Source organism: Bombina bombina, chromosome 6 (assembly GCF_027579735.1).
Source record: "Bombina bombina isolate aBomBom1 chromosome 6, aBomBom1.pri, whole genome shotgun sequence".
Classification (NCBI taxonomy): Eukaryota; Metazoa; Chordata; class Amphibia; order Anura; family Bombinatoridae; genus Bombina; species Bombina bombina.
The window spans coordinates 842,516,958-842,661,136 of NC_069504.1; the positions used below are offsets into that span (position 1 = coordinate 842,516,958).

General features: G+C 35.9%; 1 protein-coding gene across 1 annotated transcript; it reads right to left on the reverse strand.

Annotated features, from left to right (window-relative positions):
• Positions 1-23,378: 23,378 nt before the first annotated feature.
• On the reverse strand, positions 23,379-105,592 carry LOC128663756 (A.superbus venom factor 1). The gene is made up of 41 exons (XM_053718242.1): positions 105,485-105,592; positions 91,551-91,743; positions 90,644-90,806; positions 89,493-89,563; positions 88,020-88,114; positions 83,989-84,071; positions 81,297-81,384; positions 80,461-80,563; positions 79,439-79,559; positions 76,760-76,875; positions 75,003-75,149; positions 70,552-70,758; positions 68,572-68,775; positions 67,741-67,896; positions 67,138-67,267; positions 66,125-66,196; positions 65,741-65,941; positions 64,178-64,289; positions 61,617-61,702; positions 57,955-58,094; positions 55,610-55,822; positions 55,110-55,176; positions 48,285-48,371; positions 46,538-46,741; positions 46,354-46,429; positions 46,039-46,198; positions 41,931-42,029; positions 37,315-37,465; positions 36,434-36,597; positions 36,151-36,309; positions 34,120-34,179; positions 33,128-33,218; positions 32,985-33,036; positions 32,792-32,879; positions 32,560-32,643; positions 30,835-30,940; positions 30,207-30,296; positions 26,354-26,440; positions 26,018-26,101; positions 25,239-25,374; positions 23,379-23,678 (listed from the first exon to the last, which is right to left on the reverse strand). Exons 1-41 carry the CDS (start codon positions 105,547-105,549, stop codon positions 23,537-23,539), a joined length of 4,953 nt encoding a protein of 1,650 aa, XP_053574217.1. The 5' UTR covers positions 105,550-105,592; the 3' UTR covers positions 23,379-23,536.
• Between the last annotated feature and the right edge of the window lie 38,587 nt (positions 105,593-144,179).

Genomic DNA, 144,179 nt, shown 5'->3' on the forward strand with positions numbered 1-144,179 from the left:
TGCAAATATGTTGCATTCACGCCCTAAATATAGATAATACTAAGAAATGTTATAAAAGACTGTTTAAAAACAAGATATGAAAATATCAATTTTAACATACAAATAATGTCCAGGACCCTAAGAGTTAACCCTAAATAGGGTATAAATAACAGGAGAATCCATCATACAGGTATCTTGAAAAAGGCTGCACAGCCGAAACGCGTAGATACCAGAATTTGCTACATCGATCGATTGAGAACACAGAGAAGCGCTTTTTGACCACCCACCCAGGCAAGTCCACAAGCATCTAAGTTAGAAAATTTGCCTTCACCTACCAGGCCCTGATCAGCAAAGCGGCATATATTTAACCGCAATCTAGCCTGAAGCGGAACACTCGATCGGTCACTGACCGAGAGGAAGAAGAGTGAGAAGCATACAGCGGTACAAACCCCCGCATTATCTCTACATCCAGCAAGGACAAGATCGGTCACTGACCGAAAGAAGAAAAGAAGGATCTCACATCACACTGCCTTCTCATCAAGGTAATATTCCCCAAACTAGGGAAAGGAAACAAGTGTTTGTAGCGGCATATATTTAACCGCATAAAGAATTTGAGTCATCAAATCTCACCAACTAAGGAGACTCCAGGTAAAACGGAGTAATACAGTCCGGTCACCAACTGACAGGTAATATCATAATATAGCGGCATATATTTAACCGCAAGATTTCAGATGACCCCCACAAAGGTAACTGTTGCTTAGAGACATTGACATACCTGGTATAACCGCTCCAAAACTATGGTTAAAATTCCAAAAAATCCTGGCAGTTTGCATAAAAGCATAAGGTGTACGTAGAGCTCTTATAGAATTAAGCAAAGTTATATATATGCATAAGGGTATTAAATCAAAAATATACAGCAAGCAAATTTGTGGTAATATCAAAGTGAATTTATACTTGTATATTCGTATATTTTAAAGCAACATATATATTTTTATATTGTACCATTTTTTTATATATATATATATATATATTTTTTATGAATGGCCATAGCGTATTGACACCGGTGTAATTTTTAACATACAGTGTATATATACATTTATGTACTTAAAATAAAATACTTATATTTACATTGACTATCTTGTTTTTTATGAAAGGAATGAAATATTCAAAGGCTAATAAATATATTTGATTTATAACACACGGGAAATTGCATTTTTTGCGCCACCCAACACCCATTTTTTCTCTATTTTCAAAAACTTTTGGGATATAAGTTTTTTTCGGGTGTGCAGTTTTTTTCCCCACCGTCTCACAGTCTAACCCATATTTGTGAACTACTACTAATTGTATCCCAAGACTGTTAAGAGAGGTGCACACAGAAAAGATAAAGACAAACCCCATTTTAAACATGGATCTATTTAACACTAGAAATAGTATTTTGGAAGACATACACAATAAAATTGAACCCTCAGACTCCACTCACAATGAAAATGATTTCATGAGTGAAAAAGACACTTTAAGTGAACTAGAAAATATTTTATACAAAGAAATAAAACAAAAATTAGAGTTATATTTCTGAACAAATATATAAAAGAAAATATGGTCCCTAGAGGACTACGTTTGAAAAAAGATTGCACATTTGAGTTAAATGAAGAACACAATAAAGAATGGTTTGATATCTTACAAACAGCCTCTATCAAACTTATAAAAGTAATCATCAAATCCAGGGAGATCACCACACAGGAATTAGGGGCAAAAATTCAGAAATGTAAAGAAACACTAGATCACATCACCCTAACAGAGTCATCAAACTCCAAACAACAAGAAATAGCAAAAAAATTAGGGGATTTGAATAAAGATATATTAGAAGTAAAATGGAGAAAATTCAATAGAGACTTAGAAGACTATAAAGATTCTTTGAACAAAGACACAGAAGACTCACAGGAGCACCACGCTGCATTATTTAGCAATAAAAAACAAACAAATGAAACTGAATATACAGTTCAAACAGAACATAAAAACACAGATAACATTAAAATGGAAAATAGGAACAACTACAATAGAAACTATAACTCAAATAGACCCAATTACAGACATAGATACCCAAAATATCATGACCAATACAACTATAATCACTATTGGAATAAAGAACAAAACAGGGATCACAAACAATATGATTACGACTATAGAAATAGAGACTATAAACAAAATTATAGGAATATAAAAACAAGAAAGGAGAGAGGGAGGCGCAAACACCTCTAAATGCAGACTGTATGTACAAATAGTAATTTATTAAGGTATTCACGATAAGACACTCACACTCAAGACCCTCAAACATATGAGGTATGTAAAAACACAGCAAACGTATGGCACTCAAAGGTTCCTTAACGATATGTTCAATCCAGCGTAAGAACAATCCTTTGAAAGGTCCAATGTTCAGTCAATAGCAAAAGAGTACTGTTAAATACACTGTAAAAAGTGCAAGTTTCGTTCACAACAAATTTTGAAAATATCGCCAAAAGCTCATACTACACCAAACTATCAGGATGAATAAAGCCGGCTCTCCTTCAGCTGATGTGTATGGCGTGGCGTAAAGACGGTGGGCCACTGCGAGCACGTGGCCACTGACAGAGATCCAATAGGATTGCAGGAAGGTTTGTTTTGACAAATAAAAGACGGCTGAGACTTAGTGTGGGCAGCCTCTGACGAAGTAGGAAGACGTCCTACAAAACGCGTTAGGCCCCGCCCACCGTCTTTACGCCACGCCGTACACATCAGCTGAAGGAGAGCCGGCTTTATTCATCCTGATAGTTTGGTGTAGTATGAGCTTTTGGCGATAAATTTGTTGTGAACGAAACTTGCACTTTTTACAGTGTATTTAACAGTACTCTTTTGCTATTGACTGAACATTGGACCTTTCAAAGGATTGTTCTTACGCTGGATTGAACATATCGTTAAGGAACCTTTGAGTGCCATACGTTTGCTGTGTTTTTACATACCTCATATGTTTGAGGGTCTTGAGTGTGAGTGTCTTATCGTGAATACATTAATAAATTACTATTTGTACATACAGTCTGCATTTAGAGGTGTTTGCGCCTCCCTCTCTCCTTTCTTGTTTTTATATTAGCTATATCCAGCCACCAGTGCTGTGTCTAATGGGAAGCTGCAACTCTTATTTGATGCCCTCACTGATGTACTAAACACTGAAGCAAGCATATCCTTTTGGTAGTGCTGACTGGCATATACCAGTTGTGTTATTGTTATTTATATGCACGCTATATGTAACTTAAATTTGTTATATGCATATTAATCTAATTTCCTTTTATCTCACTATTTGTGATATTGTGTGCACATATGGAGCGCTCCTATTTTAAGTATTGTGTATTGCTGTTTTTACATAAAATTATAGGAATACTAGAAATTATGGGCAAAATACACAAGATTATAGTAAAGATAGAATGAATCACAAAACTAATCAAGAACTTGCACGAAACGACACTTATCACCGAGATAATACATATCACCAAGACAACACCAATTGGAATAAAAGAGATCAATATTGGCACAAATATGACCAAAACAAAGGACCACAGAATCATAATAGGAACCAAAATAGAGAGTCCTATTATCAAAATCCAAGATATTTTGAAAGAGAAAGATATGATAATGATAGATATGATAATAGTAATCACACCCCCACTTGGAGAAACCAATATACAGAAAACACAGACTGGGACACACCTAAAGAACACTACAGGGAATCACATTCACTTAAAACAAAAGAAACACATAAAGATAATAGACATGAGAAAAAACAAAGCACAACTAATCACTCACTAGAAAGAAATATAGAACCAAGGAATTTAGAACACCCAAACAGATTTAATGCTTTAATCCAGGATGGAGACCAGAGATCCCCCAGCACTTCAAACACAACACAAAACTCTAGAATATCTTTTTTAGAGGAGGGCCAAAATCAAACTCTAGACCCACCAAAAGGAAAAAGACGATTACAGGAAATAGAGGAAGGGGACATAGAACCAAAAAAAGCAATGAAAAAATCAAAATAGAACCTAAAGGAATTTTGAATCTTAGCACATTGACATTGAATGATGAACAAAAAACAGTACTCAGTAAAGGCTTATCATTTGCACCATCATGTAAAATCAATAAATTTGAGACATTAATCAATGTGAATCAGTTTACAAGGAAATTAGCCCTTAAAAAATATTTTTTAAGAAACCCATTAGAAACCAAAACTAACTACACCTCAACATATATTCATACTGACTTTAAAAAGAAATCTACCTTTAATCCCACCCAAGAAAAAAGGAAGCGCTATAGAAATATTTGAACAAAAAGTAAAAGAAGATATAGAGAAATTAGACGAACAAAAGGATTTAAAATGGAATTTAAGTAAAAAAGAAAACATAGTCTTAAAAGATCTAAAAGAGAACAAAAACATCACAATAAAACAAGCAGATAAAGGAGGAGGGGTGGTATTAATGGATACAGTAAACTATTTGAATGAGGCCAATAGACTATTGGGTGATGTAACTACATACAAAAAACTCACTAACAACCCCTTAGAACGAATGAAAAAGAATTTGGAAACACTAACCATTTCAGCTAAAGAGAAAGGAATTATCAACAATCAAGAACTAAATTTCATTCTGATAGAACACCCTAGGACACCAGTATTTTATTTTCTGCCCAAAATTCACAAAGACATCACAAACCACCCTGGGCGGCCAATTATATCGGGAATAGATTCCCTAACCTCAAATTTATCACAATATACAGATTATTTTCTTCAAAAATATGTTAAAAATATTCCATCACACCTTAAAGATACAAAACATTTTCTCAATTTGATAGAAAACATAGATTGGAAAGACAATTTTATCCTTGTAACATGCAACGGTAGCTCGCTATATACATGCATTGAACATGAGAAAGTTTAGAAGCAACTAATTCATTTTTACAAAGTGACACAGAAATGTCAGAACCACAACAAAAGTTTGTAATAGACTGCATGACTTTTATACTAACGAACAATTATTTTACATTCAATGGGGATTATTATTTGCAAAAAAGAGGAACAGCTATGGGCACGAGATTCGCACCCAGTTATGCAAAAAAATTTGTCGGATACTTTGAAGAGAAATTTATATCAGAAACTCCCTGGGGTGCGAATCTCGTGCTATATAAAAGGTTCATAGATGATATTTTTATCATCTGGAAGGGAGATGTCGAATTGTTAGAACAATTCATATCAGACTTCAACAATAATGAATTTGGCTTAAAATTTACCCATGAATTTAACAAAACAAAAATAAATTTTTTAGATATTGAAATAACAATAAGGAACAATAGAATAACCACTTCAACATTTTTTAAACCAGTAGACGCCAAGAGTTATATTGACTATAACAGCTGCCACCATGAAAAGTGGAAGAGAAACATACCCAAAGGCCAATTTTCTAGAATACGAAGAAATTGCACTGAAGTATCCGATTATGACGAACAAGTTAAGATTTTACAAAATAGATTCATAGAAAAGGGCTATCACCATAAGACACTAATAGACACAAATAAACAAGTAAGAATGATGGACAGAAAGGTCCTTCTGGAGGAAAAACAACAATGTACAAAAGAAACATATGAAGACCCTTACAATATTCCTTTTATCACTACCTTTTCCAGTCAACATAAACAAATTGAACGTATATTAAAGAAACACTGGCACATTGTCAAAAGTGACCCCATCATAGGGAAAAGACTCCACAATCGTCCATATATCATTTTTAAAAAAGCTACAAATCTTAAAAATGTTCTAGCCCCCAGTGAATACAAACAGAGAACAAAGTCAAATCAATTCAATTTAAACAATGAAATTATATCAGGCTACTTCCCATGTCACGATTGTAAATCATGTAAATACAGCACCAAAACAAATTTAGTTAAATCTACCGTGACAAAAAAGGAAATCAAAATAAAAAATGTAATTAGATGCACGGATAACAACATAATATATCTGATACAATGCACGTGTAAGCTCCAATATTTAGGTTAAATGAGTAGAAAACTGAAGGACAGAATGAGGGAACATATTCTCAGCATTGAGAAAGAAAAAGATAACACAAGACTATATGCCCATTTTAAATTAGTCCACAAAGGGAACCCAAAATAAATGAAATTTTGGGGAATCAGAAAAGTAAAATCAGATGGTAGAGGAGGGAATTTTGAAAAAAAGGCAAAATTGATCTTTGAGACGGGAACCCTATACCCAAGGGGCCTAAACAGTGAGCTAGATCTAAACACCATTCTATAACCAAAAGCACATATTTCCATAAAACTATTTAAAGCTGTCAATTAATAATAAATACACTCCACTAAAGATTAATAGGCTAATCAAAGCCAATAAAACTATAAAAATGGGCTAACCCACAATATAACGTAGCCCCATATCTCGAAACGACCATGTTTTCTCATATATACACGCTTGAATATACATATTTTTTCTATCTTCGTATATATATATTTTAACATATTTTTAAGATTTTTTGTATTTTACTATTTATATATTTTCACATTGTTATTTTATGACACTAGATGAACATTGATACTGATTATAGACAGAATGGAATACTCACAATGTCCAATTAATCGGACATTAATAAACACAACTAACAGCAACTATAAGAAACACATCCCAAAACATACAAAACTAAACTAAGTAGATACAGAATACTAAAGTGGAGATCCTTGTAAAATAATGTGAAAATAAGAAATACACATATATATATTGAGTTCTCACACAAACTCTAAACGCAATTTTAGGCAATCATTACAAACAAATAGTGGAACATTTCATTCCTTTACTGTATATACCGAAATACGATAAATGTAACAATAAAAATGTATGTAATATAGCATCAATAACTTTGTAAACATGCAAATATGTTGCATTCACTAAATAAATATAGATAATACTAAGAAATGTTATAAAAGACTGTTTAAAAACAAGATATGAAAATATAAATTTTAACATACAAATAATGTCCAGGACCCTAAGAGTTAACCCTAAATAGGGTATAAATAACAGGAGAATCCATCATACAGGTATCTTGAAAAAGGCACAGCCGAAACGCGTAGATACCAGAATTTGCTACATCGATCGATTGAGAACACAGAGAAGCGCTTTTTGACCACCCACCCAGGCAAGTCCACAAGCATCTAAGTTAGAAAATTTGCCTTCACCTACCAGGCCCTGATCAGCAAAGCGGCATATATTTAACCGCAATCTAGCCTGAAGCGGAACACTCGATCGGTCACTGGCCGAGAGGAAGAAGAGTGAGAAGCATACAGCGGTACAAACCCCCACATTATCTTTACATCCAGCAAGGACAAGATCGGTCACTGACTGAAAGAAGAAAAGAAGGATCTCACATCACACTGCCTTCTCATCAGGGTAATATTCCCCAAACTAGGGAAAGGAAACAAGTGTTTGTAGCGGCATATATTTAACCGCATAAAGAATTTGAGTCATCAAATCTCACCAACTAAGGAGACTCCAGGTAAAACGGAGTAATACAGTCCGGTCACCAACTGACAGGTAATATCATAATATAGCGGCATATATTTAACCGCAAGAATTCAGATGACCCCCACAAAGGTAACTGTTGCTTAGAGACATTGACATACCTGGTATAACTGCTCCAAAACTACGGTTAAAATTCCAAAAAATCCTGGCAGTTTGCATAAAAGCATAAGGTGTACGTAGAGCTCTTATAGAATTCAGCAAAGTTATATATATGCATAAGGGTATTAAATCAAAAATATACAGCAAGCAAATTTGTGGTAATATCAAAGTGAATTTATACTTGTATATTCGTATATTTTAAAGCAACATATATATTTTTATATTGTACCATTTTTTATATATATATATATATATATATTTTATGAATGGCCATAGCGTATTGACACCGGTGTCATTTTTAACATACAGTGTATATATACATTTATGTACTTAAAATAAAATACTTATATTTACATTGACTATCTTGTTTTTTATGAAAGGAATGAAATATTCAAAGGCTAATAAATATATTTGATTTATAACACACGGGAAATTGCATTTTTTGCGCCACCCAACACCCATTTTTTCTCTAGAAAGAAATTGACAGACAACAGGTCATAGTGGAAGCGAAACAGGAGGAGCTCAGACAATTTCTATCTGTAGAAGAGTATAGCAAAAGAATTAAAGACATTGATGATAAAATCACTGTTTTGAAGAAGGACTTACAGGATAGAAAACGACAGAAGTTCCAGCGTGATGAACAGGATTATGCCCAAGGAAACATCTATCGTTGGAGGGGTGAGAATCGATCCTGGCGGCGGAGGGATACCTCACAGAAAATGAGATCCGGCCGCAACTACACATCACAGAGTCAAGCCAGACATGATCAGAGGAGCTCGAGTGGAACAGACAGCTCTACCGGATCAAGTTTTTTAGAATCCAGCGACGAAATAAACACCAAACAAGGCACAGAGGAGGCCGTAAACACAAACGGAGACAAGGGGCAATTCAGTCGTCCGAGGAGGGCAAAGAACCAGAAGAAGCAAATGAGGAATCATCAATAATCAATATCTCTACCTGCAGCCTAACGGACAGTGAGTACCAGCTACTTAATAAGGGTTTGTCATTTTGCCCAGCCAAAGATGTGGATTTTTTTGAGTTGGAAAAGGATTTATACAGATTCTTTAGGACATTAAGACTCAAGTCCTATTTTAATAATAGATCTAAAGCAGTTAATGCTATTGAGAATCTGGATAAAGATACACTGACTCTTAAAGCAACTGGACTATATCATAAAAGTAGTTTTACTCCACCAGGTTACAATAATAGCATTGAAACATATATGCAATTGGTGAAAAGTGATTTGAAACACTTAGAACTTAAGATCAAAAAGAAATCATGGAAATTTAAACATAATGTTATCAAAGCTCAGAGTGGAGCTATTTCTACCTTATGTAAAAAGGATATAGTAGTGAGGGGGGCAGATAAGGGAGAAGCCATAGTTGTCCTAGATAAGGACTACTATATTAGTGAACTCACTAATCAATTGGAAGATAAAGATACATATTTGGTTCTCCCTTATAACCCTCTCATTAATATACAAAAAGAGATTAGGGGTATAATTGACAAAGCTCTCATTAAGGGTGTTATAGATAAGAAATTGGCTAAATATCTATACATTGAGTGGCCTAAAAGCCCTATTATATACACAGTACCAAAGGTACATAAAGATCCCCACAGACCACCGGGCCGTCCAATAGTTGCAGGCACACAATCTGTGTTTAGCCATATAGCGGTATATCTTGATAAAATCTTACAGCCTGAAGTTATGAAAGCAACTTCTTATATTAGAGATACTAGCGACTTCATTTTGAAGCTGAAAGATTTGCCGCTAAATGACACAAAGTATATACTCTTCTCACTTGATGTTTGTAGTTTATACACATCCATCAAGCATGAAAGTGGAATTGGAGCTGTTATGACCACTATGGCTAAAACCAATAAATATAGCTTCATACAATTGAAATTTATTGAAGATCTGCTTAGAGTGGTGTTATATTGCAATTATTTCTTATTTGGTGAAACATGGTACCTGCAATTGAAGGGGACAGCCATGAGGTCCAATGTTGCCCCATCATACGCCAACATGTTCATGAGTTGTTTTGAAGACAAATTTGTCTATGAAAATGCTTTATTCTTACAATATGGGGCAGCCTGGTGGCGCTTCATAGATGACGTGTTTGGCGTGTGGTGGGGTGACATTAGTTCCCTCTTGGCATTTGTAGATCAGTTGAATAGTGCAGTGCAGGGACTAAAATTTACACTAAATTTTAGTGAGATTAATATTGTATTCTTGGATACTGAAGTGCACAAGGATGTCATGACTGGCAATTTAAAAATTGACATGTATAGGAAGAGTATAGACAGAAATTCCCTACTTAAATATGATAGCTTCCATCATGAGTCTTTGAAAAATTCCCTACCAAAAAGCCAGATGCTCAGAGCTCATAAAATAGTAAGTGACAGCCATATGAAAGAGATAAGACTTAGAGAGATGACTGAGAGATTTGTACAAAGGGGTTATCCTTCTAACTTAGTGGAAAGGGAGAAACAAAAAGCCAATAATATCTGTGAAAATAGGCACAAAACTAGGAATAAACAGGATAGAATAGTGTGTGTAACACAGTACAATCCATATAGTGCTGAAATTGCCCAATACCTTAAAAAACATTGGCATATAATAAAAAAATTGTAATACAGATATAACTGAGTTTCAAAACTATCCACTTATGGCATATAGGAGAGTACCCAATATTAAAGATCTAATAGTCAAGAATGATATTGGGGCTAAAGTAAAAACACAGACATATATATCATCTAAATCATGTGGTACCTATCCATGTTTAAACTGTGCCAGCTGCCATTCAGTCATAAAGGGTAGAGAGTTTGTACACCCCCAAACAGGTAAGAAGTTTAACATCAACAAATTCTATACATGTGAGTCTACGCATGTAATTTATCTCATAAAGTGTCCATGCTCCAAAATCTATTTGGGCAAGACAGTTAGAAAAATACGTGATCGCCTCAGTCAACATAGATCAAATATAAGATGTGGGGACATGAAGGCCCCGGTAGCCTGTCACTTTATTGAAGCTGGTCACAATATCTCACAACTGAGGTGGCAAGTCATTGATAGTGTTGAACCCCATAGAAGGGGTGGAAATAGGGAATCACAACTAAAGAGGAAAGAATCCTTCTGGATACATAAGTTGGATGCTTTAGTTCCCAAAGGGATCAACAGGGAAATAGATATGACAGTATTCTTGTGAGTAAAATTTAAAATGTAAATTTTTAAAATAGTTTGTAATATAAACAACATTGTATTTTCTGTGAATAAGTAAACTGTAGCATAGATAATAGTATTATCATATGATGAATTTGTAAGGTATATATATTTGAAAATAATAACTACTAACAGCAGATTGTTTTTAACTATGGCCTAGATTTGGAGTTTGGCGTTAGCCGTGAAAACCAGCGTTAGAGGCTCCTAACGCTGGTTTTAGGCTACCGCCGGTATTTGGAGTCACTCAAAAAAGGGTCTAAAGCTCACTTTTCAGCAGTGACTTTTCCATACCGCAGATCCCCTTACGTAAATTGCGTATCCTATCTTTTCAATGGGATTTTTCTAACTCCGGTATTTAGAGTCGTGTCTGAAGTGAGCGTTAGACATCTAACGACAAAACTCCAGCCGCAGGAAAAAAGTCAGTAGTTAAGAGCTTTCTGGGCTAACGCCGGTTTATAAAGCTCTTAACTACTGTGCTCTAAAGTACACTAACACCCATAAACTACCTATGTACCCCTAAACCGAGGTCCCCCACATCGCCGCCACTCTATTAAATTTTTTTAACCCCTAATCTGCCGACCGCAAAGCGCCGCAGCTAAGTTATCCCTATGTACCCCTAATCTGCTGCCCCTAACACTGCTGACCCCTGTATTATATTTATTAACCCCTAACCTGCCCCCACAACGTCACCGCCAGCTACCTACAATAATTAACCCTTTATCTGCCGACCGCAAAGCGCCGCCACCTACATTATAGCTATGTACCCCTAATCTGCTGCCCCTAACACCGCCGACCCCTATATTATATGTATTAACCCCTAATCTGCCCCCCACAACGTCGCCTACACTTATTAACCCCTAATCTGCCGAGCGGACCGCACCGCTAAAATAATAAAGTTATTAACCCCTAATCCGCCTTACTAACCTTATAATAAATAGTATTAACCCCTAATCTGCCCTCCCTAACATCGCCGACACCTAACTTCAATTATTAACCCCTAATCTGCCGACCGGAGCTCACCGCTATTCTAATAAATGGATTAACCCCTAAAGCTAAGTCTAACCCTAAGACTAACACCCCCCTATACTAACACCCCCCTATATTATATAATTTTAATCTAACAAAATTAATTAACTCTTATTAAATAAATTAATCCTATTTAAATCTAAATACTTACCTGTAAAATATATCCTAATATAGCTACAATATAAATTATAATTACATTGTAGCTATTTTAGGATTAATATTTATTTTACAGGCAACTTTGTAATTATTTTAACCAGGTACAATAGCTATTAAATAGCTAAGAAATATTTAATAGTTACCTAGTTAAAATAATTACAAAATTACCTGTAAAATAAATCCTAACCTAAGTTACAATTAAACCTAACACTATACTATCATTAAATTAATTAAATAAAATACCTACAATTACCTACAATTAAACCTAACACTACACTATCAATAAATTAATTAAATACAATATGTACAAATAACTACAATGAAATAAACTAAGTACAAAAAATAAAAAAGAACTAAGTTACAAAAAATAAAAAAATATTTACAAACATAAGAAAAATATTACAACAATTTTAAACTAATTATACCTACTCTAAGCTCCCTAATAAAATAACAAAGACCCCCAAAATAACAAAATGCCATACCCTATTCTAAATTACTAAAGTTCAAAGCTCTTTTACCTTACCAGCCCTGAACAGGGCCCTTTGCGGGGCATGCCCCAAGAAGTTCAGCTCTTTTGCCTGTAAAAAAAACATACAATACCCCCCCTAACATTACAACCCACCACCCACATACCCCTAATCTAACCCAAACCCCCCTTAAATAAACCTAACACTAAGCCCCTGAAGATCATCCTACCTTGTCTTCACCTCACCAGGTATCACCGATCCGTCCTGGCTCCAAAATCTTCATCCAACCCAAGCGGGGGCTGGCGATCCATCATCCGGTGGCTGAAGAGGTCCAGAAGAGGCTCCAAAGTCTTCATCCTATCCAGGAAGAAGAGTAGATCCGGACCGGCAACCATCATCTTCCAAGCGGCATCTTCTATCTTCATCTGATGAGGACCGGCTCCATCCTGAAGACCTCCGACGCGGATCCATCTTCATCCGGCGACGTCCAACTGAAGAATGAAGGTTCCTTTAAGGGACGTCATCCAAGATGTCGTCCCTCGAATTCCGATTGGCTGATAGGATTCTATCAGCCAATCGGAATTAAGGTAGGAATATTCTGATTGGCTGATGGAATCAGCCAATCAGAATCAAGTTCAATCCGATTGGCTGATCCAATCAGCCAATCAGATTGAGCTTGCATTCTATTGGCTGTTCCGATCAGCCAATAGAATGCGAGCTCAATCTGATTGGCTGATTTGATCAGCCAATCAGAATATGCCTACCTTAATTCCGATTGGCTGATAGAATCCTATCAGCCAATCGGAATTCGAGGGACGCCATCTTGGATGACGTCCCTTAAAGGAACCTTCATTCTTCAGTTGGACGTCGCCGGATGAAGATGGGTCTGCGTCGGAGGTCTTCAGGATGGAGCCGGTCCTCATCGGATGAAGATAGAAGATGCCGCTTGGAAGATGATGGTTGCCGGTCCGGATCTACTCTTCTTCCCGGATAGGATGAAGACTTTGGAGCCTCTTCTGGACCTCTTCAGTCACCGGATGATGGATCGCCAGCCCCCGCTTGGGTTGGATGAAGATTTTGGAGCCAGGACGGATCGGTGATACCTGGTGAGGTGAAGACAAGGTAGGATGATCTTCAGGGGCTTAGTGTTAGGTTTATTTAAGGGGGGTTTGGGTTAGATTAGGGGTATGTGGGTGGTGGGTTGTAATGTTGGGGGGGGGGTATTGTATGTTTTTTTTACAGGCAAAAGAGCTGAACTTCTTGGGGCATGCCCCGCAAAGGGCCCTGTTCAGGGCTGGTAAGGTAAAAGAGCTTTGAACTTTAGTAATTTAGAATAGGGTAGGGCATTTTGTTATTTTGGGGGTCTTTGTTATTTTATTAGGGGGCTTAGAGTAGGTGTAATTAGTTTAAAATTGTTGTAATATTTTTCTTATGTTTGTAAATATTTTTTTATTTTTTGTAACTTAGTTCTTTTTTATTTTTTGTACTTTAGTTAGTTTATTTCATTGTAGTTATTTGTACATATTGTATTTAATTAATTTATTGATAGTGTAGTGTTAGGTTTAATTGTAGGTAATTGTAGATATTTTATTTAATTAATTTAATGATAGTATAGTGTTAGGTTTAATTGTAACTTAGGTTAAGATTTATTTTACAGGTAATTTTGTAATTATTTTAACTAGGTAGCTATTAAATAGTTCTTAATTATTTAATAGCTATTGTACCTGGTTAAAATAATTACAAAGTTGCCTGTAAAATAAATATTAATCCTAAAATAGCTACAATGTAATTATAATTTATATTGTAGCTATATTAGGATTTATTTTACAGGTAAGTATTTAGCTTTAAATAGGAATAATTTATTTAATAAGAGTTAATTAATTTCGTTAGATTAAAATTATATTTAAGTTAGGGGGGTGTTAGTGTTAGGGTTAGACTTAGCTTTAGGGGTTAATACATTTATTAGAATAGCGGTGAGCTCCGGTCGTCAGATTAGGGGTTAATAATTGAAGTTAGGTGTTGGCGATGTTAGGGAGGGCAGATTAGGGGTTAATACTATTTATTATAGGGTTAGTGAGGCGGATTAGGGGTTAATAACTTTATTATAGTAGCGGTGCGGTCCGGTGGGCAAGATTAGGGGTTAATAAGTGTAGGCAGGTGGAGGCGACGTTGTGGGCGGCAGATTAAGGGTTAATAAATATAATATAGGGGTCGGCGGTGTTAGGGGCAGCAGATTAGGGGTACATAAGGATAATGTAAGTAGCGGCGGTTTACGGAGCGGCAGATTAGGGGTTAAAAATAAAATGCAGGTGTCAGCGATAGCGGGGGCGGCAGATTAGGGGTTAATAAGTATAAGGTTAGGGGTGTTTAGACTCGGGGTACATGTTAAGGTGTTAGGTGCAGACTTAGGAGGTGTTTCCGCATAGCAAACAATGGGGCTGCGTTAAGAGCTGAACGAGGCTTTTTTGCAGGTGTTAGTTTTTTTTTCAGCTCAAACAGCCCCATTGTTTCCTATGGGAGAATCGTGCACGAGCATGTTTTTGAGGCTGGCCGCGTCCGTAAGCAACTCTGGTATCGAGAGTTGAAGCTGCGTTAAAAATGCTCTACGCTCCTTTTTTGGAGCCTAACACAGCCTTTATGTGGACTCTCAATACCAGAGTTATTTTTATGGTGCGGCCAGAAAAAAGCCGGCGTTAGATTTTCGGGTCGTTACCGACAAAACTCCAAATCTAGCCGTATGTATTTAACAATTTTTTAGGAATAATAAGTCTTGACCACTAGGTGGCGATATTTTGTAGTTGTTTAGATATCACAATGTTATTTGGTGTGTTAAGGGTTAATGTCATATGGTATTTAAGGAGCAGCTAACAGGTGTTCTGAATAAGCATGAGTAAGGGTTAACAGCCCGAAACATCGCTTTTTGCTGCTGTGTGCCAAGTGCTGAAATGGATCAATAAAAGCTAAGTTTGTTCAACAATTTTCCTATCTTTTTTGGTGCTGTGGAAATCAGTTGACTACATATTGCAGAGAGGTGTTTGCAGTGGCCCTCTACCACGAGCATCAGGTGTGTGCTGTCTGTCACTTGGGAACTCTTTGTTCAGAAATAGCAGACATATATGACTTTGGTGTTGCTTTCTGGTAATTAGAAGGCTGCTAAATGATGCTGCGCATCACACGTGTATTATGGCTAGCAGTGAAGGGGTTAATTAGGTAGTTTGTAGGGAGCTTGCAGGGTTAATTTTAGCTTTAGTGTAGAGATCAGCCTCCCACCTGACACATCAGACCCCCTGATCCCTCCCAAACATCTCCCTTCCCTCGCCCACCCCACAATTGTCCCCGCCATCTTAAGTACTGGCAGAAAGTCTGCCAGTACTAAAATAAAAGGTTTTTAAAAAATTTTTATTTTTTTTTAGCATATTTACATATGCTGTGGTGTAGCATCCCCCCTTAGCCCCCAACCTCCCTGATCCCCCCCAAAACAGCTCTCTAACCCTCCCCATCTGCCTTATTGGCTGCCATCTTGGGTACTGGCAGCTGTCTGCTATTATTTCACAGTCAAAAAAGTGTTTTTTTTTTTAAATGTACACTACTGTTACACCAGATGTGAGTGGTGGCACTGGGCAAGTGGGCACAGTATACGCTATGAGCCTGACACACGCTGGCAGGCAGGCAACTGCAATTAGATTACACAGGGAAAAAAAAGCAGACTGATGTTCTAGCCCTAAAAAGGGCTTTTTGGGGTGCTGTCCTTACAGCAGAGTTCAGATGAGTCCTTCAGGACTGTAGTGGACACTGAATACACTAGCCTAGCTATCGATTTCCCTATTAAATCAGCAGCAGCTACACTGTCCCTCCTCTCACTAAGAATGCAGCTTCTGAATGAATCTAAAATGGATGCTGTCCAGGAGGTGGGAGGGTCTGGGAGGGAGGGTCTGCTGCTGATTGGCTGTAATGTGTCTTCTGACTGTGAGGTACAGGGTCAAAGTTTACTCAATGATGAGGAATAGGGGGCAGACCGAACATCGCATATGTTCGCCGTCCGCGAACTATTCGCGACATCACTAGTCTTCACCCGACCGGGCAGAAGTGGTTCTCCAGACGGACAGAAGTCTTCATCCAAGCCGGGCAGAAGAGGTCCTCCAGACGGGCAGAAGTCTTCATCCAGACGGCATCTTCTATCTTCATCCATCCAGCGCGGAGCGGGTCCATTTCAAGACATCCGACGCGGAGCATCCTCTTCTTTCTTTGTCTGACGACTGAATGAAGGTTCCTTTAAATGACGTCATCCAAGATGGCGTCCCTTCAATTCCGATTGGCTGATAGAATTCTATTAGCCAATTAGAATTAAGGTCGAAAAAATCCTATTGGCTGATGCAATCAGTCAATTGCATTGAGCTCGCATTCTATTGGCTGATTGGAACAGTCAATAGAACGCCAGTTCAATCATATTGGCTGATTGCATCAGCCAATAGGATTTTTTCTACCTTAATTCCGACTGGCTGATAGAATTCTATCAGCCAATCAGAATTGAAGGGACGCCATCTTGGATAACGTCATTTAAAGGAACCTTCATTCAGTCGTCGGACGAAGAAAGAAGTGGATACTCCGCGTCGGATGTCTTGAAGATGGACCCGCTCCGCGCCGGATGGATGAAGACAGAAGATGCCGTCTGGATGAAGACTTCTGCTCGTCTGGAGGACCTCTTCTGCCCGGCTTGGATGAAGACTTCTGCCCGTCAGGAGGACCACTTCTGCCCGGTTGGGTGAAGACGTCTCACGGTAGTGTGATCTTCAGGGGGTTAGTGTTAGGTTTTTTTAAGGGGGGATTGGGTGGGTTTTAGAGTAGGGTTGGTTGTGTGGGTGGTGGGTTTTAATGTTGGGGGAGTATTTGTACTTTTTTTATGTTGAAATTCTTTTTATTTGTTTCCATAGAGCAATTATACATCATTCAGTGCATCCTGAGAACAATAAACACATTGTCCCAGACGATGCTTCATCTTTAAATATTACAAAAACATTTTATATATATATTAAATGTCAAACAAGAACATATAATTAACTTTGTAAATAAACAAAATCATAATAACTAAAATAAAATGAATTAAGATCAATGTTTGCAGTTTAAATTGTTTCCTGATTAACATCGTCTGAAATCCTCTTTTAGCCTAATCTTATCCAGTATTTCAGAATAAGTAAGTCTTCTACTTAGGTCCCCTACTTGTAGCGCCAACTGCCTGTTATCTGATGAATTGTGCATTATCCAATAGAACCATATTTTGTTAAATTGCTCCGTGTCCTCCTGTAACCAGGCCACCCTTTCAGACATAGTATAAATATCCTGTATCTTATCTAGAACTTCTCTCCAAGTTGGAGGTCCTTCCTTCCAATGCCTCGCTATGCAGACTCTAGTAGCCGTACAAATTATTTTGATGAACTTATTAATTGCGGAGTTTAGATTGGGAATCTGTCTGTTCAAATATGCTTGAGCAATTGTTAGAAGTATCCTTTCATCTAGAACCCTACTAAGGAGGTCATTAATATGGTGCCAGATATTTTTAATGGGACCACAGTCACACCACATATGTCTGTAGGAACCCTGTTTCCCACACCCTCTGTAACATAGTTTAGATTTATTGAGAGAATAGTGTGATGTTCTCAGGGGCGTAAGGTACCACCTAAATGTTATTTTTATGGAATTTTCCCTAAGGTCTGCGCTGATTAGGCCTCTGCAAGAGTCAAAGCATACTTGGTCCCATTCATTTTTGGAAGCTGGTCAACCCCATCCTCTTCCCATTTTAATGCTATAGGTGATTTATAGGTATATTGTATGTCCTGAAGTGCTATATATAATTTTGAAATAAGTCGCTTCTCCCTGTTCGGGTTCAAGCACATTTTCTCTAGGACTGTAGATGGGTGTTTCCCTCGGGATATTTCATACTGAGGAAATTTGGAGGTATAGGAACCAGCGTAATTTATGTGGGTGTAATTTTTCCTGTAGGTAATTGAGAGACTAGATACAAACCCAAGGGAGAAAAAAACTCTGACTTGGAAAAAGACTACATATGTAGCACTCAAGGGGTTAATAAAGTACAAATTATCTACAAATTGGGTAGAGATGTGTTGCAGCAGGAGACTAGACTAGAAAAGTGAACGATGATACTCAACGTTAAAACATAACTTTTATTGATAAAACTAATACATAAAATTGGAGAAATACAAAGTTAAAAACACTCTCAGGAACCCTATAGCGGTCAAGTGACCCTAGATGTGGTTGGTTAAATACGTGAAAGAATTACCTGTCAAATAATGTATTGCTGGAGTATTCAATAGCTGCACTACTTTTAAGTTATATGGTATGTCCCAAAGTTGGAATAAATCAGAATAAATCAGCCAAGTAATAGATACATTTTATAAGTTCGGCTAAAGTTATATCTTATTGTCAGCTAAATAGTAATAAATTGTAGATGTTAATAAAACTTGGTGTAGCTGATCTGTGACAACTTAGTAAATAAACGTGGCGTAACTAGATTGCCAACCTGCGTTGTAAATTTCTAACAAGCTATCGTTGTTGGTATAGTGATTAGTATCAAAAAAAGTTGCTCTCTTATTTTCTATTGAGCAAGTAAGAGGACGTGATATACAATAGCACTTGTATTCCTCACAAATAGCCCTGAAATAAATCAGATCTATCTGCATAAGTAGTAAGCCTAACTTAAGCTAAAGTGTGCTTGTTGTATACTCTATTCCCCACTCAGTAATGCAGGGAGGTGTGTCTCCAATAGACTAGCTATAATTTCTATGTGATAGAATGGTTACAAGTTGTAACGTTCTTATCTTAGAAAATGTCAGCGCAATTAATTTTGGCTGGTATTATACCAAGGGTATATGTAAAATTGCTAGCTAGAATATCCAGAGCGTATATATCGTTAGTACTCCAATGACTCAAGCAGTGAATTTTCAGAAGCTTTGAGGAATAATATATATTGCAGAAAAATGCCTCTTTTGATAAGTTGACAAGAGCTATTCAGTAACGCTGTGGCTATAAATGATAGCGTTGCTCAGAAAATAATTAAAGTTAGAAGTATCACCCCAGTAAATTCTGCCAGGTGTTGGACTTTAGTTCGAATTACTTGTTTAGATGTATTATCCCTAACAAGTTGTCTGTTTCTATATCATACCACGAGCAGTTAATATATAATACCGGGAGGTGTGTCTTAATAAGCTGGCAAGAGCTACAATGTAACACCGAGGTTGCAAATAGTAACGTTACTCAAAAATGCTTTACATTAAAAATAACACCCCAGTTACCAAATACTGTGGCCTGGCTTTAAGGGCTTGATGTGCTCTTTCAATTTGGAAGTGATCCTCCTCATTGTGCCCTGTAATGGCCTTGAACAATTATTTCAGGTAGGTTTGTAAATCAGGTGGTGCTATGGATTCCGGCACCCCTTTAAGTCTGATATTGCATCTTCTTGTGTGGTTTTCTAAATCCTCAATTTTGTCTTGGAGGTCTTCTAGCTCTTGTTTGTGATATTGGACTTGTTGTGATATTTTATCAGTGGCTTCCTCTCTAAGGTTGTCATTATCTTCCAGCGTGGCAACTCTCGTGCCCAATTCTTGCATATCCTGTTTTAGTTCCGTCAGGCTGTTAGTCACCGTTGATTGTATGGAATCCAATTTAGCCCACATTTTTTCAAAGTTCATATTGATTTCTTGCTTGGATACCAGATCTTTCAAATCCGCCTTTGTGACTGGTGTTAGGTCGGTTGCAGCGGCTCCATCATGAAATGATTGATCTGGGGTTCCTTCCACATCTGATTCTGGAAGTTCTAAAGTTTTGTCTCCTCTAGATGGTTTAAAAAATAGGCTAGTTGCTGCTTGCTTGCAAGCTGAGGTAGTTTTCTTAACTTGTCTGGAAGACATCTTAAATGTTTGGGCCTGCTGCCCCAGCTGGTCAGCTTAGATGCGTAGTAGGGATTAGATCCAAACAGTAGGAAGTGGTGTTTAATACTTTAAATGTGGCTATAGTAGTGTATCTTATAGGCATCTAAGATCCACAATATATTTAACAGCCTAGGTATTTTTTACTGATGTATAAAAGTGCCAAGCACAAAGTTTTATTAGGTTTCTGAGTTACTGTATGTGGCAGTGTGGATCGTGGGTTATGTGACCCCAGGACAAACCTTCTCTAAGGAAAATGTCTCCTAATCGCCATACCGCACATTAATATTTATAGGCTAGGTGCTGCTTCACTTTCTGACAGAGGTTATCCTTCTCCTTCCTCAATCTCTATTTTGTGTAATTCGTGTATATGAGGGAACAATGCTATGGTTTCTAGTACATGAATATTATTATGTCAGCATTATTCCCATCTGTGCTGAAAGTAAGAGAGTAGGAGTAAAATCCACTGCACACTTTTTCTCCTCTTGTCTGCCGGGTCTAACTGCGGCTTGCTGTTATATGTTAATTTTTTATTTTTGCAGTGTTGCTACATCTAGCCGCATTTAGCCGTAGAGCCTCAATATGATAAGTAGTTTGGCAGTGCGGTGGTCTATGTTACTCATGCCTTACCCCTTGATATGTATAGTGTATGGCTCAGGCAGAGTTCCAACTCTCACAGCGGGAGGATCCTGCGCCATATGGGAGATAAGATGGCGTCGTCACTTCTTCCGAAAAAAAGAGAAAACTCTCCCCCAAAGTCCTTCAGTGTTCCGACTTAGAACATTTTAGGAATCTGTTTGAAGTACCTCTCTCATCCGGAGACTTTCCTATTAGGATAAAGTTGTTTCTGGGAAGTATAATATACTGACCGGCCTCTGTTCACCTATCTGGTATTAAGCGCCCATCTCTGTCTCCTGCTAGGCTTTGCCCCCTTTGTACTTTTTTTTACAGGTAAAAGAGCTGATTACTTTGGGGCAATGCCCCACAAAAGGCCCTTTTAAGGGCTATTTGTAATTTAGTGTAGGGTAGGGCTTTTTTTTATTTTGGGGGGCTTTTTTATTTTGTTAGGGGGATTAGAATAGGTATAATTAGTTTAAAATTCTTGTAATTATTTTATTATTTTCTGTAATTTAGTGTGTTTTTTTTGTACTTTAGATATTTTTTTTAAATTGTAATTAATTGTATTTAGTTTAGGTAATTTATTTAATTATAGTGTAGTGTTAGGTGTAATTGTAACTTAGTTTAGGTTTTATTTTACAGGTAAATTTGTCTTTATTATAACTAGGAAGTTATTAAATAGTTAATAACTATTTAATAACTATTGTACCTAGTTAAAATAAATACAAAGTTGCTGTAAAATAAAAAAATAAACCCTAAGCTAGCTACATTGTAACTATTAGTTATATTGTAGCTAGCTTAGGTTTTTTTTTATCGGTAAGTATTTAGTTTTAAATAGGAATAATTTAGCTAATTATAGTAATTTTATTTAGATTTATTGTAATTATATTTAAGTTAGGGGGGTTAGGGTTAGACTTAGATTTGGGGTTTAATACATTTAATATAGTGGCAGCGACGTTGAGGTCGGCAGATTAGGGGTTAATAAATGTAGGTAGGTGTCGGTGATGTTAGGGCCGGCAGATTAGGGGTTAATAATATTTAAATAGTGTTTGCGATGCGGGAGTGCAGCGGTTTAGGGGTTAATATATTTATTATAGTGGTGGCGATGTCCGGTTTGGCAGATTAGGGGTTAAACATTTTATTTTAGTGTTTGCGATGTGGGAGGGCCTCGGTTTAGGGGTTAATAGGTAGTTTATGGGTGTTAGTGTACTTTTTAGCACTTTAGTTAAGACTTTTATGCTACGGCGTTGTAGTGTAAAACTCTTAACTACTGACTTAAAAATGCAGTACCAGTCTTGACAGGATAGGGTCTACCGCTCACTTTTTGTCAGACTCGTAATACCGGCGCTATGCAAGTCCCATTAAAAATATAGGATACGCAATTGACGTAAGTGGATTTGCGGTATTTCCGAGTCTGGCCAAAAAAGTGAGCGGTGAGCCTTTCAGACTCATAATACACAACTCGTAATCTAGCCGAATGTTTTGTATATTGCGTTTTGGATAGCTTTCACTTAGATTAAGTGGTATGCTATGTAGGTTACTGGTTACAGGTTAGATACAGTGTGAATGACTGGTATAAGTAATATTAAAGGTCCATAAGTTCTTGCAATTACTCAAATTGATGAATATGCTTACTTGATATAATGAATGAATATTCGTATCTTATCAATGTAATTGTTTTTACTATAATTAAAAATATGTAAAAAGTCCAAGTGGTAATTGCAACCACACAAAGAATTATGCACTGTGTTTGTATATTGATTTTTATTAAGTGTTTGGGGTGTATTATTTTCTGTTTTGTGTAATACAATTTTGTTGACTCATTTGTTTTGTTTGTGTATTTTTGAAGAACATTTTGTATTGAAAAAAGGCTTAATGTGAAGCCGAAACGTTGACATCTGAATTTTATGCGAATAAATAATAAAATATTAATTTTAAGTACTGTGAATGCCCACCTGTGGTTTATATGAAGAAATTAAGGATAGCACCTGGGCAATATAAGTGCATAAAGGGACTGAGTGCTTGCCAATATGCATTGATATTTATAGATTGTCTGTCTGAGGACAGGGGTAACCCCGAAATGTCACTGCTATATTTGCACATTTTTGTAAATATTTTATTATATCTTTTCATGTGAAAACACTGAAGAAATTACACTTTGCTACAATGTAAAGTGTGCAACCTGTATAACAGTGTAAATGTGTTTTTCCCTCAAAATAACTCAACACTCAATAACTCAATTCCAAGTAATAGATCTGCACTCTCTGGACTTTTAAAAAAACAGTAGTTTATTGTGTACAGTGACGTTTTGGGAAGCCAAATTACCCAGGACAAGGATGACAGAAAGCATACATTTTAATGTTGTATAAAATATGACAAGAAATTTACAGTGAGAATTTAATAATTGACATTAGGATAAGCCCAATCAGTTGGGGCAGCCACCCAGCTCCAGGTTTTCAGCTACCATTTCAATATCATCACAGGCCTGTTGGTATTCAGGAGTCTGACATTCTCTTGCACTTGGCCACCGCTCAATCCAGGTCTCTTTCCCGATGATGTAAGAGTAGCTGTAAAAACATAGCAGGCCATAACTAAAAGATATCTGTAACTGCCACTAAGACTTAAAAATAACTATTTTTTTAAATATAAGCCAAATAAGAATTATTATTTTAGTCATATTTTATTATAAAACTGCAGAATCATCAGAATAATCTTCCATTTGAGTATTTTATTTTTAAATAATTCATTTTTCTTACTATGTGCTAGGAAACAAATGAAACTCAATAAATAGCGCAGGGGGAAATATCTTTTGCGCAACCAAGTAGATGTTTCATTTTTTTTAAATGAAGCTTTATACTTTAATGGATAGTGCATGAGTGATAACATCAGACTTGTATTACAAATAGTGCATGAGTGATAACATCAGACTTGTATTACAAATAGTGCATGAGTGATAACATCAGACTTGTATTACAAATAGTGCATGAGTGATAACATCAGACTTGTATTACAAATAGTGCATGAGTGATAACATCAGACTTGTATTACAAATAGTGCATGAGTGATAACATCAGACTTGTATTACAAATAGTGCATGAGTGATAACATCAGACTTGTATTACAAATAGTGCATGAGTGATAACATCAGACTTGTATTACAAATAGTGCATGAGTGATAACATCAGACTTGTATTACAAATAGTGCATGAGTGATAACATCAGACTTGTATTACAATTTAGTGATTTAAGTCTTGTGCTTGAGTGCAATCCAAAATACCACTTACAAATGTAGTGCTTTTTAAGGCTTGAAGTAAGCTACTATTATCAACAGTATGGCTCAATAGTACATGAAAAACTGCACTACTTGCACACCATTGGCTTATTGCATCCTTGGCTTAGTGCACCAGCTTATCGCTTGAGATGTTAGATGTGAATTTTGCTGCGTGCCCCGATAGAAGTCTATTATATGAGGAATTTAGCTCACCTGCTGTAACCAACATGCAGATGTTAGCGTGCCCCACACTATCACTATTAACCTAGACTTGTAATATGAGCTCAAAAATAGAATCACTATTGATTGCACTCAAGAGATGTTGATGCACAAAAGCGCTCATATTTTTGTGCTCCGATTGTGATCTAGCCTATGGCCCCAATTTATCAAAGTCTGGCGGACCTGATCCGACAGTGCGGATCAGGTCCGCCAGACCTCGCTGAATACGGCGAGCAATACGCTCGCCGTATTCAGCATTGCACAAGCCGCCCCCCTGCAGACTCGCGGCCAATGGGCCGCCAGCAGGGGGTGTCAATCAATCCGATCGTACTCGATCGGGTTGATTTCCGGCGATGTCTGTCCACCTGCTCTGAGCAGGCGGACAGGTTATGGAGCAGCGGTCTTTGTGACCGCTGCTTCATATCTGCTGTTTATGGCGAGCCTGCAGGCTCGCCAGAAACACGGGGCATCAAGCTCCATTCGAAGCTTGATAGATAGGCCCCTATGCGTTTAACCCATGCAAACAAGTTAAATAAATAGTTACAATTTTCAAACACCCCTGTGCTGCTTCTGATAAGAACGCACATGTATTTCTCAAGGATCACTTTTTCAACAGTTTGTCAGCTGCAGCACTTACCCGTTTGGCTGATTCCAAAGGTCAAGGGTTGTACCCCAAATTAAATAGACAAAATCTACTTCCAACTGTAAGGCTTTTCTGCATTTTGCATGACTGATGAAATTACGTGTATTACCCTCAGGGGCCTCATCAGTACCTGGAGACAAAAGAATAATGAAAAATTTACATTTTCTTCTGCACATTAGATGACTTCCCAAATAGTATATATTTACTCCTAAGTAAGATCACTACTAGGGATGGGCTAATGTTTAGCAACATTCGAAAAATAAACACATTTTAAAATGTTTGTTTAGAATATTGAATGTACAACATTCTAACATTCATTTAATGTAATAGTATTTGTAATGCATTCTTTAAATGTAATATTTGTTTCCAAGTTTTCTAATAATTCAAATTGAATTATGCAATATTCAAATTTGAAAATTTAGAATTAATATATTTGTCATAGCATTTCTAAAGCTCTCTTTAAATGTAATATTTACTAAATTCCCTACCACATGAACTATTGAACATCTGAATAGTATTTGTTAAATCAAATGTTACATTCAAAATTTCAAATGTAGATATTCGATCTAATTATGAACATTCAAAAATAAAAGTAACATTTAAAAACCAGAAATCACATTTGATTACTACATTTTAATATATTTTCATACTTGGATTGTCCAAACTAATGTCCACAGGACTATTCGACCTACCAAACAAATTACACGTTCAGCACAGTCGCCCATCCTTAATCACTAATTTCCTTTATACATCATTATAATTAATTGATTTACCTTCTTTAATAACTTTATCAATCTTCATCACATAGGCATCATAGTTATCACCAGGTTTTATTGCTGTAACTTTGGCTTTGTACACTGTGAAAAGAGCAATCAAGAAATTTCTTTAAATTATTATTAATTATTGAAATAAGTGATATAGAAAACTGTCAGGCGATTCATCAGTAAAGTAACTGAATAAATAAATTGATCAATTTAATGAGCATAATTTAAAAGGAAAATAAATTTCATAAAGACCAATAAACTCATGTTCGGTAAATGTAATAGGGAGTTTTGTTTTCATTGGAATTATCACATATAATAGAGTGTTCTTGTAGTCTTATCTCTTACCATAGTCAACACCAGGCTGGCAAGCTTTTTCTAGTCGAAGTTCTGCAGTGATGTCATCATCTATCTGCTGCTGCATGAAGCAGTTCTCTAAAAGACGGAGACATTATGATATCTGTAAGCCTGTGATATTTAGACGTTTGCAATGTTTTTCTTTGAAAAGGGATTTTTTTTAATATAATACTTTATGGGCGTGATTACGAGTTGAGTGCAAATTATCACTTCCGCTAACCTGTGTTAACATACTCCCCCATAGATTTCAATGGAGCGTGAACAGTAGAGAAAAAACATAACACCCATACTCGTACATGTTCTCTGCTACTTGACTACAAAGGGCTCCAATGCACTTATATAAATGTGTATATATATATATATATATATATATATATATATATATAAACACGTACAAAAACATATTTATACATATGTTTTTTTATGTGTTTGTTTATATATGTCTGTAAATACATATATACCCTTATAAATACATATGTACACACATATAAACGTATATCTTTATCTATCTATCTATCTATCTATCTATCTATCTATCTATCTATATATATATATATATATATATATATATATATATATATATATTTAGACATATGTATATATGTATGTATATGTCACAGCCTTTTGCAAGTCTTTTTTCTAACACCTGAGACCCCATATCTTTGAGCACTTATAATTTTTTATGCAATATTTTTTTTAATAATTTTTATTAGACGGTTTTATTATGAGTGTAGCTGTACTTTTCAATTTATTTTTTATGTGTTTTGTGCAACTATTTTGTCTCACATAACAATTAACCATAGGTCTGAAGTCAAACTAACACAACGCACGTTAAATTTGATTCAACTTAAGGAAACGCGTTTTCTTTTAACTCCTAAAATACAGGCACTACTTCCAATGTACGCAAAGAGCCGCAATATACCCCTTATCACTCGGAAGCAACAGTTAACAACATTTAGGGCACCACTCGCAATCTAGCCCCTTGTAGGTCATAGTCCTGTCAGGGAAGTCTGGGATAGAATAACCCAGAATAGAAATGTATTTAATCACATTTAGGGCCAGTTACAAGTGGAGCAATATTTAACGCTCCCGCTCCAGCATTATTTGCACTAGAAGTATGCTTTTTGTGCTTGTATTATGAGTTAAAAGTAAACTGTTTTTGCTCTTGTGCTAACCCGATGAGCGCAAAAAGCTGAAGTTAGAATTTTGTGTGCGTGTTTACGTATTCCCACATAAAGTCAATGGAGAAGAAAAAGTAGAAAGAAACCTAACACTCTACTCTCGCACAAACCCGATCGCATGTTCTCATGTGTGCTAACCCGACATGAAATTAAGAATATTTCACATTTTAGTGTTCTGTTTATTCATAGATAAATATTTCTACATATAAATTATTTTTTTTGTACAATATATATTTATACCTATACATACATAAATATTTATTTAGAAATACATAGAACATATTCTGCTATCTGTAGAACATTGGAATGTCAAATATTTACAGTAAATATATACTATAACACTTTATTAGATATGAATATTGCATACATATGTATATATATATATATATATATATATATATATATGTATATATATATATATATATATATATATATATATATATTTTACATGTTATCATCTACTTAACTGAAAAGAACTCCAATGCACTTATATATGTCTATATGTGTACATGTTTATATTTGTTTATATGTGTATATATGTCTGTAAATACATTTATACAAATATAATACATATGTATACACATATATATATATATATATATATATATATATATATATTTATATATATATATATACATACATACATATACATCTTTAGACATGTTTATGTATGTAAATCTATGTTAAAGCCCTTTGCCTTTCTTTTTTTTTATAACACCTGTGATCTCATATATTTGAGCCCTTACAACTTTTTTGTGCAATAAATATATATTTATATTTTTATTAGATAGTGTTATTATGAGTGTAACTTTACTTTGTAAAATATTTTTGATCTGTTTTGTGACACTTTTTAGTTTCTTGAAACAGTTAACCATTCTAGCGTAAATCGTGATTGCGCTCAAGCGATCTTTTACTTTCAACTTGTAATAATGAATGCTGTCAGATGAACACAAACAACTGTGATAAACCTCTTATCTACTCATAATCTGGCCCTTAGTGTTTGATATTTATTAAACATGTGCATCAGTGAACAATTTGGTTCGTACAAATGTTTTGAAACGAATATTCTGAAAATTTAAATTTTTGGTTATATTAAACTGCTGCACTATTTGGTATTTGTTTTGTTTAAGAGGAAACAAATGCTGCATATTTGGGAACATTTACATTCATTTTTGTTAAACGTTCCTTTGCTTCAAGTGAATGTTATGCTTATACATATCTCTAGCGCACTGGAGAGCCGCGCCAATCCCGACCCTTCTTTACAGAGCCATGGGCCATGCTAATTGGAGGCTTAAAAAGGTGGATTCCATGTTCTTCGCTAAAGGACATTCTCCATTAATGCAGACTCTGGGATCCACTACACTAAGAGGCAGATTTACCAAATGTCTGTCGGACCTGATCCGACAGTGCGGATCAGGTCCGACAGATATCGCTTAATGCGAAGAGCAATACGCTCTCCGTATTCAGCATTGCACCAGCAGCTCACAAGAGCTGCTGGTGCAATGCCGCCCCCTGCAGACTCTCGGTAAATGGGCCACCAGCGGGGAGGTTTCAATAAACCCGATCGTACTCGATCGGGTTGAATTGTGGCGATTCCTGTCCGCCTCATCAGAGCAGGCGGACAGGGTTATGGAGCAGTGCTTATAAAATTGTGTTTTTCTGCACATATATGCAAGATAAAAGCAAAATGACAGATTTTGTTTTGAGAATGTAAAAGAAGAAAGAAATAATATGTATATTGTAACAGAGAAATAGGGGCATATTTATCAAGGTCTGGTGGATCTGATCCGACAGGGCGGATCAGGTCCGCCAGACCTCGCTGAATACGGTCAGCAATACTCTCGCCGTATTCAGCATTGCACCAGCAGCTCACAAGAGCTGCTGGTGCAACGCTGCCCCCTGCAGACTCGCGCCCAATGGGCCGCCAGCAGGAGGTGTCAATCAACCCGATCATACTCTAAAATATTAAAACCCCTAAACCGCCAAACCCTAAAACTCAAATAACTAATCACTAAGGCCCCTAACCTAACACCTCCTAAATTAACCCATTACATAAATTAAAATAATCCTAAATTACAATTAAAATAAAAAATCTAACATTACTTAAAAAATAAAAAAAGTCTAACATTACATAAAATAATATGAAACATATCGGGTTGATTTTCAGCTATGTCGGTCCGCCGCTTCCGAGCAGGCGGACAGGATATGAAGCAGCGGCCTTTAGACCGCTGATTCATAACTTGTATTTCTGGCGAGCATTATGGCTCACCAGAAACTCGGGGAATCAAGCTCCATACAGTGCTTGATAAATATGCCCCTAATTCTTAAATGATGGGGAAGAGGAATAGAGAGTTGGTAAAAGTGTATTTTGTGATAATGAGGATTCTAAAGAAGAGTCACCATTGCTTTAACCAGCTGATATGAAGGGGGTTGCATGCCTCCAATAGCCTCTGAGCTCCTAGTTGTTCACCACTTATCTGTAAGACAACAATTCTCTCCTCTCTTGCTTTGTCTTACTAACTACGCATCAGCAAGTCTCACGTTACCTATTCTATGGCCTACATTTTATACTACTGAATATTTAACTTTCTATACAACTTGTTACTTTAACTTATGTCTCATATCTATAGAACATCCAGTCTCTTCATTGCCCTATGTCTTACCCTCAGCACAACGACACACTTCATCCTTGCATATCTTGCCCAGTAACGCACTTTGCTTATCCACATGATAGAATTTAGTGCAGCGGCTTTCTGTTAAGGAAAACAAAAGTGTTAAAACTGTAGTTGACAGATATATTTGGAATGAGATAATTTACAAAGCTTTGCTTTGTAAAATATTTAAGGATGATTTCCACATGTCCTCATCACGTGTTATGATCCTGTGGAGTATACTAAGAGTTAACATTGATTAACCCTTTCAATTACCTTCATTGTTTCCTAACATTCATTTGTTTGTACATTACATTAGTCTGTACCATCTCCTATATATCCCCTTGCTTGTAGCTTGTTATCTTGAAGTGAACTCTTTGTGCATGAAATGTGTCAGACTCAGAGGACATGGTGCCTATTACAGTTTCTATGTTGTATCTTTAGTGAACAAATTTACACTTTTTCCTGCATTAATCTGGATTCCACTGGCACGTTGGCATGTGTAGACTGATTAAAAAAATTAGAAGCCAGGAGTAAGAGTTGTAGCTCACTGGCTCTTGGGATTTCCCAAAGCATAAAGTATTCTATATATTGAACTCAAGGCACTAAAAAAGATGTGATACTCATCATGGTCACTAACCTGGAGTGTAATAGTCATACACTGTGATAGCAGCAGGCTGAATGAGACCCACTGCAAAGATCTGGTTGGCATAAACCTTCAAACATTCCTCCTCTTTGTGAGAGATCTGAGGGGAGAGAGAAGAAAATTGATGGATCAGGGGGTTATATAGTTAATGTGGATCTAAAAAGGGAGATATTTAGAGACATACCAGATGAACTGTATGTAAGGGAAGCATTGGAAGTTAATGAGGGAGGAGACACTGAACTGATCTATAGGGATGAGGGGTTCTGTGAATATGAATAGCAAGTATAATATCAATATAATTTAAGCTGAGGAGAAATGTGAAAAGAACGTGACAATGGGAGTCATATAGTGAACTTAATAACAAATAATTTAAAGACATGAGGCCAAATTATAGAAAATGAGGTGTGAATTAATTGAGTGATAAGAAAACAAAAGTGATGACACTAACATTTTACTTTTTTAAGGTGTCCAATATACTAATATAAGCATTTTAATATCATGACTAAGATGAATCTCTTTGTTTAAATGCATAATTTTAACAATTGTAGATAACATTTAAATATATTGCTTTTATTTTTAGAAGTCTTTTTAGAAGTCTTTCTATTAGTCTACTTTACCCTCTTTCTTCTCTACAGTGTGAATATGATATATTAAAAGGAGTATCCTTCTTATTATGAGAATCTTTTTTTTTTATTATAGTTAAATGGCTATGCAAAAACATAGAGCATGGAGTCAATCACTTTTAGAAAAACATATCTAATGGTTTTCAATAGAAAACCATGATTAAAGTCTATGGGGATATTGGTAGCTAAATAATTAGATACGTTTTTCTAAAGAATAGTAATTGACCTCAATGTAGGATAAAATAAATGAGAGAATGAAGATTATTCAACACATACATAAACAAACATATATGAGCTAAACCTTGAGTGTAAAAATTAGAACTGTCCAGTGAAAATCCATCACCCTAGGAAAACATGTGAACCCTAGAGTTTAAGCACTTTATCATATGAGTTTAATAGTGTTTACCTAGTAAACAAAGAAAAATACATTTTGGAGCAAACATGTGCATTTGGACTCTGAGAAGGGTAAAACACAAAGAACTTAACATATTTGTTGACTTTGTCCAAGAACAATAAAAAAAGTTATTTTAATTTAAAAACAAAAAACAAAACAAAAGCATGTCGCAAAAAATTAGCTGATTTGTTCATCTGGTTAATTTAATTCCTCTATAGACAGAAAATAATTCTCTGTAGGTGAAAAGGGCTTCAGATTTACACTACTCCATAGTAATCTAGCAATGCCCTTGTCAGTTGATGTATTCATTTGTCAGTCAATAAATATGTAAACTTCACTTTTGTTCTTGGCAACCCTAATTCCATTAAAAATAAATACATTTAAAACAATAATTGTTTGTACTGCTACTGGCTTGTAGCAGTAGTGTTAGCTACTTTATTTAAGCTGAATCTGCTGTCTAGTTGCTACTAGATGCCATAAAGTCATTTCACATAGGAAATGCAGGATGAATGGATTTTAATTAACACATTTCAAATGACCCCATTACCAAATATAGGGATAAACATATTTTTTAGAATGTCTTTTTAATGATATCAGAATTAGAAATGAGGGAGGGAAATTCATAGGAGAAAGATAATAATGAGCGTGTACAAGCAGAAGATGGCATTGAGGGAGGATGTGATACTGATATATATACTTTACCTTATCTACATAAATAACAAGAGAACCGTTAACTCCTTTGTTGAACTCAAATTTAGAGATGTATCTGTCCACTCCCTTTGATAGCTGTAGGTAAAGATAGTAATCAGAGTATAAGTTACCATAGACAGGTTTACCTTATTTTAATTCTCAGAAGGTGCAGATATCCCTTACACCTTACTGCAGATACAACTTAAATTCTTTTATTAGACAAATTGTAATGTTTCACACTGACCTTATTAAGTGCATCAATATCAGGAGAGAAACCAGTCATCATGGTAATATCGATGATAGACATAGTCGCATCATAAGGTTTAAGGTGTCTGGATAAAAAAGGCAGAAGAGTTATACACCAAAGAGTTGTAATAAGTGCTTTGGATTACGATTAAGGTAAAAAGTTATGATCACTATGGAAGAGCATCACTTACTTGACACATAATGTTATAGATACGGTTGACTTAGCCCCTTCTGGTCTTTTATCTTTGAAGAGAAAAATAGTAAACCTGAGACACAAACCTCTGAAATAAAGTGAAAAATAACAATACACAGACAAACTGGTACAGACACTTACGATCTGGTTCATCTTTTACTGTCACAGACAGATCAAAGTTATTGCATTGTCTTTCCTTCTCTGTTACAAGGGCGTGATACACTGTGGTCACCTGTAGTGTAAATTACATCATTAGCAACACAATAGTATCATTAAAAGCAGCCACTGTGTTAGGATCATTAACTCTCACTATTGGTGTCAAGGCCTACACTTTTGTCATGGCAACAGTTGGTGTAAGTGTAAATGGGGTTAGATTGCATTCCATACTCTTTCATTTAAATCCTACTTGGAGTTTTTTAGATACATTATTCAAAATCAAATCTACCCTGACAATGGAAAAAAAGTAAGCATGTTTAAACATTAAATACACTTCATGCACCTTTCTCTAATTGTGGGTGACGCCATTTTGGAACATAGGTTTTACTGTAGATATCTGAAGGAGAGTTGCTGCACATGTGCAAACACATGAGCACTGGGATACAGTAAAAGCTAGATTTCAACATGGTGACACCCATGACTAGAGGGAGGCTGGGATTAACCTAAATATTATGCTAATAACATGTATTTGGTGTTTAATGTCCTTTTAATAGACAATAGTTCATAACAGGTATGGGGATCCTGGCAACATTTTATATGCAGATTGTAAAATTCCACTGCAATAATATTCAGAAACCTGGATAGGCAATTCAAAAGTAATTTATATAAGTGTCCCCCCAAGAGACAATGGTCTATAAAAATTTGTAAAACAGTTTTCTAGGAGGAACGGTTGGGACAAATACACCTATTGTAAAACTTCTTGTCATTTAAGTAAGAATATAATAGTTTTGGATTTTCAAGTAAATTCACAGGCTCCATGGGCCTGTTGGTTTCTAATCATAAATAATCATGAAGTGTATCCATTATATTTGTGGCCATGGAGGGATTGTGTGTAGTAATTTATATTTATTATTATTTAAATGTGTTTATATTACGTATAGATTATAAAATATATTTCAGATTAAGGATAAACTCACTGTTAATGTGCCTTGTCCTTTTCCTTTCGCTTGTACCACAAAAGCTTTGTTTGCCTTAGTCTGTAAAAAAAATATATAGTGATAAATGCAAATAATGCCATCCCAATTTCATACAAAGCTTCATGAAGGTCTGCGACCCACAAATCACTGACAGTTTGCTTATCACATGCAGTTCCATCCTTTTCATCTCATATACACATTTCCAGCTTTTTTATTGCACATATATACAGTAGCTGCAGCCTCCTCATTACAGTAAACATCATTAAAACAACAGAGCGCCACCTACTATACAATCTTTATGTGTGAAATTTGTTTCACATACATTGTTTAAATTAGCCTAATACTCTTGCTCTCTAAAACTAACTATTTATGGTACTAGCTGTGGGCTTATCCCTTATATATTATTAATTGTTATGTTGTTTTAATATTTTCCTGGGAATTAGGAATTAGGCAAAGTTTTCTGGGTCTGACTCTGGGTATTTCCTACTGGCCTGCTCTTTCTATGTGTATTAAAGTGAAGGTCAATTTGGATGAATTAGTGCCCGGCTTTTAATAAACCTATTAAAAACAAAGGCACTTTAACTCATCAAAATTGACATTTCACTTCTTTTCTTCAAAAACTTACCTTTTAATCCTGAAAGTCGCTCCAGTGATTCCCCTGGCCGTCGGAAGCCTCGTCTTACGTCAGAAATGATTAATCCGGCATCCTCCAAACACGGCTTTCCCCCCCGGGGGATCATGGCCTGATGCAATGCCGTGTTTGGAGGAAGCCGGATTCGTCATTTTGGACCCGCAAAGAGGGCTTGCGATGGGCGGAGGTAGTGCTGCAGCGGCTGTCAGGTTTAAAAGGTAAGTTTTTGAAGAAAAGGAATGAAATGTTAATTTTGATGAATTAAAGTGCCCTTGTTTTTAATAGGTTTATTAAAAACCGGGCACTAATTCATCCAAATCGACCTTCACTTTAAGGAACCGTGTCCCTGTTGACTTAGTGTATATAATTGTACATATAGGTTAGTATAATCCGTTTGTGTGAAAATTGTTCCACACTCCGATTAGGCCTTTTATTCAGGGTTCAATATAAGGTACCTCCTATTGGGGTATTTAACCCTCTCATAAGTATTTGGGACAGTGTCCCTTCCAAATATAGTTTATAATCTCTACATATACAGGTTTGGGGGTGCCAAATCTAGTAATCCAACATCCCAGTGTTGGATTACTAGTAATATTACCATCCTCAGGTTATTATATGTAGGTGTCCCTTTTTGTGTCGTTTTTAACACTTTATGTTGTTTATGTTATCCGTCTCCTACGGGTTTTTATGTGTTCATTGTTATTAAAATTTATATTTTAATTGTAGGGGTCTCTACCGCCACATTCACTCTACAAGCGAGTGCTGCTATAGGTGCTTCTTTTCCATTACTATTTCCTCATATTCTTTTGGCACTCAGCACCCTCCATGAACGCCCTTTGTGGATTTATATAGGAAACAAAAGAGGGCCTTATGGTGTAAACTATATGATTTATGAAACCTATAAAAAAAAAAATCCCAAATGGGTCACTCACAAGTAAGATGACACTATATAGATGGATAGTGCAAAAAAGTAGGCTGGATGTGGCAGCCACCAGTTGGCTGATGCCCTGGCCAGGGAATTATTGTGACCAAGGAGGAATTCTCCTGGAGGTTGTTGCCAGGAACATCAGCCAGCTAACTGGCTGATAACTGCGACATCCAGCCTGACTATTTGCACTTTTCATCTATATAGCGCCATATTACTTGTGAGTGACCCATGTGGGATTTTTTATCTGTTTCATAAATTATACAGTCTACAACATGAGGTGCCCTTTTGTCTTTACCTTGTAGATACATTTTGGTTTTCCTGCACCTTAAGAAGAGGAGCTGCCCTAGTGACTTTGATTATTCTTCTGGATTTGATATGGGGATTTTTCTTTTACTTAAAGTATTATGTGTATTATAGTGCCCCCTGTTTACTTTGTATATACATTGGCTTTGTTGTTAAACACAAGCTTTACCTCAGCAGAACGTGCCAATAAAGCATTTCCAAGATTGATGCGATATGATAGTGGCTGTTGTCTCTCAGGGAGATGAAGGGAGACATCCAAATCGATCTCATTAGTACCTGGCAGATCAATCTGATATTGGGCCAAAGCTTGGAACATCACAATAGTAGCCTAAAAAAACAATTAGATTCTGTGATGTAAGAGAAAACATGAAGGAAAAAATACAGCATTAACAACACAATTTGTAAAATCTTGCTTTAAAACAAGAGTCAAAATCTAAGTGGTTGTCACTCACTTGGGTGGATCCCCAAATATCTCCATAATATCGTGACTCAGTGAGCCAGCGAACAATGGGGCCTGTTACATCATACTGCTTCATGCGGAGGAGGCAAAGGAGGGCATAAGATGTACCTTCCAGTGAGATAAATCGGGAGCCCTCTGTAGGCCAGTGAGTCTTATCTGGAGACAAAAAAGGAGGTAAGAGAAAAGGAAGAATTAAAGGTTGAAGAATAGGGACAACACAGGTCATAAAAAGTAAGATATTGGGACTGGTATGTAGAGAATGCTCAAGTCATCCGAATAAAGTAATAAGCTAAATGTGGGATGGAGAATGGTCCCCACACTGATCTGTTATTTGTGTGTATGGGGGAGGGGGAAAGGGGGTTCTAGAAACTCTATTCTGTATACTACTGCAAAGAAGTGGCTGATTATGAGCTTTCACCTATCAGCATGTGGTTTATTTCCCATGTACACATATTTTTTTTAAAGGCTCACTTATGGACCATCACTTATTTGTGTTTTATTTGTGAAGAAAATACCTTTTTCCATAGAGAATGATTGCACAAGTCTTCAGTATTTGACTGCTATAAATGGGTGGAAGTCTAGCATTATTAAGTGTTTATTTATAGGAATATTAAGTATTAGAGGCTGAACACTTCTTCTGTGTGGATATAGTTTAATGGTGTTTGTGGGTTCATTGCTTTACACTTTAGTATCATTTGTAGCTCTCTTTATAGTATACACTATGTGAGTGATGACCAAGATGATATTGTGTAGGATGATGCTGTGCTTGTTCTGTATGTTATATTTTAAAGAAAAGCAGAACTTGGAACTTTATATATGTAGAGAATACTTATGTGAGCAGTTTTCGTGTTATGCCGTCAAAGACGTCATTACCTTTAGCTACTGACATCAGTAAATTTGTGTCCCTCAGTTTCCCAGCCATGGCAAGTGCATATGAGGTGACTGCAATGGAATATTGTTTTTTGAGGAATGGGTACTGGTCCAAGAGGAAGGATGATGCCCTGTTAATGCTGCTTACAAGGTTCTAGGAATGAAAACAAGGATTAACAAAGAAATGTTCTTAGAGATGATAGAACTGGTGTTTTTGTTACCAATTTAGGGCTAGATTACTTGTGGGTTTCTAACTATTGCGTGCGAGCGAAAAGAGGTTTATGGCGGGCGTTTGCACATGTCTGAAGTACCACGTATTGCAAGTTTAAAGTAAAGCTTTTGCTTGAGTGCAATTTAATTTAAAGCATACCGGGATATCGGGATTTTAGAGCTTTATCAAAAATAAATTTAAAAGTACAGATACACTCAATAATAACAGTATTTAATAACAAAATTTTTTTTAAAAATGCATAAAATAGTTATAAGGGCTCAAAGATACGAGGTCTCAGGTGTTAGGGAAAAAAAGGCAGACAAAGGGCTTTAACATAGAGATACATACATATACATGTCTAAATATGTATATGAATATGTGCATATATATATATATATATTTATATATATATATATATATATATATATATACAGTATATATATATATATATATATATATATATATATGTGTGTGTGTGTGTCTGTGTGCAAAGTCCCAGTATCCCAAACCTGACCAAGGATAAATGGTAATGCTGATAAAGCAGGCAGCACAGTGTCAAATGCAAAAAAATGAGGGAAAAACAAGTAGGGCCTTACCCCATAATGATGGTGTCACCCATCAACACACTGCATCCAGAGAGAACACGCCACAAACACGGAAGGCACCGCCGTGCCGACCAATGACGTCACCACAACTGCCGGTGTGAACACATGCAGTAGGTGAGTAGTCATGGTAACGGTGTCAACACTGTAGAACAGTGCTCAAAATCACGGGAAAGTGTGCGCTGATAGGCACCGGGTAAACCAGATAAAACAGAGCTATCAATCAAAAATACAATATTATACAATAGTAAAAACACAATCTTTTCCAAAAGCAGACAAAATACATAGCACAATCACTAAAGCAGGATCATTGATTTACATAAACGTATGCTGCATTAGAGACAGATTGGAGACAATCTATACCCATGGTATCAATGTCATACCCGACCAGACTATATGTCCATCATCATTATAAAGGTGTTGACATTTACATAGGGCTTCAGGACCTATGGAGTAGATAGAAACTTATAAAAAAAATTAGAGGGGGTTCCCGCAGTCCAAAGCATCACTTGTACCAACAGCCAAAGTCAATCATAGTGTTGAGGCCCTTTGGGGCTACTGTATCCAGATTGTAAATCCATTTTGCCTCAAGGCGTAACAGGGTCAATGTCCTGTCACCCCAACGTCTTGGTCGAGGAACATTGTCAATAAGAATGGTCCTTAGTGATTATATGGCATGGCCCGCTTGCAGGAAATGTCTAGTGACAGGTTGTTCTGACCGGCCTTTATCAATAGACTGACAAATCGCTGACTTGTGCTTCGCCAGTCGCTCCCTAAAAATAATCACAATTTGTCCTATGTAATATAGGGAACACGGACAAATAATAGAGTAAACCACAAATTCCGAGGTGCACATCAATCTGTGTTTGATGGTGTATTTCCTGTTAGTGTGCGGATGATGGAAACTATTGCCAGTCATCATGCTATTGCATGTGACACAGTTACCGCATCGATTACAGCCTAGTTTTGCTTTTGGCGCCTTCCGTATTTGTGGCATGCTCTCTCTGGATGTGGTGTGTTGATATGTGACACCTGGTATGATTTTCTCTTTATTATTTCACTTATTTGGTTATATAAGCTTGGGTTTGTTGTGGCACTGATTATGTCTGTTACGGCCTCCATTTGAGAAAGGTTCTAGCCAGAATCAAAACGTTATGTGTTAAGGCCCTACTTGCTTTTCCCTCATTGTGGATTAAAAGGCTTTTTTGCATTTAACACTGTGCTGCCTACTTTATCAGTATAACCATTTATCCTTGGCCAGGTTTGGGATACTGGGCCTTTGCATATCTACACGTAAAGCAGTGCACCAGGCGGTTGATTGGATGGTGTGTGCCACTTCCCATGAACAGTTTGTATGTATATATATATATATATATATATATATATATACACTCACCGGCCACTTAATTAGGTTCACCTGTTCAATTGCTTGGTAACACAAATTGCTAATCAGCCAATTACACGGCAGTAACCCAATGCATTTAGGCATGTAGACGTGGTGAAGATGACTTGCTGAAGTTCTAACCGAGCATCAGAATGTGGAAGAACGGGGATTTAAGTTACATAGTTGTTGGTGCCAGATGAGCTAGTCTAAAAATTTAAAAAACTGCTGATCTACTGGGATTTTCACGCATAACCATCTCTAGGGTTTACAGAGAATGGTCCAAAAACAGTGAGCGGCAGTTGTGTGGACAAAAATGCCTTGTTGATGACAGAGATCAGAGGAGAATGGGCAGACAGGTTCAAAATGATAGAAAGGCAACAGTAACTCAAAAGGCAACAGTAACTTAAATAACCACTCGTCACACAGGCTCACCAAAATTGGATAAAAGATTGGAAAAATGTTGCCTGGTCTGATGAGTCTCGATTTCAGCTGCGACATTCAGATGGTAGGGTCAGATTTTGGCGTAAACAACATGAAAGCATGGATCCAACCTGCCTTGTACCAATGGTTGAAGCTGGTGTTGGTGTAATGGTGTGGGAGATATTTTCTTGGCACACTTTGGGCCCCTTAGTACAAATTGAGCATTGTTTAAATGCCCTGGCCTACCTGATTATTGTTGCTGACCATGTCCATCCCTTAATGACTACAGTGTACTCATCTTCTGATGACTACTTCCAGAAGGATAATGAACCATGTCACAAAGTTCAAATCATCTCAAACTGGTTTCTTGAACATAACAATGAGTTCACTGTACTCCAATGGCCACAGTCACCAGATCTCAATCCAACAGAGCACCTTTGGGATGTGGTGAAAAGGGAGATTCGAAGCATGGATGTGCAGCCTACAAATCTGATACAACTGCGTGATGCTATCATGTCATTATGGACCAAAATTTCTGAGGAATGTTTCAAACCCCTAACCTTGTTGAATCTATGCCATGAAAAATTAAGGCAGTTCTGAAGGCAAAAGGGGGTCCAACCTGGTACTAGCAAGGTGTACCTAATAAAGTTGCCGGTGAGTGTATACATATATATATATATATATATATATATATATATATATATATATATATATAATTACAACAACAATTAAAATTATGTGGAGGCGAAAAGTGAGTTTAAAATCCTCCATTAAACACAAAATGTAGAGAAAATAACTCATTGTGTAGTTCATTTACAAATCTAGACAAGTCAAAAGTCTTGCTTTTACCACAGAAAACCTCTGAATACATTGTTTCCAATCCAGCAATGTATTCTGGGTAAGATATGCAAATTAGGTCCACAATGACTCACTTTTTTACTTTAGCCTGCTTTAACGCAGAATTCCCTTTACAACAACATTTAAAATTATGGGGAGGCGAAAATCAAAAATCAACTTTACCTAGCAGTGATTTAACCTACTCCCAAGCTGATGAGTGGCAAAAATCACGAAACAGCAGTGCTGGGATTGGTCTGAATCACTGTACTAACCCTAGCTAAGCTTAAAAGCTGTTTACACAGCGATGCTATGGTGTAAAGGGAATTCTGCGTTAAAGCAGGCTTAGGTAAAAAAGTAAATCATTGTGAACCTTATTTGCATATCTTACCCAGAATCCTTTGCTGCATTTGAAACAATGTATTCAGAGGTTTTATGTGGTAAAAGCAAGACTTCTGACTTGTCTAGATTTGTAAATTAACTACACAATGAGTTATTTTCTCTTTATATAATTATATATATATATATATATATATATATAGATGTGTGCAAATATGTATTATGTATTCATGTGCATATATATTAATTTACAGACACACATACACATATAAACACTAGGGATGGGCAAATGTGCTGAAAGTGTACATTCGTTTTGGACAATTAAATGTTGATAAGAATGAAAATCCATTAAAATTGAGTAATTTTATTTCCAGTTTTCTAATGTTACTTTTGTTTTAAAACGTTCATAATTAGATGGAATATCCACATTTAAAATTATATTAATACTTTTTTTCCACTTTTCACGCTACATTGAAGTCTATGGGGAGATACGTTAATGTGGTTGCCATATTAAAAGTTTGTTTTTTTGCTACCGCTCGTACAAAAACCTTTTATTTTCATCTTGTAATACACGCACTACCCAGACGAGCGCAGAAAGCTTACTTCTAGCGGAGTTAGCCCATAAGCAGGAGCGATAAATAGAGCTCCACTCATTATCTAGCCCCTAGTTTGCTTTGGGTATTTAAATAACAAACTGAGAAAATGGATAGTTGTCTTTTCAAAATCAGTTAATCTTGTTCCATATTAGGAAGATATACATCTGCCTGTGAAATCAATTTCCTTTATGTATGAAGAGAGTAAGTTTTAACTCTATGAATATACTACTTACATTGACATGTGCAACACAAGATTTCTGACTTTCCAGCAAAGCAATGAGCACAAAAGCTGTGAGGGCAACATCAGGCTCATTAGATCCTTGGAGTCCACCCTGTTTAATATAAGAAATAATCATTCTGAATGATAGCCTTAAACAATGAGACAGTTCTGAGTACTATTTTTTATTCAAGTTTCAATTTTTTTTCATACAAACACATAGATATTACAAGTTATTTTACATAAACACTTTCCCAAGTATATATTGTCCGCCAGGAACTGATAATCCTTTAACAGTCCAAGAATTAGTCCTTACAGTTCCTCTGGTTTGACAAACCAGTAAGGCATCTATCTTATAATTCCTCTTAGGTTATAAGAAAAATGAAAGATCAAAAATGTATATCTTCAGATAAGTTCAAATAAACAACTGTTAACAGAAAGAAAAAGGAAAAAGAAAAACATTCAACAATGTTACTACCATAATAGATCTAGTCATATATTCTTTAGGTATTTGCTGTAAAAGGCATATTAAGAGTATGTAATAAAGGGAAGGAAGGAGAGGAAGGGTGAGGTGGGGGGAGGATTAGGTAGAATCCAAGGGTGGAGAAGAAAGCACACAACCAGAAACGTCCGTTATATTTGAGTCAGGGCAGATGGAGCATTGTAATCTATTGTCCGCTCATCTATAGTACCCAGGAAGGAGACCCAGTAAAACCTGATGTCGTAAAATCTTGTTAGAATCCCCTTTCTATAATAAACATACTCTTCATGGGAAAGAAGTGTTGTTGTGTTTTGTATCCATTCATTTCTGGAGGGGATTACAACAGACTTCCATTTCTCTACTATCAGGTTCCTAGCACTATTTAGTCCTATCAGCAAAAGGTTCCCTCTAATTTTGCAAAAATTCGGTGGTCTATGGTTTAATATCGCAGTCAAAGGGTTTAATATAAAAGAGTCTCCTATTATTTTTTGGAAGTCTTTCTCTATTTGTGTCCAAAATGGTCTTATCCTATCACATTGCCACCAGATATGCGACATAGTACCCTTCCGACCACACCCCCTCCAACACCTATCATCGGCATTAGTGTATATGTGCCTTAAACGATTTGGAATCAGATACCAACGTGTCAATATTTTATGGTTAATTTCTAAGGTTTTTGGTGAAGCTGAGGATTTGTGAGTGTTGTGAAACATATTTTCCCAGTCCTCTTTAGTGATAGGAACATCCAGTTCCTTCTGCCAGATTAGGGTGTATGAAGGGAGATTATTAATTAATGTATCTTCCAGTATTTGTCTGGCTATGGACAGAGTACCTGACAGATATAAATCCAGCAGACACATTTTGTAGGAGATCTCATCAGATCTGTCTTATATTTGGAATTATGGATCAGATGGCTTAGTTGCGCGTGTTTTAACCACGATGAGTAGTTTTCTCCCGCAATCTCCCCCATCTCATTTCTGTGCCTTAGTCTACCATTCACTGTTAATTTTAGAAACTGTATTGTGTATCCCAGTTCACCTCGGATGTTTTTATTAGGTTCAAACCCTCCAAGAAATTCTGCATTATAGGAAATGGGTGAAAGGGGTGAGACCCTAGAGGAAATACCATTTGCGAGTCCATCAAAAGGTCCCAACTTTCAAATATATGTGTATATAGCATAGAGGTTCTGGCTAGAATTGGTCGCGTGTGAGGTGAAACCCAACATAGTGCCCCCAATGATGTCACTTGTAGAAGATAGGAATCAATTGTAGACCATGCCTTATTTTCCACTTTACCGTTCCAATTTAATACACGCTGGAGAGTTACTGCATTATAATATCTCTCTATATTTGGCACCCCAATGCCTCCCTCCCCTAAAGGTCTATGCATGGTCACTTTGTTTATCCAGGGTTTAACTTTCCCCCAAATAAATGTGTTAATTTCTGACTGTAATTGGGACAGGAATAGCTTAGAAAGATGTATAGGGACCGTTTGGAGAATATTTAATATTTGTGGGAGTGTGGTCATTTTGACGGCTTGGATTCTACCCCACCAAGTTAAGGGTTTTCCCTGTCAAAGTCGGAAGTCATTTTTAAGCTTATTTAGCATGGGAATATAATTATGTTGAAATAATTGATTAGTTTTGGGATTTTAAGTCTATGCCTAGGTATCTAATCTTATGTTGTTGAAGTTTGTATGAGCAAAGATCTTTTAGGTTCTTAAATTGTTCATTATTGATATTGATGTTAAGAATTTCAGACTTCTGTGGGTTTATTGAGAAGTTTAAGAGTTTGCCAAATTTTGTAAATTCTGTCATTAAATGTGGGAGAGATCTGACTGGCGATGTCATGGAAACCAAGACATCGTCGGCATACAGCGTGAGTTTGTATTCATTTGGTCCTATTCTGATTCCTCAAATATTATTATTTTCTCGTATGTGTGCTAAAGCCTCAATAAATAATCATATGCTTATTTCTAATCTCTTGAAGGCCAACAGTTATTTCAGTGCATTTTGAGAGTCTTTTACAGTTAGACACTGCTAGTCTATGTGTGCCATATAAATGACATTGTTCTCACTCCCGTGGAGTTATTTATGAGTCAGCGCTGATTGGCTAAAATACAAGTCTATCATAAGAAGTGAAATAAGGGGGAAGTCTGCAGAAGCTTAGATACAAGGTAATCACAGAGTTAAAAAGTATAATTATATAACCGTGTTGGTTATGCAAAACTGGGTAATGGGTAATAAAAGAATTATCTATTTTTTTAAACAACATCAATTCTGGAGTAGACTCTCCCTTTAAATTCTAAGACTGGTTGAGGTTATATTATTGACTTATTTGCATATCCAATCAACTGTCAGTTTTTGAAAACAATTACATACAGAATACATTTCTTCCTCAGACAAGGAACATTTATATTAATAATTTATCATTTATCCACTATAGCATTAGTTTCATAATTCGGCCTCCACTGACCTGACTAGCCAAGAACCTGACTATACACAGACCAAACCACTGAAATAATTCTTCTAGAATCACCTTCTGTAGTTTCTATCCATTGACTGTTTCTTTCTGCAATCCTAAAGTGGATCCTGGCATCCTCTAGGATTAAACTGAAAATCTGGACTCTGATTTACAAAAGAAATGCTATATCCACTTATATCCATAAATCTCATAGGTACCACACAAACGTCCACAGCGCTGGTACAAAATTCTTCTATATTATATCACACAGACGTTACATAATATAGAATATAGAATTTTGTACCAGCGCTGTGGACGTTTGTGTGGTACCTATGTGATTGGAGGATTTTGTAAAGTCCATGTCTTCACTTGCGCAGGATAAAGAACCCTATGTTGCTGTTACATACTTAAAGTATCCACTTATAAATCTCCAAATACTTTACAATTACTTGCATTGCTCTGCATTGGTACTCTACTATTCCAACCAGATCACACTTTGTGATGTCTCTGCTCTTTATGAACCTTATTTTTCGTAAACTTAAACTTAAAGGGACAGTCTAGTCTAAAATAAACTTTCGTGATTCAGATAGGGCATGTAATTTTAAACAATTTTCCAATTTACTTTTATCACCAATTTTGCATTGTTCTTTTGGTATTCTTAGTTGAAAGCTAAACCAAGGAAGTTCATATGCTAAGTTCTACAGTTTTACAGTTTTTTACCACTAGAGGGTGTTAGTTCATGTGCGTCATGTAGATAACACTGTGCTCATGCACATGGAGTTCCTAGGAGCCAGCACTGATTGGCTAAAATGCATGTCTGCCAAAAGAACTGAAATCGGAGGGTGGGGGGGGGGGGTTAGTTTGCAGAGGCTTAGATACAAGATAATCACAGAGGTAAAAAGTGTATTTAAATAACTGTGTTGGTTATGCAAAACTAGGCAATGGGTAATAAAGAGATCATCTATCTTTTAAAACAATAAAAATTCTGGTGTAAACTGTCCCTTTAAAAGCTTTCCCAAAAGAGTCAGTATTCAAACAATTCTACAATTTTTATATTAAAACCCACTAAAATACATCAAAGATTACTAATTCTTCTTGACTTCTTAAATAAAATTAAGTAAATAAAAAAAAAAAACATTATTCAGTAAAAACACTTTTGTGTATCTGTATAAATCACATACGGTCATCTCTTTATGTATAACAGGTGCATCCTCTTTAAACAGTCCATCTGGTTTCTGCTTTTCAAGAATAAGCCACTTGACAGCCCCACACAATACACCACTCTCAATGTCTGCCAGGGGCTGAGCCAAAGCGAACACTTTAACAACATATGCGGTAAGCCTAGAATAAAAAGCAAATGAAAGATGAGGTACCAAAAAACAAACAAACCAAAAACAAAGAATTTAGGCATGAGTTTCAATATGAAATAAAGGAATTAAATTTGTATAATAAGCAGAGAAAACATGTCCAAAATGAAGATGAGGGGTCAAAGTTACCATGTACTGGATGGTCTCTCCATCCAGGCTGCATAAGAGTTGTCTGATTTTCGATAAGCCATTTGTCGAACATAACCTTGAAAAAAAAGAAGCAAATACTTGAGCTGAAATATTGTTAGTGACAGTAATTTTGGAGGGTTACCTTAATAGTTGTTGTCTGTTTGGTGTCCTAAACCATACTCACCTGTCTTTATATGATTAATAGCCTCTTGTCTACGGTTGACATTGATTCTCTCCCACTGCCCAGTGCTATCAAGGTAAACTGTGGCTATTACACTGGGTGACATAGTCATCATGTTCTGCTCTCCACATCCAATTGGCACAATAATCAGATGATTCAAATTGGAGCCATCAATGGCATCTTCCACCATTCTACTTATTGGGGTCCCTGAGAGAATAAAAAAGTACTTATGACTATAATGAATCCAAGAGATGCTTGAGAGTGCTTAACAAACCATAACAGAAATCTATGGCACCCATTTATGAAACATGGCGGTGAGTGGGCAGCATTAGCAGGCTGCAGTTATCATTGCACAAGTGATTGCTTGTTAAGCCTTGCCCCCTGCTCAGTATCCAACAAGGATGATTTAAATTCCACCAACTTTGAAGTGGCAGAGAGGTTAAGTAGCAGCAGTCTTAAGACTGCAGCTACTTAACTAGTTTTTTAGGCTCGCTCACACAAGCCTGCATTGCTCGGTCTCCTAATTTGCATCCACAGCTTTATAAATGGAGCCCTATGTATCTAAACTAGGCATATCAAACATGTCTCCTAAATGTGTAACCCCTTTTCTGATTTTATAAAAGTGATGCCCTGACGTTCAATATAAAACATGTATAATCCTCTTTTATTGTCATGGGACCAACAAACCAACTGCAAACACTAGATACATTTCCTTCACATATACATATATTCAGATTTTACACACATATGGAATGGATTATGAGTGGAATGCAAATTATCACTCCTGCTCACTCATTAAATTTGCTAGAAGTAAGCTTTTTGTGCTCGTTGGTTAGCACTTATATTACAAGTTGAAAGTAAAACGTTTTTTCACAAGCGCTAACCTGAAACACGCAAAAAGACGAAATTTGAATATCATGAATGTGTTCACATATTCCCCAATAGACTTCAATGGAGTGTGAAAAGTGCAAAAAAATCTAACACTCTTACTCCAGTACAAACTCAATCATGTTTACTCAAGTGCGCTAACCTTATACGAAATATGTATATTTCTCATTCCAATGTTCTTCACATAGAAGTCTATGTTCTATTTATTCTTAAATAAATATTTATATATATAGCTGACTTTTTTTGGCAAAATATATATCTATACCTATATAAATAAATATATACAAATATATATAGGAATATCGATTTACTTAGGACATGTTCGCCAATGTGAAGAAAATTGGAATGTGAAATATTTACAGTAAATACACAGTTAAACACTTTAAAAAATATGATTTTTGCATAAATATGACTTTCCATGTTTTCAGCTATTTGACTTGTATACATATGTATTTATGTTTATATGTGCATGCATGTCTGTAAATACACACATAGACATATAAATACATACATATATACACACACACACATATATATATATATATATATATATATATATATATATATATATATATATATATATATACTGTATATACATGATATTTCAATGCTGAAGAGATTGTCTTGAGTTTTTCTTTTATATTTTTGTTACAGCTTTTTGTTATGGTTTGAAGTTTTTTTTTTTGTAAAGCTAGCATCATTGATTACAAACAATCTGCATTTTTAACTTTCGTTTATGAGTAAGGGCAGCTACAAATCTTTATGAATTCTGCAATTTTTAAGTTGCAAAGAGTTTTTTTCCCCCAAAAAAGATTAGTTTTATAAATGTGCTTGACTAAATCTAGACCTATATTAATCTCACCTTGGATGGTAATTATTGTGTCAACCTCTGTACGGGGTACAATTTCCTGTGCGTCAACCGCTGGGACATTCTCTTGTTGCACTCCATCTGTTAGAAATTTACGAATTAGTCATCTCTAAATATAAGATTTACAGTATCATCGGCATCTTAACCCCTTAAGCCAATTGGACGTAGGCACTACGTCACACAGTACTTTGCCCAGCGTACCTACATCCAACACTCTGGTGCATGCTGTGGTTTAAAATTGGAGACTGCAGCCAGGGGCAGAAGGCATCTGCCTTCATATGGTAAAGAAAAACTGATTGTTCTCCCTTTACCATATGATGGCAGCTCTCCAATATAGACAATGGCGCTCTGTGTTACTATCAGTATCGGCTAGCGGTGATGCCTTGGGTGGTGTGGAGGGGAAGGAGGGAGGCGGGTGAGGGAGGTGCATGAAGGGTTCCCTACGCCACAGAAAAGGGTAATGACAGGGGAAGGGGGTTCTTATGAATTAGAGGGAGGGATAGAGGGTGAAGGGAAATTCTTAGTACAGGAAAAAAATGTATTATTAAAAAATACATTTATGGGGGCGGAGCCAGCAGCCGGAGCAGATAGATGTGCTTTTATTGAGCTCCTAGGCCTAAGCTAGGAAATAAGTTTATATTCTAAGCAAAAATTGATCTAATTCTACGTATGGACAGCTGCTAATCTGTGCTTAAGTGAAGGATAGCCTGCCAAAACCAGTCTACGTGCCTGACTCAGCGATACACGATTTATACCCGAGGGATCTGTTTGGGCCTACTCTTTCTACTACTATCTCCAGTCGCAACCTGAGGCTCCTTGCAAAATGCAGCATGACCGTGAGCTTTTATATACCCTGCTACAAGACCTGGATAGACAGATGACATGCTGCTTCCTTGATATGTAAGCCACACTGTGATCGACGATGAAAAGACCATCCAGCACCGCCATAACTAGCGAGAGACCTGAAGGTGCACAGATAGAGATATTACGGGATTGTCCGAGTGCGATACCTTACTCATCCCCTCAGGTGTGTAATTGCACCAAGGTTTTGGGAGACTTAACGTTGCCTTGCTGTGAACCGGTTCTCTCTGGCATTATTACAGCCGCAGCGAGCATCCCTGCAGCGGCAGATTGGTCCCTGCCTGAGCAGCACAGCGCAGTTCATTTGGAGACGCTCCAGATACAGAGGAAAGGAACAACCCAGACAGGGTATCTGACATCCACAGCCCATACCCTCATTACCAAGTTCGATCATGATTGGGGAAGCAGATCTACCTCAGTCCCGAAGGTCCCGTCCATTGGGACACTATATACCGAGACCCGGTTGGGGATACAACCTGAGCAGCAGTCCCTACAGCTCATTATTTCCGATGTTTGTTACTATATCCATAGTGCACATCGCTACAATCTCCTTGAATGCACATACGACGTGGTGTTAAATGTTTGGATACCATACGAGTTACACCACTTGATTTGGCCCATACCGAACTCTAGCCACGTGCTCCAACAAAGGGACAGAGACCTAATATGGGACCCGGGGAGACATAATCGGTAGAACTTTTCATTGCACTACAATTATACACATTATCTGCATGTATGACATTGTTCAAGACGACGCTAATACCCAAAAGTGTCTAGCAGCATTGGTGTTAGCACTAAACTGTCTATATTGCTACGTTAGCTAGTTGCATAAATGGTCTTACCTATAGCAGAATATCATATTGAGCAGTATTGAATTTGTGTGATTGATAATGTATCACTAACAAACTGTTTTTGAACTAAACATGCCAGTGTTTCCTTCTAATACACTATAGCCTCACTTTGTATATGTGATAATTAACTTTGCTGTACTATATTAACTAGCTATTGTATATTAATATAATGACAGCTCCTTTAACACTGCGATGTCATGTATTAACTTATGTATATCTGAGATGCTACTGAATAGCACATGTAGGTTGTATCCTTATTGCTAGTAATCAGCAAACTGGGGTTCCTAAGCTAGGCAGGTTTACTCTATTATATTAAAATTTGGAATGTGTTGCTTACAGCCAGAGCAGTATAATATAGTATTTCAGTAGTAGTTGTTATCTAACAGCAACCATTCATGCTCTGCATACATAACATAACATATTTGCTTAAGCGGTACTATAGACATAATTTCCTTAAATAGCTATACATCATACACAATGTGCAAATTGTTGAATAGCCTGTATTAGACAACATTAGTTACATGGTACCTGTAACCAGGTCAGGACTAAGTCTGTTTCGTATATAAGTGTGGAGCTTCAGGTAAACAGCTCTATATTCATTTATGTGTATGGCTACCTTTCCTTAGCTGAACCAAGGTCTGTCATTAGAGGAGTAAAGGCTGCTTCTTATATCAAATTTTATCTCCTAATATGGGACCTAAGTATTGACAGGGACATATAAAGCACATGAAGTTCTGAGTGTATTTATAACAGGGTTCTACATTACTATGGAATATATGCTAATTCTGAAGGGGGTTTTATGTTTTGTACGTGTCTAACCTTTACCACCTCTGACTAAGATGGTACTGATGGCTGTAGATTATGATATTCAGAGCACTAGTTCAATATGACCCTCAGACAAAATAATGTGTATGTTATTCACGTTTATTAACTCAACAGAACGATTAGGTAGTATGTACAATGTGTTTATATATTAATTATTATCTGTTAACTGGCCTTGATGATATACTAGTGCAATAGGTTCCATACATAAGCAAATACTGCTGATTTAGGTAGATTAGTTGGGCATATCCTGCTGGAGTTTACCCTTAATCTAATATGTTTTATAACTCTGTATCAGAACATGTATATTATTGAAGACCTTCTGTATCGCTATTTTTGACACCCCACCTATGTATATTTAAGTTTATTAATTATTACGTAGGCACATGGTTAGGGCTATCATTACAGCACATAGCCTACTAGTTATATAGTAAACCCATATGTTTTGAAATCTCCTTAATATTTTAATATGCGTCCATATCAGTCACTAACCTATGTATATAATGCTAACCCCTGCTGACGCATTCCCCTATGGACACCTAGACACACCAACATGTCAATTGGAGTAAAACCTTCACCGACATTATCTCATATAACTAATTCTCTAATAACATTTTTTAAGAGGTCCCACTATATCTTATATCTTTTATGATGTCTGACTGAAGATATATATATATGTGTTTATACTTATGGCTCCGCCCTCCAACCCTCCCCTCATATTGATAGCGGTGCTTAGCCGCTGAAATCCCCCCCCCCCCCCATAACGTATACCCACTCCTTCTCTTCTTGCAGCTCATAAAGAGCTATCTATCTGACCTCCAGTTATTTGCTATATCCACAAGCCATTTGGCCTAAAACTTAAGATTTCAATAGGTCAGACACTTCCGATAATCTATTATAAAACCGAGGTTTCATCTGCCTATCTATTGTGATTTGTATAATCATTGAAATATGTTGTTCAATTGTATTTGTATCATTCTCTAGTACCAAAAGGCGGTTTATGTTTTATATCTTATGTATATTATACAAAACCTCAAAAAATAAAAAATAAATATTTAAAAAAAAATAAAATACATTTGTAACAAATTTAAAAATTTACTATATAAACTGGGTACTGGCAGACAGCTTGTATGTCTGCTACTAGTGAGAAGGGGTAGTGTGAGAGAGCTGTTTAGGAGGGATCAGGAAGGTGGGAGGGTTGAAGTGCAATATAAAAATTAAAAAGCACTAAAACTGCATGTTGACAGACTGCCTGCCAGTACCTAAAATTGTGGTGACCATGGGAGGGGTTGGCAGGGATTAAGTAGGGATCGGTTTAGTGGGAGGTGTTAGGTGGAAGGGTAATACCTACACTACAAAAGTATTACCCTTGCTAGCTAATTAACCCCTTCCCTGTCGGGAATATTAGCCATCTATTTACCAAAAATACCATGCATGTCAGTTATTTCTAAATAAAGTATATCTCAAAGAAGGTTTTACAACCATTTGTGTTATAACTGAACAAATAGTATGTAAATAATTTCAGAGTTTGGCGTTAGCCGCCAAAAGCAGCGTTAAGGGGTCCTAACGCTGCTTTTTACCGCCCGCTGGTATTTAGAGTCAGCCGCGACTCCAGGCTACCGCAGATCCCCTTATGCCAATTGCGTATCCTATCTTTTCTATGGGATCTTCCTAACGCCGGTATTTGGAGTCTTGGAAGAAGTGAGCGGTAGACCCTCTACCGACAAGACTCCTACCGACAAAAAAAGTCAGTAGTTAAGAGCTTTATTTGCTAATGCAGGAATATAAAGCTCTTAACTACTGTGCTACAAAGTACACTAACACCCATAAACTACCTATGTACCCCTAAAACGAGGCCCCCCACATCGCTGCCACTATAATAAAAAATTTTAACCCCCTAATCTGCCGACCGGACACCGCCGCCACCTACATTATACCTATGAACCCCTAATCTGCTGCCCCTAACACCGCTGACACCTACATTATATTTATTAACCCCTAATCTGCCCCCCCCCAACGTCGCTACTACCTAACTATAATTATTAACCCCTAATCTTCTGACCGGACCTCGCCGCCACTATAATAAATGTATTAACCCCTAAACCGCCGCACTCCCACCTCGCAAACACTATAATAAATTGTATTAACCCCTAATCTGCCCTCCCTAACATCGCCGCCACCTACCTACAATTATTAACCCCTAATCTCCCGCCCGCAACATCACCGCTACTATAATAAATGTATTAACCCCTAAACCTAAGTCTAACCCTAACACCCCCTAACATAAATATAATTTAAATTAAACAAAATAATATTCCTATAATTAAATAAATTAATCCTATTTAAAACTAAATACTTACCTATAAAATACACCCTAATATAGCTACAATATAACTAATAATTACATTGTATCTATTTTAGGATTTATATTTATTTTACAGGCAACTTTGTATTTATTTTAACTAGGTATAATAGCTATTAAATAGTTAACTATATAATAGCTACCTAGTTAAAATACTTACAAAATTACCTGTAAAATAAATCCTAACCTAAGTTACAATTAAACCTAACACTACACTATCATTAAATTAATTAAATAAATTACCTACAATTAGCTAAACTAAAATACAATTAAATAAACTAATCTATAATACAAAAACAAACAAACACTAAATTATAAAAAATAAAAAAATATTACAAGAATTTTAATCTAATTACACCTAATCTAAGCCCCCTAATAAAATAAAAAAGCCCTCCAAAATAAAAAAATTCCCTACCCTATTCTAAATTACAAAAGTAATCAGCTCTATTACCAGCCTTTAAAAGGGCTTTTTGCGGGGCATTGCCCCAAAGTAATCAGCTCTTTTACCTGTAAAAGAAAATACAATACCCCCCCAACATTACAACCCACAACCCACATACCCCTATTCTAACCCACCCAAACCCCCTTAAAACAAACCTATCACTAACCCCCTGAAGATCTCCCTACCTTGAGTCGTCTTTACTCAGCCGAGCCAAAGTCTTCATCCAATCCGGGCGATGTGGTTCTCCATCCGGTAGAAGTCTTGACCCAAGAGGGAAAGAAGAGTTCCTCCATCCGGGCGATGTCTTCTTCCAAGCGGCATCTTCCATCTTCTGTCTTCCGGATCCATCTTCATCTCGCCGACGCGGAACATCCTCCTTCCCCAACGGACTAAAGACGAATGAAGGTTCCTTTAAGGGACATCATCCAAGATGGCGTCCCTCAAATTCCGATTGGCTAATAGGATTCTATCAGCCAATCGGAATTAAGGTAGGAAAAATCTGATTGGCTGATTCAATCAGCCAATCAGATTGAAGTTCAATCCGATTGGCTGATCCAATCAGCCAATCAGATTACGCTTGCATTCTATTGGCTGTTCCAATCAGCCAATAGAATGCAACCCAAAACATTTATTTCATGATTCAGATAGAGAATACAATTTTAAACAACTTTCCAGTTTACTTCTGTTATCTATTTTGCTTTATTGTTTAGATATCCTTTGTTGAAGAAATAGCAATGCACATGGATGAACCAATCACACAAGGCATCTATGTGCAGCCACCAATCAGCAGCTACTGACCCTATCAAGATATGCTTTTCAGCAAAGGATATCAAGAGCATGAAGCAAATTAGATAATATAAGTAAATTAGAAAGTTGTTTAAAATTGCACGCTCTTTCTAAATCATGAAAGAAAAAATGTGGGTTTCATGTTCCTTTAATGGGACAAGAAACATGATGAGATCGCAATATAAAATGCTTAATAATAAGTGCTAAAAATACCTTTGTGACAAATTTGTTATTTCTTCTGTTATTTTCAATATTTATTTATTCCTGTTTTCCTGTATATTAACTCTGAAAATCAAGAGGTTTCCACTGCAGACTTCACAAGCCTACCCCTGCATATCTACATATCTGTCCCTAATAGGCCACAGAGATGATAAGACAATGCAAGACAATGGGATTTTGCTAACAAAATGACAGTCTACTCCCTAACAAGTCAAGATTATTTCCTTTAAATTGGGTAATTGGCTGTGGGAGTTTTATGATTATGTTTTTATTCTAAATGGCAGGCTCCCCATAACACACAACTTGTATGTTATCTGCTATTTCTATCTTTGTGCCCCTAAAAACATAAAAATAAAATTTCACATTTTCTAATGAAATAAAAGTAAAGTAAATGTCTAAAACCTATAACACCCCCCCCCCCCCCCCCCCCCGAAGAAAGTATAAAGAGTCCAACAAGGAAACAAATTAATACAGACCTTTTCCTTTAACTTCTGGCTCTAAGGTAACTGATGTTATAGTTTTTGCCAAACGCATCCCTTCAGGCTGTAACAAAACATTACCAAATTAGTATTAGTATGTTGTCCTTAAATCATGCGTTTGTCTAATATCCACTACAACTGGCATATTTTTCCCAAATCTTTGCACTCTACTGAGAGGCTAATTCTTCCTTTTTTTATCCCAGACATATTTGAATACATCCACTCAGTGGCTAACACAAGTCGTACTAAATCTATCTCAAAACATTATTTCAACTCAAATGTGAACTGTGAATGTTCCACTCAGTCTAACACAATAAAAAGGTCAGTACATCTCACAACCTCATATGTCAGTGTAAATTAATTCTCACACCCTTGTTACTATAACTTTTCTATATTCTAGAGGTGAATATTCCCCCCCAATTCTCAGAAACTAAAAGCAAGAAAAAAACCTTGTACAATGCTCTTGTATGTAAATACGTCTGTATATAGTTACTCACCACAACTTTCAGTTTCTTTCTAACACCGTCTGAGACAAATGTTCCAGCAACCGCTGCCTTCACCTCCACATCATGCAGGCCCAGAGTGAGAGGCACAATAATGAATGGCACAGCCACTGAGGAGAGAGCCTGAATCCTCACCTCCTGTCGGAACTTCTTTTTGGCTGTAGACAAACTGCAGAACTCTGGGTTGTAAGTGAGCTCTACTCGTACCTAGAATACAGACAGCAAACATATGAGTTTCCACTTATGTAATTGAAATATGGCAAAAAGTCTTTTATATTCTCTTAAATACAGTACATTATAAAATAAAACAAGACATAGGTAACCAGCGGGTTGTGTGAATAAACATAGTGGCACCCAGTGCTTTGCAGCATCTTAAAAACAAAGGAAAAACAAAATGGAAAGTATAAATGAATGTATCTTGTTTTCTTCTAGGTTCATATACATATTTTTTCTATATTTTTAGATAGTTTACCTCATATTATAAGCCAATCATACATGAATAGCTGTTATCACAAAATATACAAACCATGTGGAGGTAAATTGCTTAAATAATAGGCCTCACTTTCTGAAAGCTTCAACTATCAATTTGACTGTGTTCTATGCGCATACTTTTAGGGCTTGATTTATGAAAATACCAATACCATTAAAAATAAGGACAAAATTGAGCACCCAAATTTAATTTTGATGTAATTTTGAGCATTATTGATTTTATCTTTTTTTTTTCGCCAGTACTTTGCTTAATTCAATTAAGTTCTCAAAGTTATCACATTGTTTTGACTAAATTTCACATCTAAAAATATGCTTAGCTTTCAGATGTGTATTCAGGACCTGTCATGTCACAAACCCCATAGGAAACAATAAAGGGTGTCTGGTAAACCTTTATGATGTCAGACAGGAGTTACGCAGGAAAAATGACTAATTTAATATATAAGTTTGCATTTGGAGCAGACATGAATGTGTTAATATTTATTGTGGCAGCTACCCTTCTACTTAGAACCAACAGCAAAGGGAAGAATTTGCCCGTCAAAGAAGACGCTTAAGGTTCCAGAGGTTTTTTTTTGCCCAGATGCAGTCTGCAAGCACTTACAGACCATGACATAGTGCCCAGATTTTGGCTATCACAATGATCAATAATGTATTTTTTAATGAAATACAGGGCAATAATAAGTATATGTGCTGGTTTTCCAGCTGCAATTGCTGCAGATGCCATCTTGCTATTCGCAACAAGTCTCTCTTGATGCAAAAAAAAATAACATTAAAAAAATTGTTCCCTGTTCACACACACACACATTTTTGTATATATATATATATATATCCACATTATGCACTGCATGATGGTGCAACTTACCCTTGAGAAAGTATCCTTTTACTTTATCACGTGACCATAAAAACACCTTACTGGTTAGAAGGTTTGCTAATTTATCAATTGTTTACCTGTTATCGCATGAAAATACATCAGCCTTTTTTTTTTTTAAATAGGAATCCAGAAAAAAAGCGCTCAGTGCCCACTTGTAAAATTAGAAAGTTTAATTGTAACATTTTTAAAGCAAAAATCGGTCAGTACAAAGATAAAAACAGGTTGATGAACAGGTGCATAGGGCAGACGCGTTTCGTGCACATGCGCACTTGGTCACTGCTTTTTAAATAAATTGCTTAGCCAGACTGTTATACATGGCACTTGATGTGATGTGGTTATTTCCACTATGGTTCCCTTCTTTTTCTAAGGATTTAATAAATGGGGGGGCCATATTTTAAAGGGACACTGAACCCAATTTTTTTCTATCATGATTAGGCTAGAGCATGAAATTTTAAGCAACTTTCTAATTTACTCCTATTATCAAATTTTCTTCATTCTCTTGATATCTTTATTTGAAATGCAAGAATGCAAGTTTAGATGCCGGCCCATTTTTGGTAAACAACCTGGGTTGTTCTTGCTGATTGGTGGATAAATTCATCCACCAATAAAAAAGTGCTGTCCATAGTTCTAAACAAAAAAAAAAGCCTAGATGCCTTCTTTTTCAAATAAAGATAGCAAGAGAACGAAGAAAAATTGATAATGGGAGTAAATTAGAAAGTTGCTTAAAATTGCATGCTCTATCTGAATCACAAAAGAAAAAATGTGGGTTCAGTGTCCCTTTGATAAATGCTTTAAAAAACTCTGATGTGCCTATGGAAAGTTTATTTCTAATTTATTGACTGAATCTGCAGGATCAGATTTTCATAGTGGACAGTAGGAGATGAAATCTATGAAAACAATTCACTTAAATTGCTATATACAGTAAATAAAAAATATAACACATGGGACATATTTAGAGAACTGTGTTTCAAAGAGCATTTACCTTAATATCCCTTTCTACATAGTTGTACAAAATGGCACGGAGCTCGACCTGTTCGTTCCTCACAACGGAATATGGAAGTCTCAAGTCAATAAAAAAATCTTTCATAACTGGAATCTCATAGGGCTGAGCAACACAGATACCTGTGTATGAAAACATAAAATCCTGATATTAAAATAAATGAACTGTAGAATAACAAAGCTAGCAGTATAGATCTTAATTCCCGTAACATAAGATGATTATTCTTAGATAATATTTGTAAACTTTACATGAGGGGAGTAGAGAATTCTAATCAGAAACTTTATTCACCATAATTCATCAGTATGGCAAGAAATATTATGCTAACCCTTGCATGGGCAAACCTTACACAACCAGGAACCAGGAATTCCCAGTGATTTGCGAGTTTACTAGGGATGGGCGAATGTTTTGCAACATTCAAAAAAATTGTAACACATTCATTCATTCTTTTTGAATTTCGAATATTTGTACTAAATTCTAACATTTATTTAATGTATTCGAATTATACAATATTCAAATTAGAAAAATTTGAATTTATATATTTGTATCTATTATGTTTCAATTGCCTAAATTCCCTACCACTATTGAACTTCTGAATAGTATTTTTTGAAATCGAATGTTACATTCGAAATTTCGAATGTGGACATTTGGGGGCCTATTTACTATGGTGCGAGCGAACATGATCCTATATAGCGGATCATGTCCACTGCACATCAATAAATGCCGACAGCATACGCTGTCAGTATTTATTATTGCAATGCCGCCCCCTGCAGATTCGTGGCCAATTGGCCACTAGCAGGGGGTGTCAATCAACCCGATCATATTCAATCGGGTTGATTTCTGTGCGCCCTCTCAGAGCTGGTGGACAAGTTATGGAGCAGCGGTCTTTAGACCACTGCTTCATAACTTCTGTTTCCGGCGAGCCTTTAGGGGCTTGAAAAATACGGAGCTTGATAAATATGCCCCTTGATCTAATTATGAACATTGGAATTCGAAAGTGATATTCTAAAACTGTTTAATAGCATTCGATTATAGAATTTTTAAGAATATTCGTTCTTATCAACATTCTATTATGTAAATCGAATTTCTATAGTAACATTCATTCTAACTTTCTAATTCGAATATAAGTACATTCGCCCATTTCACAATAGAAATAAAAGCAAACCTGTGAATTTGTTTACAATTTAAAATGTTTATTTTTTTTGTAAATCTGTGTTTACCTTAACCCTTTCACCCAATAAGACGTATATATACGTCTTGCAATACTTTGCCTATCGTACTGCTAAACGTATATATACAGTATGTCTGAGCTTCAGGAAGCTCCAGCACTCTCAGATGTTAAGTTACAGCTGAGATCTGGAGTTCCTGAATCTCCAGGAATCTGCCTCATATGTAGCTGAAGTGCAATCGGTGCTCCAGCTCCATATGAGGGCAGATGCCTCATCGTTACAGACGGTGACACTCTGGTGCCAGGGGGAGGTATGGGCGGGAGGCGGGTCGTGGGTGGGTGTTTCAGCAGCGGAGGGGAGAGCGAAGGGGGAGGGCCCTACTCTACAAAAAATAAATAAACATGGAGGAATGGGGCAGCTACATTACAGAAAATGGGTTGGGTATAATTAGTCGCCCCATACAATATTCAACCTAGAACACTGTATCTATTTTTATTTCCTGGACTTACTTAATTAAGGATTTCTTGTGACTAAACAGCCCGAATATGTCTAGTTGTTTTTAAAGCACCCATTTTTAATAATAAATAATATAGAATTATTTTTTTATTTTTTGCTTACGTATCCACCAACCAATACTTTTTGTGGGATTTGAGTGCTACAATGTGTATTCTTGTTTCAGCTTTTCTTTAGCTGTTCTTGTAAAAACTGGCAGACTTCTGCCAGTACCTAAGATGGCAGCAATAGTTAGAGGGGGTGGATTAGAGAGCTGTTTGAAGGGGAATCAGGGTGGCTGAAGGGTTAGGGGCATCTTACACTACAAAAAAATAACAAAAGTAAAGAAACATTTTATTAAAAAAAAAAAAAGTTTTATTTTCTCATTGGCAAACTGTCTGCCAGTACTTAAGATGGGGGTGACCAGTGGGGGTGGGGGGAGGGAAGAAAGCTGTTTGGGAAGGATCAGGGGGAGGTAATCTCTACACTAAAGCTAAAATTAAAGGGACAGTCAAGTCCAAAAAAACTTTCATGTTTCAAATAGGGCATGTAATTATAAACAACTTTTTAATTTACTTTTATCACTAATTTTTGGTTCGTTCTCTTGGTATTCTTAGTTGAAAGCTAAACCTAGGAAGGCTCATATGATCATTTCTAAGCCCTTGAAGGCTGCCTCTTGTAACATGCTTTTTTATTTGCTAGTTAATGTAGGCCATATAGATAACATTGTGATCACACTCGTGGGTTGTGGCAGACACTGCACTAATTGGCTAAAATGAAAGTCAATAGATAATAAATAAAATGTCATGTGATCAGGGGGTTGTCAGAAGATGCTTAGATAAAAGTTAATCACAGAGGTAAAAAGTGTATTATTATAACTGTGTTGGTTATGCAAAACTGGGGAATGGGTAATAAAGTGATAATCTATCTTTTTTAAACAACAAAAATTCTGGTGTTGACTGTCCCTTTAACTTTACAAGCTTCCAAATTAACCCCTTCACTGCAGGGAATAATAAAAGTGTGCAGCGCAGCTGCAATTAATGGCCTTCTAATTACCAAAAAGCAATGGCAAAGCCATATATGTCTTATATTTCTGAACAAAGGGGATCCCAGAGATGCTTTTACAACCATTTGTGACATAATTGCACAAGCAGTATGTAAATAATTTCAGTGAAAAACCTAAAATTTGTGAAAAAAATAAAAATGTATTTGATCGCATTTGGCGGTGAAATGGTGTCATGAAATATACCAAAATGGGCTGAGATCAATACCTTGGGTTGTCTTTTTAAAAATGTATATATTGTTTTGACAGGTAAATAAAAAAACAAGGCTCTATTTCTGTTTAAATTGAGTGATAGCAAAAATGCTGAAAATTCTCTGGTATTTTTGGCAAGTTTTTCTCTGAAAGTCCCAGTAGTGAAGGGGTTAAATAGGAGTTTTATTGTTTACATTTCATATTTTTTCTTTGTAATTTAAATTCAGTTTGTATGACATAATGACAATTTGCTTCTTGCATCAGGTTTTTTTTACTGTTGACATGAGTTTTTATGTATAATACAATTCTTATTTTTACAGCGTAAATTCAATACACTTTTGAAATGTTTATTTTATTGAGCACTATAATGTATGTATCTTGCCAATGCATACAGAAAAGTAGGTTATGACCCTTAGAGATATACAAGGCTAACAGTGTAAAATTTGCCTTTTTTGTCATTGACTTCCTAGCACTGATGGGCTGTTATAGTTCATCTCACCTGAGTGGAGAGCTTTAGATCTATGAGAAAAAAGGTCCATAATAATTATATAGCAAGTAGATTACAAAAAGAGGAAGAACAGTCGTATTATACAATTGTAACTGATAATGCATAACAATTCATCCGAATAGTAAATAAGACCACCTCAAGATAAAATCATAAAACTGTAACAAAGAGGATCACTAGTTCATATACTAGAGACTCACTTTCTCCCACAATGCATTCTGCTCACCTTTGTTTTCAGATAGACTAACAGCCAACACCTCCCATGTAGTGATAGAATCTTTTAGGAAAACATTCATGATCTTCGTAGAAATACTGAGGAAGAAACAAATTTGTTGTTTTAAGGGTACTGGAAGTGTTTTAATTACAGTTCTAATTTTTGAAGAAAATAAATTGATTAATCTGTTCTATGGATATAGGATAAGGTATGATCATGTCCAAATATGATCATATAGGAGAAGGATGATCATATCTAAATAAAGTGAACGATTTGTAATGTGATTTGTCAGGCCCATATCAGGCACTTGCTGTGTATGACACTGATTTAAAAAGCGATCTGCTGTTGTTTTTATAAAGCAATTTACCTTTTTTTTTTAGCATTTTCCTTTAACCTAATCAAAAATTATTCAGCAACAAAATTAAAATTGAACCTTGAATAACATATTTTTCAAGTCAGGATTAGATTGTGGGGAAGGATTTTGCTTTTCTAGACTTCTATAAAGTCTAGACATTTTTAGCATTATAACCATTAAGTTTGTTTTTTGTTTTTGAGTGCTTTATTTACATTGTTGTTAGCATCAGCAGATCATACCTCTCAACATTTCCCAGAGTGTTTCCTGGACATGGAAGTGAGAGGTTTTGTGGGCAGTGGTCCATTGGCATTTGGTGGATGGAGAGGAGCAGGGAATGGGTTTATTGCGTGAAGTATAAGTATGGACAGTGATGAGTGAGGTCATGGTGTGTTGTGGGCAGAGCTGGGACAGTCCCTAGAAACCAAGATATTTGGTCTGACTGGGGGAGGTTGGGAGTGACATCAGCAGATCTCTAAACCTTCTACAGCTCCTCAAGATCAAAAACAGCTGAGAGGTTTGGAGTATAAGCCATTAACATAGTTTAGCAATTATGTAAAAGACATAGATCTGTAGTATAACATGTCTTAAATAACAATAACATTGATTAACCATAATGATGATATTATAACTCATCTTGAGATATGCATCTATCTTAAAATTAGAATAAGATTGCTGGCTATGGATAAGGGATTCACTACATTAAAAGTATCTACACTGCAATATCATTGCTGTCTCAATATTACAGCCAAGATATTGCCAGGATGAAATCTCTTATTAACCCCATTGATGCTAGAAAGAGAAGTGCCTAATATTGTGCATCTAAAGTGTAAGTGAATTTTACTTCTCTACAAAATTTTAATGGAATGACGCAAGCCTTTTTTTAAAGGAACTGTAAATATCCAAGAAAAGCAGGGTGAGTAGCACTCTTAATAAGTCAATAAAAGATACAGGTGCATCCTAGAAAAGTGAATATCTAACAACGTAAAAAGGAGAGTAGAAACCTAAAATACAGGTAACTAAAAGTCTAGGCAAAAGTTAGCACAACTGTATGAAATAAATAAGAGACTAGGGCGAATTCTTGAAATACAAATAGATTTAATAAAGTTACACTAAATAAGTGCATACATCCAAACATACAAACACATACATACAGGGATATAAGATGCATAAAAATGTTAGGTTGGCCGTGCAGGGGACTGGTGCACCAGTATACACAAAGTATACACAAATTGGCAAATGTTCATCACTTTGCATGTATAGGTAATATATAATTGTAATCCAAAGTATAGTGCGTGTCCTTAAAGTTGCACGGACCAAGTGGATACAGTCTTACCCCTTCGTGTCTAAATGTACATAGTAGCGTGAGGACATCAGGAGTCAAGGGGAGCTTACCCTCGCCGCGTCTTTTTCACAGGCTTGAGTTTTATCCTTCTATCTGGTACCGCATTGTAGCCGGGCTCCGCTTTGTTTCTGTTTGTCTGGGGCTGCTTCTCACTTCATATGGGTTTCAATAGGTAAACATTGCCACCTCTCTTCCTGACTATGGTGCATTCCAGAATGCACCATAGTCAGGAAGAGAGGTGGCAATGTTTACCTATTGAAACCCATATGAAGTGAGAAGCAGCCCCAGACAAACAGAAACAAAGCGGAGCCCGGCTACAATGTGGTACCAGATAGAAGGATAAAACTCAAGCCTGTGAAAAAGACGCGGCGAGGGTAAGCTCCCCTTGACTCCTGATGTCCTCACGCTACTATGTACATTTAGACACGAAGGGGTAAGACTGTATCCACTTGGTCCGTGCAACTTTAAGGACACGCACTATACTTTGGATTACAATTATATATTACCTATACATGCAAAGTGATGAACATTTGCCAATTTGTGTATACTTTGTGTATACTGGTGCACCAGTCCCCTGCACGGCCAACCTAACATTTTTATGCATCTTATATCCCTGTATGTATGTGTTTGTATGTTTGGATGTATGCACTTATTTAGTGTAACTTTATTAAATCTATTTGTATTTCAAGAATTCGCCCTAGTCTCTTATTTATTTCATACAGTTGTGCTAACTTTTGCCTAGACTTTTAGTTACCTGTATTTTAGGTTTCTACTCTCCTTTTTACGTTGTTAGATAACTGTAAATATCCTGCAAGCTTCAAAAATTTGACTCTGTTCATCTCATAAGCATGGAATGAAGAACAGGCAGTCACTCACCCATTAGCATCCGGTCTTTCTGACATATGCTCCACTTTCCAGAACCAGCTCTCCGGAAATTCAGTCCTGGACACAATATCAGCATCATCCATGTACTCACTATCCTCATCACCTAAGGTAGAAAATGTTACATATTTCATATAATATTATGGGATTTGCACAGTCATAAAAAAGACATATATCCAGCTATAACGCCTTGTGAAGTGAGTTTATATACAAATATATATTTTTGTTTGCTTTAATAGAATTTCTAAAAAGAAAAAATCTTTACTGGCCCTGGAAGTAGAAACACCATTCCAATGTGGCCACAAGTCTCACTTTTAAAAAGTGTAGATACCCTTATTCTAAGCACAGAAGAAGAAAAGAGAATCAGAACAACCCTAAAGAATTGTCTCCTACCTCTCACCATACAGCAATCTAAAAAATATCCAGTTTCCTTAACTTGGTTGCCATGGCACCTGTATACAGGTCACATGAATTCCACATGAGGCCACACCACACATATAAGTGTGATGGCCTCACTTACTTAGGGTTAGATTACAAGTGCTGTTGAGTGCTAATGCCACTCAAAGTAAATCAATAGCTCTCAGATGTTTGCGCTTGTATTACAAGTTGAAAGTAAAAAGTTATCCCTCAAGCAAAATACTCAGGCAAATGGAGGTCAGATAGCCCGACCATGATAACTCCCTTTCCCCAGAGACTTTGATTGGGCGAATAAATTTTTTTTTTTCTTTTGTATTTTGTTGGCTGAATAAACTAACATTTTTGATGATGACTATGGCCTGGTGTTTTATATAAAGGATTTATTTGATAAGAGCAGATGTGCATAGGAGAAGTGAGTGCAATATACATCATAATTACATTAAATATATATATACAGTATCTTTGTGTGTGTAAATATTTGTTTATATGTGTATTTATGTATGTATGTGTACACATACATATTTACACATATAAACACATGAATACACACATACAGATATCTAGACATACTGTATATCCACTTTTAAGCACTTTCCAGACAAACACCTTAACATATATAAGATCCCTTTTTTAACCGTTTTTATTATTATTATTATTATTATGTATTTTTGATGTTTTTGTGCAACTTTTTATTCAAGCGTAACAGTTAATCAGGGCTCTGTGGTCGCACTATCCTGGCATGCATTAAATTAAGTTGCGCTTGAACGAACACGTTTAATTTCAACTTGTAATACTCGCACTACTTCCGCCACACGCAAACACCCGCAATGATCCCTTTCTCACTTGCACGCAAGAGTTATCACTCTACTCGCAATCTAGCCCATAGTAAGTGCTATTGTATTGTTTTTTTATTATGTACTTGTTAGTTTTGTAATTTTGAAGAGTAGAACTAGAATGACAAACTCCCTATATTTTAATAATATGACAACTTTGACCTCTATAAGATATTCAATTTGTCTAAATTAACAGTAGCTAGCCAATACACAAATTAGTGTTACAGCTAGGAGAGAGGAAACGTTTGTAAAATATTCTATAGCCCGTGACTTTGAACATTTAAGCACATATAACATGGTTCCTTACTTCTTCCCAGCAAATCATGTTCTTTTAGCTTTGAATCATCCTCTCTCTTTTTCTTAATATATGTGCAGCAGTCCACAAAAGCAGCCGCACACTCTTTCCCATCAAGGATGTAGCGGGCGCGCTGCTCACAGCTGTGACCCATGGGATTCTCCTGCATGCCATCCAAACAGCACTTTCTTATATGTCCTTGATAGTTTGAAGCTAAAAGATATAGGTAATATATAATAACACATACTAAAAACACATACTGAAAATTCTCAAAATGCAAGGAAAATTCACTGCAACAAAATAAATAAGAGTGGAGAGAAAACAAGATGACAAGAGATTGTAAAGAGTGAATATGAATACAATCAATGTATTCTCCTCATGTTGCCTTCTCCTCACCTTTGGTGGTTTTTATTTCAATCAGTTCTGCAGATCGTCGCCTGCGCCGAGCACGGACTTCACAAGTTGGCTCTAAGTACAAAAGGGAACAACACAAAGTGAAACCACAAAAGCTACATGTACGGCAACTTTCAACAAGTAAGATATTTAGTAGAATTAAACATTTGAGGCTACATGAGATTAGAGATTTAAGGAAGATAGTTGTATTTGTGAAGAAAGTTTTTTATACAGAATTAAAAGATAATAATTACTAATATAATTGTGCAATGCAAGGCAGCAGCTTCTAAGGCTAATAAAAAGGTTAAGATGCAAGCTATAATTCAGTCACTATATAAATCAATGGAAAGACCTTACCTTGAGTATGGAGTGCAGTTCTGGGAACCAATTTTAAAAAGGGACATTGCGGAATTAGAAAAAGTTAAGAGAAAGGCCCCAAAATAATAAGGGGAATGGAGAAATTAAACTATGAAGAGAGTTTAAATAATTGGGCATGTGCAAGGTGATATGAGCTGGCAGAAGCACTATTTATTCCAAGGCAGTTGTTTATGACAAGAGGCAACAATTTAAGGACAGAGGAGATTTAATCATCAGCAACATAAACATTTTTTCACGGTTAGCGCAATTGAATTGTGAAACACCTTGCCTAAGGAAGTAGTAATTGTCAATACCTTAGATAAATTACAAAATGGCTTATATATATTTCTGGCCAAAATCAAAATGCAGGGATATGATTGCCCTGTTAAATGGGTCATCTTTTTAAATATTCAATGTAAGTTCAATTGCCAGCTTCTTCATTGTAAATCAGGTAGTCTATGTATAGGTTTAATTCAATCTCATTTACTATATCTAAATTAATAACAAGAAACAGTAATAGATGTGTCGATTTTAACATACATATGTGGAAATATTTATCTGTTACATGCTAAAAATAATACTAATTAAAAAATGTAAGATAGTAAAAATTATAAAAATTATTCTGTAGCGATCATACGTAGCCAAATTCCAGTAAGTACCTGATCTTTGAGCTGTTGTTGTCTTGTAGCTTGTCTGTACTGCCAGGCCAGCATCATAAAACACTCCGGCACCATCAGCACCGCCTCCTGCAGTGCAACCAATGTCTGTTTTCTCCACTGAATCCCACACCTGACAATAGGGGAAAAGGGACACCATGACACAAGTAAATACACTGCAGAATATGATCCTTCCCATTACTAGTTGTGTGAGTATTACACATGCAACTATATCTTTCATAAGTTTGTCCCAAGTATAATTAGTACTGGGGTTGGTATTTTGGACTAAGACAACTATGTTTGTGTTTAGGGCAGAAAAATTTGGGAAGAATGGCAGCAAATTCTGTGGCTTAAATTGTATGGCAAGATGCCTTCTCACTGCTACACACACTTCAAAAGTTGTATTTATTTATTCACTTAGTTACGAATCAAAGATCCTAGATTGTCTATTGGGGTTACATCCCTGGCCTCTGGTTGTGAGACCTACATAAGGCAAATATGATATTGCTGGGAGTAGCAGATTTCCCCGTTACTATGGAGCACAACAAATAGAAACCCCAGTGAATGGTTTACTTTCTACTAAATATCCCATTGTGGTCTCCTCACCTTGCTTTGGGAGATTTTAAACTTCTTGTTCAGCACAAAGACGCCTTTGTCAACAGCCACCAGTCCCACATAGGCCTTGTGGTCTGCCTTCAGCTTCAGCTTCATGGAGGTCCCAGGTTGATAGACTCTATTTTCCCTCTCAGCAGACACCACCAGCTGTGTTTTAAAATTAGTTTGAGGCTCAGAAAATGATTAACCTTTTCAATATCAGATCATTCAAACCTGCTTTGAATTGATATAGCCATAGACACATAAACCCATGGTCACACGTACTCACACTCACTTATACACATGCATGCAGAAACATTTTGTTTTATCCCCTGGACAAAGGCCTTCTTGAGAATCATGAGTTCATGAGTTTTCTATTCTCTTAAACACAGAGTACTCAAACCTTTTAACATTGATTTTATGTGCCCAAGCAGCGGTGGTTGCAATTTGAATATTTCACAAAACATTAATTAATCTTCTTTCTTTATGTGTTTTTAATAATAAAAATATTTTTTTCTTAATGATACTTATTTCAGTTATCATTAATAAACATGAAGCATGTTACTGCTTGCAATAGGGGTATCTTATACTGAAAGAATATCTTAAAGTGCATGTAAGCCACAGTCAGTCATAATTTATGGTCAGTGCTCTGAACTCCTTGCCAGTATGTTTGTATTCTCATTAATCTATTTAGAAAAACTCTCTCAATATGAATTTGCCAAATTCCACAGTTACACTCATACAAGGTCCCACAACCACACACAAATGCTCACAGATGCCAATTACTATATTATTTATTTATTATATCTCCAAATCGGAATGACCTCTAAGAAGCTATCTTACCGTCCCCATGCAGGAATCTGTCACGTCCACCCAGACTGAGTCGGACACAATTTCATGGCCTCCAGCAATAGGTACTGTATAATACGCTACAAATCGGAAAGATGGAATAAATTCTTCATTGACAGGCAGTGACATGGTCACAAGTGGCTGTCCTGGCTGGCGTGGCTGTCTGCCCACTTTCATAATCCTACCCTTGTTCATGATCTAGAGGTTGAGAGAATAAGTATTTGTTATTTAGCATGATACAATGAGGATAATTCATTTACATCACAATGAGGTTATATAAGGGAAAGAATTTTACTTTTAATATCGTAATAATTTGATATAAACTTATAAAAATAATAAAAATTTTAAATATTTTGAGACACTTTACATCTTTCTAAATTTTCTAACTTGAAAGTACATGAAAGTAATTTAGATTACCTCTATAACAGGCCTTTTTTAATACAGCTTCCTTTTTTTAAGAAAAAAAAGCTCCACTTAGGCTTTGATTACAAGTGGAGCAATATTAATAGCGCAGGGTGCGCTATCAATATCGCTGGACTGAGTTAGGATTAGCCTATTGTATTACAAGTGAATGGTTAAACCGAATAACCAGATAATGTTTAACGTGGCCAACATCCCGCGATCATGCCCTATACTTTCAATCAAAATCCAGACTATGCAAAACACCACTTATATTACAAGTTGAAAGATATGTGTTCTGTACTCCGAACATTACAGAAAATAACTTTAGTCATTATCATTACTAATCTCATTCATTACAATGACAATCTTTTGTAAGATTTTTAAATAATTGGTAAGTCTGGCTATAAGCTTCTGCAAAAACAGGTAATAAAAATGCACACTGAATCCGTTCTATAAAGATTCCGAATTTTAAAATGTTTATCAAACTAATCTGAATAGCTACCTAGGCTTTATTGTGCCGTCACTCAACTTGTAATAGACCACGCTATTAATTAATTATAAGGCATTCTAAAAAAAAAGGTCAGATGCATTTAAGTGATATGAAACCCAAAAATGTTTTTTTTTTATTCAGACGGACCATACAATTTAAAACAAGTTTCCAGTTTACTTTGTTTATACAATTTGCTTTGTTCCTGTGCTGTTCTTTGTTGAAGAGATACCTAGGTAGGTTTCTTGATCACTAAATAGCAGAAAAAAAGTGCTGCAAATCTAGTGCCCTTGAAAAAGGATAATATTTTTGCAAAACAGTTGCCATGTAGTGCTCGAGACACATGCACGCTCCTGAGCTTTCATCCATGCTTTTCAACAACAGATACCAAGAAAACAAAGAAAATTTGATAGTAGAAGTAAATTAGGAAGTTGTTGAAAATTGTTGGGTTTCATGTCCCTTTAAGATTGTCTAGTAAACCTTTATTTACCATCCATTTGTAATACCGTAACAATGATATCACGTTATTCTTAGCGTGTGTTTGAGAGGTAGATAGTGCACCCCCCCTACATAACTGATTGTGCTCCACTTGTAATCTAGATCAAGGTGTTTAAATATGTATTCTTAAAGAATTTTGTTAGTTTAAGTTTTAATACACTTTAAAAAAGACATTAAAGACTATTTCTTTAAATATATTTATAGCAAGTACTGTACCTACATAAAAAAAAGTTTTTAAAGAATGGCAATATACTTTTATTATTTATTTTGATACCTTTTCATGTAACTCTAATTATGAGAACTAAAAATGTGCACTTCAGAATACACAGATCTAACCCTGTCACCTATCTGCCTCTAATCCGATAAGGAACTGCAAAACAATATAGGTTTAGTTACATGATATGTCTTTTCAATTAACATGTCTCTAAAAGAATCCAAATAAGCAAGTTATGGATGGAATTTGGCCATAGGAAAATAAATGCACAAAACAAGGTGTTTTTTATTTAATGCTAACTCTGCTGATATATTTTTCTATTGGGAGACAACAGAGACATATTGGTACTACAAGGTTTTCTTTGTCTGCTTACCAGGTAGGTAAAACTCTTGATATTATTCTGAATTGCTTGATTAGTGTTTCGAATATTGAAGTTCACTGGAACATTTTCCCCAGGTTTCAGCTCAGATGCAGTGATGCCAATGTGCAGGTAATTACCATTTGTTGTTCTGTACGGTGTCGCTTTCATAGACGCAGTTGCCTGGCGATCACGAGGTAATGCTGGATGTGCAGTTTTCACCTTTATACATAAGAAGGATAAACATTATATAAATCTGGGTGGCAAACATACTCAGATAAAAGAGAAATTTTATATATATATATATACAGTTGTGATCAAAAGTTTGCTTACCCTTGGTAATATATGTACCATTTTTAAAGATAACATGAGAAAACAGGCAAAACACATTTATTTTATTTCTTATGGGATTAATTTTCAACTGTAGGTCATAACAAAATGGCGCAAAAATAAAACAAAACATGTCAACAAATAAAAAAAAAATGAAATTACCCCTGTTCAAATGTCTGCATTCCCTTAATTCCTAATACTGTGTATTGCCCTCTTTATCATCAATGACAGCGTACAGTCTTTTGTAATAGTTGTCTTTGAGGCCCCGAATTCTAGCAGGTGGTATAGCTGCCCATTCTTCTTGGCAAAATGCCTCCAGGTCATGCAAAGTCTTTGGTCGTCTTGCATGAACCGCACTTTGAGATTTCCCCAGAGTGGTTTGATAATATTAAGGTCAGGAGACTGTGATGGCCACTCCAGAACCTTCACTTTTTTCTGCTGTAACCACTGGAGGGTCAACTTGGCCTCGTTCTTAGGGTCATTGTCGTGCTGGAAAGTCCAAGAGCGTCCCATGCACAGCTTTCATGCAGAAGTATTCAAATTGTCTGCTGCATTCATCCTGTTATGAATATTCATAAGATTCCCTGTGCCGTTATTGCTCACACACCTTCAAAACATCAGTGAGCCACCACCATGCTTAACAGTGGGGATGGTATTCTTTTTGCTATAGGCCTTGTTGATTCCTCTCCAAACATAGCACTTATGGTTGTGACCATAAAACTTTATTTTAGTCTCATCACTCCAAATTACAGTGTGCCAGAAGCTGTGAGGCATGTCAAGGTATTGTCGGGCATATTGTAACCAAGGTTTTTTTTTTTGTGGCATTGGCGCAACTCGACCATGCATCTAATTTTTGTTCAAGTATCGTTGTATTGTGCTCCTTGAAACAACCACACCTTCTTTTTCCAGAGCAGCCTGTATTTCTCCTGAGTTTACCTGTGCTTTTTTTTTTGTATACCGAACAATTCTGGTAGTTGTGACTGAAAAGTTTCTTGGTCTACCAGACCTTGGCTTGGTATCAAGAGATCTACACATTTTCCACTTCCTTATAAGTGATTGAACAGTACTGACTGGCATTTTTAAGTCTTTAGATATCTTTTTATATCCTTTTCCATCTTTATAAAGTTCCATTACCTTGTTACATAGGTCTTTTGATAGTTCTTTCCTGCTTCCCAATGCTCAGTGTCTAGACTGCTCAGTGCATCCACGTGAGAGCTAACAAACTCATTGACTATTTATACACAGATTTTTTTTAACATGCTATTTAATTTGCAAAGAGACATGTGACAATTTGGGGATCTCACCCCTTCAGACAAAGTGAAAACATTTTTCACTTTGTCTAATGAAGGGGTGCGATCCCCGAAATGTCACATGTCTTTTTGAAAATCAAACAGCACTTATATATTATATATATATATATATATATATATATATATATTAAACCTGTCTTCAGTCCGACCCTCCTATAGACATCCGCCTGGGTGCAATGATAAAGTGCTACAATCCAAGAAAAGATTGCACTCTCAGGTCTTTAAAACAAAGAAAATCACTCTTTATAGAGTGATTTTCTTCATTTAAAAGACCTGAGAGTGCAATCTTTTCTTGAATTATATATATATATATATATATCAACACAAAACGCATCCTCCCTCCACGATCAGCCACCTGGGTGCAAATATGCAAATAATAGTTCCAGTAAAGAATGCACTCTCACGATTTTCAAACAAAAAAGTCAACTTTATTAGATGACGTTTCAGAAAATATAATATTCCTTTCATCAGATCATAAAGTGACTCACTTTTTTATCTGATTAAAGGAATATTATATATCTGAAACGTCATCTAATAAAGTTGACTTTTTTGTTCGAAAATCCTGAGAGTGCATTCTTTACTGGAACTATATATATATATATATATATATATATATATATATAATTCTACAAAGGTTTTTTTTTGGTTAAGCACACCACAAAAAGACTATTTGCAACCTAGCACACACATTGTGGAAGTGCTACCTGGGTGACCAAACAATGGTTAGTTGATAAAAGAACAAAAAAGTGTAGGTGCACATTCAACCACTAGAGTCCACATGATTATGGCATATTTAAATACATACTTCAATTTGCTAAATATACTTACACTGTTCAAAATAAGATTGGGGATAGATATCTCACACAATAATATCGACATATATTTGAATTGCAAAGAATATTATCAGAAAAATATGCTTTTAAATAAAAATGGGATCTTAGTCACACAATATGATCATATTCTGCTAAGCCAGTCTACCACTTACAAGGTGTCCCAAAAATCAGACTGGTCCTATGCTAATCAGTATCCACACTGCAGCAAATTATGTCTATGCAGAGTTCATTAGCTATATATATATATATATGACACAAATTTTAAACTGGAACACACCTGAACTGGGTGGTGTGCATTAACCAAAAGGAGGGTTTGGTCAGCTCCCTAATTAAAATTCTACAAAGGGTTTTTTTTGGTTAAGCACACCACAAAAAGACTATTTGCAACCTAGCACACACATTGTGGAAGTGCTACCTGGGTGACCAAACAATGGTTAGTTGATAAAAGAACAAAAAAGTGTAGGTGCACATTCAACCACTAGAGTCCACATGATTATGGCATATTTAAATACATACTTCAATTTGCTAAATATACTTACACTGTTCAAAATAAGATTGGGGATAGATATCTCACACAATAATATCGACATATATTGAAGTATATATTTAAATATGCCATAATCATGTGGACTCTAGTGGTTGTGTGTATATATATATATATATATATATATATATATATATATATATACAAAACATGGAAGGGAACTGCACTCTCATACCGGACCGGGTACACATCCCATGACCCTGCAACATGCTCAGCCCTGGGTGCCACTGGCACTCACAGGAAGCTGTGCTGTCCCCAGAGTCGCAGGCAGTTAACCCCAGACGGGTCTGGGTGCAAGAACCATAGGGAAAATTACAAAACAAATTAATACAACACACAGAGAAAACCCAACACTCATAAGCTCTCAGCTAAGATTTAAAAGCAAAAATGGAAAGGTTAGTTACCGCATCTGGCCAAATGGGACAAGCTCAGGTACCACGTCAAGGTCCTTTCCAATACCTGAGACCCTAAAACAGCCACACAATGCAAGCTCTCAAATCCAAACAAACACCCAGACCCGTCTGGGGTTAACTGCCTGTGAATCTGGGGACAGCACAGCTTCCTGTGAGTGCCAGTGGCACCCAGGGCTGAGCATGTTGCAGGGTCATGGGATGTGTACCCGGTCCGGTATGAGAGTGCAGTTCCCTTCCATGTTTTGTATATGTCTAGGGTGGTTACATATGACTGTGCACCCTTCCCTTGTTCCCACTTTGTTTGAATTTGAAAGCTTGCATTGTGTGGCTGTTTTAGGATCCCAGGTATATATATACACATATACATACAGAGTGTATATGAATATGCAGATAAATCTGGATGGCAAATATATCCATTGATAACAGAGAAATGATATACATATATATATATATATATATATATATATATATATATATATATATATATATATATATATATATATATACAAAGTGTATATGCAGATAAATCTGAATGGCAAATATATCCATTGATAAAAGAGAAATGTTTTATATATATATATATATATATATATATATATATATATATATATATATATATATATATATATATATGAAATATATACTGTATATATTACAGTCCATGGGGGCCATTTATTAATGTGCGGATGGACATGATCCGATATGGCGGATCATGTCCGCCGCACATCGATAAATGCCGACAGCTTATGCTGTCGGCATGTTTCATTGCACCAGCAGTTCTTTTGAACTGCTGGTGCAATACCGCCCCCTGCAGATTCACGGCCAATCAGTCGCTAGCAGGGGGTGTCAATCAGACCGATTGTATTCAGTGGCGGACGAGTTAAGGAGCAGCGGTCTTAGGACCGCTGCTTCTTAACTTCCGCTTCAGCCGGAAATGAAGCAGAGTGGGTCGGAGGCAGCATCCGCTGCTTCTTAAATAGACCCCCATATCCTTATTCACAGTACATTTATTATACAGGCCTTCAATATTACTCACAGTTATATCTAAAGATGCCATATTTGCGCCTGTATTCAGTGTCAGCTTTGTAGTTCCATCAGCCTGTGTTGTTCCTTGTATGTTCCCTGGTTCAGCAACCACTTGTATACGATTTGCTGGAGAACCATCAGGATTTGTAACAAACACCTGAGAGATAAGAAATCAGGAATCTGAGGCAGACTTAGGAATGATGTGAGCTTATTGTACAGATATGAAAGAAAAAGAGACACAATGAAGATGTGCAAGGAAAAGTAACATTAAAAAACGCAAAAGAAATATGTAAAAAAATATTTAAATAAAAATTTGAAAAGAATAATTATGCTTTAGCAGAAGGCAGCAGATCACACTAGCTCATCAATTAAAATGTAAAGTTAATGTAATGATGTATATACTTTATATGTATATGGGGATTTTTGTAGATAAATCATTTGATAGGCTTTTGTAATTGAGCCCTTAATTAAATAATACAATTATAAACCTTATCTGCATTTTACTTTGGAAAAAGGGCTTTTCTCTCAGAGAAAAAATACAGATATGTTACTATCGTTTTTGTTAGACTAAGTTTTAATACATTTTTAAAAAGACATTAAAAACTCTTTCTTTACATATAGTATTGTACCTCCTACATACAGAATAGTTTTTGTAGCATTTATTAATGATTTGCAAAACGACTTTAAAACCTAGTGAGTGTCTTCATCTTATATATCCCTTAATTGTGGCCAGTTAGGGCTTGCTATGTGAGTTTGTCTACTGCTCTAAACAATCACATAGCTGATTTAAACTATTTGCAACATGCTTAAAGGGTCACTGTACTATAAAATGCTTTCCCTTTTGATGCATTTTATAATTATTACTATTATTATAATTAATAATATTATTATTACAAATATCTTTTTTCTCTTTCTTTTTTCATTGTCAATAATTTAAAATAGCTTGATTTGATGTTGATACAGCCAACTACACTGAAATTTTCAATAACGCAGTATTGACTATAGAAAAGCTAAGAGAACAAGAGGCAGCAGAAGAAATCAAAATACTATTGGGGGTGCAAGTGAGAGAGATAGACTAATCAAATGAAGTTCTGTTCCTGTAACATTTTTGAAAACAGTTCATTCTTATCAGCTCCTGGCCCAAGTACATCAACCCTTTAATTACAGACGTAATTTTTTTAGCATCTCTAGGGATCATGAGACAAACTACATCTTTAAACAAAAGCAAGAGTTTTTCAATGTCCCTTTAATAATATTTACATGTTAACATATGTAGTGGTATGCCTTGCTTGCTGTTACTGGGGTAAGTAACCTTCAGGTTTGCAATATTATTCTATCAATTAAACATTGACTGTAATTTGCACAACCTGTATGTATTGCATGAAATGTGGCCTATAATGCTATTCTATAGCTTAAACCATTTTTATCTGAAAATTACAGTTAAACAGTTTAAAAAAAAATCTATGCATAACAAATAGCATTGTGAAGTCTTTAGAAACTGAGGCAGGTAATACATTCAGGTCACATCAACAAAAATTATAATAATTCAGTTATTACGGATTAATTTTACACTAAATAACATTTTTATCAAACATGAATATAAATTATAAAATAAACAAGTATAGATCTTTATAAATGCACTCAAAAATAGAAATACCATGTGTGTATACATTTGTGTGAAAATTGCAAATTTAAATTCAATTTAAAAAAAATGAGTAAGGCTAAATGATAGGTAAAAACATAAAAAATACAATGATAGATAGGTACCGTAAGGTCAAAGGGCATTCCTGGTTTGAAATGTTTTGAGGTTTTCGTAAAGAGAATTTTATAAGGAGAGGTCACAATGGCAATGTCATCATATTCAGCCTCCACCATGTCACTGCCTGTATAAGATAATCATAGGTTTAGCTATCTGGCTTATAGAGTGCCCACATTAAATTATAACATACAGTACTTACCAATAAACACTCATATACTGAAACAACACAGCAGAAAGCAAAACCAGTGCTGGAACGTATTAGCAGACCCAACAGGCGGAGGCAAAGGACAGGTCCCACCCCCCCTTACTCCTGTGGAAGGTTTGTAACTAATTCCTATGAGGTGAAAAAATGTGTCTCAACAAATACATCCCTACATCAAAAACTGCACCCTGAGAGGAATGGACCTCAACTCAGTCTGAGAACCCCTCTCACTGAAGAATAACATTCACAACTTAATTGCAGCGGCAAAGAGAAGATTAGTTTACCAGTGAGGTGGGATGGGTTTTATAGAACTCTTGGGGTTTGTGAATCTTTCTCTCCTCCTAGTGGCAGGGAAGAGTAATTCCTAGGAGTAATGGAATGATGGATCGTTGCCATGATTACACTCTCAGACCTCTCTAAGGCTCTGATGATTTAAAGTGCTGCAAGACAATATATTCAAAGGAATCTGATGCAATGCCAAGGAGAGCCTACAAAATATTCAAAAGTGCCAACATTACTGTTTAAAGACTGCATTAGTTTTACTAAACATTGCAATGGGTGGCGATGCTGGCAAAATATTCCAAGCAGCATTGGCACCGAAATTAGTGGAGTAAAGTAATGGATCCATTTTAAATATATAGCACTGAGCCTAATACATATACATATGTACCCCTAAACCAACATAACCCACCACCGCAAACTAACCCTACACTACTTAACCCCTAAACCACCAATAGCCCACCGCAATAAACTTCATAAACTATTAACTCCTATACAGCCAATAGCCCACTGCAATATAAATCCTAACCTATTAACCCCTGCAGCACCAATAGCCCACTGTAATAATCTTCTTAACCTATTAAACTATTAACCCCCACCGCAAACTATCCCTAAACTGCTTAACCCCTATAACACCATAATCCCTATCGCAAACACCCACTAACCTATTAACCCCTAAATCCCCACAAAAAATATCAAACATTCCCTAACCTATTAACCCCACAATCCCCCAATGCAAACTAGCCCTACACTACTTAAAGGGACATGAAACCCAAATTTTTTCTTTTGTGATTTAGAAAGAGCATACAATTATAAACAACTTTCTAATTTACTTCTATTATCTATTTTGCTTCATTCTCTTGATATTCTTTGCTGAAAAGCATATCTAGATATGCGTAGTAGCTGCTGATTGGTAGCTGCACATAGATGCCTCCTGTGATTGGTTCACCTTGTGCATTGCTATTTCTTCATTAAAGTATATCTAAAGAATAAAGCAAATTAGGTAACACAAGTAAATTGGAATATTGTTTAAAGTTGTATTCTCTACCTTAATCATGAAAGAAAATGTTTGGGTATAGTGTCCCTTTAACTACCAAACAGCTAACCCCCCTAAGAACCCTAACCTAACACCCGCTAAATTACACAAAATAACAAACACTAAAATTATACAGAATAAACAAAAATACATTACCAAAAAAAAGCAAATCACTACCAAAATAAAACTCCCCAGTTATGCCTACCCTAAAACTAAAGCCACCCCAAAATACTAACACTAAAACCTACTGTAAGAATTGCCCTGAAAATTGCATTTTGCAGGGCATTGGAAAAAAGTGATTAAGCTCTTTTACTTGGCACAAAAATCTTTATTCTAAAACCAAAGTAACTTCCCGACCCCCAAAATAAAAAGCCTACTTTATAAAGCCTTCTTTAAAAAATTACTTTAATAATTGCCCTAATAAGGGCATTTGGTAGGGCATTGCCCTAAAGTGAATATAGCTCTTTTGCCCACAAAAAAAAAAAAATCTAAAAAAAATCCTAACTTAAAAAAAAACAAAGTTTTTCCCAAACTTTTACAACCTTTCTACCTCATTATGTTTTCCTTTATTGAGAAATTATCATATTTAAGAGAAAAATGATTAAATAAAAAGTTCAGTTTCACTTTAAAAAAAATAACCACAAAAATACTAGTTTGCATGGTTTCTTGTTTAGAAGATGGTCCTCAGTTGCTTTAAAATATATAAAGACGGTTATATGTTATTAAAGAGTAAACTTAGCATGTACCCACCTAATTTACTATAAACCTTAGCATATGTGAATATCCCACAATCAACAACCAGACAAGGTCCCAATACTGTTGTTGATTGGAGCATATGTACGTAAGTTTTTCTAGAAGCAGCATGGGAGTATAACTAATATGCTGCTTTGCCTATGTGTTGAAGCCCTTAATGTGAATTAAAACATAATGATGCAGGGCCGTTGTTGAAAAATAAACAGCTATAAAGAAATGTTTACTTTTGTTCAGTACATCCCTTTTGAATTGCATTAAACTATTTGTTTTCTTTATTGTTTCAAAAAGGGTCTTTTAAAATGTATTTGCATTTTGTCTTTGTTTTTTAAGCACATTTTCCTGTCTTATGGCTGACATCTTTCCCTAGACAAGCACTTCCTGTAATTAAAAGTACTTCCCCAGGTTTTATGTTCTTACCTGAGTCTGTGATGACGGTAACAGTTACACACAACGTATATTCCAGCATGTCTTCAGGTTTTTGGAAACGTCTCAACAGATCTGCTCTTTTTAATTTTGCCTCTCCTGTACCCTCATCAATCTGAGAGATAATATTTGGAATAAGAAGAAAGTAAAGTGTAGAGGATATACCTTAAATGGACACTAAACCCAAACGTTTTGTTTCATGATTCAGATAGAGCATGCAATTTTAAACAACTTTCTAATTTACTCCTACTATCATTTTTTTTGTTCTCTTGCTATCTTTATTTAAAAAGCAGGAATTTCTAAATTTAGAAGCCGGCCCATTTTAGATTCAGCACACTGGATAGGGCCTGCTTATTGGTGGTTACATTTAGCCACCAATAAGCAAGCATAACCCAGGTTCTGCACCAAAAATGGGCCGACTCTTAAGCTTTACATTCCTGCATTAAAATAAATATAGCAAGAGAACGAAGAGAAATTGATCATAGGGGGCCGATTTATCAATATCTGTGGAACATTATCCGCTGTAGCGGATCATGTCCGCCAGACATCGCTGAATGTGGACAGCATACGCTGTCTGCATTTAACATTGCACATGCAGTTTTAGTGAACTGCTTGTGCAATGACGCCCCCTGCAGATTCACAGCCAATCGGCCACTAGCAGGGGGTATCAAACAACTCGATCATACAGGATCGGGTGGATTGATGTCCGCAGCCTCAAAACAGGCTGACAAGTTTAGGATCAGCGGTCTTAAGACTGCTGCTTCTTAATTCCTGATTCTGGCGAGGCTGAAGGCTCACACAGAATTAGAAGCATTGGGGCCGGTTGACCGCTTTGTAAATCGGCCCCTAGGAGTAACCTAGGAGTAAATTAGAAAGTTGCTTAAAATTGCATGCTCTGTCTGAATCATTAAATAAAAAATTTGGGTTTAGTATCCATTTAAAGACAGAGAGGGAAACATTAAAAACACATTAAATACAAACATGTGGAGGTTAGTAATACAGAAAGGTACTGATACCTGAACCCTTGTAAGAGATTCTGGGATGCCAGTTTTTATATTATCCTTTTTCACTGAAAAAATCACAAATGCTTTTCCTTCCACGTGCTTCCCATACAAGTAGCTGAGGGATAAGTACACAAAAAAGGAATTTTATACACTGTAGCTCTGTGGGTTGATTGAAATATGAGACCTCTCTAAAACATGGTAGTGATCAGGCTACACTTTATAACAAGAACTGGAGGCATTAGCTCAATAGAATACCATAGAATATCAGAAGAAGAAACCTCTTCTTTATTAGTGAAATTTGTAATCTTTCATTTAAAGGGACATTGTACACTAGATTTTTCTTTGTATAAATGTTTTGTATATGATCCTTTTATATAGCCCATCTGGTAGTGTTTTTAGAAAAATGCATAGTTTTGCATATTTTTTTAAAAAACATTGTGCTGTTTTTTAGACTCCTAACCAAACCCCACATTGTCAGATGTATACATGCGTTTATAGACTACTGCAGGGTCCTGTTTATGTTATCAGTCTTTTTATATGCAGGGAAAGGGTGAGGAGGGGAGGGCCTGCTCTTTTTGTTTACCCAGCTCCTTTCAGTGGGTGTCCCAGACTACCTCATCAACAGTGCTAATCTGGGAGCTTCTAAGTAAGTTTTTAAAAGGTTTTAAACTTGATTTTTATATCAGTATCTGTGCATATTCTTCTTTATAGTAGTGTCTATTACATGCAGTTATATAAAAGTTAGTGTATACTGTCCCTTTAACCATGAAAGTATGAAACCCAGACACATCTATATATTAATGGTTGCTTCTTGATCATAAAAGAGATATATTTAAAAGTATACTCACTTAGCTCTGATGTCCACTATAAATTCTTCATCAGTCCATAAAAAGAATTTATTTTGTAAATTCAGTTCAACTTCGAAACTGGGTAAGACTGGGAACGGAGGAGAGATAAGAAAAAGTGGGGAAAAAAGATGAAACATAAAAGAGGGATTACAAAGTGCAAACGTATCAATAATATGTCACAAAACTGTTGCTATAAAAACCTATCAAGCTACTCAAGCAACTCAAAAGTTAGGTGGCTATTCACTGTTGCTTTTTATGGCAGCCCCGATGACATACTAATACCAATATAAGCTATTACTTCCAGGTGTGGGGGTTTATATAGCTGCCACTGTCTTCTCTCTCTTTCTAACACCTTAATGGGACATGAAACCCCACATTTTCCTTTCTTGACTCAGATAGAGCATGCAATTTTAAAAAACTTTCTATATTATTTCTATTTTCAAATTTTCTTCATTCTTTTGGTATCTTTTGTTGAAAAACAAGGATTTGAGCTCATGAGTGTGCACGTGTCTGGAGCTCTATATGGCATCAGTTTTGCAAGAATAGTATCCATTTGCAAGAGCACTAGATGTCACCTACCTAGGTATCTCTTCAACAAAGAATACCATGGGAACAAAGCAAATTTGATAAAAAATAATAGTAAATTGGAAACTTTTTTAAAAATTGTATGTTCTGTCTAAATCACAAAATATTTTTTTGTTTTAAATATCCCTTTAAAACAGTTGTACAGCTGCTTTAGCTGTTGTACAGCTCTATTTAGATATATTGCTTTTAGTGGGAGCTAGAACACCAATGAGTAGATTTATCAAGCAGGGGATGCAGCTATCAACCCCCAAACTTTCTGGCTCGCTGGAAATGTAAGTTAAGACCGCTGCTCCTTAACTCATCCGCCACCTCTGAGATGGAGGACAGCAATCAGCCTGATTGGATACGATCGGGTTGATTGACACTGCTAGCGGCCTATTGATAAATCTACCTCCTAGCATCTATTTCTTGACACATTATCATCAAGTGATGTTCCTACATTAGTGTGTGACTCTCTTTATTGGAAAGCAAAACTTGGCCATCATAAGGAGGAGGAGGTGAGCCATCTTCTTCATGTTTTTATTTACATTAAATGCACATATAATAAATTTTTCTAAAAAGCTATATGGCCATATTACAAGTGGGAGCCTCGTTCTGATGCCATCAGAACCTTGAGGAGCGAAGGGGTTGAGTAGCGCAGTGATGGGCAGCAGTTAGTAAATATATATGTATATGCACATATTAACACATAAATATATATGTACTGTATATAAGCATATACATATATATTTTCTGGGAACACACAGGTCCTATAGACCGCAATGTAAAGGCACGTTTCAGTGCCATTTTTTTTTTCTAACACCTCACTTCCATCAACTTTAGACCCCCAAAATTGACTAGTGCAGTGATTTTTTATTAAAAAAATGCTAATTTTTTCAAAAATAAAATACTATAACGCCTTCTATTTTGAGGGAATGTGGGGCACTTTTAGAAAATTAACCAGAGATCAGATCCCTGGTTAAGTTTCGGAGCGCTAACTGCTACCGCGAGCTTGCGGTAGCAATAACCAGCCACTTGTAATGTCTGGTTAACTATCGCATGCCTGCAAACGGGCAAATTTGCCCTTTTGCGGGCGCGCAATAGTTTAGCCCTCTACTTGAAATCCATAATCATTAATATTTTTATTTTGTATTTATATTGCATATATGTACTCTTACTGAAGCATCTGGTAACCTGGCACTTTCTCTTTTAAGACGTTGGTGGTACAGCCAGTGAGAAGCATTACTGCCTGATCCTATTTATAATACAGTCAGGATCTCTAGCTTCTTGAGCTATGCATTTTACATTGCAATGAGTCTATCATAAGCAGCTAGAACAGTAAGTGGAATGAAGTTTGGTTGGTAAGGTACCAATAATGGTGTTCCATATTCATCAGAATGTATTTCAGAATATGTAATACTAATACTACTTGTATAGAATGAGTCCTTATGATGTAACAGCTGAAATACTTGCCACAAATGTAATGCAACATAGATAATTGTGCTGTGTTTATATTAAAGGGACATTAAACATTAAATACATTTCATGGACCTCCCTCTAATTATGGGTGATGCCATTTTGGAACCTTGGTATCACTGTAGATATATGAAGGAGACTTGCTGCACATCTGCAAACATGTCAGCAATGGAATGCAATAAAAGCTAGCTTTCCAAATGTCAGCACCCATGACAAGAGTGACGCGGGGAATAACCTTAATACTATGCTTATAAAAAATATTTAATGCTTAGGGGCGATTTATCAACTGTAGCGCATCATGTCCGCCCAACATCGATAAATGCAGACAGCATACGCTGTCAGCATTTATCATTGCACAAGCATTCCTTGTGAAATGCGCGTGCAATGCCGCCCCCTGCACATTAGCGGCCAATCGGCCACTAGCAGGAGGCGTCAATCATCCAGATTGTATCTGATCGGGATGATTGCTGTCCGCCACCTCAAAGGTGCCGGATGAGTTAAGGAGCAGCGGTCTTACGACCACTGCTTCTTAACTTAATTTTCCGGTGAGCCGGAAACTTCGGGGATAGATTGCAGCATCCGCTGCTTGATAAATCTACCCCCTAGTGTCACTTTAAGAAAATACTTTTAACTTGGTATAAAGTTCTCTTACCATATTCTTTTACTTCAAAGTTATTTGTGTAATTCTGCTGCGGAGAATCTTCGTACTTTGCGGAGATGGTCCATACCCCCAAGCTGCATAGATAAACTCAGTTAAAGCCGTGGTTTTAGGTAACACAGTATATTTAAACATGCTCAAATATGCCAGGTGATTTATCTGTTTAATGGCGCATGGTTTAATTTTTATAGTTCTCGTGTACATAAAGTTGTGTCTGTATATGATATGTAAATTATTAATTGGACAGAAAAGTCAATAGTATTGAAATTCACTTTTCAATGTAAATTGTGTATTTAAAAAAAGATGCTTTAGCTTCTTTGACAATGAGATCAGCACCTCTAAAACACTCCCAAGTGATGATCTGAGAGTCTACTTCACTGATAATGAGTAAATACACTATGAGTCATGTGCACTAACCTGATTGACAAGCTAGAGCTTGTATATCCACTAAAAAGCACCTGTCTAGACTCAGAGTTTGGGTGTATATATGTTGGAGTCTTTATGTGGTTATGTATGTTTCTGTGCTCAGTCTAGATATACTAAAACTGAAGAGAAAAAGAAAATTATATGAAAATTTTGATATCTCTTTTTACCTGAATCTCTTAATTTTGAAAAATAGAGCTTGGGTTTAAAAAAGGTTGGCGATATGGTTCAAATTATAACTTGACTATATCAAATGCTTGATTATATCTTGTTTAAAAATTTGTGAGACATCAGAATGAATAAAAATGTTTTTAAGTTAAATGGATTAAGACCTTTTCTCTAAGTCTAGTCTGTCATTCTATCCACTTCTACTTCGCAAACATTTTCTTTCAGCTAAATAAGTGCATTACATATTTTGAGACAAACTCACGAGCATACAATTGGTGAAATAAATCAGTGAGACATGCAGGTGTAAACATGCTTAGAGAATACAATCACAACTTTGAATAAACTGCAGACACACTCAAGGAACTTCCATGTTAAAGGGAAATAAAACCCAATTTTTTTCTTTCATGAAAATACAATTTTAAACAATTTTCTAGTTTACTTTTATTATCAAATTGTCTTTGTTTTCTTGTTATTCTTTGTTATTAAAATCAGGAATTAAGTTCAGGAGTGTGCACGTGTCTGCAGCACAATATGGCTACACTATTTCCTGTCATGTAGGGCTCCAGACATGTGCACCCTACCTATCTAGATATCTCTTCAACAAATAATACCATGAGAATAAAGCAAATTTGATAATATAAGTGAATTGGAAACTATTTTTAAATTGTACTCTCTATCTGAATCATGAAAAAAAAAATGGTTTCATGTCCCTTTAATCGCACACACTGAGAATGTGAGGCTCATTATAGATTGAAAAAATACAAGTACAATTTCATCTTTTTACTTTAAATATGATTTGTGAATTGTATTATAAAATAAAGATTTTTATTTTGTACTCTGAAATTAAGATTTCTACTTCCTATTATGAAATTACAATTTTTATAATCTATTTTCTGTATGATTTTACTGAGCACTTTACTGTAATATTTGTCTCTCCTTCGCAAATGGAAAAGTAGGCTCCTCCCCTTTACCGAGATACAATGCTATATAGGTAAAATGTGTTTTTAGAGAATTCTGTAAAAGACCATATAACACTGATGTGGTTAAAATTATTTTACCTTGGCAATGAACTTTACAGAAAAAGTCCTTATTATTTATATTTATATCTAAAAGTAAGGTTATGTTAGTTTCTAACAGTGTATGTTTACATTTTTCTGCAACTCACACTTTGGCGACTCTTGATGGATCTCAGATCTCATGTTTTCCCTGGACCTCCTGCAATGTCCTTTGACCCTGAGAGCTGGAGTAGGGTGACTACTTAATGAACTTTGAATAGTGTCTGGTTCGCTTCCCCGCAAGCTACAACAGGTCGCTACCAGACTTTCACCAAAGAGACTTTGGTTAGTTTGAGTATTCATGCCTAGCTACTAACTGCTAAATGGTTAATATCCAAGATGACGGCCTTAGAGCCTGAAGTATGTGACCTAGTTCCTCTAGCCAGCCCAATATTTCCCTTGTAACACTAGTTATTTAGCATTAGTTTTCATAAGTTTGATGTCTCCAACTACACTCTTTTCAGCCTAGTAAATCGTCTCATAGTATACAGGTCTCCCATTCATATATAAGTGTACTGCAAAGTCCTTTATTTACAATAGCTTAGCCTAATCTCCTTATAGACCTGAGAGACATTTCAACCACTTGAGAGAATCCCTGTTTTATATGCCTGGTCTCTAATCCTAGGCTGTCCTATGTATATAGTAGCAGACTCCATAGATATACCACTTACACTCCTCATGGTATAGGCTTGTAATCATAAAGCTACGTTTTTGTCTAAAGGTAGATGTATGAGCAAGTATTTCCTCAGAATGTTTTAATACTGAATGGCCTGTCTCAATTATGTACTATTATTTACTGTGCTGGGAAAGCGAGATGATGTGTTACCTTTAATTTATGTAGGCCTAGCGCTGTTAGCTGATTACACTATTTCCTTTTTTTACCCCATTATCTATTATTTTGGAACTGAGGTAGGGAGATATATATCCTTTCCCTCAGTACCCTAATCTACACCTGTTAAGAGTATATGATTAGGCCCTCATTGTATGCTCACTCACATATCTCTTACATTTCTTTCTGGCAGATTAGATGTGTTGGACAGACTAAGGTGTTAGATTTGATAGGTTTTCTACTATATAATAGCCAATACTATCATTAATAGCATACATTCTCCTGTGACTCACACCGGCACTAAACTTATTAAAGGAATTATGTATTTTAGTTACTGTAATTTGGACTATACAGAAGAGGTACCTTCTAGTTTATGGTTCAGCCCACCTCAGTTTACATAATCTTGGTTGCCAGCTAGGCACTGCTTCAGTAAATGGACCTCACTATATATTCTGTAAATCCCAGAAGATAACACATGCCCTACCAGTTATACGGCACACAGTAATTTCTAGGGTAATTAAGCATTGGACACTCTTAGTGTAGTCTGAAAACAGGGGTAGTATTAGACGTCTCTTCCTCCACATCCTCATAACCAATCTACCTTTTTCATCTCACAAACCTCAACTCCATGTCAATTTAAAAGTCTTACCCCCCCCATTTCCCCCATTTCCTCCCATTCCCCTCTCATTTTCCCCTCTATCTTTTTGAACGGCTCTTGCCCATTGCCTCTACTCTCTCTCCCCTTCTACACTCTGGTTCAAGAGTGACCAGACTCAAAAAGCTTACCCCTATCCCTCAAATAAACTTAGCTAGACAAAAGAGCATACTTTATGGCAATATGGGGATCATTCCTCTATTCATTTGATCTTATATAACATAAAATTGAAGTTCCTATAGAGCTAGTCCTAACTCTTCTATGTCCATCTAGGATTATATTGTAGGAGATCTAATTTATATATATCTTTCTCAAACTCCAGAATAGTATATCTCCATAAAAGCACTAAATCTGCAAGTCATTGCTTCTTGTTTTTGGTATATTGTTACTCCATCTATTCTATACATGTCTTACTGTGTCAGAGCACAGTACTGATGTCTCAGAAAGTAACCCATTGTTTATATTGTACTGTATACGTAGTTGCAATGTATACCCTAGTTCTATGTCATTTTTATTTATGGACATATTTGTTTTGTTGTATTGACTTATAACTTCAATAAAAAATATTTAAAAAAAAAAAAAAATTCTGCAACTCTGTCAGTGTACTTGTAGATATTCTTGTCTTTAAATTTCTGTTTAACGGCACCCATAGATATCTACCTCTGGCAGTGTATCTGTGGGCATCTATGTTCCTATGTCTGTCAGTGTTTCTGAGGAAATTTCAGCCAGTGTTTATGATTATATCAACCATTATCTATGAGTTTCCCCTCTTAAAGTCTCTAGCAGCAAATATGTACACCTGTTTCTTAGTGAGTCACTCATACATGATGCTTCTTGTGGGGTCTGGTCTCAATTAATGGAATCTGTATTTGTAAAAAAAATCTTATGCACTTACCTTATAACTTCAGGCAACTGGTATGATTGAGAGAGGATACCAGATTTACTATCTTGAATTATTGAATCTCTCTTCACAATGATCCCATCTGGAGTCTACAAAGAGGATATAATTGTCCTTATTATATAATGAAGATAAAGCACAAAGAGCCTCACACAAATAACATACCTGACATATATACATTGCACATATTATCTAAAGTGTGGTCCAGAGTACCTTACCTACAGTGCTAGAGACCAAGCACACACATATTCATGCATAATTTAAAAAAAGATTTACATAACTTACTCTATGTTAGTCTGTGTTAGATAATGATTTATATGTGAGAAGGATTTAGTAATGATAAAATTATGCAAAACTTAATAATGAACTTATATATGATGCTGAAAGGCTATTAATTGAGCATGGAACAGTAAGCTCTATTATTCATATATAGGGGCATATCTATCAATCTCCAAAAGGAGCTTGACGGCCCGTGTTTCTGGCGAGTCTTCAGACTCGCCAGAAACAGCAGTTATGAAGCAGCGGTCACAATGACCGCTGCTCCATAACCTGTCCGCCTGCTCTGAGCAGGCGGACAGACATCGCCGGAAATCAACCCGATCGACTACGATCGGGTTGATTGACACCCCCTGCTGGCGGCCCATTGGCCGCGAGTCTTCAGGGGGCGGCGTTGCACCAGCAGCTCTTGTGAGCTGCTGGTGCAATGCTGAATACGGAGATCGAATTGCTCTCCGTATTCAGCAAGGTCTGGCGGTCCTGATCCGCAGTGTCGGATCAGGTCCGCCAGACCTTGTTAAATAGAGGCCATAGTATGCAATTAAAAAAAAAACTTTCCAATTTACTTCTATTATCAAGCTGTGCACAATATTTTATGTACAGACTTTCTGATGCTCCAGCACCTACTGAGCATGTGCAGCAGTTCACAATATATACATATATGAGTCTGTAATTGACTAAGCGCTATCACATGACACAGGGGCTAGAGAAATGAAAGGATATGAAACAATATACTGTATGTATATATAAACTTGCTTCCTTCCCATTGTTTTCTTTGTTTAAGAGATACCTAGGTATGTGTCTGGAACACTACTTGGCAGGAATTAGTGCTGCCATCTAGTGCTCTTGCAAATAAATAACATTGTTGCAAAACTGTCTGCTGTCATATAGTGCTCCAGACAAATGTATGTTCCTGAGCTTTTTTTCAACAAAAGATACAAAGAGAGCTGATAAAATGTGATAATATAATTAAATTAGAAAGTTGTTTAAAATGGAATGCTCTATCTGAGTCATTAAAGAAAAAAATCAGTGTTGCATGAACCTTTAAGGGAAATTTGAAATTTGTCCAAAAAAACTCTACTACTTGTTTTAAGATTTAATGTAAGTGCCACCATGTTGTCTGTTATTATTTTTCTTTACTATAAACGTTTACTGTATTTAATGGTTGATTAAGAGAAGAAAATTAAAACTCACCAGAAATTCAACAATCACTGTTTTGGACAAAGGCTGCAGCTTGTAGTTCATTGTGTAAATCCGATAGAGAACTGAAGAAAGAGTAAGAATGATTATTTGCCTGCTGCCCATCTGGAACCTCAGGTCAGAGTTCATACTGACCCAGGTTTATTGTGTTGTGCAGCCCTATATGAAACCCATGATTCTCCTAATTTCTGTTTAAATAATTGCTCTGTAGCTGTATTTGTTCATTTCAGTCTGGTGCAGGTAGCATAGAAATAGGATACAGGCATAGTCCAGAAGGATATTTTATGTTAAAGTGAGCAAAGTTTGTTTGTACATTTATTGTTGTTGCTTCAAATGTGCTGCCCTAGGCCTGTGACCAATATATTCAATTCATGCCTCAGAAATATATAGTTGCTATAGGGGATTTTGTTGAATGTAACTTTTAAAAGAATAAAAGTGAACTATAATAAAGATTAATAAATTAGGTGTTGGCTACACCTTGCTCAGAGGCTACTCTCTATTCTATAAACATTTAGGGCAAGATGTCAAGTGTAGTTCTATTTAACTCTCCCGCTCGCGTGTTCACTACGCTAGATGTAAGCTTTTTGCACACATTGGGTAGTGCTCGTATTACAAGTTGAAAGTAAAAAAGTAAAAAGTTTTCACTCGTGCAATAACCTGACGCACGCAAAAAGTTGAAGCTAGAATATAGCAACCGCATTAACGTTTTCCCCCATAGAAATTAATGGAGCAAAAAAGGGGGGAAAAAACACCCTACTCAAACTACACAGTTCCCATTGACCATAATGTGAAGGGACCTTTCAATGCCGTTTTTTTTTCTAACACCCCACGCCCACCAACTTTAACCCCAATGCTGCAATCTTTATTTTTTAGAAACTACTCTAGACAGTATTTTTGGGACATTTGGGGCAGATTTATCAAATTAACCAGAGATCCAAACTCTGGTTAATTTTATAAGCGCTAATTGCTACCTTGAGCTTGCGGTAGCAATAACCAGCCATGTGTTGATAATTATTGCGCTCCCGCAAACGGGCACATTTGCCTGTTTGCGGGAGCACAATAATTTTGCGCTCAACTTGTAATCTAAACCTTTATGGGGGATTTCGAGTTTAACGTCCCTTTAAAAAAAATGGTCTTTGTGTTACCTTTAGATCCTGGTGTGTAAATGGTCTTGTCTGTCTGCACAAAGATGTATCCACTGTGAAATGACAGCAGGACAACTTTTTCCAGGGGACATGCTGCGGCCTTCACACTAACATACACATATTGTTTCTTTTTTTCCTCTTTTAATAAGTCCTTAGAAGGAATCTAAAGAGGAGAAACAAATGAAATATCATAATACAAAGGTAAACGCTTTAACACAACACATAAATATACAATTATTGTCAAATGATACAAACAGTAATACAAGAAACCACAAATAAAGCCATGCTCATTACCACAAGGCACTTATAACGAGGCTGTAACACAACAAAACACTCATTTAAAGGGACAGTGTACTGCAAAATTGTTTTTCCCTTTATGTGTTTTCAATGACTTTATACCAGCTGCAGAGTATACAATGTATAAAAATAGCTTTGTTGTGTTTATTTTTGCATATAAAATATATATTTTTCTTCCTTAAAGATACTACACATTAAAATGGGTTGAGCTTACAGGGAAATCAGAGCTTATTTTATCACTTTCTGTAAACAAAAATGCTTCTTTATATTATCTCTGCCCAATACTTAGAGAGGACAATTGAAAATTAAAATGTTATTACTTATCTCTCCTACCACTTACTGGGAGTGTAATTTCTTTTCCATGCTATGTTTACACAGCTTTTCCATAGCTAATGCTTAAGTATAGAATCTTTCACTATAGGTAGGGTCAACATTGGCAAAATTAGCGACTTCAATTGCTGAAATATAGGTCAATTATCTTTTTTGCAAACAATTTAATATACTCCAGCAGGTAATATGGATTATTAGAAACAAATTAAATGGAAGACATATTTAGGGTTCACTGTCGCTTTAATATAATCATACAGTTAATAGCAGACAGTTTCCTCACCAAAGCTTTGACCACTCCAAGGAAACCATTTTCACTGTTTAGAGAGACTTTGGCCTGGGCAAGAGTGATTTTTCTTTGAGGAAAATCCTGGATCACAATATCAGCATCAAAAGCAGCGTTGTGTCCTTGAGCATCCAACACGAAGGTCTCCTCGCTCTCCACACGCAGCACATTGGGGGTAATAAGTGTGCATCTGTTAGAGGGTAACAAAGGTCTTTAGCATAGAGAAACAGAAACATTTCAGACTGACATAACACCATAATGGTTTGTACTTCATGAAGGCATTAATAATCTACATTATGTCCACACTTAAATTATAATAGCCCAATGCCCCAATTAACATGCTTCCTTGTTTTTTGTACACAGGTGATAATTAACTTGTATGCGCTTTAGTTTGTTGTTGAAGAGTGCATCTCCATTAATGATATTTATTAGCAAATTCAAGGTGTTGCCAGATTTACTATTCATTAGTCAGATTTTATTACTAGCTCTGTTAATCCATTATATTAAACAAATGAAATGTTCTAATCCAACCCTAGACTGCTATGGGCTGAATGACGAGTGGATCACTATTTATTGCTCCTGCTCGTGCACTAACTCAGCAAGACGTAAGCTTTTTGCTTGCATCATATTACAAATTTAAAGTAAAAAGAATGTGCTTGTGCGCTAACCTGATGCAAGTAAAAAAGCCTGACTTCAAATATCGTGATCATGTTAACGTTTTCCTCTTTAGAAGTCAATGAATAAGAAAAGTGGGAAAAAAAACTGACACCCTACTCGTGCACAAACCCGATCGCATTTTCTCAAGTGCGTTAACCTGACATGAAAAAGGAATATTTCACATTCCAATGGTCTTCACATAGCAGAATATGTTCTATTTATTTATAAATACATATTTCCACATATATCTTATGGTATTTTGGTACAATATATATACATACCTATATATACATATATATATATATATATATATATATATATATATATATATATATGCAGTATATATATAAAATTACATATAGATATATAAAGATTTATAAAGGAATATCTATATAAAAATACTTAAAACATATTCACCTATGTGAAGAGCATTGGAATGTGAAATATTTTCATAAAATACATAGTTAAACACTTTATCAAAAAGGAATATTACATAAGAATGATGGTACATATTTTAATCTACTTTACTGCAAAGGGCTCCAATGTACTTATATATATATATATATATATATATATATATATATATATATATATATATATATATATATATATATATATATATATATATATCTTGATATGTATACATATGTAGTTATGTGTTTATATGTGTATGTACATCTGCAAATACATATACAGTATACACATATAAATACTTAAATATATACTTACACACATACATACATATATAACGAATTGGAGCATATCCTTTTTTGACTATAATGGACTAAATAAATATTCCAGCTGACCTTTTAATGGGACATTAAACATTAATTACATTTTATAATCATACAATTGAGTATCGATCCTCCCTCTACTCAAGGTGCCACCATGTTGAAATATATCTTACACTACATTTCAGTGCTGACCTGTTTGCACATGTGCAGTAACTCTCCTTCTGATACCTGCAGTGTAACCTAGGTTCCTTAACCCCTTAGTGACCAGAGGACTTTTCCATTTGTTGACCGTTTGGGACCAGGGCTATTTTTACATTTCTGCGGTGTTTGTGTTTAGCTGTAATTTTCATCTTACTCATTTACTGTACCCACACATATTATTACACCCTTTTTCTCGCCATTAAATGGACTTTCTAAAGATACCATTATTTTCATCATATCTTATAATTTACAATTTTTTTTTATAAAGTATGATGAAAAAAATGGAAAAAAAAACACTTTTTCAAACTTTGACCCCCAAAATCTGTTACACATCTACAACCACCAAAAACACCCATTCTAAATAGTTTCTAAATTTTGTCCTGAGTTTAGAAATACCCAATGTTTTTTCTTTGCTTTTTTTGCAAGTTATAGGGCAATAAGTATAAGTAGCACTTTGCTATTTCCAAACCATTTTTTTTTTTTCAAAATTAGCGATAGTTACATTGTAACACTGATATCTGTCAGGAATCCCTGAATAACCCTTGACATGTATATATTTGTTTCAGTAGACAACCCAAAGTATTGATCTAGGCAAATTTTGGTATACAGGGAGTGCAGAATTATTAGGCAAGTTGTATTTTTGAGGATTAATTTTATTATTGAACAACAACCATGTTCTCAATGAACCCAAAAAACTCATTAATATCAAAGCTGAATAGTTTTGGAAGTAGTTTTTAGTTTGTTTTTAGTTATAGCTATTTTAGGGGGATATCTGTGTGTGCAGGTGACTATTACTGTGCATAATTATTAGGCAACTTAACAAAAAACAAATATATACCCATTTCAATTATTTATTTTTACCAGTGAAACCAATATAACATCTCAACATTCACAAATATACATTTCTGACATTCAAAAACAAAACTAAAACAAATCAGTGACCAATATAGCTACCTTTCTTTGCAAGGACACTCAAAAGCCTGCCATCCATGGATTCTGTCAGTGTTTTGATCTGTTCACCATCAACATTGCATGCAGCAGCAACCACAGCCTCCCAGACACTGTTCAGAGAGGTGTACTGTTTTCCCTCCTTGTAAATCTCACATTTGATGATGGACCACAGGTTCTCAATGGGGTTCAGATCAGGTGAACAAGGAGGCCATGTCATTAGATTTTCTTCTTTTATACCCTTTCTTGCCAGCCACGCTGTGGAGTACTTGGACGCATGTGATGGAGCATTGTCCTGCATGAAAATCATGTTTTTCTTGAAGGATGCAGACTTCTTCCTGTACCACTGCTTGAAGAAGGTGTCTTCCAGAAACTGGCAGTAGGACTGGGAGTTGAGCTTGACTCCATCCTCAACCCGAAAAGGCCCCACAAGCTCATCTTTGATGATACCAGCCCAAACCAGTACTCCACCTCCACCTTGCTGGCGTCTGAGTCGGCCTGGAGCTCTCTGCCCTTTACCAATCCAGCCACGGGCCCATCCATCTGGCCCATCAAGACTCACTCTCATTTCATCAGTCCATAAAACCTTAGAAAAATCAGTCTTGAGATATTTCTTGGCCCAGTCTTGACGTTTCAGCTTGTGTGTCTTGTTCAGTGGTGGTCGTCTTTCAGCCTTTCTTACCTTGGCCATGTCTCTGAGTATTGCACACCTTGTGCTTTTGGGCACTCTAGTGATGTTGCAGCTCTGAAATATGGCCAAACTGGTGGCAAGTGGCATCTTGGCAGCTGCACGCTTGACTTTTCTCAGTTCATGGGCAGTTATTTTGCACCTTGGTTTTTCCACACGCTTCTTGCGACCCTGTTGACTATTTTGAATGAAACGCTTGATTGTTCGATGATCACGCTTCAGAAGCTTTGCAATTTTAAGAGTGCTGCATCCCTCTGCAAGATATCTCACTATTTTTGACTTTTCTGAGCCTGTCAAGTCCTTCTTTTGACCCATTTTGCCAAAGGAAAGGAAGTTGCCTAATAATTATGCACACCTGATATAGGGTGTTGATGTCATTAGACCACACCCCTTCTCATTACAGAGATGCACATCACCTAATATGCTTAATTGGTAGTAGGCTTTCGAGCCTATACAGCTTGGAGTAAGACAACATGCATAAAGAGGATGATGTGGTCAAAATACTCATTTGCCTAATAATTCTGCACTCCCTGTATTTCATGCCACCATTTCACCGCTAAATGCAATCAAATAAAAAAATTGTTCACTTTTTCACAAACTTTTTCACAATTTTAGGTTTCTCACTGAAATTATTTACAAGCAGCTTGTGCGATTATGGCGCAAATGGTTGTAAATGCTTCTCTGGGATCCCCTTTGTTCAGAAATAGCAGACATATATGGATTTGGCATTGCTTTTTGGTAATTAGAAGGCCGCTAAATGCCGCTGCACACCAAACATGTATTATGCCCAGCAGTGAAGGGGTTAATTAGGGAGCTTAAGGGGATTTTTTGTATTTTAATTTGCCCTCCAGTTGTTACAAACAATATTAGAAGCTAACGTTGACTTAGTTTAAAAATTTTTTTACTATAATATTTTTTGCTAAAATGTGGTATGCTTTTAGAATCACTAGGAGCGGGTAACATCGGTAATATTGTGTCTGGTCAGAGGAAAAGCAATACAAGCAAGCTTATAATAAAAGCTGAACCATAGATAAAAAAGATATTTAAAGACACACTCCTTAGTGCTGCTATCGGAAATTTATTAGCCTCATGTCTATAGCATTATTATTCAATCGATTGATTTCAACATTAGTTACTATTTACCTTATTTATATATATATATATATATATATATATATATATATATATATACTGGTGATGTGTTTTTAAGAGTGTGTGTGTGAGCAACAAGCAGTTCTCATAACTTTTTTTGCTGCTTTTTAAAAGAAATTTAATTAAAAGCTACATTTTAATATAGATTTAATACATCTTTATTCAAGTATTTACAGACAGTACATAGAAGCAAACTTTCTTTAGCATACCCATTCTTTTGGGATCACTGCTGATGTTCTTGAATTTAATTATTGCTTAAAGTACTACTATTAGTTTTCACCCATAGATATATCTGACAAGGTGAACTATTAGGTATTTATAATATATATTAGCCTCTTTCTTTTTTCTCTAATTAGGGCTTGTAGAGTTAATTTTACCTTAAGTGTAGTGTAGTGGACAACCCAAAGTATTAATCTAGGCCCATTTTGGTATATTTCATGCCACCATTTCACCGCCAAATGCGATCAATTAAAAACAAAATGGTTATCTTTTCACTAACTTTAGGTTTCTCACTGAAATTATTTACAGTTTGTGCAATTATGGCACAAATGGTTGTAAATGCTTCTCTGGGATCCCCTTTGTTCAGAAATAGCAGACATATATGGCTTTGGAATTGCTTTTTGTATTATGCCCAGCAGTTAAGAGGTTAATTAGGTATCTTGTAGGGTTAATTTTAGCTTAAAGGGACATTAAACCCAAATTTTTACTTTCATTAGTCAGATAGAGAATACAATTTTAAAGAGGCCAGTTTACTTCTATTATCTAATTTGCTTCATTCTTTAAATATTCTTTGTTGAAGAAATAGCAATTCACATGGGTGAGCCAATCACAAGAGGCATCTATCTGCAGTTACCAATCAGCAGATTCTGAGCCTATCTAGATATGCTTTTCAGCAAAGGATATCAAGAGAATGAAGCAAATTAGCTAATAGAAGTAAATTAGAAAGTTGTTTTAAATGGCATGTTCTTTCTTAATCATGAAAGAAAAAATTTGGGTTTAATGTCCCTTTAAGTGTAGAGATCAGCCTCCCAACTGACACTTGATATCCTTTGTCAAAAAACATATAAAAATAGACTCAGTAGCTGCTGATTGGTGGCTGCACATAAAAGCCTCTTCTGATTGGCTCACCCATGTGAATGACTATTTCTTCAACAACGGATATCTGAAGAACGAAGCAAATTAAATAATAGAAATAAATTGGAATGTTTTTTTAAATTGTATTCTCTACATGAATCATGTCCCTTTAAATATAAACATCCATTACATTCTACAAGTTTTGAAGAAAGAGCGGATGAATAAAAACACAAAGATTTAGCTTTCATCTTAAAGTCATAATATTGAAATTAGTAAATATTTTAATTAATAGAATCAGTGGTTTGGATACATGAAAATCTATTTGATATAAGAAGGTAAGAAATAATGTAGAAATAGGTAAAGAAAACAAATATATAAATACATTGGAACCCTTTCCAGTCAAACACCTTGTTATATACCATATCCCTTTAAACTTCTTTAAAACATATATATTAATATTAATATGATATTTTTATCGTGTTTATATGAGTGTATTACTTTATTTTAATATGCTTTTGATGTGTTTTGTGCACATATTTTTTTAACCCTTCCACTTTAGTTCAGGTCTCAAGTATTGATAAATATTCTAGTGCAGTTTCAGCTTTCACTGGAATGCAAACTATAACTTTCAACTGTGCTCGCTAATTAGCGAGGTCACATTATCCATTAAAAGTGTAGGTTGGGCTAAAGCGATATCTTCCGCACTAACCCTTCTCTGGTAAATAGGATTTACCATGAACTTGTAATATTAAGTTGCGTGCAAATGATAGCACGGACCAGCAATATTTCTTATCACTTCCTGAGCTATCATTAGAGCAATACTTGTAATCTGGTCCAAAGAGGGGCCCTGGGCAGGGAATGGGAAATTATATACTTTTTTGACCCCATGGCATAATGGAGGCCATTTTAGGTAGAACAGGGAGTTATTTTAAGAGGAGAGGATTGATAGGGAGGGAGACATGACATGTAGGGATGGGCGAATGTTTTGCAACATTCAAAAAATGAAAGAAATTTTAACACATTCGTTCGTTCAAATCGAATTTTGAATGTTTACATAACTTTCTAACCTTCGATTTTAGAATGTTCGGTTTTGAATTTTACGATTACATTCGAAAATATTCGTTTAGAAAAATTTGAATTTATATATTTGTAATAGTATTTCTAATGCTTTCTTTAAATGTAATATTTGAATTCGAAAAATTTGAATTTATATATTTGTAATAGTATTTCTAATGCTTTCTTTAAATGTAATATTCAAATTATGCAATATTCAATCAAAATAGAAACATTCTAATTGATATATTCTATTATGTATCAATTTACTAGATTCCCTACCACATGAACTACTGAACTTCTGAATAGTATTTGTTAAATACAATGTTATATTCGAAATTTCGAATGTGGACATTCGATCTAATTATAAACATTCGAATTGGAAAGTGAAATTTGAAACTGTAAATAGCATTCAATTATAGAATTTTTAAGAATATTCGTTCGTATCAACATTCGAATTTCGGTAATAACATATGTTCTAACTTTCGAATTCGGAAATTTACACATTCGCCCATCCCTAATGACATGATTAAAAGCCTATAGCAGACTTGAAACCTTTTTGATCTTTGGACCCCACCCAATCTAACAAGACAAAAATAAAAAGATCCTGTTATAAACAAGTGAGACTAGAAGATTTTTTTTTTGTATGTGGTTGTGGTAATCCAGGTTTCCATGCCTCTGTAGGGTGCCGTCTTCTGCCATCAATTAATGACATTTTTAAAGTGATTACAGTGTGGGAATAGAACTAGCTCTGTTTTGGATAGGAGTTTTTATAATGTTTTAAGGGACACTAAACCCAAATGGTTTCTTTCGTGATTCAGATAGAGCATGCAATTTTAAGTAAATTTCTAATTTACTCCTATTATCAAATTGTCTTTGTTCTCTTGCTATCTTTATATGTAAAAGCAGGAATGTAAGGTTAGGAGCCAGCCCATTTTTGGTTCAGCATATGGGTAGCGCTTGCTGATTGGTAGCTACATTATCAATTTATTGCCTAGCTACTTTGTTAGCAGATCCAAGGATGATAAACATCTTTATGTAAGAATTTTTATAATTGTATGAATAATTATATTAAAAGCTGTTAAAGGTTGCCTGGTGTACTCTAGATGTGTGCATTAGTGTTGTTACGATGCATATTCATACAGTCAAAATCTATGTTTGTTTCATTTTCATAAAAAAATATCTAAATGAATGCACCAACAAATTAAAAAAAAAATGTAGTAATGAAAGCTGTTAATATATATTTGTTTTCTTTAAATTAGCTTTTAAAGGTGATATACTTAAGTCTAGGGTGCTGGGGAAGTGGCGCTAATCCCGATCTTTCTTCCAGGGCTGCTCTAATAATAGACTTTGTACAGCGGATCCCAAAGCCTGTGTTAAAGGAGAAGTTCCTTTAGCGCAGGATCTGGGATCCGCATCACTTAGTCTCCTATACTAAGACTCAGTGAAGAAGGATCGGGATTAGCGCAGCTCCCCCAGTGCGCTAGAGATAAGTATAAGCCTGCAAGTTACAATGTGTCACCCACATCAAAGTAATATTTACATTAATTTTATCAAAAACTAATGTAAATGTTAAGAAATATTCAGTACAGGTGGACCTCGTTTTACAACGAATCAATTTACACCGTTTCAGAATATTAACCTTTTTTTCCAGTCATGTGACTGCTATTGAAAAGGATTGAGAAGCAGTGCATTTATTAAAATAGCCAGTAGGTGGAGCTGTCCGCTTGTGTTGCAGCGAAGCCAAGCAAGCTGAAATTAATCAGTTTAACCAGACCTGAGCTATCGAGCAGATTTCAAGGGAACAAGATCTTCCTGTCTATAAATCAGTCCAGATTGGAATGCATAGAAAGAACTGTTTGCAGAAAAATGCAAGTGAAGTCTGTATTGTGTGATTATTTTATTAGGTTTATAATGCTGTTTAGCAAATGTTTTAAAGTCTTCCTTTCAAAGCTTTAAAAATAATGTATTAGGTGTTACTTATGACAATTTTGAGAGGGGCCTGGAACCTATCTCCCTCACTTCCCACTGACTTGCATTATAAACTGGGTTTCAATTTACAACGGTTTCGATTTACAACCATTCCTTCTGGAACCTAACCCCGGCGTAAACTGAGGGCTACCTGTATTTGGTTTGTTTTAAACTTAAACGATACTGAATTGTGCAGCAAACAAATATTCTGAAAAATTTAATTTTCTGAATATTTTTTACATACTGAAATTAAGTATTCTCTGCTGCTCATGTCTAGTATAAACCACTATGTAATTTTCAACATTTTATTTGTATAACAGTAGGTGGTGCTGTTGAATAGGTGGTGTATATATACAGTATATATATATATATATATATATATATATATATATATATATATATATATATATATATATATATATATATATATATATATATATATATAAATTCATTAAAATTATGGGGGGGGGGATAAAAAACTGAAATTAAAATCCTCCATGTCTCAAAATTAAATCAATGTAAATATTTGCATAGGAAATTAGTACATCTAGGCAAGTATCCTCGCTTGCTTTCCCCCAGAAATTCTTAATATACAATGTTTCCAATGCACAAGAGAATTGGGGGTAAGATATGCAAATTAGATATGCAAATTCTCAGTTTTTTTGCTTCAAAAATACTGTTTTGACACAGCGATCCTTTTAAACAGGATTATAACAGCAAAACAGAAATCACTCACTATTTCTGGTTTGCTGTCATAATCCTGTTTAAAAGGATCGCTGTGTCAAAACAGTATTTTTGAAGCAAAAAACCTGAGAATTTGCATATTTAATTTGCATATCTTGCCCACAATTCTCTTGTGCATTGGAAACATTGTATATTAAGAATTTCTGGGGAAAAGCAAGCGGGGACACTTGCCTAGATGTACTAATTTCCTATGCAAATATTTACATTGATTTATATATATATATATATATATATATATCACCACAACACGGATCAAAGTTTGTTAAGATAACACACCATATTTTCATTATGACTTTTGAACCCTTTTAAAAAAATAAAAAAAAATGCCATGTACTCTAGGTAAAAGACAGGCAATCTAGTGCTATCCACAAAAATCTGACATTAAAGCGATAAAATATTGATTATATAACATTAAAAGTGATTTATATTTATAAAGTTACCAGCAAATGGGTTCAACACATAGGGGCCTATTTATGAAAGGCCTGTCGGACATTATCCGACATTGCGGATCATGTCCAACCGACCTCGCTGAATGCGGAGACCAATACGCTCTCCGCATTCAGCATTGCACCCGCAGCTCTTGTGAACTGCTGGTGCAACGCCGCCCCCTACAGATTTGTGGCCAATTGGCCGCTAGCAGGGGGTGTCAATCAACCCGATCGTATTCGATTGGCTTGAATTGCGGCGATGTCTGTCCACCTCCTCAGAGGAGGCGGACAGGTTATGGAGCAGTGGTCTTTAGACCGCTGCTTCATAACTGGTGTTTCTGGCGAGTCTGAAGGCTCGCCAGAAGCACGGGCCCTCAAGTTCCATACGGAGCTTGATAGATATGCCCCATAGTTTCATCTGATAGTCGCCGAGCAATGCTGCTCTCGATCAGAAACTGTTGCTTATCCAATCAGGATAGCTAGTCGAATTAGAGCATGTAAAGTGTTTGCTACTATAGCACTCCATACATGTGCAAACTACCTACCTAGGTATTCTCTTCAACAAAGAACATCACAAGAATAAACCAAATTTCATAATAGAAGTAAAATGTAAACTCCTTTAAAATTGTTGCTCTGTCTAAAACATGAAATAAAAAATTGGGCTTTCATGTTCCTTTAGAGTTATTTCATGATGCTTAATCTGAAATTCATTTTGATTACTTATTGCTATTATGCACCCGATAGCTCATGTAAAGAACTTTGATGAAGGTGCTGGATATTGTAGGGACTAACAATTTGAACTTTAATGCAGATACACTTTCTGTATTAACATATCCACCATGGTCTAAGAGTTAAGCAGATGTGTAAAGTTTTACTGTACTAAATATGTTTCCAGTTAATAAAACATTTGCTCAATTTTGTACAGGTGAAATGTGTTCATAAATGAGTACTATGTGTAAACAATATTTGCTGGTTATTTCTTTATGATTAGATTAGATTTTTTATTTAAACATATTCTTTATGTTTTAAAAATGTGATGTTGCTAAATATATACATTTGTTAGTTATTGGTTAATAAGAAAGCAAAAACGCAGAAGAGCGCAAAAGACGCATCTGAGTGTAGATGGTAGGTGAAATATAACTTCACTAGCCCCCACTATATGAGTGCTACTTACTAGAGAATAATCTGTATCAGTCGCATCGGTTGTACACAACCATGCCATTAGTCCTTCTTCTGCGTCTGACGTATGTTGAGCCCACCTCCTTCTGACCGCTCTCAGCAGATCCAGTGTTCAGCTCACAGGCAATCCGACTTTACAGCAAGTCCCAATTTCTTCTTTGTATGCACAATACTCATAGGGGTTGAATGTCCGTTTCAAGTTTATTACGATATATACTTTTGCCGCTCCACTAATGTTAGTCCCATCACAGACTTGAAAAATGCAGGGTTACACAGCTGGGAGCGAGCACGATCTAACCTGAAATCTGAATTACAAAGAAAAAGAATTGATTCTTTTTCTTTGTAATTCAGATTTCAGGTTCTTTTTCTTTGTAATTCAGATTTCAGGTTAGATCGTGCTCGCTCCCAGCTGTGTAACCGTGCATTTCTCAAGTCTGTGATGGGACTATCATTAGTGGAGCAGCAAAAGTTTATATCGTAATAAACTTGAAACGGACATTCAACCCCTTTGAGTATTGTGCATACAAAGAAGAAATTGGGACTTGCTGTTAAGTCGGATTGCCTGTGAGTCGAACACCGGATCAGCTGAGAGCGGTCAGAAGGAGGTGGGTTCAACATAGTCAGACGCCGAAGTAGGACTAACAGCATGGTTGTGTACTGATACAGATTATTCTCTAGTAAATAGCACTCATATATTGAGGGCTAGTGATGTTATATTTCACCTACCATCTACACTCAAATGCGTCTTTTGCGCTCTTCTGCTTTTTTGTTTTAGTGCATTTCTCAAGTCTGTGATGGGACTATCATTAGTGGAGCGGCAAAAGTTTATATCGTAATAAACTTGAAACGGAAATTCAACCCCTTTGAGTATTGTGCATACAAAGAAGAAATTGGGACTTGGTACTATACATTTATTGTGCTATATCCATATGTGTCATTGTGTATATATCCATTTGTTTTATTGATGGTAATATCCTGCAATTACATTTTGTGACATAGATTAGAGGGGTAATTTTAGCGCATCTTAACTCTCTGCTACATCTCTAATAAGAAAGCAAACATAGCATAAAAGCATATAATTTATAAAAGGCACGTGAAAGTGCCACAAATCTACATGTTAAAACCAATTTTTTATTCATTTAAAATCTGTTTAAATTAAAATTGATACTTTCTGTATTTAAATAGCCATAATAGTAAAAAAAAAAGAAATGCTCTAATTTGTTAGAGCATGTAATTTTAAGAATATTGACCCTACACTATTTTGTGTAGCAGTGCTTCTCAGGTCCCGACTCCCGAGCAGAACCCATCACTGATCCAATCAGAAGCACTAGTCCCGTGACTCAGATATGCATCTAATGCTACTGATTGGATCATATGATTTTCTAGGGAGGTGCAAATTTAACCACTCTTCAAAGTTTGTTTTAAGTCCTAGGCAGCAGACAATTTGTAATAAAATAGTGAAACAAAATAGAGCAGTATACATTTTTTTGTTTTGTTTCTTTAATGCATCTTTTTTATTTTTTTCGTTTAAAATATTCTAAAATGGCCGGCAGCAGTAGAATTGATGATAATTATCAATCACAAAGAAGGAGATATCAACACTGTGATATTCCAAAATATATTCCATCCTGTAATACCAATACCAATTAAAGACATGTATAATTGCCACAATATACATTTAGAAACTAATGACCCAACATAGAGATATAAAATATTACTACTAAAAAAAAAACTATTAATATTACATCAATTGGAATACAAATCTACAAAAAAAATAATATCTAACTTGCTTTATTTACTAAAATTGGGCAATCTAAATAGGAAAAGTAAAACTTACTATATGTAGTACATTACAATGTGTTTGCATATTTGTACATACTGCTATTCAAACAACTGCAAAGTATTCTAATCAGTGAGCAATAAGTTTTAACTCTATTTTACAAAGACCCTTGCCATTAGTAGAGTAAAAGAAAAAATAAGTAAATTGCCTACTTCCCACAGAGAAAGCATAAAACACAATAATACACCACATATGAAAGTGGGAATTACCTTTTTTAAAGGGATAGTCTAGTCAAAATTAAACTTTAATGATTCAGAGAGAGCAGCAATTATAATCTTTATTTAAACAACAATAATGTATGCATAGGAGCCTGCCAATTTTTGGTTCAGAACTTTCTGATTGGTGTCTAAATGTAGCCAACCAATCATACACAGGTGCTGAACCAAAAATTGGCTGGCTCCTAAGATTTCATTCAAATAACGATACCAAGAGAATGAAGAAAAATTGATAATAGGAGTAAATGGAAAGTTGATTAAAATTGCATGCTCTCTCTGAAGCATGAAAGTTTAACTTTGGCTAGACTTTCCCTGTACACTTGCAAGAATCAAATAGAGTATTCAATTTTAAGACACTTTTAAAATCACTTCTATTTTCAAATGTGCTTTGTTCTCTTGTTATCCATTTTTGGAAATGAATACACACATATCCCACACTAGTAGGAGCTAGCTGGTGATTGCTGTCTGCATACATTTGTCTCTTGAGATTGGCTTACTAGATGTTTTCAATGCTGTTCCTTCAGGATGCATTCAAAGAAAAGATTAGTCTGAGTCTAACAAGTAGATGCATTTTTTAAAGTTTCATTAGTTGTTTAAATAGTGACAAAATAAATAAAAAGTTTTAGTGTCTATAAAACAATGGGCGCTGCCATGTTGTAACTTAGGTTACCTTCTTTGCCGTGACCAATTACAGATAGTTATAAATAGGTCACTGGAGTGTGCAGCCAATGGCTGTGTGGAATATAACAATGTTCTGCACTTCCATTTCTAAGGAGAACTGAAAAGCTCAGAATTTTAGAATGGAATTACAGAAAGGGGGGACAAAATAAATAATGAAAGTATATTGCAAAGGTTTTTTTATATATACAATTTATAAGTGTAATGTCCCTTTAATCTGTATACTGATTTGGTCCTGTACACATATATTGTTCTAACAATAAAATACTACACACAGATAATGTATTGTAGGATACAGATTGCAATTAGAGATAAATTATAATCATGCACTGTGCTAAGAAGCCTCAGCTGTAGATTGCTTATACTTACGGTAGTTGGGCGTAGGAGCCTGCGATTAGGGCCAGCAATGTAAGACATAGTGCTGTGCACCCCATGATGCTTCAGGGATGTAATGAAATGTCTACTTGGAAAGGTGCATTTATATGGGATGCCTCTGTATAGTTAAAAGCTTTTGGTAAACAATTCTACTTATCAGTAAATGGGCAGAGCTGACAGAATTTCTAAACTCTTTTCCCGTAAAGCCAATAACTGTTTCAACACAAAAGCACACATAAAGCTGATAAGTAAATCCTTTGCAGAGCAGGTACACAGACCAGGAAACCAAGAACAAATATACCTGTGATATAAACAGTTCAGTTGTATCTAGATCTATATCATCTTACCACTAAATTTTCTTAATTGTATAATAATAAATACCTGCACCAGTTGTTCTAAGCCTTAACTGACCTGTGACACCAATTTATGTTACATCTCTCATTTATTTTTTAAATGCATATACCATCCTAATGATTCCATTAATGTGATAACAGTATAGTTCATATTAGATAGTACATGCTACTAAAAAAACATCTTTAAAAAAGAATAACTTAAGGTGAATAAAAATATAATTAATTTGTCCCACAAGCAAAAGCAGAAGGCTGGCCAGTCATCCTAGCTGAGATTCATCAATCTACTCCAAAGTTGGTACTAAATATAAAGTTAAATTTCATACATTACTATACATAAATAAAAACAAACTAAAAGAGGACACTTTAAGGGATATTATAGGTTTTTATGCATATTCCTGTACTGAGAGAGAAACAAAAAAACATTACGGCCTAGATTACAAGTAGAGTGTAAACATATAAGCGCCTCTGTGCATTAAAGGGCCGTAATAGTCAGATGTGGGACTACCTGTTTCCTGCTAACTTCACTCTCCTCAGCAAATTTTCCCTTTTCAGCAAGCTCTATTAATTTCTGTGGGAGACATCTCGCAACTTGCAGAGACAGACCCATTTTTATAGAATTCCATGAGGGCAGCCCCTGCTAATGTCGGTGATGTCTGACCCTGTGAAGTTTTTAGCCTAGATGTGTACAGCTAGGTCCCAAAAGTTCTGCTTTATCTTTCCAATTTTTGTTTCCTCATAATGTTTTTCATTAGCAAATAAACACAATCATTCTAAATCACATGCCACTGAATTTATTAACTCACACAAAATTTGACATCTATTTCCCCACAACGGCACCCTCTACTACTGATAATAGATGCTTATCTGTAAAATCCAAAATAGGTCACTAGGGTTAATGGATTTGATGGGGCCGATTTATTAATGTGCGAGCGGACATGATACAATGTAGCATATCATGTCTGCCACACATCGATAAATGCCGACAGCATACGCTGTCAGCATTTATCATTGCACAAGCAGTTCACCAGAACTGCTTGTGCAATGCTGCCCCCTGCAGATTCGCGGCCAATCGGCCACTAGCAGGGGGTGTCAATCAGCCCGATCGTATAGGATCGGGCGGATTGATGTCCGCAGCCTCAAAGAAGGCAAACACGTTATGGAGCAGCGGTGTTTAGACCGCTGCTTCATAACTGCTATTTCCAGCAAGCCTGAAGGCTTGCGTGGAAACAGGGGCATCAAGCTCCATTCAGAGCTTGATAATTCGGCCCCTTTGTGTGTGCTTTGGAATTGGATAGACTGAGTGATGCTCTATAATGGGATTTTATTTTAACTGTTCTCACTCTGTAAAACATGAAACTGCTAAGTGACAAGGTTTAACATATCACCTAATGTTCTAAACCTCAATGTACAGAATGACCTTTGCAGATTTTGATTACTGTAATAAGATGGCAACGTGAGGAAGGGACTCCGGCTACCGCGCTCAGTGTTCACCTAGCTGGGATAAAGTATGGAATAGAGTGAGTACCACCCCTATGTCTCATTGTGAGGACTAAAATACTGGGGGCGATTTATCAATTGACGGGCAGACATGATTAACTGTAGCGAATCATGTCCACCCGGCATTGCTAAATGCCGACAACATACACTATAAGCATTTAACATTGCACACGCATTTCTAGTGAAATGCTTGCGCAGTGCCGCCCCCTGCACATTGGCAGACAATCGGCCGCTAACAGGGGGTGTCAATCATCCCGATCGGACTGGGTCAGGATGATTACCACGAGTTATGGAGCAGCAGTCTTATGACCGCTGCTTCTTAACTTATGTTTCTGGTGACTTGGAAACATCGGGGGTAGATTGCAGCATCTGCAGCTTGGTAAATTTATCCCACTATCTGCTCTTACCACCAGCATTTCTATTCCAATAAAAGATTTAAACAGATTGATGTTGTATTATAAAACATTTAATTATATATAGTAAAAAAACTTTATATCATACTTTCGTCATTTATTTTGTCCCTTTTTCCTAATAATTTAATTCTAAAAATTGTGGGTTTTTCAATTTCCAATTAAAAGTGGCAGTGCAGACTCCAGATGTATGGCTCATTTCCATTAGAAGACGTAAAGCGCTAAATGAAGCAGGTTTCACTTTAATACACTGTCAGAGGCTGTTGATAATTTGATAAAATTTACACCCAGCACAAATAGAGGTAAAAGAGGAAAAAATTGCTTTTTGAAGTCTAGTTCCCATTGAAATAGTAATGTTTGCAAACAATGCAAGTGTTTTGTAGAGGAATAGTTGCAGTTATGTTGCTATGTAAATATTATTATGAATTTATACATTAAAAATAATTTCCAGCACATATCTCCAAAATTCTAACTATACCTATACCAATATATATTAATTATTATAATATTAAAAATATTTATTTGCTTAATTTAAATAAATTCAGTGTGTCTATATAAATAAATTATTAGAAATTATTCAATTGAAATTAGCCCAGTGTGTGCCTGATATATATATGCAGGTCCACGTTTTTTAAGGTGGAACATATTTATGGAAAATGTATTATAAGCCATGTGTTCTAATGAAGTGATATTTCAGTTGCAGTTTGGCCAGCAATCACAAATTTTTATTTCATTTGAATACCCACTCCCCTCCCTTTCTCACCCCCTCTCCTTAAAGGGATATTATACACTAGATTGTTCTTTGCATAAATGTTTTGTAGATGATCCATTTATTTAGCCCATACAGTTATAAAAAAAATGGATAGTTTTGCTTATTTTTAAATAATATTGCTCTGATTTTTAGACTCCTAACCAAGTCCCAAAGTTTTAGGAGAACACTGATGTAAACCTACTCCAGCTTGCTCCTGTTTGTGTAAAGGGTCTTTTCATATGCAAAGAAAGGGGGAAGGGGGTGGTGTCTGCTGTTTTCCCCTTGCAGTGGGTGTTCCAGAAACCTTTTTAACAGAGCTAAACTGGGAGCTTCTAAAGAAGTTTTTAAATAGTTTTATACTGGATTCTTAGATCAGTATCTGTGCATCTTATTCTTTATAGTAGTGCCTATTACATGCAGTTATATGAAAGTTGGTGTATACTGTCCCTTTAACCACTACACAAAAAGTAAATTAAATTTATTTTTAAAAATGTTAAGAGAAATAATTTTATTGACAGCTACGCTGTGATATCTCTACATTTATCTCTAAGGGGACTTTGCATACACCCTTCAATAGTTGCATTTCACACCTAATAAGAGAACCATGTTTTTTTTTTTCTTTCTGAAAGGGACAGGAAACCCCAAAGCTTTCTTTCATGATTCAGATTTACTTTTCTTTCATGTAATTAGCAAGAGTCCATGAGCTAGTGATGTATGGGATATACATTCCTACCAGGAGGGGCAAAGTTTCCCAAACCTCAAAATGCCTATAAATACACCCCTCACCACACCCACAATTCAGTTTTACAAACTTTGCCTCCTATGGAGGTGGTGAAGTAAGTTTGTGCTAGATTCTACGTTGATATGCGCTCCGCAGCAAGTTGGAGCCCGGTTTTCCTCTCAGCGTGCAGTGAATGTCAGAGGGATGTGAGGAGAGTATTGCCTATTTGAATGCAGTGATCTCCTTCTACGGGGTCTATTTCATAGGTTCTCTGTTATCGGTCGTAGAGATTCATCTCTTACCTCCCTTTTCAGATCGACGATATACTCTTATATATATACCATTACCTCTGCTGATTCTCGTTTCAGTACTGGTTTGGCTTTCTACAAACATGTAGATGAGTGTCCTGGGGTAAGTAAATCTTATTTTCTGTGACACTCTAAGCTATGGTTGGGCACTTTGTTTATAAAGTTCTAAATATATGTATTCAAACATTTATTTGCCTTGACTCAGAATGTTCAACATTCCTTATTTTCAGACAGTCAGTTTCATATTTGGGATAATGCATTTGAATTAATCATTTTTTCTTACCTTCAAAAATTTGACTCTTTTTTCCCTGTGGGCTGTTAGGCTCGCGGAGGCTGAAAATGCTTCATTTTATTGCGTCATTCTTGGCGCGGACTTTTTTGGCGCAAAAAATCTTTTCCGTTTCCGGCGTCATACGTGTCGCCGGAAGTTGCGTCATTTTTTTGACGTTATTTTGCGCCAAAAATGTCGGCGTTCCGGAAGTGGCGTCATTTTTGGCGCCAAAAGCATTTAGGCGCCAAATAATGTGGGCGTCTTATTTGGCGCTAAAAAAATATTGGCGTCGCTTTTGTCTCCACATTATTTAAGTCTCATTTTTCATTGCTTCTGGTTGCTAGAAGCTTGTTCTTTGGCATTTTTTCCCATTCCTGAAACTGTCATTTAAGGAATTTGATCAATTTTGCTTTATATGTTGTTTTTTCTCTTACATATTGCAAGATGTCTCACGTTGCATCTGAGTCAGAAGATACTTCAGGAAAATCGCTGTCTAGTGCTGGATCTACCAAAGCTAAGTGTATCTGCTGTAAACTTTTGGTAGCTATTCCTCCGGCTGTTGTTTGTATTAATTGTCATGACAAACTTGTTAATGCAGATAATATTTCCTTTAGTAAAGTACCATTGCCTGTTGCAGTTCCTTCAACATCTAAGGTGCAGAATGTTCCTGATAACATAAGAGATTTTGTTTCTGAATCCATCAAGAAGGCTATGTCTGTTATTTCTCCTTCTAGTAAACATAAAAAATCTTTTAAAACTTCTCTCCCTACAGATGAATTTTTAAATGAACATCATCATTCTGATTCTGATGACTCTTCTGGTTCAGAGGATTCAGTCTCAGAGATTGATGCTGATAAATCTTCATATTTATTTAAAATGGAATTTATTCGTTCTTTACTTAAAGAAGTACTAATTGCTTTAGAAATAGAGGATTCTGGTCCTCTTGATACTAATTCTAAACGTTTAGATAAGGTATTTAAATCTCCTGTGGTTATTCCAGAAGTTTTTCCTGTTCCTAATGCTATTTCTCAAGTAATTTCCAAAGAATGGGATAAATTGGGTAATTCATTTACTCCTTCTAAACGTTTTAAGCAATTATATCCTGTGCCGTCTGACAGATTAGAATTTTGGGACAAAATCCCTAGAGTTGATGGGGCTATTTCTACCCTTGCTAAACGTACTACTATTCCTACGTCAGATGGTACTTCGTTTAAGGATCCTTTAGATAGGAAAATTGAATCCTTTCTAAGAAAAGCTTATCTGTGTTCAGGTAATCTTCTTAGACCTGCTATATCATTGGCTGATGTTGCTGCAGCTTCAACTTTTTGGTTGAAAACTTTAGCGCAACAAGTAACAGATCATGATTCTCATAATATTATTCTTCTTCTTCAGCATGCTAATAATTTTATCTGTGATGCCATTTTTGATATTATTAGAGTTGATGTCAGGTTTATGTCTCTAGCTATTTTTGCTAGAAGAGCTTTATGGCTTAAGACTTGGAATGCTGATATGGCTTCTAAATCAACTCTACTTTCCATTTCTTTCCAGGGTAACAAATTATTTGGTTCTCAGTTGGATTCTATTATCTCAACTGTTACTGGTGGGAAAGGAACTTTTTTACCACAGGATAAAAAATCTAAGGGTAAAAACAGGGCTAATAATCGTTTTCGTTCCTTTCATTTCAACAAAGAACAAAAGCCTGATCCTTCATCCTCAGGAGCAGTTTCAGTTTGGAAACCATCTCCAGTCTGGAATAAATCCAAGCCTGCTAGAAAGGCAAAGCCTGCTTCTAAGTCCACATGAAGGTGCGGCCCTCATTCCAGCTCAGCTGGTAGGGGGCAGGTTACGTTTTTTCAAAGAAATTTGGATCAATTCTGTTCACAATCTTTGGATTCAGAACATTGTTTCAGAAGGGTACAGAATTGGTTTCAAGATGAGACCTCCTGCAAAGAGATTTTTTATTTCCCGTGTCCCAGTAAATCCAGTGAAAGCTCAAGCATTTCTGAATTGTGTTTCAGATCTAGAGTTGGCTGGAGTAATTATGCCAGTTCCAGTTCCGGAACAGGGGATGGGGTTTTATTCAAATCTCTTCATTGTACCAAAGAAGGAGAATTCCTTCAGACCAGTTCTGGATCTAAAAATATTGAATCATTATGTAAGGATACCAACGTTCAAAATGGTAACTGTAAGGACTATCTTGCCTTTTGTTCAGCAAGGGCATTATATGTCCACAATAGATTTACAGGATGCATATCTGCATATTCCGATTCATCCAGATCATTATCAGTTCCTGAGATTCTCTTTTCTGGACAAGCATTACCAGTTTGTGGCTCTGCCGTTTGGCCTAGCTACAGCTCCAAGAATTTTTACAAAGGTTCTCGTGCCCTTCTGTCTGTAATCAGAGAACAGGGTATTGTGGTATTTCCTTATTTGGACGATATCTTGGTACTTGCTCAGTCTTTACATTTAGCAGAATCTCATACAAATCGACTTGTGTTGTTTCTTCAAGATCATGGTTGGAGGATCAATTTACCAAAAAGTTCATTGATTCCTCAGACAAGGGTGACCTTTCTGGGTTTCCAGATAGATTCAGTGTCCATGACTCTGTCTTTAACAGACAAGAGACGTCTAAAATTGATTTCAGCTTGTCGAAACCTTCAGTCACAATCATTCCCTTCGGTAGCCTTATGCATGGAAATTCTAGGTCTTATGACTGCTGCATCGGACGCGATCCCCTTTGCTCGTTTTCACATGCGACCTCTTCAGCTCTGTATGCTGAATCAATGGTGCAAGGATTACACAAAGATATCTCAAATAATATCTTTAAAACCGATTGTACGACACTCTCTAACGTGGTGGACAGATCACCATCGTTTAATTCAGGGGGCTTCTTTTGTGCTTCCGACCTGGACTGTAATTTCAACAGATGCAAGTCTCACGGGTTGGGGAGCTGTGTGGGGATCTCTGACGGCACAAGGAGTTTGGGAATCTCAGGAGGTGAGATTACCGATCAATATTTTGGAACTCCGTGCAATTTTCAGAGCTCTTCAGTTTTGGCCTCTTCTGAAGAGAGAATCGTTCATTTGTTTTCAGACAGACAATGTCACAACTGTGGCATACATCAATCATCAAAGAGGGACTCACAGTCCTCTGGCTATAAAAGAAGTATCTCGAATTTTGGTTTGGGCGGAATCCAGCTCCTGTCTAATCTCTGCGGTTCATATCCCAGGTATAGACAATTGGGAAGCGGATTATCTCAGTCGCCAAACGTTGCATCCGGGCGAATGGTCTCTTCACCCAGAGGTATTTCTTCAGATTGTTCAAATGTGGGAACTTCCAGAAATAGATCTGATGGCGTCTCATCTAAACAAGAAACTTCCCAGGTATCTGTCCAGATCCCAGGATCCTCAGGCGGAGGCAGTGGATGCATTATCACTTCCTTGGAAGTATCATCCTGCCTATATCTTTCCGCCTCTAGTTCTTCTTCCAAGAGTAATCTCCAAGATTCTGAAGGAATGCTCGTTTGTTCTGCTGGTAGCTTCGGCATGGCCTCACAGGTTTTGGTATGCGGATCTGGTCCGGATGGCCTCTTGCCAACCGTGGACTCTTCCGTTAAGACCAGACCTTCTGTCGCAAGGTCCTTTTTTCCATCAGGATCTGAAATCCTTAAATTTAAAGGTATGGAGATTGAACGCTTGATTCTTGGTCAAAGAGGTTTCTCTGACTCTGTGATTAATACTATGTTACAGGCGCGTAAATCTGTATCTAGAGAGATATATTATAGAGTCTGGAAGACTTATATTTCTTGGTGTCTTTCTCATCATTTTTCTTGGCATTCTTTTAGAATACCGAGAATTTTACAGTTTCTTCAGGATGGTTTAGATAAGGGTTTGTCCGCAAGTTCCTTGAAAGGTCAAATCTCTGCTCTTTCTGTTCTTTTTCACAGAAAGATTGCTATTCTTCCTGATATTCATTGTTTTGTACAAGCTTTGGTTCGTATAAAACCTGTCATTAAGTCAATTTCTCCTCCTTGGAGTTTGAATTTGGTTCTGGGGGCTCTTCAAGCTCCTCCGTTTGAACCTATGCATTCATTGGACATTAAATTACTTTCTTGGAAAGTTTTGTTCCTTTTGGCAATCTCTTCTGCCAGAAGAGTTTCTGAATTATCTGCTCTTTCTTGTGAGTCTCCTTTTCTGATTTTTCATCAGGATAAGGCGGTGTTGCGAACTTCTTTTGAATTTTTACCTAAAGTTGTGAATTCCAACAACATTAGTAGAGAAATTGTGGTTCCTTCATTATGTCCTAATCCTAAGAATTCTAAGGAGAAATCGTTACATTCTTTGGATGTTGTTAGAGCTTTGAAATATTATGTTGAAGCTACTAAGTCTTTCCGAAAGACTTCTAGTCTATTTGTTATCTTTTCCGGTTCTAGAAAAGGCCAGAAAGCTTCTGCCATTTCTTTGGCATCTTGGTTGAAATCTTTAATTCATCTTGCCTATGTTGAGTCGGGTAAAACTCCGCCTCAGAGGATTACAGCTCATTCTACTAGGTCAGTTTCTACTTCCTGGGCATTTAGGAATGAAGCTTCGATTGATCAGATTTGCAAAGCAGCAACTTGGTCCTCTTTGCATACTTTTACTAAATTCTACCATTTTGATGTATTTTCTTCTTCTGAAGCAGTTTTTGGTAGAAAAGTACTTCAGGCAGCGGTTTCAGTTTGAATCTTCTGCTTATGTTTTTCATTAAACTTTATTTTGGGTGTGGATTATTTTCAGCAGGAATTGGCTGTCTTTATTTTATCCCTCCCTATCTAGTGACTCTTGTGTGGAAAGATCCACATCTTGGGTAATCATTATCCCATACGTCACTAGCTCATGGACTCTTGCTAATTACATGAAAGAAAACATAATTTATGTAAGAACTTACCTGATAAATTCATTTCTTTCATATTAGCAAGAGTCCATGAGGCCCGCCCTTTTTTGTGGTGGTTATGATTTTTGTATAAAGCACAATTATTCCAATTCCTTATTTTATATGCTTTCGCACTTTTTTATCACCCCACTTCTTGGCTATTCGTTAAACTGAATTGTGGGTGTGGTGAGGGGTGTATTTATAGGCATTTTGAGGTTTGGGAAACTTTGCCCCTCCTGGTAGGAATGTATATCTCATACGTCACTAGCTCATGGACTCTTGCTAATATGAAAGAAATGAATTTATCAGGTAAGTTCTTACATAAATTATGTTTTAGTATCAAATATGCATTGTTCTCTGGCTATCCTTTGCTGAAGGAACAGCATTGCACTACTGGCAGCTAGCTGAACACATCTAGTTAGCCAATCCCAAGAGACAAATGTGTGCAGGCACCAATCATCAGCTAGCTCCCACTCGTGTAGGATATGCGTGTATTCATTTTCAACAATAGATGTCAAGAAAATATAGAAGTGATTTTAAAAGTGTATGAAAATGATATGTTCTGGTGCACTTACTAGTGAAAAAATAAAATCAATCAATGTGGAAATTAGAACTTTAACTAGTGCAAGTGTTTAAAAATCCAGGTGGCAGCCATCTCTAACATACAAGATTTGCACAATTTCCTTTAATGTTAACAATCAGAAATGTAGTTAAACCATGGTGTTTCTGATGATTAAAGGATTACTTTCTGTTATAATTTTTAAGCTAAACAACTAACATATTAAAGTTAATAAACATTAATTAAAACCTACTGACCTATATTTTCTCCAAAACGAAGTTTCATAACGTTCTAAAAGTTATATCTTTTATTAGCCGATGATGTCACGTTATCCTGCCCACTATTTGCAGCACTGCATGTTCAAAATACTTAAACCAATAACTTTGTGTTTAAAGCGCCATTTTGAAACCTAGGTATTGTAAACGGATTGGTACAGAGCAAAGGATACCCACGGAGTGGGTTTGGAAAACAATTAAATTTGCTGACAAGATTTCTGATATACGGTAGAGATATGTTAATGAAATGCTATTGATAAAAAGCATATTTGGGGTAGTTAGTTAGTAACAGGCATAGAAAATATTTACTTACAGTGGCCCTTTAATATAACATTAGGCAAGGTATAAATTTACTTTTTCATTATTTTAAAAGGATTTACACATAACACATTAACAACAATAGGTTACGAGTGGAACGTTTGCGCCCGAGCAATAAGGGGTATATCACAAAGGTTTGCGCTCATCAGGCTTACCGCTCGTACTACGAGTTGAAAGAAAATGTGATTGTGTGAGTGCAATTGCAATTTACACTAGAATTATTACTGCGACTTCAGAGCTCTGGTTAACTGTTTTGCGGAACATAAAAAATGCACAAAACTCATCAAAAATACATTAAAAAGTATAGTTACTATAGAAAAAATGTATGTAACAGGGGTTATGTAGTATATATTAGAAACTTCAGGTAAAAATTAGGGAATATCCTCCCTGGTGCTACCCACTCCAAATTTATTAAACCAAGTTAGAAGAGAAAAGGAATATTGAAAAAACATATAGGAGCCGATTTATCAAGCTCCGTATGAAGCTTGATGCCCCTTGTTTCAGGCGAGCCTTCAGGCGAGCCGAAAACAGAAGTTATAATGCAGCGGTCTAAAGATCGCTGCACCATAACTTGTCCGCCTGCTCTGAATACGATTGGGTTAATTGACACCCCCTGCTAGCAGCCGATTGGCCGTGAATCTGCAGGGGGCGGCATTGCACCAGCAGTTCACAAGAACGACTTGTGCAATGATAAATGCCAACAGGGTATGCTGTGGGCATTTATCGATGTGCGGCAGACATGATACTCTACATCGTATCATATCCGCTCGCACATTAATAAATATACCCCATAGAAAAAATTCAAAAAAATCCACACAAACATACAATTACACTAGCCTTCTACCTCCAAAGGCAAAAAGACCTTGTTTAGGAGGGTACCTGTAACCAGGTATAGAAGGAGTGCTGTATAAACAGACACCAGAACCCTGGATAGAGTGCAAGATGAATGCCTCCGCTTTTCTATATATTTGTAATTGTATTTTTAATGCTCTATTTAAATGTAATGTTTGATTTATGCAATATTTAAAAGAGAAACATTCAAAGATATATTTGAATCTATTATGTATCAATTTACTAAATTCCCTACCAAATTAACTTTTGAATAGTATTTGTTAAATCGAATGTTACAATCGAAATTTTAAATGTGGATATTCAATCTAATTATGAATATTCGAAAATGAAAGTAACATTCGAAAACCATAAATAACATTTCATTACCAAATTTTAATAGATTTTCCTTCTTATCATCATTCAATTGTCCAAAACCAATGTCCACAGAACTATTTGTTCTACCAAACAAATTACACTTCCAGCACATTCGCCTATCCCTACTATGAGGGCTTTATGAAGAATGAAAAGACTGAAAAAGCAGCTGAAATAGATGAATACCACACTTTAGTACTTAAAGGGATAGAAAACACCAAAAATTGTTTAAAAAGATAATACCTTTATTTACCATTCCCCAGTTTTGCACAACCAACATGGTTATAGAAATATACTTTTTACCTCTGTGATTACCTTGTATCTAAGCTTCTGCAGACTGCCTCCTTATCTCAGATCTTTTGGCAGACTTGCATTACAGGCAATTAGTGCTCTGCTGACTCTTAAATAACTCCATGTGCGTGAGCACAATGTTATTTAATATGAAATACATAAACTAATGCCCTCCCTCTAGCTGTGAAAAAATGTCTCCCAAGCTTTACATTCCTGCTTTTTAAATGAAGATAGCAAGATAATGAAGAAACATTGATAATAGGTGTAAATTAGAAAGTTGGTTAACATTGCATACACTATCTGAATCATTAAAGAAACAATTTGGGTTTATTATCCCTTTAATTAAAATCTACATTTAAATAGATAAGGCAGTCAACATTAGTGTTAGGTCAATTGGCTATATTATTTTAATTTGCTTTGGATGCTTATATTTTGCTGAAGGTCTTTAAAAGTGCAAAAACAGCTTGTTTCTTATAGTCCTTTACATGTTTCTCCAATCCTAAAACAGCCTGTTTCTTATAGTCCTTTACATGTTTCTCCAATCCTAAAACAGCCTGTTTCTTATAGTCCTTTACATGTTTCTCCAACCCTAAAACAGCCTGTTTCTTATAGTCCTTTACATGTTTCTCCAACCCTAAAACAGCCTGTTTCTTATAGTCCATTACATGTTTCTCCAACCCTAAAACAGCCTGTTTCTTATAGTCCTTTACATGTTCCTCCAACCCTAAAACAGCCTGTTTCTTATAGTCCCTTACATGTTTCTCCAACCCTAAAATAGCCTGTTTCTTATAGTCCTTTACATGTTTCTCCAACCCTATTGTAAAAAAAAAAAAAAATCAAATTCCCTCCTTATATTATATATAAATTATGTGAGCTACTTAAAGGACCATGGCAGTGGAAAAAATGACATGATCTAATTCGTTAGAACATGTAATTTTAATACTAGAGACCTTGCAATAAAATGTTGGCTTTAAAGGAACAGGTAACCCCAATTTTTTGTTTCATGATTCGGATAGAACATACAATTCTAAACAACTTTCCAATTTAATTCTTTTACCAAATTTGCTTCATTTTCATGTTATCATTTTGCTGAAGGTCTTTAAAAGTGCAAAAACAGCTTGTTTCTTATATTTCTTTACATGTTTCTCCAATCCTAAAACAACCTGTTTCTTATAGTCCTTTACATGTTTCTCCAATCCTAAAACAGCCTGTTTCTTATAGTCCTTTACATGTTTCTGCAACCCTAAAACAGCCTGTTTCTTATAGTCCTTTACATGTTTCTCCAACCCTAAAACAGCCTGTTTCTTATAGTCCTTTACATGTTTCTCCAACCCTAAAACAGCCTGTTTCTTATAGTCCTTTACATGTTTCTCCAACCCTATTGTAAAAAAATAAATAAAAATATCGAATTCCCTCCTTATATTATATATAAATTATGTGAGCTACTTAAAGGACCATGGCAGTGGAAAAAATGACATGATCTAATTTGTTAGAACATGTAATTTTAATACTAGGGACCTTGCAATAAAATGTTGGCTTTAAAGGAACAGGTAACCTCAATTATTTTTTTCATGATTCGGATAGAACATACAATTCTAAACAACTTTCCAATTTAATTCTTTTACCAAATTTGCTTCATTTTCATGTTATCCTTTTGCTGAAGGAACAGCATTGCACTACTGGAAACTAGATGAATACATCTAGTTAGATATTCACCACCAGAGACAGATGTGTGCAGGCACCAATCAGCAGCTAGCTCCCACTAGTGTAGGATATGTGCGTATTCTTTTTCAACAAGGGATAACAAGAGAACAAAGCACATTTGAAAATAGAAGAAAATTTAAAAGTGTATGCTCTTTCAGAATCATGCAAGTTTAATTTAAGAAGTCTGCAGTGTGCATTTCCAGTTCCGAGGTTAAGAATTTTTTTTTCAGTGTTAGATTAAATGGAATGGGGGCAAAATAAAGAAGTATATCAATGTATATTGCAAAGTTGTTTTAGTACACATAATTGAACATTTTATATTAAAATCTCAAGGCATACGCTTTTTTAACTCTAATTAATTGCAATGGGGGTTATAGAAAGGATTTTGTTTAATATTTGAAAGGCTATTATGAATCTATAGACAAAGTAAATAGAAAATAAAAAACAGTACAAAGGGAACACAATGAACTATGCTATTTGCTGTAAATAAGCCACACAAATTTACAAAAGACTTCTGTGTGTAGTTTGGTTTTGAGCGCTTACAAATAATAAGAGGATTAAGGAGTCTGAACCAAAGATGAATTAGCCAATAAGAATGTAAAGTATTTGTTTTCCGTCAATACATATTGCTTAGATACACAACGTCAATATTATAATTATAATATATTGCTCTGTAATTTTCTGTAATGTAAGGTGGAAAAAATCCTCTATGATTTTCTACCAGCCCTTTCTCTGTTTATGGGCTAGATAACAAGTGCTTACTTACGTGCATATTACAAATAGAAAGTAAACGGATGCGCTTGAGTGCAAGTAAAATTTGCCCTCAGCAGATTAGCTTGAGTAAAAACTTAGGGCTCCATTTATTAAGCATTGGATACTGCGTCAGAGGCCAATCGTTTCAGGCTCACCTGAAACGGTCATAAGACTGCTGCTTCTTAATCTGTCTGCCACCTTTTAGGCAGCGGATTTAAATCATCTCGATCCGATAAGATCGGGATGATTGACAGCCCCTGCTAGAGGATGATAACTTTTAAGGACATTCTGAAAAGTATTGAATGTGAATAGGGTTAAATATTTAATATGGTGTACACACAGGGAGCATGCAGCGCTCTGAGTAGTCCTTAAAGGGATAGTCTTGTCAAAATTAAACTTTCATGATTAAGATAGAGCTTGAATTTTTAAGCAACTTTCTTATTTACTCCTATTATCAATTTGTCTTCATTCTCTTGGAGATTTTTATTTGAAAAATCAAGAATGTAACCCTGGGGGCCAACCCATTTTTGGTTTAGCTCCTGGGTAGCGCTTGGTGGCCACATTTTGACACCAATCAGCAAGCGCTACCCAGGTGCTGAACAAAAAATGCTCTGGCTCTTAAGCTTATATTTTTGCTTTTTCAAATAAAGATACAAAGAGAACAAAGAAAAAATGAAAATTGGAATAAATTAGAAAGTTGTTTAAAATTGCATGCTCTATCTGAATCATGAAAGTTTAATTTTGACTAGACTATCCTTTTAATGAGGTCTGCCAGAATATCTATATATGGAGTGCAGGATTCCAGGCTTTTCCTCAACTGTGATGCAGTTCATAGCACATAGATTAAGAGCATTATCTTTCATAGATATGCTGAGATTTAGACTTACCCAAGTCAAGGAAAGCGGGCACCCCATTTTTTACTAGTGATAGCCTATGAGTGGAAATGTGTGGAGATACGTGTTCTTGATGTTACCAATGTAAACTTCTCCCTTAGTTGGTGGCTCCTAAAACTGCATGGTAAATTATATCATTCTGCTGTCATTATATTTTATATAGAGGATAATTTGAGTGACTTTCCCTTGAAATACTCTTAAAAACAAGGTCATTATAACTAACATACCCACTGATGTAAAGTCTCTGCCACCAGTCTATCACTATCTGGACTTAAAGGGACACTGAAACTTACATTCTTGCTTTTCAAATAAGCATACCAAGAGAATGAAGAAAATTTGATAATAAGGATTAAACTAGAAAGTTGCTTAAAATTGCATGCTCTATCTGAATCACAAAAGAACATTTTTGGGTTCAGTGTCCCTTTAAGCCTTTGGCTGGGGTGTCTTTGCCTCCTCCTGATTGGTTGCTAAATGTCAGCCAACATTAAACAAGTGCTGTCCACTGTTCTGAACCAAAAATTGGCTTACTCCTTAGCTTAGATGCCTTTTTCAAATAAAGATAGCAAGAGAATGAATTATTTTTTATAATAGGAGTAAATTAGAAAATTGCTTAACATTTCATGCTCAATCTGAATCATGAAAAAATTGGGTTTAGTATCCCTTTAATAACTTTGTTGGTGATCTCATTACTTTGAGTATCTAGACAGCACATTTATTAACCTATATAAATGTCAGTGAGTCTATGCTGCAACTCATTTAATTCCCCCTCCCGGTTAGATTTGGGTGCATTAGTTTCCCATGCTTATGTAAAAACATGCTAAGCTTTGTCTCTGGCTCAACTTATTTTACAATGTATTGTAGGTTTAGTATGGGTCATATTTAATGAGAACATTTGATTAAATAATTACTTTGGCTCACTAGTGTATCTACATATTTTCTCCTTTCACAAAGTATTAATTTGCTAACTCAAAAGTATATGTAGCCATTATGATGTCTTCATTTTTTTTAAATTTCTGCAGCAAAAATGCAGTTATCTAACGTATACCTATGTATATCTGTAGGAAAGAGTGTGTGTTTGTGTGTGCGCATGTGTGTGCGTGAGAGAGAGAGCCTATGTGTGTTTTAGACAGAACATGTGTGTGAGAGAGTGTGTATATGTGAGTGAGTGTGTGTGAAAGAGTTTACCTCTGTGTGTGAGTGTGTATCTATGTGTGTTTGTATGAGTGCTTCTGTGTGTGAGTGTGTATCTGTGTGTGTGTGTCTGCGTGTGTTTGTATGAGTGCTTCTGTGTGTGAGTGTGTATCTGTGTGTGTTTGTATGAGTGCTTCTGTGTGTGAGGGTGTATCTGTGTGTGTGTGTCTGCGTGTGTTTGTATGAGTGCTTTTGTGTGTGAGTGTGTATCTGTGTGTGTTTGTATGAGTGCTTCTGTGTGTGAGTGTGTGAGGCAGAGAGAGAGACAGAGAGAAAGTGTATCTGAGACTATGGCCTCTATTTATTAATGCGTCAACTATGGAGCATTCGCGGGCGTCAATATGCTCGCCAAACTTCGCCATACATTGCGGCCGCGGACTTGAAAACGCTCTCCAAAATTAATAAAAAAGCCGTCAAAAACATGCGCGTCAAGTATGGTGTGAAGAGGATCGGACTGGTGTTAGTCATCAATGTCGCAGCGATTCGGGCTTTTCCCAACTTTATTTATATCATTGCAGTAGAGTCCATCATGAACATAGCACATATCCCTTCTCAGCACATTATTTTATATAAGTATTGTAAATTTAAAGATAGCATAGCAAGTAGCGACATCATTCTTAGCAAAATGGAGAGGGAAATAGTTATTTTCAAAATTGTATATACTGTACATACTTGTATATCCTGTAATACATGCGTCAAAAAACAAACAGTTGATCATAGGATTGTCTGGATTCATGCGTCTTAAGAGTATTATCAAATATTAAAAGATGCGATCCCTCTGTCGGACACTTGCCCCCTCATATCTGTAATGATTTTATAATTGTTAACAGCTGATTGTCTACCTATTATCTATCTATAAAAGGGGATTTAAAATGGAGTCTTTTTTTTTTTTTTTAAATATTTATTTGTGAAACAATCAAATCAAGCACAATTCAAAAAAATATGCAACAAAAGTACAGATTCAAGACCAGACAGAATACATAAAGAAAAAAAACCCAAAAGAAAATAGATACTTTCTTGTTTCCTGCTAACGACAAAAAAAAAAAGAAAACCTGAGATTTATACTTATTCTTAATATCAAATGATGCCCTAACGTTTCCTGCCAAGCACAGAATTATACAACACACAAAAGGATCATTGCATGTCTACCTTAGTACAGCTTTGACTATAACGTCAGATAATTGGCTCGGCTTTATATCAACACCAGAAAAAAAAAAAGGGGGCCCAACACAAGAAGGGAGGGGGAGGGGAGAAAAAAAAGCCCAATCCCACAGCCAACCCCCCCCCCCCCCCCCGCTCTAACTCTCAACTAATCACACCAGAATTGCGGATAAGCGCCAGAATGGATCATCTGGAGTATATAAGCCGACTGGTTAATCGGGTTTATTAATTTTTTTTGTACAGCAGACGGGAGAGATAAAATAACTGCGCTCCATTTATCAAGAAATATTTTTAACTGGGACTCACTAGTCTTTTGTAATGCATATTGTTCAACCATACATTGTTTGAGCACTTCTTTTTTAAAGTTGATAAATTTGGGGGCATGGGCTACCTTCCAGTTTTTCAGGATCAAATTCCTAGCTAATAATATTAGAGTATTAATTAGTTTATAATTTTTTAATCGATGTGAAAATTTAACTAGGAAAATAACCATTTGAGCCTCTAATTTTATTTCTGTCTCTAAAATTCTATTTATCCAAAATTTAATTTTCAGCCAAAACTGTTGGATTTTGGGGCAGACCCAAACGCAGTGCAAAAGATTTGCTTGTTGCGCCTGACATTTCTAGCAACCGTTAATAGTTCTGTACCATTTTGATAAATTATCAGGAGTAACATATGTCGCATAAATCATTTTTAGATGCGCTTCTCGCCATGCTAAAGCATTACCTGTTTTGTTCAGTAGGTTTAAACTCGATTGAATATGATGCGCCCTAAGCCTTGTAAAGCTGTTCTGCCAAATAGCTACTATTTTCTCAAATTGGGCATCCTGTTTACGAGCGATCATCATACGATAGAATGGGGAAATTGACGAAGACCCGCTCTTATATTGAATGATTAAGCTCCTTAAAGGGGCAGATGACCAAGATGTACCAAATTTGAGTTTGAGCTCTGCAATAAAATGTTTGATTTGTAAATATGCAAAATTATCTTTTTCTGGAAGATCAAATTCTACTCTAATATCATAAAATGATCTAATTATTGTCTCAGGCATAACTAATTGTTTAATCATGGTCAACCCTTTTGTAGCCCATCTCAAATACCTTGTATGAAAACCCAGGAACAAATCCTGGGCAACCTATGATTGGAAGGTATTCAGAGACGAATGGAGATGTTCCAATCTCTAAACAGAATTTCTGCCACGCCTTAATCACATTTTTAAAGTCAGCATTTTAGCAACTGGTAGAGGAAGTTGTGCTATTGGGCAATGAAGTAATGCTTTTAAATTATAAGGACAAGTCAGGTTTGATTCCTCAGTGTAAACAGTAAATAACTCTTTTTCTGAGATCCAATCAACAGCCAATTTTGTTATTGCGACAATATTATAGTAGCTAATGTTAGGGAAAGCGAGGCCTGCCGCGTCTTTGGAGAGCATTAATATATTTAAGGCAATTCGAGGTCTCTTTCCTTGCCAGAGAAATTCATTACATATTCGATTAAATAATCTAACATCTGCGTTATGTAAGAAGAGAGGAATGTTTTGAAGAAGGTAAGACAGTCAAGTCCAAAAAAACTTTCATGTTTCAAATAGGGCATGTCATTTTAAACAACTTTCCAATTTACTTTTATCACTAATTTTGCTTTGTTCTTTTGGTATTCTTAGTTGAAAGCTATACCTAGGAAGGCTCATATGATCATTTCTAAACCCTTGAAGGCCGCCTCTAATCACATGCTTTTGTATTTGCTTTTCACAGCAGGGGAGAGCTAGTTCAGGTAAACCCTATAGATAACATTGTGAGCATGCCCGTGGATTGTGGCAGACACTGCACTAATTGGCTAAAATGAAAGTTAATAGATAATAAATAAAATGTCATGTGATCAGGGGGCTGTCAGAAGATGCTTAGATACAAGTTAGTCACAGCGGTAAAAAGTATATTAATTCAACTGTGTTGGTTATGCAAAACTGGGGAATGGGTAATAAAGGGATTATCCATCTTTTAAAACAACAAAAATTCTGGTGTTGACTGTCCCTTTACCTTAGGTAGAAGTATAATTTTAATGAGCATAATTCAAGCTGAAAGCGAAATAGGCAATAAAGACTAATCCTTCAGTTTCTGTTTACAGTGATTGAAACATTTTACATAATGCAACTCATACCAATCTTGCGGTATTTTTGACAGCTAGGATAAAGAAAAAACAAGGTGCAAACAGGCAGGCTGATGCCTGATGAAACGGTCTGTAACGGACTGAGAAACGCGTAGCAAATAAAACGCACCTTGTTTTAAACCAAGACCCGGTTTTTCTGCAGTTTCTTTGTCCTTTCAACAGGACAAAGATCATTGAACTTTTATGTGCTGACACTGTCAGTTTATGTGACGGAGCTCGATCGTGTGAGCAGAGTTGGGGGGAGCACACCAGCTTTCTGAGTACCTGTTTCCGGCGATTAGGCCCTAAAGATCACCATCTCTACAGCCGCCCATCCAGATTCCACAGGTCCCCTGGGTGAGACCTCCAGTGTACTGACTGCTGGTTACTGAATGTCAGCCTGCCTGTTTGCACCTTGTTCACCCAAGGTGCCACTCCTTTTGTGAGTAGTTTATTGAACTTTCACATTTATTTTTCTTGTGTATACGATTTACACTATGTTGGCGCCCCTTGTTTTCTCTTTATCCTAGATATCCTGACCTAACACACCGTGGACACAAGCGGAGCATGCCAAGCACCTAAGCACTTAATATTACTATATCCTTTATACTTTTGAATTGGACTTTTCTCCAAAACACTTTTTTGGACATTGATACGATTTTTGAACTTTTATTTTTTGTTTTCACAGCACTTTTTATACACATTGTTGATCAATTGTTCTTTTTATGATTTTTATTAGACACACTTGTTTTCCATATCTGATTATTCACATATGTTTCATATTATCCTCCTTATTTAATAGCTCTACTGTTTTTTATGGGCACTAACCAACAGGTTTAATCAATTTATACCTAAATACTTTATTTGGGACACTTCTCGGAATGGATGATCTAGGAGTTGATGGGGGGTTCTATGAATCCATAATAATTCAGATTTATGTAAATTAATTTTATATCCAGAAAAGGACGCAAATACTTGTATCGTCTCTAATCATTTGGGCAAGCTATCTTTTAAGTTAGATAAGAAAAGTAATAAATCATCAGCACAAAGTGCTAAAACATAGTTTTGTTTGCCAATCTGGATACCTGTTAACTTTTGTCTGAGAAGAATCGCAAGGCGCTCTAGAGAAATATTAAAGAGGATGGGCAAAAGGGAGCATCCCTGCCTAGTACCTCTATGTAAGATAAATTGTTCGGTCGTTGAGCCATTGATGAAAATAGCAGAGGATTAAATAAGCAGTAGGTCTGGACGGCTACCTCCTAACTCAAAGCCAACTCTAAAATAGACTGTGATCTCTCAAACACAGTTGAAACAATTAAATAAAACAAAAAGGGGGAAAGAGTGTCGCACTAGGCTGAGTTATAAAACAAATTCCGAATATACATAGAAAATCTATTACTTTATATTTTACATCAATGAGTAAAAGCTAAAAAATAAGAACTTATATAGTTGAAAGTAGAATACGCTAATTGATTAAAAATGCTCTCAATAGAATAAATTGATTTACTTAGAAAAGTAGTGATATAACTAACGTGAATAAATACTTATAAATATTGACAATATATTAATTTAATTGATAAAAAGCAATATAACAAACATATCATACATAAATATTCAAATGCAATAAAAGATGTGGCCACATTCAAAAATAAGAATAAACATAAAAAACAAATATAATGCAATAGAATCCTAATGTGTAAGAACTTCTAGCTAAATAAATAACATTAAATGCTAAATACGCTTCATAAATCTTAGTACACAAGGTACAAGCAGTGAAAAACAATTCATGTATATGTTTCGGAATATAGACCAAAATTAGGAACATATAATGTCTATATCGGTGGAAATTAAGCCGTTCCACTTAATTGGGTTATAGGCACATTACGAGTGTTCATAAGACCATGCGAACTGTCACTGTAAATACAAGCCGCTTGTTTCAAAAAATAAGTCCGTTGTAAGGAGTAGTAGTTATATTTCCTCAATTTCCAAATTATTAAAAGTCAATAGTCCCTGACCGGTCAGTTTCAATCTGACACATATGATTATAGTATCAGCACAATAGATTTTTTAGATCTCACGATTGAAATTATTGATAATAAAATTCAGACTAAGACATTTTTTTAAAAAGTTGATACTAATAATGATATACATTTTAACAGTTGTCACTATGACCAATGGAAGCTTAATGTCCCGAAAGGTCAATTTTTAAGATTAAGGAAAAACTGCTCTACAATAGATGATTATAGAAGTCAAGCCAATATATTAAAACAGAGATTTGTAGAAAAAGGTTACAATGATGAATTTATAATAGGGGCCATACAAGAGGTGGAGAAAATAGAAAGAAATACACTGACTCACAAAAAGGAGAAAAAACAATCCAACCCTAAAGGCTTTGAAACCACATTTATCACCCAATATAGTGCAGATTTTAAATTAATTAAAAAAAATTATACATAAACATTGGCATTTAGTCCAAAAAGATCCAATTTTAAGTGAAATTATGGAGAATAAGCCTAAGATCATATATAGAAAAGCAAAAACACTTAAATCTATTCTAGCCCCCAGTTAGTTTAAGAAAAGAAAGAGCCATAATTTAGATGTTCATGGAAATAAACTAGAAGATACCCATGCCATCGATGCAAAGCTTGCAGTTTTAGTACAAAATGTAAAATGGTAGAGGCAACTAATTCAGACTCTAAAGTTAAAATAAGAGAAACCATAAGATGTTCGGACAAGAATGTTGTATATATGATACAATGTCCATGCAAAAAACAATATTTTGGTAAGACGAATAGACCTTTTAGGGATAAGGCAACATCTTCTTAACATAGAATGGGAATATGAGGATCACCTTCTCTCTAAACATTTTAAAGATTTTCATGGACAGAAAACTGAGGGCCTTCTATATTGGGGTGTGAAAAAGATAAAACTCCAAAGAGGAGGAAATACACTAAAACAGCTCTTATTTGCAGAGGCAGAACTAATTTTTAATTTCGCTACCCTGACCCCAGGGGGATTAAATGCTGAGCTGGACTTAAATCCTTTTAATTAACGAACATATAAGAATTTTGGCTGTTTTATTCTGAATAAATTGTTTTTTAGGACATCTTTATATGGGTTTTTATATATAACTTATTTTCTTAATTTATTTTTTAATTGATTTTTAAGTATTAAAGATCAAATATATATTTTTTAAAGGAAAACTATTGGTATTTGTTTTAAAAAAATATATAAATTTTTTTAAAAAAAATAATATTTTTTATTTGTTTATATTTGGCATCTTGACTATATTTATCATATTTAGTTGGTGCTATGCCTATTTAGGCTGATGAATTGATTTACTATTTTTTAAGCAGTTAGGTGAGCAAATAACATACGTTATGAGATTATAACTAGGGATATATTGTAATGATACAATTGGTCTTTTATATTAAGCGAGTCTTTTTGATCAAATACTAAACATATATTAGCTACTTAATTTTGTATACATCTTTAAAAAGAAATGTATGAATTGATTTACGATTTACCTATTATTTTTAGGCATCCAGTACTATGTATTATTATTATTTTTTATTAAGAATATGTTCACTAAGGTATCTTTTGAAAATTCATAACTAAATTATGAGCGGAATACAATTTATTAAATATAACCTAAGATACAAATTGAAGGAAAAAAAACAGGACACTGGTGGAAACTGAACATTGTAATACAAATAAAGTTTATTGCATATGACAACATAGAGTTAAAAAAGGCGGCACGATCTAAGCCTATAAAAAGACAATCAGTACCCACTGTAAGTCATCTTGATAAAGGCACAACGTGCCGAAACGCGTAGATGTATGACTTACACTTTGTGAACTTTTACTAAAAGAACTATTTCCTTTGCTCCAACTTTTTGAGAGTATCACAGAGAAAATTCAAACTTGGAAACGTCTTTACATTGCCTGGATTGGCTGATAACAATCAGGTGACGAGGGCACGTACACGCTGACAGTGAAGACGCTGGAGCCACGCTTGGGACAGTGTGTAGTGCTCACAGCTGATCGCTCTGTCGAGAGCGTCTTCCCAGCATCAGAGCCGCTCACAGCTACGAAGCCTGTCAGGTACATCTCAGCCTATATACAGTATCCTAACATTTGTTGAATAGATTGAAACTGACCGGTCAGGGACTATTGACTTTTATTAATTTGGAAATTGAGGAAATATAACTACTACTCCTTACAACGGACTTATTTTTTGAAACAAGCGGCTTGTATTTACAGTGACAGTTCGCATGGTCTTATGAACACTCGTAATGTGCCTATAACCCAATTAAGTGGAACGGCTTAATTTCCACCGATATAGACATTATATGTTCCTAATTTTGGTCTATATTCCGAAACATATACATGAATTGTTTTTCACTGCTTGTACCTTGTGTACTAAGATTTATGAAGCATATTTAGCATTTAATGTTATTTATTTAGCTAGAAGTTCTTACACATTTGGATTCTATCGCATTATATTTGTTTTTTTATGTTTATTCTTATTTTTGAATATGGCCACATCTTTTATTGAATTTGAATATTTATGTATGATATGTTTGTTATCTTGCTTTTTATCAATTAAATTAATATATTGACAGTATTTATAAGTATTTATTCACGTTAGTTATATCACTACTTTTCTAAGTAAATCAATTTATTCTATTGAGAGCATTTTTAATCAATTAGCGTATTCTACTTTCAACTATATAAGTTCTTATTTTTTGGCTTTTACTCATTGATGTAACATATAAATTAATAGATTTTCTATGTATATTCAAAATTTGTTTTATAAAATAGCAGAGGATGGGTTGTTATATATAACCTTAATTAATTTTGTAAAATAACCAGAAAAGCCAAACTTTTCTAAAGCCGAAAACAAATGGTCCCAGGAGATGAAATCGAAGGCCTTTTCGGCATCTACTGTTAAGATGGCGGAATCCTTTTTTTAGGACTTTCTTATTATTCCATAAATAATCTAAAACTAGCATAACTTTCAGAATATTTTTTGTCGGACTTCTGCCCATCATAAAGCCTGCCTAGTTGTCGTGTATAATATTGTTTAAATGGGGAGCCAGTCTTTTTGCCATTATTGACGTGAGTAGTTTATAATCGAAATTTAGCAGAGAAATTGGCCTATATGAAGACGGGTTTTCAGGGTCTTTCTCTTTCTTAAGAACCAAAGATATATTTGAGGCCACAAAATAAGGAGAGCATGGAGTATCTGACGTGTAATAAAAATTAAACAATTTTTGTAGATTCGGAGCTATTTGGTCTGAAAGGATCTTATAAAATTCAGCAGGTAAAAAATCTGGGCCAGGGGCTTTATTGAGGTTTGCAGTTTAAATACCGTTTACAATTTCTTGAGTTGTAATTGGGGTGTTAAGTTGTTGAATTACCTCATGCGGCATTTTAGGGATGTTTAAGTTATCCCAAAACATGTCTTTCTGATTTAAGTTAGGTGGATCAGCTTTGTAAAGATTTTTAAAGAATTCAGTAAAAGTCTTTTAGATATCCTCATTAGAGCTGACTCTCTTTTTCCCAGCTCTGATTGCCGCAATATGATTAAAAGATCTCTATTTAGTGATTTTAACAAGATACTTAGCTGCCTTCCCTGAGTAGGCGCCATAGAGAGATTTCTTTCTTATCTCTTCGGTTATCATGTGCTGTTTGGTCAATATATCCCTTTGTGTTTTAAGGTTTAAATATCTTTCCCCAAGAAGTTTAGATGGCGTAGCAATATACGCGTTATATGCGTTCCTAACACTATTACAGAGCTGAATTTCTTTTTGTAAAAATTTCTTTTTGTAAAAATTTCTTTTTGTAAAAATTTCTTTTTAAGAATACATAAATATGCTTTAATTTCCCCATGTAAGACAGCCTTTGCAGTCTCCCAGAAAATTTCTATCTTATCTTTATACTCTCATAATCTCTCCATTTATTAGTTAACCAATTTTGAAATTGTATGTTATTATAGAGATATTTGGGGAAGAAAAAAAATTATTAATCGGCCTATGGACAAGGGATTTAGTTCTAAATTCTATGGATATAATCGCATGGTCAGAAAGGACTATGTCTTTAATATCTACTTTAACCTCCTTCCCACTTAAATTTTCAGAAATTAAGAACATGTCTATACGAAACAGCGCTTGGTGCCCTTTTGATAAACATGTAAAAGTTTTAACATCTGGATTTAAGATCCGCCATATATCAAGTACTCCAACTTTATGGCAAAATTTTTGTAGAGTCAGTGTTTTTTTTACTCGCTTAGCACCTTTAGACCTACTTAATCTGTCTAAATTGGGGTAGGCTGTTAAATTCAGGTCCCCTCCAATCACTATTTTACGCCCTCTATAAATTAAAAGTTTAATTGCTAAATTTTCCCAGAACATGTTATCAGGCTGATTGGGTCCATAAATATTGAAAATAATAAAAGGAATATTCTCAACTTCTATATCAAGAATTTGATAGCAAGCCTCTGGATCTATTTGCCTCTTGTTTATTTTATAGCTTAAATTTTTATTGATTAGAATAGCCACTCCTTTCTTCCAAACCTGGGACGGGGCTGCTACCACTTCACCAACCCAACTGCATTTAAGTTTATTGATTTCCTGGTCTTTTAAATGAATTTCTTGCAGCATAGCAATATCGGGCTTATATGCACCTAATAATTTTAATACTGCTTTCCTTTTAATGTGGGAGGTGATTCCTCCCACATTCCAGGATAGGATTTTAATTGACCCTGAGCCTATTTTGACGCAACATTAGATTAAATAAAGAGTACTTTATACTATATAAAATATACTTAATGGGGCAGAGAAAACATCTACTCCATAGCACTACTGGGTGTGAGCGGGGAAAGAGGTCGGAGGGGAGAGGGAGAGGAAGAAGGAAGAAAAAAAAAGGGGGGGAGGGGAAAAAAGAAAAAACGAGAAACAAGGAAATCAGTAATAGAGCATGAAATTGATAAAATAAATATTTATACGTATAGTCTTGAAAAGATGTTCTATTCTTTGCAAATATCATAATAAAGAAACAACTCCTAAACAACTCCTAAAATGGAGTCTTTTCACTATATTTATTCTGGCAACTTTTGTTTACTATAGTATTTTGGCGATTCCTATTGACTACTATAGCATCCGCGACCTCCAAGGCGGCAGATTGAAAACTCGGTTTGCAGCTTCGGATAAGACGCGAGCGTAAGTGGTCATTTTTTGATAAGTTTGGGAAGCTTCAAATTGTGTCGAATAACAAGGCGAATGCACACAATTACGCAAGAATTCCAGATGTTTTCGAATTGCATCGATCTGCGTCAAATTGAGAGCGTCGGATCGTATGTTACGTCACAAAATTCGAATACTTGCGACCTTGAGGGTTTCATAACTACGGCAAATCAATCTCGCATCAAGTACGACGCAGAATTCGGCGCATTTTCTGTTGATGCTTTGTTAAATAGAGACCTATGGGGCCTATTTATCATGATGTGAGCGGACATGATCCGATATTGTGGATCATGTCCACTGCACATCGATAAATGCTGACAGCATACGGCATCTCGGCATTTATCATTGCACCAGCATAACTAGATATTCTCAGTACACATTGCATTTTAAATACTGCAGTTGTTTAGAGCACTAGTGGGGCTTGTATCATGCCAGCAATTAACAAATTGAGTCAATACCAGATTGTTCAAGCACCTTACACTTTCTGAGCAAGTGCTGTGTTTCAAATGCTGGTGCACGGTGCATACTTAAATACACTTTTAAAACAGCTATAACTGGTATTATAAGCATTTTTGCTAATACATGTATATTAGTAAAATGCTTCTAATCGAAACTGGAATGAATCCATGTGAATTCCAGTTTGGCTGGAATGTCCCTTTAAATACCTCTAGTATAACAAGAACCCAGCCTGGTTCGGTGAGTGATTGTTTGCTGCAGGAACACTCTTTACTGTGACAGGAAAACATTTAATAACCACGGCAATGCATTAGAATTTTCAGAACTTTTTATCAAGACAAAAAAAAAAAACTTGTTCTAACACTGGCTTATAATTATCTACATTTTCTTGGCTGAGAAAAAATAATTGGTTGCTTTGCAGGCAATTGCTGTTATTGTATGGCTTCTCAATTTACCTCAGCTTAACCCTCAAAGGTGGGGGGTGGAGCTTCTGCACACATATCATCATGTGATCACTGCTCCACCATGATTGTTATAAATTACCACAGAAAGCCTAATACTCTTACCATGCATTTAAAGGAACATAATACTCATATGCTAAATCACTTGAAAGCGATGCAGCGTAACTGTAAAATGTTGAAGTGAAAATATCCCTTGAACATCTCTATGTAAAAAAGAGAAGAAATTTGACCTCAAGTGCTTTGTGAACATTCATACTTCGTCCAGCTGCAAGTTGAAAAAAAAAAAAAACAATAAAAAAACAGCATCAGCACTAGGGATGGGCGAATGTTTCTAAAAATTTGAAATTTAAAATGAATTTTGATACATATATCAACATTCGAACATTCTATGTTCGAATTTTCGTTTTCAAATTTTTTTTAAAAATTCAAAAATATTTGTTCGAATAATACAATGTTTTGCTATGTATTTATTAAATTTCGAAATGTAATATTCAATGTAAAATTCGAATTCGAAATAGTATTTCTAGTCTACAACTGTGTTTAATCAACGTAATATTCGAATTTGAATGCTACATTCGAATTCGAATGTCCCATTCGAAATAATATTTCTAGTCTAATACTGTGTTTTTTAAATGTAATATTTTAATTCGAATGTGACATTCAAATTTAAATGTAACATTCAAATTTGAAATAGTATTTCTAGTCTACAACTGTGTTTAATAAATGTAATATTCGAATTTGAATGCTACATTCAAATTCGAATGTAACATTTGAACTCGAAATAGTATTTCTAGTCTAAAACTGTGTTTAATAAATGTAATATTCGAATGCTACATTCGAATTTGAATGTAACATTCAAATTCAAAATAGTATTTCTAGTCTAATACTGTGTTTTATAAATGTAATATTTGAATTTGAATGTGATATTCAAATTAAAATGTGATATTCAAATTCGAAATAGTATTTCTAGTCTAATACTGTGTTTTATAAATGTAATATTCGAATTCGAATGTCACATTCAAATTCGAATGTCACATTCGAATTTGAATATAACATTCGAAATAGTATTTCTAGTCTACAACTGTGTTTTATAAATGTAATATTAGAATTAGAATGTATCATTCGAATGAGACATTCAAATTCGAATGAGACATTAGAATTCGAATGAGACATTCGAATTCGAATGTGACATAAGAATTCGAAAGTGACATTCGGAAACTGTAAATAACATTCGATAGTAGAATTTTTAAGAATATTCGTTCTTATCAACATTCTATTATGTAAATCGAATTTCTACAATAACATTCGTTCTAACATTCAAATTTGAATATAAACACATTCGCCCATTCCTAATCAGCACGCAGTGCTGAGGTCATGATTTGCTGTAAACTCATTAGATATCACTAAAATCTCATGAGATTTCATAGTAAACTTCCTTCTAATGAATTGGAAAATGGCATGACTGTGCCAGCTCACGCCAGCTGTACACTCTCTTGCAAGGCATGTGATTAGCATCCTGACTGGCTGCTTAAAGTCTCTTTACAGTGGGGTGTGAATACTTAAGATGTTTTGAGGTAAAATATCTTCCTTTTTTACATAGATATGTTTAGTTGATAATTTCTAGTCAGCTTTTTACAGCTATGCTGCGTCACGTTCATGTGCTTCAACTTTTGTGTATCATATCCCTTTAACTGTTCATGTCTGTAAAAATCTTAAAAACATATGATACCAGTTGGGGTTCACTATCTTTGAATCACTGAGTGTGTCCCTAGCACTCATTCACTGAAAGACAGAACTGGTGAAGAATGTAAAACTGTTCTTTTCACTGACTGGAGAGGTGTTCTGTAGAAAGAGCACAATGCATATAACCAGCTTCAGTTATAGCTGTTATTTTAACTAGAGGTTGTACCCCCGACTCTCTCTGATGTCTGCTTCTGATCTCAATGGCAGTGTCCTGCAGTCATGAAAAGTAGGCATTTTGTCCTGTTTTTTTTTTTTCTTTTAATATCTTACCAGATACTTTGTGGCTTAGCACTGCCATCTGGATATAGGGTGGCATAGTTACAGGTATATAATATCTAAATGATGAAGCACTCAAAACTGATACAGCATAGTTGTAAAAAGATGACTTGAAAATATAATCTGAACATCACTATGTAAAGGAAGATATTTTAGCTCAAAATGTTCTCAATAGTCACATCACACTGTAAAGGGTTTTTAAGCAGCCAATCAGGATGTTAGTCATGGGACTTGCAAGGGATTGTGCATCTGGCATGTGCAGGCACTGTCATGCTATTTCCCTCCTCAGTTTAAAGGGACAGTCAAGTCAATATTAAACATTCAGGTAGGGCATACAATTTTAAACAACTTTCCAATTTACTTTTATCATTGAATTTGCTCTGTTCTCTTAGTATTCTTTGTTAAAACCTAGGTTGGCTATTAAAAAGATTTTCTAAGCCGTTGAAGGCCACCTCTTATCTCAGTGCATTTTGATAATTTTTCACAGTTAGACAGTGCTAGTTAATTTGTGTCATACAGATAACATTGTGCTCACTCCCTTGGAGCTATTTATGAGTCAGCACTGTTTGGCTAAAATGCAAGTGTGTCAAAAGAACTGAGATAAGGGGGCAATCTGCAGAGGCTTAGACACAAGGTAATCACAGAGGTAAAAAAAAGTATATTAATATAACAATGTTGGTTATGCAAAACTGGAAAATGGGTAATAAAGGGATTATCTATCTTTTTAAATAATTACAATTTTTCGAGTAGACTGTCCCTTTAACTGAGACTGTTATAATTCTCCTCTTCACTGTGGCCATTTCATTAATATATATATATATGTGTGTGTGTGTCTGTGTACAGGTAGAAAACCCTTTATTCAAACTGCCTGGGACTAGAAAGGTTTGGACTTTGGAATATTTGCATCTTTAAAATGGGACAGTTTGTAGAGGGGATGGAACCAAGTGTAAACAACAATATCTTATGTTATTTAGGCATGTCATAATACAGCTTATACATGTAAACTAAAAGTAGTTGAATATAATTTAATACCTTTGTATATATATATATATATATATATATATATATATATATATATATATATATACTGTGTACATTTGTCAAACAATTCCAATTTACTTGTTTTCAATTTTGCTTCATTCTTTTGGTATTCATTATTGAAGAAGCAGCAATGCACTATTGTGAGATAGCTGAGCACACCAGTAAGCCAATGACAAGAGGCATATATGTGCAGCAACCAAAGAGCAGCTAGCTCCCAGATATTGAGCCTACCTAAGTATGCTTTATTAACAAAGGATACCAAGAGAATAAAGACAATTAGATAAAAGAAGTACATTGGAAAGTTGTTTAAAATTGCATGCTCTATCTGAATGATGAATTAAAAATTTACGGTTTCAGGTCACTTTAAAAGTTAGAAGATTAGAATTTTGAACATTTCTCTTAAAAAACACTCCGCTAGATTTAGAGTTCTGCGGCCAAAGGGGTGCGTTAGCTACGCGTGTTTTTTTCCCCCTGCACCTTTTAAATACCGCTGGTATTTAGAGTTCACAGAAGGGCTGCGTTAGGCTCCAAAAAGGGAGCACCACTGCAACTCTCAATACCAGCGGTGCTTACGGACGCGGCCAGCTTAAAAAACGTGCTCGTGCACGATTCCCCCATAGGAAACAATGGGGCCGTTTGAGCTGGAAAAAAACCTAACACCTGCAAAAAAGCAGCGTTCGGCTCCTAACGCAGCCCCATTGTTTCCTATGGGGAAACACTTCCTAAGTCTGCACCTAACACCCTAACATGAACCCCGAGTCTAAACACCCCTAACCTTACACTTATTAACCCCTAATATGCCTCCCTGCTATCGCTGACCCCTGCATTTTATTATTAACCCCTAATCTGCCGCTCCGTAGACCGCCGCAACCTACATTATCCCTATGTACCCCTAATCTGCTGCCCGTAACACCGCCGACCCCTATATTATATTTATTAACCCCTAATCTGCCGCCCCCAACGTCGCCGCCACCTACCTACAATTATTAACCCCTAATCTGCCGACCGGACCTCACCGCTACTCTAATAAATTTATTAACCCCTAAAGCTAAGTCTAACCCTAACACTAACACCCCCTAAGTTAAATATAATTTTTATCTAACAAAATAAATTTACTCTTATTAAATAAATTATTCCTATTTAAAGCTAAATACTTACCTGTAAAATACACCCTAATATAGCTACAATATAAATTATAATTATATTGTAGCTATTTTAGGATTAATATTTATTTTACAGGTAACTTTGTATTTATTTTAACCAGGTACAATAGCTATTAAATAGTTAATAACTATTTAATAGCTACCTAGTTAAAATAATTACAAAATTACCTGTAAAATAAATCCTAACCTAAGTTACAATTAAACCTAACACTACACTATCAATAAATTAATTAATAAAAAAAGAACTAAGTTACAAAAAATAAAAAAATTATTTACAAACATTATAAAAATATTACAACAATTTTAAGCTAATTACACCTACTCTAAGCCCCCTAATAAAATAACAAAGCCCCCCAAAATAAAAAAATGCCCTACCCTATTGTAAAATAAATATTGAAAAGCTATTTTACCTTACCAGCCCTTAAAAGGGCCTTTTCCCGGGGCATGCCACAAAGAATTCTGCTCTTTTGCCTGTAAAAAAAAACATACAATACCCCCCCCCAAACATTACAACCCACCACCCACATACCCCTAATCTAACCCAAACCCCCCTTAAATAAACCTAACACTAAGCCCCTGAAGATCTCCCTACCTTGTCTTCACCACGCCGGGTATCACCGATCCGTCCAGAAGAGGCTCCGAAATCTTCATCCAAGCGCAAGCGGGGGCTGAAGAGGTCCATCATTGGGCTGAAGAGGGCCATCATCGGGCTGAAGAGGACCATCATCCGGCTGAAGAGGTCCATCATCCGGCTGAAGAGGTCCATCATCGGGCTGAAGTCTTGATCCAAGCGGGGGCTGAAGAGATCCATCATCTGGCTGAAGTCTTCTATCAAGCGGCATCTTCAATATTCTTTCTTCCGGATCCATCTTCATCCCGCCGACGCGGAACATCCATCCTGGCTGACGACTTCCCGATGAATGACGGTTCCTTTAAATGACGTCATCCAAGATGGCGTCCCTCGAATTACGATTGGCTGATAGGATTCTATCAGCCAATCGGAATTAAGGTAGGAAAATTCTGATTGGCTGATGGAATCAGCCAATCAGATTCAAGTTCAATCCGATTGGCGATCCAATCAGCCAATCAGATTGAGCTCGCATTCTATTGGCTGATCGGAACAGCCAATAGAATGCGAGCTCAATCTGATGGCTGATTCCATCAGCCAATCAGAATTTTCCTACCTTAATTCCAATTGGCTGATAGAATCCTATCAGCCAATCGGAATTCGAGGGACGCCATCTTGGATGACGTCATTTAAAGGAACCGTCATTAGTCGGGAAGTCGTCGGCCAGGATGGATGTTCCGCGTTGGCGGGATGAAGATGGATCCGGAAGAAAGAAGATTGAAGATGCCGCTTGATAGAAGACTTCAGCCGGATGATGGATCTCTTCAGCCCCCGCTTGGATCAAGACTTCAGCCCGATGATGGACCTCTTCAGCCAGATGATGGACCTCTTCAGCCCGATGATGGACCTCTTCAGCCCGATGATGGACCTTTTCAGCCCCCGCTTGGGCTTGGATGAAGATTTCGGAGCCTCTTCTGGACGGATCGGTGATACCCGGCGTGGTGAAGATAAGGCAGGGAGATCTTCAGAGGCTTAGTGTTAGGTTTATTGTATGTTTTTTTTTACAGGCAAAAGAGCAGAATTCTTTGGGGCATGCCCCGCAAAAGGCCCTTTTAAGGGCTGGTAAGGTAAAAGAGCTTTTCAATATTTATTTTAGAATAGGGTAGGGCATTTTTTTATTTTGGGGGGGCTTTGTTATTTTATTAGGGGGCTTAGAGTAGGTGTAATTAGCTTAAAATTGTTGTAATATTTTTATAATGTTTGTAAATTATTTTTTTATTTTTTGTAACTTAGTTCTTTTTTTATTTTTTGTACTTTAGTTAGTTTATTTAATTGTATTTATTTGTAGGTATTTGTATGTAATTAATTTATTGATAGTGTAGTGTTAGGTTTAATTGTAGATAATTATAGGTATTTTATTTAATTAATTTATTGATAGTGTAGTGTTAGGTTTAATTGTAGATAATTGTAGGTATTTTATTTAATTTATTTATTGATAGTGTAGTATTAGGTTTAATTGTAGATAACTGTAGGTATTTTATTTAATTAATTTATTGATAGTGTAGTGTTAGGTTTAATTGTAACTTAGGTTAGGATTTATTTTACAGGTAATTTTGTAATTATTTTAACTAGGTAACTATTAAATAGTTCTTAACTATTTAATAGCTATTGTACCTGGTTAAAATAAATACAAAGTTGCCTGTAAAATAAATATAAATCCTAAAATAGCTACAAAATAATTATAATTTATATTGTAGCTATATTAGGGTTTATTTTACAGGTAAGTAGTTAGCTTTAAATAGGAATAATTTATTTAATAAGAAATAATTTATTTCGTTAGATACAAATTATATTTAACTTAGGGGGGTGTTAGTGTTAGGGTTCAACTTAGCTTTAGGGGTTAATAAATTTAATAGAGTAGTGGTGAGGTCCGGTCGGCAGATTAGGGGTTAATACTTGAAGTTAGGTCTCGGTGATGTTAGGGAGAGCAGATTAGGGGTTAATACTATTTATTATAGGGTTATTATAGTAGCGGTGAGGTCTGGTCGGCAGATTAGGGGTTAATAATTGTAGGTAGGTGGCGGCGACATTGGGGGCGGCAGATTAGGGGTTAATAAATATAATATAGGGGTCGGCGATGTTAGGGACAGCATATTAGGGGTACATAGGGATAACGTAGGTTGCGGCGGTGTGCGGTCGGCAGATTAGGGGTTAAAAGAATTTAATAGAGTGGCAGCGATGTGGGGGGGCCTCGGTTTAGGGGTACATAGGTAGTTTATGGGTGTTAGTGTACTTTAGAGCACAGTAGTTAAGAGCTTTATGAACAGGCGTTAGCCCAGAAAGCTCTTTACTCCTGGCTTTTCTCTGTGGCTGGAGTCTTGTCGTTAGATTTCTAACGCTCACTTCAGCCAAGACTCTAAATACCAGCGTTAGAAAGATCCCATTGAAAAGATAGGCTACGCAAATGGCGTAGGGGGATCTGCGGTATGGAAAAGTCGCGGCTGCAAAGTGAGCGTTAGAACCTTTCCTGACTGACTCTAAATACCAGCGGGTGGCAAAAATCAGCGTTAGGAGCCCCTAACGCTGGTTTTGATGGCTAACGCAGAACTCTAAATCTAGGCGACTATTAGCATGAATATGTTGATCATACTATGATTGGATAAACGTAATTAGTGGGGTCCCCCATCGATTGTTGCTAGGCCCTGTTTGTTTTAATATGTTTATAAATGAGTTTGGAGGAAGACTTAAAGAGCAACATCTTTTTGCTGATGATACAAAGCTGTGTAAGGTGATTAGGTCAGTGCAGGATTTACAAGAAATAGAAGAATGAACTGGTAAATGGCAAATGAGATTTCATTTTGGTAAATGTAGGGTTCTACATTTTGTAAATAAAAATATGCAGAGAAATGACCTATTATTTAAATGGGTCAAGAATTAGCAAAACAGAGGAGAAAAAAGTATTTAGGCGTACTCAGTTGTGTTCCACTTGTAACAGGGCCAAGCTAAGAATGAGTGCACAATGCAAGGCAGCAGCTTCCTAGGCAAAAAGTATACTAGCATGTATTAAAAAGGCATTTGCAAGGGAAGAAAGTACAATTTTGTTGCTATATAAATCCCTGTTAAAGGACCAGTCAACACAGTATATTTGCATAATCAACAAATGCAAGATAACAAGACAATGCAATAGCACTTAGTCTGAACTTCAAATGAGTAGTAGATTTTTTTTCTGACAATTTTAAAAGTTATGTCTTTTTCCACTCCCCCTGTACCATGTGACAGTCATCAGCCAATCACAAATGCATACACGTACCATGTGACAGCCATCAGCCATTTAAAAATGCATACACAATTATTCTTGCACATGCTCAGTAGGAGCTGGGGACTCAAAAAGTTTAAATATAAAAAGACTGTGCACATTTTGTTAAATGTAATTTGCAAAGTTGTTTAAAATAGCATGCACTATCTGAATAATGAAAGTTTAATTTTAATTGAGTGTCCCTTTAAGGTCTCACATTGAAGTATGGAGTGCAGTTCTAGGGACTAAAAAAAAGACCTTTCCTAATTAGAAAAAGTTGAGAGAAGGGCTACAAGTACAAAACTATACAATAAGGGTAATGGAGGATTTCGACTATGAGGTGAGATTAGCCAAATTAGGTCTGTTTACTCTAGAAAAGGTGCTTAAGATGTAAATGATTAGTTTATACAAATGTATTTAAGGCCCATACAAAGATTTGTTTATTTCAGAACCATTGTTTGAGACAAAGGTCATAGATTAAAGCTAGAGGAAAGAAGATTTAATCTCCAGCAAAGTAAACATTTTGTTTCACTGGAAAAGCAATCTAATTGTAGAGCTCATTGCCTAAGAGGGTAGTCAATACCAGTACCTTAGATAAATTTAGAAATGGGTTGGATTTTTTTTTTGCTAAAAACAGAGTTTAGGGATATGATTGTTTGTGTTTAAGGGACATTAAACACAGAGGGATAGAATTATCAAGGGCTGAATGGCCCCTGATTACCCTGTTTCCGCGCGAGGCTTCAGGTTCGCCGGAAACAGCCGTTAAGATGCAGCGGTCTTAAGATCACTGCTCCTTACCTGGTCCGCCGCCTCTGAGCAGCATACAGCAATCAACCCGTATGCTGTCGGCATTCAGCGATGTCTGTCGGACATGATCCGCTGAGCAGATCATGTCGTACAGACATTTCATAAATCGGCCCCTAAGGCTTAAATTCAAAAACACTTGCTGCTTTTTTTGAGTTGGTTTACATACAAATCCACATCCATACACCCGAAACAGGTTTTAATTCATTATGCCATTCCTTCTTGAAAGCGTCTGATTGGGAATGGTTTTATTTTTCGGCATGATAACAATCCCAAGCACACTGCTTATATAGTGAAATCATATTTGGAGAGAAAAACAGCTGATAAAACACTGACAGTCATGGACTCGCCTCCACAGATTCCAGACCTGAATAGAGGCAGTATGGGATCACCTGGACAGAGAAATAAATAAAAGACAACCTAAATCTAAAGAAGAACTCTGGGAAGTGCTGAAAGAAGCCTGGTATAATATACTAGAAGATTACTTTAGAAACCTTCAGGACAGTCTCCCCAAAAGAGTTCAAGATGTGCTTAGTGCTAAGGGAGGTCATTCTGACTCTTGCCTAAAAAAGCCATTTTGTTCTGAATTTTTTTTTATATATTTTGTGTACATATTTCCTATATTTTCTGTTTGTATCCTAATGAAGAGACAAAAAATAAATATGGATGGTCAATAAAACTTTGCTAAAACAAAAAAGCTGGTAATGGCCTAAGATGTTTGCTCAGTACTGGATGTATGTATGTATATATATATATATATATATATATATATATATATATATATATATATATATATATATATACATACATATATATATATATACATATATATATATATATATATATATATATATACACACAAGTGTTAAATCCAGTGTACGTGGGCCAAAATGTTTAAGGAAATAAATATACCTATCTATCTATTCCTCTATCCATTTATCCCTGTCCCTCTATCCCTATCCATCTAACCCTCTATCTCTCTCCCTATCCCTCTATCCTTATCCCTCTATTCCTAATCCCTATCCCTCCTATCCCTCTATTCATCTATCCCTGTATCCCTCTCCCTCTATCCCTCTCCCTCTATCCTTATCCCTCTATCCCTATCCCTATATCCCTATCCCTCTATTCCTATCGCTCTATCCCTAATCCCTATCCCTCTATCCCTATCTCTCTATCTTTATTTTTCTGCAGTGTAGTATCCCCATAACCCTCCAACCTCCCTGATCCCCCCTCAAACACCTCTCTAACCTTCCCCCCTCTAACTATTGCCGCCATCTTAGGTACTGGCAGCTATTTGCCAGTTACTATAAAACCCCTTTTTTTTTTCTGTAGAGTAGTGCTCCCACCACCTCCCCCCCCTACCACAACTGCCATTTGGTACCCCAAACCTCTTTTCTGTAGTGTAGCTGCCCCATCCCTCCATGTCTCTTTTTATTTTGTTCTGTAGCAACCCCTTTTCTGTAGTGTAGCTGATCCATCCCTCCCTGTCCCTTTTTTTTTTGTAGCAACCCCTTTTCTGTAGTGTAGCTGCCCCATCCTTCCCTGTCCCTTTTTTTCTGTAGCAACCCCTTTTCTGTAGTGTAGCTGCCCCATCTCTTCCTGTTCCCGTTTTTTTCTGTAGCAACCCCTTTTCTGCAGTGTAGTGGCACTGTGTGGCCACACCCACCAAGTCATGCCCGCTCCTGCTCCGTCCCATCAGCTTATGCCCCGCCCCCTGTCCGCCCACTCCCGCCCATCCTCTCTGTTCTCTCTTCCTTACGGCCAGGCATGTTTGCCTTCGCGCAGTCTCTACTGCGCATTATATATACTGTATATATATATATATATATATATATATATATATATATATATACATATATATGTGTATATATTCATATATACATATAGATATAGATATATATTTTACTAAAAAAAAATCAGCTA

Excerpts from the sequence above, each read along its gene's own strand:
- LOC128663756 (XM_053718242.1), bottom strand. The coding sequence starts at position 105,549 with ATGGGGTGCACAGCACTATGTCTTACATTGCTGGCCCTAATCGCAGGC. Across the intron at positions 67,897-68,571 it reads CAGATTCCTGCATGGGGACG|CTGGTGGTGTCTGCTGAGAG; the intron begins GTAAGATAGCTT and ends TTTAAAACACAG. Across the intron at positions 58,095-61,616 it reads TAGTCTATCTGAAAACAAAG|GTATCTGTGTTGCTCAGCCC; the intron begins GTGAGCAGAATG and ends TTTCATACACAG.